The sequence below is a fragment of the Phocoena phocoena genome, chromosome 2 (assembly GCF_963924675.1).
Source record: "Phocoena phocoena chromosome 2, mPhoPho1.1, whole genome shotgun sequence".
In the NCBI taxonomy this organism is placed as follows: domain Eukaryota; kingdom Metazoa; phylum Chordata; class Mammalia; order Artiodactyla; family Phocoenidae; genus Phocoena; species Phocoena phocoena.
In genome coordinates, this window is record NC_089220.1 from 171397567 (window position 1) to 171541745 (window position 144179).

The 144179-nt window shown below is 37.8% G+C and overlaps 1 protein-coding gene across 1 annotated transcript; it reads right to left on the reverse strand.

Annotated features, from left to right (window-relative positions):
* Positions 1-1076: 1076 nt before the first annotated feature.
* On the reverse strand, positions 1077-95922 carry MINDY3 (MINDY lysine 48 deubiquitinase 3). The gene is made up of 15 exons (XM_065871856.1): positions 95626-95922; positions 84153-84232; positions 80288-80348; positions 78442-78615; positions 75131-75182; positions 74138-74252; positions 71482-71555; positions 70518-70597; positions 58970-59040; positions 53546-53626; positions 25783-25855; positions 10804-10876; positions 8118-8205; positions 5467-5538; positions 1077-2015 (listed from the first exon to the last, which is right to left on the reverse strand). The coding sequence occupies exons 1-15, from the start codon at positions 95717-95719 to the stop codon at positions 1866-1868; spliced, it is 1338 nt and encodes a 445-aa protein (XP_065727928.1). The 5' UTR covers positions 95720-95922; the 3' UTR covers positions 1077-1865.
* Between the last annotated feature and the right edge of the window lie 48257 nt (positions 95923-144179).

The window sequence follows — 144179 nt, forward strand, 5'->3', positions numbered from 1 at the left end:
GTTATTCAGAAGTGTGCTGCTTAATTTCCAGACTTTTGGGGATTTTCTAAGTTTGTTTTATGGTCCAGCATATAGTCTGTTTTGGTAAGTGTCCCACTTGGACGTGAAAAGAAAAGGTATCTGCAGTTGTTTGTCTGATGTTGTGTTTGACAGTTGTCAGTTAGATCAAGCTAAGGTCCCAGTCATGCCAGTCATGTGAGTTAAGAAACCTACAGTTTCCCAGCTGGGCCTCCAGATTGAGAGGCAGATAAGCCATGCCCACTGTATTCTGCTCAAACTCCTGAGCCACAGGCTTTGTAAAATGATTATGTTGTGGAATTTTGGGATGGTTTGTTATGAAGCAACTGTAAGGAGAAATGACTACCCTGTAGGCTCAATGTTTGAGAAGAATCTATGCTTTTTCATAATCCTTATGGAATTTAGGACCAGAGTTAGAGATTAATTCTAGTATAATGTGTTTTACAGCCATTTGGTAATAGGCAAGATGTACCAAAAATACACCTTACAGCTGTAACCGTAGTAGCTAGTATCACACTCCTGAACACAGTGCTACCAAAAGTTGTTATATATAAAATTTTGTGCTACTTTTTTCCTATGCTAAAATCTAATCATTGTAATTGTTTGTTAATGTCTATAAAAATATAAATAAAACCCCCAAGAGACTTAGGAAATACATATGCAACTATACTGTTGAAGGTAAAGTTCAGTTCTAAAATTCCTAAGAGGATATCTTGTTGGCTTCTCAAGTGAAGGAAAGAAAGTATTTTCTGGCTATTCACATCTCAAATTGCTGGGCAACAAACCTATCAACATATAGTAAATCTCTCTCTCTCAGAAATGAACAGGATGGGGCTTCTGCAACTTTGTCCACTGAGGCAGACAGCTGCCCGTCAGGTTCTGGTGCTCCTGGCTGTCTGACTTACAGAAGTCCTAGGTAAGCGTAAGGTTTGGTGTCCCTGTCGAGGGGTCGTGTGCATCCGGTAGGCGTCTGTTCTATGCTGTGCTCTCAGGGTTACTGGGCAGAATCATTTAAAAGTATTTATTTTGAGCCATGAATGTGAAAAATCAAGGATATGGTTGAAGAAAAAAAAGTGTTTATTTAGGCCATCCACTAGGATCATAATAAATAATGCAATATACTAATGTAATAACAGATGTTCTCATGCATTTATCACATTTAAAATATACAAGAAAGCTGGCTTACAGGGCTGTTGGGACAAATTTGGAGAAGTGTATTTGGCAATACAGTGAAAGCTGACAGTCTTAAGACTATCAGATTCCTTCACTCTATATGTCTGTGAATAAATGGTAATGCTCCCTTATAGCTTCTACTTTTTATAAACATGCCAGAGCTAAGCCAATTGTCAAAGGTCCAGGTTGACAATTTGTTATTTATCAATCAATGTTTCTAATGGAAACCAGATTTTAGAAAATAACAAAGATAAACTCTTGCGTTTCAGCGTGGAGGCTGATATGCTGCATGCCAGAATCATTTAAGCAAACTGTGCCTGAATGAAATAAAACCCCAAAGTTGAAGTTTATAAATAGTAACTCTGATACTCAATATAAAAATGTTATAATACGATGCTTGATAAATGACCAAATTATCTGACTGCAACAGTGATAAACTTTGATTACAGCTTAGTTTTGCTAGTAAATTTCACATAAAGAGTTTAAATAGGGTAACCTTTAACTTAAACCTTTAAAACAAATAATTTAAACATCTCTTAAACACTGAAAATGTGTTTTCAATTGTTATTTACAGTTAATCAATGATACCAGTGTATAGCTTAATTGAGCCAATCGCCAGTCTTTCATCCCTCCTTCGACATCTGCTATTACAATCTTATAAATACTTCGGCAAATCAGTTTAGTGAAGGAGACCGATCTGTGGTCCAGAGTAATTCAATGTATGGCCATTTGGTTTGGAGACAGCGTTTAATAGGAGTGTCATCTGTCTGTAGCATGGGATCTTCAAAACCCATAACAACTGCGGTTCCTTCCACATACATTACCTGTTGAACAAAATAAAGCCACCAAGGTCAATCAATCAATATTCTTAGCAGAGTCTTCTGAGGGATACAGAACTTTTCATAGGCTAGCAAACAGGGCACTGTGTACTGTTTCATATGGAACTTTATATCTAGTTTTATTTTGATAGAAATTATAAGCTAGAATATCTGCTTCCTGATTAATGTGAAAATAAATCTGGAAATGAGATAGTGAAACAATTTTAACTACTAGCTGAATTCAGATTGTAAGATCATGATTTATAAGAAGTGTATGCAAATCCCAAGAACATACTATTTCTGAAAAAGGAAAAATCATTCTTCCAGTAGTATATTTTCTTTATATAACAACATTTACTTAGCTCCTATTGCTTTAATATGGAGGCACTCAGCTATATATTCTGAGAAGGACTTTATTTTCCTCTTTCAATCTAAATGTTGAATTTCCAGAGCTGCAAGCAAACTGGATGTTTGTCAATGAAATTTTGTATTATTGTACTAAATACTTCTGAAATACTATTCATGAATATACTTTGTTCTGCATGAAAAATCATGGAGAAAAAAAATTAAAGGACGTCAGGTCAGAAACAAAAATCTCTATATGTAATGGCAATGACTATTAAAAAGATACACTGGCAGGTGGATAGATATCAGAAAAGTTTTATTTTGATTTCTTTAAACAACTTCTAGAAGTCATTTGTGAAGTAACATACTAGCTAAAGCCCTACCTCATTATAAGCGCCCACTGTATACATTAAAGCATTCAGTCATGAATTTCGCTTTGTACCAAGAGAAATTCTAACTGCATAATTTAAAAGGAACAGGTACAGACGACTGCCCTCTTCCAAAGTATGTGTAATGATTTTTACACTCAGTGGCTGATACACATGATTGTAATTACGTTCTTCCAAGATAAAAGCTATGAACTATTTGACCAAGGAGCCAAGAGAAACAACCTGATTAGCCTTAAGCTGGAGTCTCCTTAAAATACATAAAATATGGGAATATTTTCTATTACTAGGCCAGATAACTTGGTTTCATAAATCTCTTTTTAGGAGGCTCTAAAGACATACTTTAATGTGAAACAAATACTTTTACTTTTTTTGCATCTGTACTTTGGTTGCTGTAGTACTTTCTAGTTTTGATGGAATAAATTTACTATTAGAACAGTTAAGTCATGCTTTTCAGCTCTCCAAAGCAAAACTTTTCTCTGAAAATCCCTTGCTCATGGTGTTAGAGCAGACCTGCTTGGGAGGAGTACCCCGACCTACCTGTGTGGCCTCCCTGGCGGGTCACATTCCCTTCCACTTGGCCAGCCTTCTGTTGTCTGTTTCCTCAGATATTTTTAGTAGTACCTTACTCTGCGGTCTACCAGATTTCTAGCTCCTGAGTAACTTTATGGTATACCTCTGCAACTTAATGGCATACGTGCTTCGTGTAAAGAGTGCTTACATACTACTGTCATGTTAATAGTTCATCTTTGATTTCTGACCTCTTTGTTAGTATGTCAGACGCTTGTCATGAGCACGACTTGAAAACTTACTATATACAGGTAGCGTGGTCAAGCAGACCAAGGACACGACTGGGAATCAGGAACTCAGTTCCAATCCCTGCTCTGCCAATGACTTGCTGTGTGACCCTGGGTGAGTCACTTAATCTCCCTGTCTCAGAGGCCTCATCTGTAAAATATGGATAATATTTGACTGACCTACCTTGCAGGGATTGTATAGGCAAGTAACTAAGTAGTGACTATAAAGTACCTTCTATGACAAGGCTACATAAAACTTCAAAATCTAGAGGAAGCACTCATTTACACATATTAGAACAGAGCATACAAGTTGGCTTACTGACAATTTATATTTTGCTATAGATATCAGCAAATCATTTTACTATGAAAAAGATTTTCAAACCTAATGTAATAAAAGTTCTAATTTATATTGTTATGAAAATAAATTTTAGTCACAGGTTTAGATTTGCTCTAACTGAAATTATGCATCTAATATACATTATGATCTATTTTCTCTAGCCATCCTCAATTTAGATACATCTGAAACCAGCATGGGTATTTCAAATTAAAAAGGCATGTTAACCACCAAATGTAAAATAGCTAGTGGGAAGCAGCCGCACAGGGAGATCAGCTCGGTGCTCTGTGACCACCTACAGGGGTGGGATAGCGAGGGTGGGAGGGAGACGCAAGAGGGAGGAGATATGGGGATATATGTATATGTATAGCTGATTCACTTTGTTATACAGCAGAAACTAACACACCGTTGTAAAGCAATTATACTCTAATACAGATGTTAATCATTTAAGGTATTAAAAACGGAACCACTTGCTTCAGGACAATGGGGCCAGTTGCTGGCACTGGAAGAAGACACCCCCTACCGCAGTATTTCAAGACACTGGAGGCCATTCATGAGGGAAGTAAATAGGGGTTCAGCACCAACTGTCTCTATGGCACCTTCCAACTCAAAAGCCAGTGGGGAGCTTCCAACTGTGAGGGGTGAGTCTGTTGACGCTGCCGGGAATCGCCCTGCTCTCTGAAACACAGCGTGCTCAATTATCACCCTTTCTGTCATCATTTGTTCAAGTCTTCCTTTACTCCTTTAGTACAGTTTTATAGTTTATTATTTTATTTGTATAAATACTTGGGTTTTTGGTTTGGTTTCTGCTTTCTGAGATTTAAAAGTTATAGTAAAATAAACTTCTGTATTCCCACACACACACACACACACAAAAGGCACGTTAGGCTTTACACCTTCTAATATTAGCTATAGCTACTGTGACTGTTACTGGCATAAATGCAAACATAGGAGCTATATCTTAGGTGTAGGCAAAGCTCATTAATCAAAGAGGGTGAATGGGCGAGACCAAAGTTTTGATTTAAAGCTGGTGCGTATATCTGGATGCGAAGCACTGATGTGCCTTTGTCTGTGGAGCAATGCACAGTGGGTGAGCCGTGGGCTCTAAGGGGGGCGCCCTCGGCTCCCGTCGCAGCTCCGCCGTTTCCCGGCTGCCTGACGGCGGCAGGCTGCTTACCTCTCCCATGTGGCACTTTCCTCCACTGTAAAAGGGGGATATACCGGCAATACTTACTTCCTGGGATGGTGTTAAACTTCAGGTAAAACAAAGTGCTTAAGCCAATTCCAGGTAAATGCTCAATAAATGCTAGGTGTTATGGACGTTAATTTAAATCCTTTAAAATATTTTTCTAAATCAAGAATCTCACTCTCTTACCCCTTCTTTCTCCATTTAAACGGATCAGTAGCTTTCAGCACACTAAACTTGATTTAGTAACATCTACAACACCCAAGGTCTAAAATATGCTCTGATAGTAAAGAGACTCCTAGAATAATCTCCTTCCTTAGGTGGCAAGTTTATGGGAATCAAACATTGTTATATACTCCTGTATTTTATCAAGCCAGGTGAAGACAAATTACAACGTGAGTTATCATACCTTTTCATTGTAATTTGATTGCTTCAGTCCATTGTAGTGGTAGACAGTAAAAGACTCTGGACCACTGGAACCCTGTTATAAACAAAGAACAATTAAAACTAAATCTTTATATCAGGCAATTTCTAATTAGCAATTGAAATTAAAATGGAAGTTTCTTAATTCCACATCCTTTGATTACGGAATCATCTGACAAAGCAAGACACTTAGACTTATGCAGTTAACTACCATAAAACCTAAAAGCTGAAATTTGCTTCTGGGGAAGAGACTGGAAATTGGGAGAGTGCTGATTTTTATTATAAGCTCTTCTACAGTTTATATTTTTAAATAAGTGCATGTATTACTGTAATTTTTTTAAAAAGGGACACAGTTCTAAAATGCAAAAAAATTTCCTAAAATGTATCTCTGCTTTTTTTCTGCTTATAATTTGTTCCTCTCAATAAATAAATACAGAAAGGCAGTGATACCACTTTCACTCAGATTCCAAACATATGCACCAATACTTCCAATTCGGTCCGCAGTACCAAACTGGGGCTTTCCATCCCCACAAATATCTTCTGAATATTGTGAACCTTAACTGTGAAAAGGAAACATAGTGCTGAGAGATTTAAACAACATTCAATAGAGAAAGGAAACTGAATAAATCAGTAGACTAACTTCCAGAGAAAGTGATCATGTCATTCCCACTGTTCTTTGGTTCTCAGTTCGCTAAAGCTCAAGTTCACCTCCCTAAACGTAGCCTTGAAGGCCGTTAACGGTGGGGCCCCTGCAGGTGCCTGACTCCCAGTGATTCGCTTTAGTGCCTACGGCTGAGTGTCCCCGTGCCCATCCCCCTTAAGGATCTTCCTGGTCATATCTGATTGTGACAAAAGTTGGGCCAGTGTCCCTCCTTGGAATTTTTTCCAGTTGGAAGCAAGAGAAGGCGCTCCTTTCCAACGAGAAGGGATGAGGTGGGGATGAGACTCCTTCCAGCCCCAGAGGCTCCCGGCACCACCTTCCAGGTGCTGCTTCCTCTGTCCTCCCGTCGCTCTGAGCTACTCCTCCCAATTCCTATCATCTTTCTGGCCCACGTCAGGCAGTTCAGGCTGGGATTTGCAACCAAGAAGCCTAAACTACAGGACCTAACCTACCCTTCCAGTCTTCTCTCCAGCCACTCACCTTCCTGAATTCTGTTTGAGACAAGCATATTCTTCATCTTCCCATGAAGAGACCTTTGGTTGTTGGCTCTTTGCACATTTGTGATTTTTTAAAGTCTTTTCTCATTTTTCAAGATCTGGTTCAAATCTTACTTTGTAAAGTTTGCCTTAAATACACTATTTGGATTCCTTATTACTTTGGGATCTTTCTAACAATTGTCTCAATTAATTTGTGAATCATATACTACTTTGCATTATCTTTTCAGTTGTTACATTTTTAACTGTTTTCAACTTTTCGGGTCTAAAATCTAAGCTCATAATTTTTTGTATCCCCTTCAAATGCTTTACAAAACAGAAAACTCTAGAATTTATTCAGTCATCTTAATTGTATACATGAGTCAGTGCAATTAGTCACTTAATTTGGCTGTTGATTTTCAGAGTTAGTTAATATACTTTAACCTACAAAATAAATATTTTACTACAATTGAATACAATTTACATATCTCCAGTTCTAGTAACTAACAACTGATATAAGATAAATAGCAACGAAAGGTAGTGTAAAACAGTGCTTAAAGTACTTTGTCTCTTTGCTTGGATAACCTACACTGGATCCTGAATTGGCCTCGTGCTAGCAGTATGACGTTAAACCATTTTCTTAAGTTCCCTAATCCTCTGTTTCCTCATTGACAAAAATGGGGGAAAAATAATACCTAATTTGTAGGGCACACGGTGCCTGGGTACATAGTACATGCTCAATAAATGGTAGCTGCGCCTGCTAGTCTTACCATAAACCATGCTGGTATCTGATGAAATGATCACAATACACCTGGCTAAATAATCTGGGTGGGTGGTAAAACCCTGCACTCGGATAGGAAGACAAGCCAGGTGTAGGCTGTAGAATTAGCCAATGACACAGACATAACTTGAGCATACTGAGACAGGTATAGATAGATCCTTTTAACTCAGCTCCTGTCACAGCCAGTGGAAGGCATGTCCCAGCATGAAGCAGCACAGCTCCACTCCAGTAAAAGGCTTTCCTTTTACTCAACTAAAATTCTCCTCGAACTTAGCACTGGTAGCAGTTCGCACTACATGAGGCTCCTTTACCTTCTTTGCTAGTATTTAGAAAGTCCTAAAAAGATACATACCAATCAATTAACAACAGTTACCCGAGAGAAGGAAAACAGGGGTGGGAGTGGTTTAAGAGAATCTTTCTCTTTTTACTCCACAAACTTCTGAATTTGAATCTTCCTTTAGAAAAACAATATCAATGTGTCTATATTGGTGTATATACTCTCTTCCACCACCCCTGTCCCCCAGAGTTTTGTGTTGCTGTATTGGAACACACAACTCTTCTATCCTCTCTGTTGGGAAAGTATTTACATGATAATAGTGCTTTATTAGTCTAATATCTGCATGTGAGAACATTTTTAACTAGTAGAAAAAAATGCTGAAACAATCATAATATGATCCTCCCAACAGAACAAAACAATAAATATATTTCTTCAGCTATGTTACCTGATCAGGAAAAAATTCTTGAAGAAATGGACCCAATAATATGATTCCTAATCCTTCTGGATCTAATTTATTCTTCATGAGATTTATACTGTGGGGAGAGAAAAAAGAAAACCAGTGGATACCAATGGAAAAAAAAGCTTATTTTTCTTCTTTCATGGTTAAATTACTATAACACATTTGACTGCCAAAAATCCTGACAGCTGTTCTTTTTAAACCCTTAATGACAAATACACAGGATGACATCTAATTTGCCAAAACTTGGTTATTTTTAAACCAGAGTAATCTGTTACTATTTAGAATTTAAATTATGATGATGACTTTGGAATATTGTTCCTTATTAGGTAAAGTAACTTAAAAACCCAGGCTTGTAAAAACAGGCTTTTAACCTCCCAAAGGCACATTCTCTTTGCTTCATGGCTACGCCTGTATTTAACTATCAAAAGAGGCATTTAACTTAAAATAAACTTTTTTTTTTTTTTAAGCCCAAAGAGAAACAGAAACAGCATCAAAAGCAGTGGTACATCAGATAAACAGAAACATCTCCGAAAAAGCTTACTTTCAAGAACCAAATGAGGTGGAGGCTTAAAATTCTTACAGTGTAAACTGAAGGTCAAAAAAGGTAAGATAATTCTCAAAGAGCTGAAGTATAGGTGTAACGATCAGGTGTAGCCCAGGCTGCTGACAGGTATTATGTGTGACTAGAGAGGAGGCGGAGAAAAGTGGACTGCAGTTTGAAGAGAGTTTTAAAAATGAAAATGGTCTTTTCAGAAAATTTTCATTCTCCATGTTATCTTTCAAACTATAAATGTCAGGTTAAATACAACTTAGGATACAGCTGACCCTTGAATAACATGGGTTTGAACTGCACAGGTCCACGTATATGTGGATTTTTTTTCAATAAATACATACATGTACCATAAATAAAGTCTCTTCCTTATGATTTTCCTAATAACATTTTCTCTTCTTTAGCTTACTTTAAGAATACAGTAATATAATATATATAACATGCAAAATATGTGTTAATAGACTGTTTATGTTACGGGTAAGGTTTCCAGTTAACAGTAGGCTATTAGTAAAGTTTTGGGGGAGTCAAAAGTTACACACGGATTTTCATCTGTGCGGGGGTCAGTGCCCCTAACCCCTGTGTTCTTCAAGGGTCAACTGTACAACATGCAAAGGATATGACACTTTAATGGGTCTGAGTAATGCCAGGAGGTTATGACATGAAACAGAGAAAGGCAAGGTCATATTATATTTAATATAATTTACCAGTCCTTGATAATAAGGCCCTGTTAATGGGCCATCACATATTATAAATGTGACTAGACCAAAGGACCGAATAAATAACTCAGTGCAATCTTTCTACTTCTAGAAAAACGATTTGACTCTACTGTGCTAACTTTAAGATTCAGGGTATGTTATGTATTCTTATGAAACAAGGAAAATTAAGTAGATGACGTATAGGCATCTACGTAAGACTCTGAAACAAAAAACCAACTTTGCCTTTTTCCTCCTTCCCATCTAAAGAATTGTTAGTAACCAAAATTACCTCAGTTCAATTCCCTTTTGCGTATCAGAGCAATGTAAACAAGGTCTCCACTTGGAAATCAGTTAAGAAATACGGTAGTTACTATTATCTTATTTATTGGACTAGTTCAACTGTCTCTGAATTTCTCCTCTTTAAGTTGGAATCAACAATTATGTCTACTAAGTAAGGGTCACATCACAGCGCTAGGTACTGACATTGAGACATATTAATTCAGATGTGATTAGTTTGCAAATGTTTATATGTATTTCATACTTCCGAAGAAAATACACCCTATCTATCTAAAAACAGAACAGGATCAAGTTCTAAAAACTGTGTACCAATATGTTTTATGCTGCTTTTGCTGAATCCTTTAAGCTAAAGTTTGTTCATTGTCAGATACATTTTCAGAAGGGGAAAAAAACAAAACAAGACAACTGTGCAGAAGAAGGAAAACTTAGTGTAGATCAAATGTGATTTTTAAATCACCCATATTTGATTAATATATTATATATTTGATTACCGTATTTGATCAAAAGATCTATCCACTTAACCAGAGAGAGATTTTCCCATGGATAATAAAGATCCCAAATTTATGGAAGAAGTTATAGATGTAATAATGTACATTATTAACGAAGACAACGACTGGTATTAATGTTAGGCAATACTGAAAATTATATTCTGTAACATACTGGGGCCACTTGCAAAGGCTTCAGATCATTTAGAATGTTCAGGGTCTTTATAAGACTGAATGTCAAAGGCCTGCTGGTTATTTAAGCGGGACGACTAGCAATACAGACATTCTACATAACTGTCACTACTTTCGCCGAAGGTGCTAAAGACATGCACAAAATTTCAAAATATGGAAGAAGTTTCACAGTGAGAAAAATAAGGAAAAAGGCATTTACATTTTTAGGACCCTTTTTAAAAAACTAGACCATAAGTGCAGAGTGGAAAAGGAAGCTCATTTTAAGTAAGTCAAGTCTCTGCTATAATACTGATTGGTCTGACTGCTTCCTAAATCGTTGCTTAATATCAAGTGCTATGCTTCATATATGCATAAACGCTTAGATTTTTTTTAAAAAGGCAATAATGTGTGTATAACGTTTTACATTTAACAGAATCAAGAGTTGGTTAAGTAATACTTCGTATGTAGCTTACTATTCAGGATCTGAAACAAGGTCCAATGCTTTCATCACATCTTCTAGGAGTGAATCAGGTATGAATCCATTATCTGGAAAAGAATTACAGAAGCAATTTGGATTAAGTTTACTTCAAGAAATGCTATTATTGCTGCTCAGCCAGACGCCAGTGAAGAATCACATAAGAGGGATACAAAGAATTAAGAAACAGCATGTTAAGTTTGTTGTGGGCACAATATTATTATTAGGTACTCTCTTAGTTTTCTTGGGCACATAGGTGAAGATTTATTTTCAAGGTTAGTTTTCTAATACAAAAATGAACCACACGACTTCTCCCTGAGAACTGCAAGGAAACCTGAAAGCCAAGTTACTTCTTAAACAGGCTTACAAATTTAAATGAGGCAAGTTTTTTCCTACTTAGGTTTTTAGCAGTCATCCAATTAAAATAAACCTTTACCAGTAAATTCTTTTTGTCGCAATGTTATTTTAGCTTCTTGCAAGAATGTTCATGAACCACCGTTATTTAGATCTCTGACAATATACGATCAAGAAAAGATATCTCTCGACTTAAATCAACAGACCTGATTTAAATAAAAGCCATAGATTTAATAGCGAAAAAAATTCAAAGTTGGCACGCAGAGTAGAATCAAATGTTGATGCAGAGTAGTTTATGGAAAATGGGCTCGATGAGGAAATAGCATTGTAAATGGCCCAAACTCAGATGATGCAATAGGACGTGATACACACAAAAAGCTTGTAGGGCAGTTTGAAACCACAGTACTTATAAACAAGCAACTTGATTCCCTTAAATGTACAATGCCTGACTTCCTCTACCCATTTATTCTTTCCTGAAGACTGTCTCAGCTTTAAATCAACTTCCAACACAATAACCTTTTCAGGGATTAGGATAATTAAGGAAAGAAAAAAAAAACAAACCTTGTCCTGGAGGACAAGATGCCCAAAAGCCCTGCTTCTATAATCAAACTATAGAAGAAAGTGCAGTTGCTCTTTCTGCACATAGTGTGTGCTCTATCGGCAAGGAAATAAAGAACTTAAGATTTTTTAAAGTCTTTTCTTAAACCTCATAAGCACATGCTTACCCATGTGAAGACAGACTGGCTTTGACAAAAAGGCTAAGAATCATTTAGGATACTTAAAAATTATCCTAAATATAATTTTAGAAAGTGAACATTTAGAATAATTCCAGTTTGTCAGGTTACCAATAATTGAAGGTATAGAGAATAAAAAAACTTGTTTGAAGGCACCTGTGAAAAACATTCAAGCTTTGTAAGCCTCAGTTGATGAGTCTGAAAGGCAGAAAATTACTCCTTTTGCTTAGTTAGGTCACAGCTAAAAGCTTAGCATTTCCGAATGTAAAACAGGCTTTATGTGGCTACTGGCGGCCGGCAACAGTTATCCGGATAGGTTTCCATGTTTACGGGCTGTCATGTATATCCACTTGACAGCAGCAATGTGTATTACAATATTCTTCTGAAGCACTGAATGGCAGGCAGCCTTATCTCTTCTTACTGTAACCCGAGACTCGGCTCCCATCCCCAGAAAGGGCTAATGGGCTGTATACAGACACAAACAACAACTAGGAAAAGGACACAATGACCTCCTTAACTCAAACGTGATTAACCTCAAGCTTAAACATTCCACCACGTTTCTAAGGGGCCTAAGAGATTTACAACGTGTAAACACGGACATTCTGGAGTACAGCAATGACTACACCAAGCCAGTGACTCTAGTTTTTGTACACACAGTATTTTATAACTGGAGACTGCAGAATCATTTTTTTCAATACCTCAAAGACTTTTAATACACCCAAGATTAGAAGAGGAGATTTGGAATTACTTTTTAAAACACTAATTTTGAAATTACTTTATTCTTTAATAATCATACCTGTCAAGACAAATTCTTTAGAAAAAGCAGCCTTAAGTCTAAGCAGATCGAAACTCACTCCATCTAGTATTTAGTCAGCTGGTTCCTCAGAGAATATGGAAACAGAGACACAATGATAAGAAGACCTCAATACCAACAGCAGAGGAAATCTGAGCGTACAATTTGTTGATTGCTCAAGCCGACCTAAGAAGCACCAAAGGAAAAAGCAGAACTTGAATGCATCGGTAATTTAACCACATGAATATAAAATGGCCTTGTACAGGCTTTCAAGCTCAGAAGAACGGGGAGGATGGGCGGGGAGGGCAAGGGGGCAGTGCCCGCGGTTGTGACGGTACGCAGCTACGGTGCCAACATTCACATACAGTTAAATTGTGTTTAAGACATTTGAAAAGGAGGAAAAAAAGCTGTTCGTTTATAAATTTAAAAAAGAGGGGTTTCTTTGTTTCTTTAAAACCCAGTAAACAGACGGCAAGAAGCGCCCAGCTCCTAGAGCTCGGAAGAGGAACTGTGCGCAGAGCAGCGCTGGGTAGGGGCACAACGGTGAAGTGAGCTAGCAATTTGCTGGGTAGGAGGATCAGTTCAGAATGGTGAAGAAGTCGAGCTGGCCTCGAAGGAGAAGGAAGGACCCATCATGATTCCCATTTGGAAAGATGGTGCGGAGCTTGGCAGGCCTCCTAGCAGAGGCACCAGCTGAAGGGAGAGCTGCAGGAGAGAGCAGGTGTCAGGAAGCCACAGCGGGACAAGAAACAGCGGACAAGAAACAGCGTGAGAGGAGATGGGGACCCAGCACTGGGGACCGTTAATGTTTTCAAACCCCTGTAGGTGAGAAAAAGTACAGTTTCTTAGGAACAGAGGAGACAAGATCAAGTTGAGAATTTAAGTGCTGTTGGTTTTAGTAAAAAATTAACAAATTATTTTATTTTTACTCAATGTTGTATCATACTTTACCTAGCTATTATTATTGACGCTTTAATAACATATCCCTACAATTTAATAGAACTCTTAGTGAAGAAAAGTATGTTGGCTTTTGCCCAGAGGCAAGGTTAGGGCATTTTCGTAGTCACGCTTGCCCTGGTCTCCTGGCTTGTGTCTCCTTGCTGCTTCGCGCCTCTGGCCCCGTCAACAGAGGCCATGGACAGCAGGGATGCCATGACCCGGGGGCCGGGCACGGTGCTTAACACAAGCAGCTGCTCAATAACATGTGTTACGTTCAATTATTCAAGCTAATCCTAATTTCAGATTTAAACAAACTGCTCTGTTCAGGCACCATGGTCCAACCAAAAACAGCTCTGTGAATTGTACCTAGGAAGTTTACAAAGAAACGAGTAGCTGCTTTACGGCCTGTCCCGCAGAACCACTTCAATTTGTGATGGGAAAGTTGCAAACCAAACTAAACAAGCTGCACAGGATAAAGAAAAAACTATGGCTGGGGCAGCAGGAAACAGTGATGAGAATGGTACAGCAAGGTGAATGGAAGTGACGGAAGGGATGCAAAGGTAGAGAGAAGACGACGTGATTTAAGAGGAAGAGAAAAGACAGAATTAAACAAAAGACAACTTCTAGATAATGTCTAAGGATGGGTGTATACTAAACTATCTACAACAAGTAAAATTATTCTTAAAGATGAAAAAAATGTACCACACTGAAATCATTCAGACAAAAGATGCTATCAATATATTTTAGCAACCTACAAAGAATACAAGGGCTCTTTAAAATTAAAATATATATCCCTTGTCCAAAGAGGGTTGATGAAGTCTACAACGGGGGGGGGGGGGGGAGAAAGAATAAGAGGGAGAGAGAGAGAAGAAAACAAAACAAACCCCATTACGGGCGATGCTAAAAATTTCAAATACCATCTGTGTAGAATTCAGTTCTTTGGCGTGGCGATTACTGAATAAGCTCTATGCTACACGGTTTTGGAATTTTTTCTTTTTTAAACAACAGTATGGTCAACTTTTTGAGTACCTGAATAATGATGTAAAGTAGATACAAAGGCCATCTTACAGCTGAGGAAACTGCGGTTAAGGAACTTGCCCAACATCACACAGCTGAGTTTACAGAGGTGGGATTTAAATCCAGGTTGTCTGATACCCACTGGAATGCTTTTAGCATTTTAGAAAGCCATTTTCTGATACCTGGAGGCATTCCAAAATTCCTCTCTTGTCCAGTATCTTTGATCACATTGATCAATTTACCTCTGTCCCTACTCTTTTGTTTTTAAAAATTACTATAAAATATGTATCTGAATACAAACCAAATATCCAAACTTTCCCCCACAAAAGAGATGTAAAAAACAAAATGAAACAAAACATAAAAACAACGCCACCCCCCAACCCAAATCCCCAGGAAACAAAACTATGGACTTTCTCTAAAGCCCATATGTAACACTTTATATAGGACCAGTACCTGATTGTCTTTAGGATCTGAGCACACACACTAGTGTTCATTTCCGTTTGTGAATTTGGGATTCTTCATTAAAGGGACCATGTAATTAGAGATGGTATGTCAAGGTCCTGCTTGAAATTAAAAGGAGAGGCTAACAGCTAAAAATATATTTTTGAACTTATTTTATATGTATGCTTGGCGTCAAAATAATTATTGAGCTCCTTAGATCCTAAAGACTCTGAAGTAGAGACTAACTGCTCAGTGGGAATGACAGTCAATATCATATCCTTATTCCAATAAATTAAAAATAGTTAAAAGTAGACAAAGAGGTTAAAACACAGCTCTTTATGACCTCAGCCTTTTAAAAAGGTACTGGTAGTGGAGAGAGGGGGAAAGATTGCTTGACCTTCTGGAAGAACACCTCGAATCTGGTCTCAGTTCTCACAACTAGGCATGCAGCTCTGAAGAAGTGACCTAAACCCTCACAAGGTTGGTTTTTCTTAAGAACAAAATGGTGCTGGTCATCCCTGCTTATCTCCTAGGTTTATGGTAAGGTTTTTAATGAGACCACGCAGGTAAACTGCTTTATAAACTGTGATGCTTCATGCAAAGGCCAGCCATCATGATAATTACTATTTTTAGACAGGTCCTCAGTTACTAATGGTCTTTTGAAACCTAAACCTGATTTATAAGTCACCTGTTTAGAACACTGAACATACAGTCTCACGGAGGCAATGCCGTAAATGGTGATTAGCCCGCAACTGCATGTAATTCACAAGATGCTGAAAGCAGGAGCTAACAGTGCTGATTACAGGTCTACCTACCTGACAGGCACGTGCAGACACCCGAGGTGGGAGCGAGGCTGAGGTGGGGAGGGTGAGACAGACACCAGAGTACTCACGGGTACCAGAACTTGGATTCTCTTCTCGTTAGCTTCCCTCTAGGTCAGTTTTTCTACAAATACTCTAAAGAGGGTGACAAACGGCAACTGTCACCACACCAGCCTCTGCTAAACGGAAACTGGAACTACCCAGAAACTTGTAAGTACTGTTAATATAGTAAGTGTTCTGAGAAAGCCAGATCTGTTCAGATCCTGAAATAAAAGTGTGCTATGTTGGGGGGAGGGGGGATCAAATCAGTAAATTAGCTGATTAGTTTGTGACTAAAAATGAAGAATTTTCTATTTTTAATCTTTCAGCTTCCTAGAGTGGACTGTCAATAGCTAAACCGTAAACAGGGATATTCAAATGAGAAAGTGGAGTTTCTTTTCTATGTGAGTCACAGACAGAAAGAGAGGGCTTTTCTAAGGTGACCGGACAAGTTCTGTTTGCTTAACAATTCAGATTACAGTCCTGCTAAGTTGTCACACATAAAACCATATAGATGAAAACTAATTTATTTAATCAATAATTTTCTCTCTCTAGTAAAAACACAGCAAATTTATTTTCATATGTATTTCTCAGGACTCAATTCTGAAAAACTGCCACTGATCATACACATTGTTTTAATATTGCCAATAAGATAATTTCCCTTGTAATTTAGTAGACAGAATGGAGCCTGCTACCTCATTAATGATTTTAAAAAATTGAAATTGCAAAAAGCAAACAAATCTACTACTTGTGACTATAAGATACTAAAGTTTAGTTTTGGTATCTTTATTCCTGACGGAGTTGTTTCAAACTGGCCTTCTAGATAACATCAGGCTCTTCAAGTCCACGTCTCCTACGGCTGTGAACACTCCTTCTTGCTTTCAAGGCGTTTCTCTATGCCTTTGTTCCTTCACAGCTATTATCTCCTAAGATATTCTGATACTCTCCTTGTACATTTCCTTTCTCAAGAAACTCATTCACTTCCAATTTCAGTTTCAGTTCTAAAATTCTCACTAAAGAAACTAATGCAGAGGGATCCAAAACGCCAGATTACAGAAAAGCCATACGTCTGGTTTGAGAATGGTCTGTAGTGGTCACAATGGGGTAAGAGTATGCTTGATATCTTGGACAAACATTTCAAATCAAAATTAAGCAGCACTATAAAGACCTGACTGGAAACTCCGGAAAGACACCCAGTTTATCCATGCCACCTTACATACTTCATCCTATAATGTATTCCACTCTAGAAGGAATCCTCCTCTCATACAGTAATTACTATCAATATGGGTAGAAACATGTCACCTAACGTATCTCGAAACAGAGCAGGCATTTACATATGTATGTGTATACCACTTCACGACCACTCTGCCCTGGGATATGAGGTACAGAAAAGGCAAACATCTAGAAGCAGGGTGAGAGATGGCAGGGGAAAAAAACCTAGTACTTTAAATAAATCCTTAAGAGGAGGGTATGCCACAGGAAATCGCTTGACTCATTCTCTGAAATATATTTCTTTAAAATATAAATCCAAGCCTTGACCGTTAATTTCCTTGATTATTCCGATAACCATCACTTCTCTTTAGTACATGCTACATAATTATTTTTCTTGTGTCCTGTCTTTCCATTCAAGTCAAACACTTTGCTGGCTATTCCTGGTATATTTCTATCTTCTACCTCGTGTTCATAGGTATCATTTTCTCTTCTTTGTGCTTCCATTTGCCAACATGATCGTACGTCCTCAGGTCTCCACGATAGCTCTCTAGCTAATCTCAGTTCACTTTGATCACATTTCTTTTAATCTTATATTATTTATATCAATCTTATTTTCATTTTAACTTGCTACCGTTTCCAAAAACTGTACTTGATTAAGTTTGATCCTAAATCAAAATATATTAAAAGCATTTAGGAATAGAAATGATTTATTTCCTGTCTTTTCCATCAGAGGATTCATATTGGTAAGAGAATGACTGTATTTGTCACCCTCTATGACATAGTTCAATGTGCTACATATCCCGTTCTTTTTTCTTTTTTTTTTTTTTTTTTGCGGTACGTGGGCCTCTCACTGCTGTGGGCCCCGCCTCCCCCCGTTGCAGAGCGCAGGCTCCGGACGCGCAGGCCCAGCGGCCATGGCTCACGGGCCCAGCCGCTCCGCGCCATGTGGGATCCTCCCGGACGGGGGCACGAACCCATGTCCCCTGCATCGGCAGGCGAACTCTCAACCTCTGCGCCACCAGGGAAGCCCAATGTGCTACATATCCCAATGATTCCAGCTGAATGTTAACTTACTATAAGACGAATTTCATTCAGTGGTGGGAAGATATAAAGGAGTAAATTACTTCTAAAGACTTGGAATGAAATGTTATTGGAAGATTAAAAGATTATTAATTCCAAGAAGAAAGCAACACTTATTTTTCTTAAGTTAGGGAAAAGGCATAGTGGAAGAAGCTAACTGAAGGTCAACTCACCAATACCAGCACCAATTAACCTGAGGTGTAGAGAGAGAGGAACTCACATTTATGAAGTACCTACTATGTGTTAAGGACTGGGCAGGTGATTTCTACAATGCTATTCATTTAATCTTCATAATGACTCTCAAGAAACAGGTGGTTATTATCATCTGATATATAAGAAAACAGATTTATAGACTGAAAAGTAACTAAAGTTATATGGTTACTAAGATTCTTAGAATTTCTATGACTGAAATTTTTAGAGATGGAAAGAGTAGATCTCCAAGAGTTAAAAATTTCAAGACAGAAGAAAGTGTATTTATAAAGATAACTGAGTCCATTCAGGAGTTGATAAGGATTAACCCAACAACGTAGGTTCCTTCCTGGTAATTTACAATGGAACATTAGGCATGGCTCGGTTTTAAAGTTATACTGGAAAAGTCAGTGAGTTAGCTGTCATACTTTAGTCATAACCATTATCGAAGTACATAAATGCAAAGATGATTAAAATAACCTAGCTAACAATGACAGAGTTGACGCTGCAGTGACATATATGTGAACTTTTAAGACAACCTTTGTTAGTGCGGTAGAGAAGCTAAGCTCAGGCTCAAAAGAGAATCCTAAAGATGATTTTTCTTATCCTTCTTCTGTATTTTCTTCTGGCACAATTACACAGAAATATTCTGGGGAGTGACATCAGCAAGATGGAGGGCTAGGAGACCCCAACTCATGCCTCCCACACAGGAAGCCAACAAAAACAATAAACAGCACAAACTGAAGAAAACCCCCCAGGGAAAGTACTGGGCTACAAGGAAGCAGCAAAAAGCCCTGCGGAGCTCCAAAATAAATCAAGGATAGCTGCACAGGACAGTATGGGAAGTGTACTACCCGAGTCAAGCCATAACCTCGTCAAGAGCAGCCTGGCACCAGGAGGGATGGCCTCAGAGGAAGGTCACCACACGGGGAAAAGGAGAACCCCTGCAGGCCTCTCCGCTGGAGACATGTGCAGCCTTTGCTGCAGTGGTCTCCTACCAACATTGCTCCCAGCTGATGGAGCTGACCACAGTGCTTCCCAGCCCCTGCATCTACTCCCAGAGGCTAGAGTTGTCCCTCAGGAGACCTGCCCTCAGGGACCCCAGTCTCTGCTGTACCCTGCTCTCTGGAATGAGGTGCGCCTCAGCACCTCACCATATACAGGACTGGAGCTCTGGGCCTCATCCTTGGTTTCAGGGTAGTGGCTTTGTCCCACCATTACCAGCACAGTGTCTGCTGCCCTGGGCCCCGCCTACTGGATACCAGGTTATAGCTCTGACCCATCATCCTCAAGGATGCTACCATCACTGAGCCCTGCCCCACCGCCCCGAGGTTGAGGCGCTGACACATCAGTGCTGAGACTGGGCAGCACTGCCCTGAGCCCACTGCTGAAGCTCAGCTTTAACAGATCAGCACTGCAGTTGTGTTGCTGCTACTGCCTTGTGACGGCCGCGTGGGGCCAAAAGTGAGACTCTGACCCACCATCCCCAGTCTATGCTGCTACTGCAGCCTGGGCCCAAGCCACCACCACAGCTTGTCATCCCAGGGCCTGTGCCACTGTCACACACCCCCACACCCGTAACCACTATGGGGAGCCCCTGAAACTCAGGTCCCAGGTCCACGGAAGAGCTGTACGTATGTATACCGCAGACATCAGTGCCATACCTGCAGCAAGTGCACCTGTACCTCAGGACTACTGTGGTAGTTCTGTACGCACCGGATCCTAGGACCCTGGCTCTGTTACCCTGAATGAATAGCCAAAATGATCTTGAGAAAAAGAGAACAAAGCTGGAGGTAGCACACCTCCTGACTTCAAACTATATTACCAAACTATAGTAATCAAAACGGTATGGTATTGACCTAAAAACAGTCACACAGATCAAAGGAACAAAACAGAGAGCCCAGAGATAAACGTACACTTAAATGGTCAATTAATTTACAACACAGGAGCCATGATATACAATGGAGAAAGGCCAGTCTCTTCAATAAGTGGTACTGGGCAAACTGGACCACTGTCTTACACCACACACAAAATTTGATCTATTTTGAGTTAAGACTTGAATGTAAGACCAGAAACATTAAAATTCTTATTATGTAGCAAACATAGGTGGTAAGCTCCATGACATCACTCTTGGCAATGATTTTTTGGATTTAACACCAAAAGTGGGGGAGTAGGTGAAATGAGTGAGTCATGGGGATGTAAGGTACAGCATGGTGATTACAGTTTATAATACTGTACTGCTTATTTGAAAGTCTCTAAGAGAACAAATTTTAAAAGTTCTCATCACATACATAAAAATTTTGTAATTATGTATAGTGATCAATGTTAATAGGCCTACTGAGGTGATCACTTTGAAATACATAGAAATGTAAAACCATTATGTTGTGCACATGAAATATTAAACATCAGTTACACCTTAAAAAAATAAAAATCCTGTGGTGGTGGTGTGTAAATCACTTTGAACTCTACCGTACAGGCTAAGAGACAAGGGTTAAAAATAACTACATCTACAATATTATGTTAATGGATACACAATATAAAGAGATGTATACTGGGACATCAAAATAAATTATGGAGGTCACGTAAATGCATTGAACTTTCTTATGTAACTGAAGTTAAGTTGTTGTTAGCTTAAAATAGTTATAAGACTAAGATGTGTTACAAAAGCCTCATGATAAAGAGCAAAAACCTATAATAGACGAACCATAAAGAGAAGAGAATCAAAGCATACTACTATAAAAGAAATCAAGTCACAAAGAAACCAACAGAAGAAGAATGAAACTACAGAACTACAAAACAATTAACAAAGTGGCAATAGTAAGTCCTTACCTATCAACATTTACTGTAAATGTAAATGGTTTTATTTCTCCAATCAAAAGACACAGAGTGGCTGAATGGGTAAAAGAACAAAACCCAACTCTATGTGAGTCTATAAAGACTCACTTAAGCTTCAAGGACATGGATAGGCTGAAAGTGATGAGACGAAAAAGATATTGCATACAAATGGAAAACAAAAGAGAACCGGGGTAGCCATCCTTATGTCAGACGAAATACCTTCTAATCAGAAACTGTAACTGTAACTGTTGTCTTGTTACAGTCAGACAAACTGTAACAAGAGACAAAGAAGGTCATTATGATAAAGGGATGAATATATCAGGAGGATATAACAACTATAAACATACACGTACCATATATTGTAGCTCCTAAATGTACTAAATAATTATTAACAAATCTGAAGGGAGAACAGAGAGCAATGAAATAAAGTAGGGGACTTCAGTACCCCACATTCAACAACAGTTTGATCATGCAGACAGAAAATCAGTACGGAAATAATGGATGTGAATTACACTTTAGACAGCATGTACCTAACAGACATATACTGAACACTCCATATACCAGCAGCAGAATATGCATTTCTTCTCAAGTGTACAAAAAAGATTCTCCAGGATAGATCACATGATAGGGCATAAAACATGTCTTACCAAATTTAAAAGGACTGAAATCACACCCAGTATTTTTTCCTACCACAATGACAGGAAACTAGAAAAAAACCACAGGAAGAAAATGCAAAATATATGTAGATTAAACAACATGCTCCTGAACAACCAATGGGTCAAAGAAAAAATGAAAAGGGAAATCAAAAAATATCTTGAAACAAATGAAAACAGAAGCACAATGTATCAAAACTTAGGGATGCTGCAAAAGCAGTTTTAAGAAGGAAGTTTATACTGATAAATGCCTACATTAAGAAACAAAAAGACCTCAAATAAACAACCTCACGTTACACCTTCAGGAACTAAAAAAAGAAGAAAAACTACAACAGAGATATATGAAATAGAGAACAGAAATATAGAAAAAAGCAATAAAACTAACAGCTTATTTTCTGACAAGATAAACAAAACAGAATTAAAGAGGAGACACTGTAACTGTTACCACAGAAACACAAAGAGTCAGAAGAGACTGCTATGAACAATAACACACCAACAAATTGGACAAATGAGAAGAAATTGATTAATTCCTAGAAACATAAAACCTAGTAAAACGGACTCATGAGGACAAAGAAAATCTTAACAGAGCAGTAACAAAAAGGAGACTGACAATGTAATCCAAAACCTTCCAACAAAGAAAAGTCCAGGAACAGATGGTTTCACTGGTGAATCTATGAAACAACTAAAGAGGAATTAATGCCAATCCTTCTACAAATCATCCAAAAAAGTAAAGATGAGGGGATACTTCCACATTCACTTTGAGACCAGCATTACTCTGATACCAAAGCCAAATACGGACACTACAAGAAAAGAAAACATATCATAATCCCTGATGAATACAGATACAAAATATTAGCAAACTGAATTCAACAGCAGATTAAAAGGACCATACACTATGATCAAGTGGGATTTATTCCAGGGATGCAAGGATGGTTCAACATATGCAAATCAACAGATCTGACATACCACATTTATAAAAGAAAAAAATTGTATGATCATGTCAGTATGCAGAAAAGGCACTTGATATAATACAAAATCCTTTCATAATAAAAACGCTAAAAAATATGGTACAGAAGGAATGTTCCTCAGTGTAATAAAGGCCATAAACAACAAACCTACAGCTAATATCATACTCAGTGGTGAAAAGTTAAAATCCTTTCCTATGAGAACAGGAAAAAGACAGGATTGCCCACTTTTGCCATTTCTATTCAGCATATTATTGGAAGTCCTAGCCATAGCAATTCGGAACAAAAAGGAAATAAAAGGCATTCATATTGGAAAGGTAAAAGTAAAATGATCTCTGTTTGTGGATAACTTGGTCTTATATATAAACCCTAAAGACTCCACTAAAAAACTGTTAGAAAAATGATTTCAGTAAATTTGGAAGATACAAAATCAACATACTGTTATCAGTTGCATTTCTATACACCAACAAGAACTATCTGAAAGTGAAATTTAAAAAGCAATTGCATTTACAACAGCATCAAAAACAATGAAACGCTCAGGCACACGTTTAACCAAAGAGGTGTAAGACACTGAAAACTGTAAGACACTGATGAAAGAGACTGAAGAAAACACAAATGGAAGGATACACTGTGCTCATGGATTATATCAAGAATTAATAGTGTTAAAATGTCCATACTACCCAAAGTGATCTACACAGTCAATGCAATCCGTACCAATATTCCAGTGACATTTTTTCACAGAAATAGAAAAAATTATTCCAGAATTTATTTGGAACCGCAAAAGATACTGCACCATCAAAGCCATCTTGAGAAAGAAGAACAAAGCCAGAGGCATCGTGTTACCTGATTTCAAGCTATACTGCAAAGCTCTAATAATCAAAAGAATATGCTACTGGCATAAAAACAAGCACATAGCCCAGTGTAACAGAATAGTAAGCCCTGACATAAATTCATGAATATATGGTCAGCTAATTTTTGATCAGAGTGCCACGAACATACAATTGGGAAAGGATAGTCTCTTCAATAAATGGTGTTGGGAAAAATGGATATCCACATGCAAAAGAATGAAACTGGACCCCTATCTTACAGTATTCACAAAAAAACACTTTGAAAAGGATCAAACAGCTAGGTGTAAGACTTCAAACTGTAAAGCTACTAAAAGAAAATGTAGGGGAAAAGGTCCTCGCCATTGGTCTTGGCAGTGATTTCTTGGATAAGACAGCAAAAGAACAGGCAGCAAAACTAAAATAAACAAGTGGGACTGCATTAAACTAAAGAGGTTCTGCACAGCAAAGGAAATAATAAAATTGCAACCTATAGAGTGGAAGAAAATACTTGCAAGCCATGTATCTGATAATAGGTTAATACACAAAATATATAAAGCAAAATATATAAAGACCTCAAGAGCAAAAACACAAATAATTCAATTAAAAAGTTAGCAATGGACCTGAATAGACATTTTTCTAAAGAAGACATACAAATGGCCGATAGGTATATGAAAAAATGTTCAATATCACTAATCATCAGGAAAATGCAAATCAAAATCATAATGAGGTATCACCTCACACCTGTTAGGATGAACTTTATCAAAAAGACAGGAGACTGGATTTCCCTGGTGGTCCAGTGGTTAGGACTACGCGCTCCCAATGCAGGGGGCACGGGTTTGATCCCCGGTCAGGGAAGATCCACATGACACATGGCATGGCCAAAAAAAAAAAGACGAGATTAAATGTTGGTGAATTTGTGAAGAAAGGGGAAACCTTCTGCACTGTTGGTGAAAATATAAAATGGTATCTCTATTAAAGAAAACAGTACAGAGATTCTTCAAACAATTAAAGACAGAACTACCATATGATTCAGCAATTCCACTCCTGGGTATACATCTGAAGGTAGTGAAGTCAGTAGTTCAAAGAGATATCTGCACAATCACTGCAATGTTATTTACAACAGCCAAGCTACGGAAACAGCCTAAGTGTCTGTCAGTGGACACAGACGACACTGTTTATGCGTGTGTACACACACAGGGGATATTATTTAGCCATGACAAAGAGGGAAATCCTACCTTTTGTGACAACATGGATAAACCTTGAGGACATTACGCTAAGTGAAGTAAATCAGACGTAGAAAGACAAATACCGTATGATATCACTTATATGTGGAATCTAGAAAAGCTGAATTTGTAAAAACAGAGTAGAGTGGTGGTTACCAGGGGCTTGAGGTCGGCTAATTGGGGAGATGTTGTTTAAAGGTAGAAACTTGCAACTAGTAGATAAATAAGTTCTGGAGAACTAATGAACAGCAATGGTGATTATAGTCAACAACACTGTATTATAAACTTCAAAACTGTTAACAGATCAGATCTTAACTGTTTTCATCACAAAAAAGAAGTAATTATGTGATGTGGTAGAGGTGTTATACCTAATGCTAAAATAGTAATCATTTTGCAATATATAAATATATCAAAGCAACATGTTGTATTCCTTAAACTTACAGAATGTTATATGTCAATTATATCTCAATTATTAAAAAAAGAAATATTCTGAAACATTTATTCATCTGAATAAATAAATAAATGACTTAAGCTCTTTGAAAAGTTATTCAAGAGGTGGTATTTTTCCCTATTTAACACCATCAGAGATCAAGATTCAAGTAATCATAACTTTAGTACCACAAGAAACACAAAACCCTTACACCATGTGAGAATATGATGATCACTGAAGTTTCCTATTTTTTTTGGTTCCCATTTTCACCATTTCCTATTTAAAAATTTCAAGAAATGCAAGCCTACATTTCTTTCAATAATCCCATAACTCTTTAAAAATAAAACTCAGGAAAGTATCAATATATTTCAAACATATGAAAATATAAAACAGAGGCAATGTTAATAAAAAATAAAATCTTTTACCTTCTGGATCATAAGTTTGAAAAACTCTTCTGGCTTGTTCTGAAGGAGCCTCAGGGGCAACTAAAGCCATATCCTGAAAACATAAAAAAGCATGCTATCAACGAGCTACAATATAATGGCATTGAAAATAATGACTGATAGTTTTGCTTTATATTATTGTCCAAGTAAAAAATCTAACTGGAAGCATACTCTAGCTTTCAAATATTTAAAAATTAAATCCAGAGATATGACAGCAAACAATTACATAGGAATGCAATTGAAATTTACTACTTTAGGAAGTATGTTACATCAATACCCAGGCACAGATCAATAATCAAGTTCTGCATGTTCAGAATTTTAACTTTTATTAAAGGAAATATCGAAAAGGCGGATTTCTTTTTCCCATAAAACTAACTCTCTATCGTGACTAGTTTCTTTACAAAGTAAGCAATATTACAATTTACCAAAAATAAGCACAGAATTCACTGTTATCTTGGACTCTTCACAAACCTTTACTCCACATATATCAACCATTATGAAACTCTACACTTGACTGACATGAAACTAGAATCTAGGTTCTAATTGTTTTCCTCTATTCGTAAATCTGGTCCAAGCATCTGCCTGTAATTGTGTTCACTCAGACACACCTCATCAGAGAACAAGTTTCCAAGCATCCCTTTTTACCATCTTGAATCCTTTATAAGAAGTAGGTATAAAGGGAACATATCTCAACATGATAAAAGCTATTTATGACAAATCCACAGCCAACATAATACTCAATGGTGAAAAGCTAAAAGCCTTCCCGCATATAAATTAATGAACTTAGAACGCTCCCTCAACAACATACACAAAAATAAACTCAAAATGGCTTAAAGACTTTAATATAAGACATGACACTATAAAACTCCTAGAAGAGAACACAGGCAAAAAAACACTGACATAAACCACAGCAATGTTTTCTTAGGTCAGTCTCCCAAGGCAATAGAAATAAAAGCAAAAATAAACAAATGGGACCTAATCAAACTTGTAAGCTTTTGCACAGCAAAGGAAACCATAAAGAAAAAAAAAAGACAACCTACAGAATGGGAGAAAATATTTGCAAATGATGCAGCTGACAAGAGCTCAATTTCCAAAATATACAAACAGCTCATACAACTCAATAACAAAAAAACAACCCACTCAAAAAATGGGCAGAAGGGGCTTCCCTGGTGGTGCAGTGGTTGAGAGTCCGCCTGCAGATGCAGGGGACATGGGTTCGTGCCCCGGTCTGGGAAGATCCCACATGCCGTGGAGCGGCTAGGCCCGTGAGCCATGGCCGCTAAGCCTGCGTGTCCGGAGCCACAACAGTGAGAGGCCCGTGTACCGCAAAAAAAAAAAAAAAAAAAATATATATATATGGGCAGAAGACCTAAATAGACGTTTCTCCAAAGAAGATATACAGATGGCCAATAGGCACATGGAAACATGCTCATCGCTAATTATCAGAGAAATGGATTCAGAACTACAATGAGGTACAACCTTGCACAAGTCAGAATGGCCACATCATTAAAATGTCTACAAATAATAAACGCTGGAGAGGGTGTCGAGAAAAGGGAACCCTCCTGCACTGCTGGTGGGAATGTAAATTGGTGCAGCCACTATGGTGAACAGTGTGGAGGTTCCTTAAAAAACTAAAAATAGAAGTACCATACGACCCAGCAATCCCACTCCTGGGCATATATCCGGGGAAGCCCATGGTTTGAAAGGATACATGCACCCCCACGTTCATAGCAGCACTGTTTACAGGAGCCAAGACATGGAAGAAACCTAAATGCCCATTCACAGATGAATGGATAAAAAGATGTGCTGTATACATACACACACACACACACACACACACACACACACACAAACAAAATGGAATACTACTTAGCCATAAAAAAGAATGAAATAATGCCATCTGCAGTAACATGGATGCACCCAGAGATTATCATACTAAATTAAGCCAGAAAGTCAAATACTGTATGATATCACTTATATGTGCAATCTAAAATATGATACAAATGAACTTATTTACAAAACAGAAACAGACTCACAGACACAGAAAACAAACTTATGGTTACCAAAGGGGAAAGGGGGTGTGGGAGGGATAAATTCGGAGTTTCGGATTAGCTGATACAAACAACTATATATAAAATAGATAAACAACATGGTCTTCTGTACAGCATGGAGAACTATATTCAATATCCTGTAATAAACCATGATGGAAAAGAATATGAAAAAGAGTATATATATTTGTGTAACTGAATCGCTTTGCTGTACACCAGAAACTAACTCAACATTGTAAATCAACTATACTTCAATTAAAAAAAAAAAAAAAAAAAAAAATTGTGGGGTATAAAAGTCAAAAAGAATTTAAATTGCTGTTTCTCTGTGGAAATACATTTTTGTAAGAAATGCACCAATTAACTTTTGTCCTAATCATCCTGCCCTTACCTCAAAGATGAATAAACTCTAAGAGTCAATTAGAGTAGTTATTTTTTAAAACTTAATTAATTTTTGGCTACGTTGGGTCTTCGTTGCTGCGTGCGGGCTTTCTCTAGTTGTGGTGAGCAGGGGTTACTCTTCCCTGTGGTGCGCGTGCTTCTCTTGTTGGTGGCTTCTCTTGTTGCAGAGCACGAGCTCTAGGTGCGTGGGCTTCAGTAGTTGTGGCATGTGGGCTCGGTAGCTGTGGTACTTGGGCTCGGTAGCTGTGGCTAGCGGGCTCTAGAGCGCAGGCTCAGTAGTTGTGGCGCACGGGCTTAGTTGCTCTGCAGCATGTGGGATCTTCCTGGACCAGGGCTTGAACCCGTGTCACCTGCATTGGCAGGCAGATTCTTAACCACTGTGCCACCAGGGAAGCCCCTAGAGTAGTTCTTATTGGGCCATGCCTGAACACCTCCTCGATAGTATGTTCGGTTCATACAGGAGCGGGAATCAAAACAACGGAATATATACAAGCTCCTGCACAGTTTTAATGTGTTAAAATAAATGATGAAGTACTTTTTAAAATCTGTTATTTTATAACATAGTAAAATTTGGTAATGTACAATTATTTCCCTTTTACCATCCTGTGTTAGCAACTTTTAGGGTCTCCTTTTCGTGCATTTTCAATGTTATTTTGTAGATAATACACATGTCAAAGGACATGCTTTCATCTGGTTCAACCTTCAATGCCTTTCTGATTTTATGATCCAGTTCTTTACTGCTGGACACTTGGATTGTGTCTAATCTTTTGCCATAACCAATGCTGCACCAAAGAAACTTGAACATGTAATTTCATACATGAACAGTTGTATCTGTAGGACAGAGTTCCAGAGTAGGATTGCTGGGCCAAAGAAAGAAGGCATTTAAAATTCTGGTAGAATACTGCCAGATTCTTGGGTTAACTTTGTTCATTTAACCTATTTTTAACAATATTTCTTAAAGTGCTTTTCTGTGTCCAATACATCACCAGGACAGTCTTAGCTCTATAATTACCTTTATATCAAGGCTAGGATTGCAGCATCAGCTCTCAGATTTAGGGAGCAATTACTAGCACAGGGCTATCATTATTATTACTCCTTAGCTTCTTTTACCACTCCCAAACCTTAATTGCAAACATTTCTACATGGATTCCAGAATAAGCTTTAGCCCCCTGAACTACTTCCAACTCTCCTTTCTTTTTTCAATTCTTCCCTTTAGAATGGATGTTGGAATTTGTGGATGAGTGCTGTCACTGAAATTCTCTTGGAGGAGAAAGTATACAGCTGTAGACGAGATTTTACACAAGGGGGAGCATTTGGAGACACAAGATGAAGATATAGTCATTCTTCCTATTCACAATCTGTTACATTTCAACCTGTATTACTAGTAAGTGATGAGCCAAAGTCTGAAATGAGTTTTAAGACACTACTTCAAAATTTCTAAATATTAATTAAAAGCATGATCTAAATAGTAGGAAAGGGAATATTGTTTTTCTTGGTCAAAATAAAACAAACACTCTTTTGGGGGAAGAGGTGGCAGAGAATATAAATGAAGCATCATTTTAATCTTCCTACAAAGTGAAGTTTTGGGAAATTACTACCATTTATAAAGTTGGGGGAACAAGGAAGTTTCCATTTTTAGCCAGAGAAAAAGGTCTGCATCAAATTCTCCGGCGATTAAAGATTTCAGAAAATGCAGGAGTGCAAAAAAAAGAAGTAACGTGAACTACCTGATGCCTCATCTCTAAGTTCCAAGTGCTACAAATAAAAAATATACTGTGCTTACGTAGAAAAAAATTAAACTTAATAAAATGTTCACTGCTTATCATCTGCCTCTGGTTATGAACATATAAAAAAATTAGGCTTCAGAAAATGTGTTCTTAGCTCTTGTTCGAATAGGCCTGGCCTGATACAGAAAGATCAGTTGAAGCCTAGGGAAAACTCCTGGCGTACTCTGGTTTAACAAGTGTTCATTTAGAGTAAGGGCTGCCACATGTTTTCTGTAATGGGCCAAAAAGTAAATACTTTTGGCTTTGCAGGCCATAAGGTAGCATGCTAATACAATGCATAGGCAGCAAGATGGTACGATATATAAACAAATGCACATGGCTGTGTTCCAATAAATTACAAAATAGGTGGTAGGGCTTGATTTGGCCTGTGGGCCATAGTTTGCTGACCCATGATTTAGAGAATATATTATATTTTTTCCCCAAATGCTCTAACACTGAGTAAACATGCCTTCTTTTGACTCATCTGCAGATATAATGATATCTTAATCACCTTACTAGGTTTTACCAAGATGATATTTTGGGTCTCATCTGAGAAAAGAGGGTAGGAAGTTCTAGCTGGCAGGAACAGAATCATGAGAGGCAGAAAGATGTGAATTAGTGTAGCACAAGGCGAACTGACAGAGCTGAGGAGGACTGAGAACTGTGAGAGGCAAGGAGTAGTTAGGCAGGGAAATCGGTGTTGATGGGAGAACGAACTGACTCTGAACGTGCAGGGTTTGCAGGTGATGCACGTGGCTGTCTTAATGCTCGGCACACTGCGATCACCCAGGGCTGCCCATCGTAGGCTTCTCATGTGCCAGGAGAAAGAGGCCATGGGCCCTAGAGGAGGTCAAGGCTGGAGAGCCTGCCAGGTAAGACACGGAAACAGGCAGGTGAACGCAGATTACTTCAAAGATGTCAGAATAGAGTATTTCCAAAAAGGAATTTAGAGAAGTTCTTGCTTGAAGCTTAAAAGTGTGAAACAAGTATCTCAAAACGCTGTGAGGAAACAACAAAAAACCTCCAGATGTAAACTACCAAAACAGAAATTCCTTTTTTCCTCTCCAAATACAACCCAGTGGTAGTGGTCAGGTTCCACATAATAAAACCATCAACTCTAACTGTCATGACTAATAAAGCAAATTGTGTCTTGAACGATTAAGAAACAAAAATCTTGCTTGCTCCTTTGGTCTCAGTGATATACTAATAGCTAATATGCTAAACTCCTTAGGAATTAACCATTCTTAATCATATCACTTATTTTAAGATGTGTTTATACAAGAGGGGTGGAAAAAAAACAAAGGCCAAAACAAAGAAGATTACAGTAAATTCTAATGAAAACATTCCAAAAGTTTTCATCCACAAATCAAAACCAGTACAATCTTCCAAACTGATTATTGCTTGCTTATTCTGAATGTTTACAATGCTTTTTAGATTATTATAGAAAAAGATCTCTTAGTTAAAGCTTGTTTAAATTTATATAATGTTTAAACGTTCATAGATGAAATCAGGACAAGTTACGAGACCACCTTCTATTCCCATGAAAGTGCTTCATCCTGAACTCCTTTCACCTTTCTAATTCGATTTAAAATAACAAATTCCAACACTCACTTTTACCAATTTATTTAACTTAAACACTTCTGAACAAGGCTTCCGGTTTAAGACCTGGAGCAGAATGATCCATGTAGTAATTTTGGTAATATATTAATATTATATATATTTCATACTTGCATAGCAAGTTTGAACAGCAAGTATAGAATTCCATTAATTGAGAAAGCGTCCTTTACAACCTTAAGATATACAACTCGTGTGAGATATTAACTGCCAAATTTTTCTCATTGCACATGAAATGATTTAACTAGAAAGGATAAAGTAAAACAGAACTCTTACTGTGTAGGTGTGAATAATAATACAAAGAAGAGGGTTCTACCCTCAGATTTTCCATTTCCAAGACTTAATATGGCAATAGCTTTTAGATTACATATTTATTTTTCCCATATAACTATCCACACGGCCATAATGTTTTGATACTGTCAAGCCTATTAGATGACATAAAGACCTAGTCTATACATTTAATGTCACAATCTAATGGAAGAGAGAAAAATACGTTCCTATGTTTCCACAAATATTATTAATATTATCTTAAAATTACCTTCTCAAATAACATTCAAACATACATTAATCCCCCACCCTCAAAAAACTGTTGAGTTATAAATAAGTAGAGATTCCAATGATGTAATTCCAAATTATCTAAGTCAGCAAGGGTACTTGTAAGCATTTTCTTTTTTTTCATCCCCAGTTGTAGCACTTAGGAGAAGACTTCACTGTGTACTGCACCTGAAACTCTTTAACGTACTCCCACTAGCAAGAGATTCTAAACATGAGTCTAATATTTAAATAACATTTTAATTCACTATGCTTTTAAACTCTGATTTATCATCATTATTTTTACTTTAAAAGTAGTTCTCTACATTAGTCAAATATAATCAGATGCTTTCATCACAGGACTGTTAGGGCAAACAACCCCTTCTCAGCCAATTTACTGGTCAACAGGGATTGCTAAACAATATAGCATTTAAAATTATCTACCCTCACCCAACTTCCCTTAACTGGCAAAGTGCTACAGAAGAGAAGAGGGGGGAAAAAATCCCCCAAAAGCCAACAAACAAACCAAAAAACCACCAAGGTGTAACGGGACTATCTACTATCCTAGAGTCATGAAACAAGTATCTTTTTCATGTAGCACTGTCTGTTCACCATAAACCTTTTAAACTGTTGTAAAATTAGCTACCCTTCTAAACACCTACAGAAATATAAGGAAGGCCCATGTTCAGCTTGTTAGCTAGGTTTAAGCATGTAGCTCATTACTGGAAAGGTCTTTAAAGCTTATTTGTTCTACCTTTCATCATCATCAGGGGCAATCTGCTGTCAGGAGTGATCAGGGGCCTCTGAGAACTTTGTCTTCAGGAATGATCAGGCACACAGAAATGACACTCTAGCGTGCAGACAACATCGGATAGTGCTGTTAAGAGTCCTTCCAAAAAAATAATAACGTTAACTGGTATATAATTTCCCTTTAGGCTTTAAGTAAAATTTTGCTTTAAAAATCACTTTATTGGGCTTCCCTGGTGGCGCAGTGGTTGAGAGTCCGCCTGCCGATGCAGGGGACGCGGGTTTGTGCCCGGACCGGGAAGATCCCACATGCCGCGGAGCGGCTGGGCCCATGAGCCATGGCCGCTGAGCCTGCGCTCCGCAACGGGAGAGGCCGCAACAGTGAGAGGCCCGCGTACCGCAAAAAAAAAAAAAAAAATCACTTTATTGTATGTTCCATATTGACTCTTCACTAACTACCTAGGAAAATAATTTGGGAACCCGTGTGAAACATATTGTAAATCAGTTGTCAAATGCTCTCAAGTATATAATGTTCTTCAGTGCCAGTGTTAGAAACAGAATTCAGTTAATGCCATTAATTGCAAGTAGGTAGGACAGTGGTCTTTTTTCTTACTCTTCCATGATTTCCCAAACAATGCGCAAAAGGCCCAGCTACTCCAAAACAGCCCACTGCTGACTTGTGTTGTGTCAGCAGAGAAGTCAGGGTAGGAAACATAAAGCAAAGCCCTTTGGGATTCTTTCTACACAGGAACATACACTCTAAATGTGTAAGTGAAATAAGGTAGTAGGAGGAAAGTCTCCGACAGAAATGATCTGCCATGATCATTACAATTATTAATATTAATCACTGGACTTCTTTTTCTCCCTATTGCCACGACTGTACAACTCACAGTAGGGACCCCTCTAGCCTTTCTCCAGTGGTTTCTGCCAGAGAATTCATCCCTCAGGCCCAAGGCGTCCACTCTCTTATGCATCCAGAATCACTTTCTGTGTTCTCTCGTTTACTATGAAGAACCGGACCGAGAGAAGCTCTTTGCCATTTAACTACTGTATGTCATCAAAGAAACAGCTAACACAGCCATTACTCTCTAGGCACATGGACACCTACAAAAATTCAAGAAAAATGATTATCTGACTTTTTTAAATGGTAGAAATACTATATAATCACCTGGGCAAAAATCAATCTGACAGTCAAAAATTCCTCCTTATTTCTAGGCAAAGACTCTTTATATCCTTTAAATTAAACTCTGTTAAATCACCTGGACCCACAGTTACCCATGGTGGTAGATTTGGTACTGTTGTTCTCAATTCCTTGCGCTTCCCTGTAAGAGTACAATCACTGCATTTTGCTATGGGACCCGTAGTACCTCTCTGTGGGTGTCTACTTCCTAGCCGCACTGACATCAGGGATTAGCCAGGTGCCTTTTTTGGCCAGAGAAATACAAGCAGAAGCGATATTCTGCCAGCTCCTGGAAGAAGCTTTAAGTGCCATCAGTGGCTGGGGCAGGTATCTTCCTCTTCTCCCTCTGCCAGGAGAACTGCCCCTTCCTGACAGAGGCTACTCCTCGGTCCAGATCACAGCAGGGGAGAGGCACCTGGAGGACACGTGCAGCCAGCATACAAATTAAGAGAAAGAAGCTTCGGTGTGTGTGTGTGGGGAGAGGGCTATAGTGGGAACAGTTTGCCCCAGCACAGTTTGCAAAAAGACGGTGCACTGTTTGCGGTTTAAACATAATAAAACTCACTTTGTCGAATTCCTCTTTACCATCATCCCATGCAGGCAGTTCTAGACAATTTCAGTGGTCAAACATCCCACCTACCTGGGGTGGACTGCTCTCATTGCCTCCCCTCCCCACTTCTTGACTACTACTGCGTAAATCACTCAAATTTTAGGATTGTTTGTGACTTCAGGAAGCTGGCAAAAAGAATTAAACCCTAATATTCTGGCTGGGGTTTCAGCTCGCTTATGTCACATGTATAATATCTGCTCGTCCCATTCAAACTTGACCTATTTTTTCCTCTTCTATTCCTCCATGCTACCCACTGACACTGATTTTAACAATACAAGCTGCATATGGAGAATCTCCACATATACACACTTCCTGTGTTTCCTATGAAAATGGATGCCTAGAAAGATGACTGACATGGTAGTCCACACAACACTGGTCATTTAAGCTTGGTAGGCTTGGATTAGTATAAATGCAAAGTGAGGGACCTCCCTGACCCTACATTCCCCCAAATCCTACCTCTTTTTCTATTATTTTAAACAGGGTTTGACTGTGAAAAACAGTGAAAATACTCAATTTTTAATACTCTTAAGTTTTATCAAGCTTCACAGAGAAGTTCTTACTGTTCATTAAGTAACTGTTCTACTTCCACGAATAGGCTTTACATTCATGACTTGAATGTTCATGTTTAGCCTTTCATATCAAGATAAGCATGCAAACATAGTATAGATGGGGGCTTCACTGGTGGTGCAGTCATTGAGAGTCCGCCTGCCGATGCAGGGGACACGGGTTCGTGCCCCGGTTTGGGAAGATCCCACGTGCTGCAGAGCGGCTGGGCCCGTGAGCCATGGCCGCTGAGCCTGCGTGTCCGGAGCCTGTGCTCCGCAACGGGAGAGGCCACAGCAGTGAGAGGCCCGCGTACTGCAAAAACAAAAACAAAACGAAACAAAACAAAAAAAACATAGTATAGATGGTCTGGGGAGAAACGATTATTTCAGCTGGTACTGTACCTGATCCCAATTTTTGCTTCCATCTTAATGTCCTAGCACAACGAGTATGGTTCAGCCATACTGAACCAATTACTATTCTCCAAATATAGCCCGAAGTTTCCCATCCCACATCTCTTGCCTTTTTGCTTGCGCTTTTCCCAAGACTAGAATACATTCTTCATTTCATCTAAGTCTAATACACATCATGTCCTTTAATTCAAGTATCATCCCTCTGCACCCCCCTCCCCTCTTTCAATCTCTGTTTCACACTACAATAAAAATTTGCTTGTTTTCCTAAGGGACAGAAGTAGCTAAAAGCTCGGGAGACAGAATCCTTGCTTTAGCCAGTAGGTGTTCATTTTCTCTGGCCCCAGAGTATAAAATGTAGATGAAAACGGAACGTATTTTACAGGGTTGCATTGAGGATTGAATGACAAATGCATGTAAGATGCCTATCACAGTGCCTGATACGGAGCAAGCACTCAGTAGAATTACCTAGTAAACTATTATAATGTATTATTATTACTATTTTTGGCCTCACGGCGTGGCATTCGGGACCTTAGTTCCCCGACCAGGGACTGAACCCGCACCCCCTGCAGTGGAAGCGTGGAGTCTTAACCACTGGACTGCCAGGGAAGTCCCTACAATGTTATTATGAATCCTTGCATTTCAACAGTACTTAGCACCATGCCCAGTGCTTGCTCTATTAGGAACTGGGGGAAAGCAGATAAATCAGGTAGTACCCTGATCACAAGGAGGTAGGAAGTTTAAAGAAATTCCAGGAGCATAAGGGAGTGAGACAATCAGCAGTCACATCACGAAGGATGTCAAGCAAGGCTGGACCACGAATGCCGAGCAGGACTGTGATCACAACCTGGGCAGATGATAACAAACAACAGCACGGGAAAATAAACAAAACCATAAACTTGTTAATACTATCATACATTAAATATATGCTATAAGGCCTTTTCTGCTACCCACTCCATTTGCTACAATTATTTTCATCAATTCTAGACGGACAGGAGGAGGTGTGGACTCATCAATGCTGATTCTAATGAAAACTCACGGACTTCACTCATAACAGAACGCCTTTAGGCCTTTATACCAGCGATATTTTATCTTGCATGGACAATTATTTGGGTTCTACTGTAACAAACAGTTGTAAGAAACAAATTCAAATGGAAAGAGGAACTAATTTCAGTAAGCTGGGTGACATCACTGACATGATTAACTAAGAGAAAAAAAATTCATAAAAACCAATACAGAAACATGACAAGTTACGATTTAAACTATAAAGATTAATACTTTAGCTCTTAAATCCATTTCCTTTCTGTAGCAGATAAGGCATGAAATTTAAACAAATGCACAAACTCTAAAATATACTTAGGATAAACGGATGGGATGACTAAACCGCATTATACATAGGAAAACCCTATTATTTTACAAAATGCCCAACTGTGAATCTAGTTATATTCCAACTCCCAAGACTTTTACCCAGTAATTAAAGATACACAGAAGTGAATATTCTTTATAATAAGATCTATAAAGCATCATTTTACTTCATTTCCTTAAAACTGTGGATACACGTAGAGGAATGTATTAATGGTAAAGTAGAACCGTCCAACTTTTGAACACCCTCAAAAAGGGCTCTATCATGTAACTGCAGTAGTCTTGTTAATGTTACACTGAAGAGTGATACACAAAGGAGCTTGCTCTGTAGAAAGAATTCTATCTAGATTCCCAGGAACAGATACCACTGTAAGAACAGTCTGCTCATGCAGGAACAGTTAAATGTTTTGTTTCTCCTTTGCATTAAATTCAGTTTCTCTATATACTGTGCCTTTAAACAGAAGTGTGTTTTCATGTGTTCTTATCTAAAAGGAAAACTGCTTTATCATAGGAAAGGTCAAAGGTGACACTCTGTATACACATACAAAGAGTCCTTTTATAACCATAAGAGAGAACAAAAAGGAATGTAAAACTCATATTCCCAACTTCAAAAGAAAGTCTGAAATGGATTACCAAGGAAATTAGTCACTGATCTTCTGAAGATGAAATTAGATGTTACAGGTAGGTTCCAACTATTTTTATGTTGTACCAGCAGCTGTCATCCCAGAGATTCAAATGCACAAAACCAAAAACGACAAATTTATGTGTCTAACACTTTATATATATATAATTCTAATAATATTAAAGTATCATATTTTCAAATTTAAAGCCCTCGTCTTGAATTTGCATTGAAAATTAAGTCCATAATTAGTTCCAATTCAAGGGGAAAATATGAAAGTGACCCAAGTAATTTAATCTTAGGCCCCAAATACAAAAAAGGAAGTCAATGAGGCAAAGGGAAAAATGATGATTAGAGAGATGAAAAACATAACAGGACAAATGTCCAAATGTTCTATCAGGTAATTACTTGGGCATTTAAAGTGTATTAACATGTCTCAGTATGAAAAGGCCTGGCTTCTAAAAGAAGAAAAGATTTAATATATTATAAAACAAATGTTACACCACCTTGTTTTAACAATAAAGTTCTAAATTCCTTAAGCATCTACTGTTCAAAATCATTTCTTCTACCTGTTCAGGAGATCTGCAGGTTTTCAGCTAACTCATGAAGAGTACCATGGTATATCTGAACACCCTGCCCATGCACACAGGGCTCGCTCCCTCCCAAGGTACAGATCCAAAGGTTTTACTCTGCCATCGTTCAGAAGGCCTTCTTGGAGCATTCTCTACCTTACTTAACAGAAACTGTCTCCTAGGTCCATGTACGAACACTGTACTATAATTCACCTCACCCACATCCTTCCCCCCCACAAGGTCGTTTTATTGTCAAACCATAAATATGACGCTGAGATGAAATCATTTAAGCAACTGATCCTCCCTAACCATTAAAACGATGTCTTTTTGCCTTGGCATCAACCAACTGGGAAATAATGTTGCAAGAATTCGGGGTGTAGGGGGTGCTGAATTTCCGGCAGGGGCTTTTGGCGATTTAAGGAACCAAGTGGAACTTTCCTCTTCTCCCTAGGAATGTCCCACTTTTGGACAAGAACAGACAGGTAAAAAGAGCAACATTTAAATAGCTCAGTTTTAAATTTGATTACCTTGTAAAAATCTTTTTTTTTTTTTTTTTTTTTCTGTTCCTTTCCTCCATTTGACATCAGTAAAAGTTTTAAACACCACAAAACTGATTTGGGTGTAAATGGCAAACGGTACCAAAACGAAATGAAACCAAAAATCCAAAGGACAAACAGAAAAAAAGCCTAAATAAACCCTCAAGTTTGGTCTTGGGGGTTTACATATCACAAGAACTGTCAACTCAACCCCCGGGCAACATGACTCGTTGGAGAACTGCTGGGTCCACACCAATGACACAGGAGACCAGAAACAATGTCTTTTGTTAATTAACACAGCAAGGGTGACACCAGGTAACTTGTTTTTTTAAATACTGTACATTGTACACAGGTCCCAAGAAAACCCTGCATAAGCCCCTTGTGGAGACTTGAGCCAAAGCACTGGCTGTTTATAAAAATATTGTGTTGCTACAAAAGTATAAATTAATGCTACTAGTACTAAGAAATATTAAACACACAAAACTTCCAAGGATTAAGAAGAATATTCATTAGTACCTGTAGAAAACTCTGGCCTAAAAAGATTTTTTTGTGTTTCTTTTCTTGTAAATTTTTTTTTTGGTATTTTTTTAAGATGACTTGAGTTTCTTGCACTCAGAGAGAGACACACAGTCAGCTGTGCCTATAGCATTGCCTAGAACCTCTTAACTACTGAGAAAGGCTTGGGGTGCACACGCATGGGTACTGAGTGGGGCCCGGGAGGGAGGGGCACCAAGGCTTTCTCAAGATTTACCTGATGTGAAAGAATCACTGATGCGAAGTCACGGGGAAAAGAAAAAGGCAGGATCATCACAGCACAACTGAGAATAATTTATGCTTTTTAAAAAATATCTCTGCTTCAGGTGGTTGCACAAAATGATTTCCTGATGCTTGGCATCTGAATGGCCCTGGACGCACTGCCCGGCGAGGCCGGGAGACTCCAGCCCCGTGCCAGTCCACGAGCTCGCTCACCACTTTGGAACCCAGCCCCCCGGCTGGGTGGGAGGGAAGAGTCCCAGGTAGGGACCGGCTGCCACCTGGGTTGCTGGAGGAGCCCCCCTTCCGGCTGGCCTCAGACCCCATGGTCTCTTGCCAACCTGGACTTCAGGAAGCGCCACAGGGATCCCAGACCCCTAAGGCTGAGGACCAGGCCAGGCTGTGCCCCTTTAAGGAACTTTGGATCAAAGAGTCAAGGTGCCCGGTGGGACGCGTGGGTGGGGAAGACACCCATGGGTCCTGATGCTGACACCCAACTGCAAACGTAGCAAATCCTTCTCTGTACAGGAGTTGAACCTTTAAAGCATCGCCCATGGTGGTGGAGGGGCATGAATATAACAAACAGCAACCCGCTGCCCTTCACCCTCATCAAAGTGGGAGCAGGTGCCTCTTCGCACAGAAACCACAGGGTCCCTCCAGGGGATGGCGGGGCTCCACTGACCACGATCCTCAAACGCAAATGAGAGAGGAAGGAAAACAACAACAAAATCCTCCAGAAAACCCTGAAAAGGGGACACTGGGAGGGAAACAGAAGAGGGAAAACACCGCATCACTGGTGCACCATAACTGGCCTAGCAAACATTAGCCACAGTGAAGAGGGGGCAGGCCCCTTCCCAGTTCTCCCACTGGCCCGGCTGGATACAGGGGGCTGAGGTGGGGCTGGCGGGGCTGGCGGGGCTGAAACAGGAGCCCCCAGCCACTGTCTCCAGCGGACAGCCTGAGCCTTACTTAGCCTCCTGGTTTCATCTAAACCAGCAGCCTTTCTAGAGGCCCTCCCTCAGGTACGTCCCAGGGACAGAGGCACTGCCGCTGTGCCCAAGGCAAGGGCAGAGCTATGAACCTGCCCGGCTCAGTGGGCAGGAGGAGACTGCTGGCCGTGCTTTGGGTGCCTCCTCTTCCCGTCTCTGCAGGCACATCCATCGTCACGGCAACACTCAAGTACAGTCCCCTTCTGGGCCATGGCTCACAGGACCTCCCTTCTCTCTGCATCCCAGGTTCATTCCAAACCTTTCTTGTGAACCTGTGCCCGCAAGGGTGCATGCTGCATCCCTGACAGCTCTTCAGGTGCCCACTTTCCAAGGAGTCTAGTCCAAGTCCAGGCGCAAGCCTAGGGGACCCCTAAAGGCAGAAGGTCGGGTCTGCTTCACAGTGGAAAACACGCCTTGCAGAGTTTTTCTCTGGTGTTTCTCGGAAGTGCAGGAGAGAAAGGAACAAACTGAAGGAGAAGACGCTTGCCAGCCTACAGAGCTGGTGTCAAAAAAAGTCCTTCCCAGAAATCTGGAGATTGCAGAACGTCTCAACTGTGTCATCGGACTGTCCTCTCTTCACCAAGAAACCTTCTATTGGCGGGTTCTGTGAAACCCCTGCTGCTTGATGACTCTGAGTTCCTAAAAGGTCCCTGCAGTTAGATTCTGTGCTTTCCCCCTCAATATTAACTAGAAAACTCCTATTTACATAGGATAGCAAGCTACATTTTTTCCAACCACGTTCTCTAAAATACGTCAGAGTACAATATCATGTTTGTTGCTTCACACAGATGCTAAGATTAAAAAGATGACCATGTCTACACTGGATAGAAAAGATGACTTATAAAACATGGCAGAGTTCAATTTAAAAATTTAAAGATTACATAGAGAAGATGGTCATAAATTATCTGAAGTTTTACAACCTGTTCATAAAGGTTATTAAAATTTATTTTCAACAGTGACATTCAAATAAAACTCAATTGTGAAAAATCTCTCCCAGTCCTACAAAATGTGTTCAGTGATTCTCCATGGGTCAAGAAGACAGTTCCAATGATATAAAAATAAGTTCTGGGCCATTGGACATCTCAAGTATCAAGTGATTTTATTAAGTAAACAGATGGCACTGAAATTTAAAATGACAAACTTATAACTCTTTTTAAAAAATTGTAATTACTTAGACTCCTAAAGATAAGCTGTTCATCTCGAAAAGAAAAACCAAAACAGTTATTTCACTGAACAGAAGCAATTTTCTTACCCATCCTCAACCATGAAGGCAAATTTTAAATATGATAGTGTATATAATGTGACAATGTTTACTTACAAATACTCCTCCAAATTGTTTTTATTCACTAATCTGGAGGAAGAATCTGTGTATGTGTATTTAAGTTGATCAGGCAGAAGAATAAAAGCAAGTTATCCTGTTTTTGTCGCCATATAGGATACTGCATGCATTAACTGTTATTTCTTGATTTATAAGCTTAAGATCTACTGAATAATTTTTTTAACAACCTTATGGGAATATGTATAATTGCTTTACAATGGTATGTTAATTTCTGCTTTATAACAAAATGAATCAGCTATACATATACATATATCCCCATTATCTCCTCCCTCTTGCGTCTCCCTCCCACCCTCCCTATCGCATCACTCAGGGTGGTCACAAAGCACAGGGCTGCTTCCCACTAGCTATCTATTTTACATTTGGTAGTGTATATATGTCCATGCCACTCTCTCACTTTGTCACAACTTACCCTTCCCCCTCCCTATGTCCTCAAGTCCATTCTCTATGTCTGTGTCTTTATTCCTCTCCTGGCCCTACGTTCATCAGAACCATTTTCTTTTTAGATTCCATATATATGTGTTAGCATATGGTATTTGTTTTTCTCCTTCTGACTAACTTCACTCTGTATGACAGACTCTAGGTCCATCCACGTCTCTACAAATAACTCAACTGCGTTTCTTTTTATGGCTGACTAATATTCCATGGTATATATGTGCCACATCTTCTTAATCCATTCATCTCTCGATGGACACTTAGGTTGCTTCCATGTCCTGGCTATTGTAAATAGAGCTGCAATGAACATTGTGGTACATGACTCTTTTTGAATTATGGTTTTCTCAGGGTGTATGCCCAGTAGTGGGATTGTTGGGTCGTATGGTAGTTCTATTTGTAGTTTTCTAAGGAACCTCCATACTGTTCTCCACAGTGGCTGTATCACTTTACATTCCCACCAACAGTGCAAATGGTTCCCTTTTCTCCACACCCTCTCCAGCATTTATTGTTTGTAAATTTTTTGATGACGGCCATTCTGACTGGTGTGAAGTGATACCTCATTGCAGTTTTGATTTGCATTTCTCTAATGATTAGTGATGTTGAGCATCCTTTCATGTCTTTGTTGGCAATCTGTTTATCTTCTTTCAAGAAATGTCTATTTAGGTCTTCTGCCCATTTTTGGATTGGGTCGTTTGTTTTTTTGATATTCAGCTGCATGAACTGCTTGTAAATTTTGGAGATTAATCCTTTGTCAGTTGCTTCAACTGCAAGTATTTTCTCCCATTCTGAGGGTTCTCTTTTGGTCTTGTTTATGGTTTCCTTTGCTGTGCGAAAGCTTTTAAGTTTCATTAGGTCCCATTTGTTTATTTTTGTTTTTATCTCCATTTCTCTAGGAGGTGGGTCAAAAAGGATCTTGCTGTGATTTCTGTCACAGGTGTTCTGCCTATGTTTTTCTCTAAGAGTTTTATAGTGTCTGGCCTTACATTTAGCTCTTTAATCTCTTTTGAGTTTATTTTTGTGTCTGGTGTTAGGGAGTGTCCTAATTTCATTCTTTTACATGTAGCTGTCCAGTTTCCCCAGCACCACAGATTGAAGAGGATGTCTTTTCTCCACTGTATATTCTTGCCTCCTTTATCAAAAATAAGGTGACTATAGGTGCATGGGTTTATCTCTGGGCTTTCTAGCCACTGACATATATTTCTGTTTTTGTGCCAGTACCATACTGTCTTGATTACTGTAGCTCTGTAGTACAGTCTGAAGTCTGGGAGCCTGATTCCTCCAGCTCCATTTTTCTTTCTCAAGATTGCTTTGGCTAGTTGGGATCTTTTGTTGTTTCCATACAAATTGTGAAACTTATTGTTCTAGTTCTGTGAAAAATGCCTTTGGTAGTTTGATAGGGATTGGACTGAATCTGTAGGTTGCTTTGGGTAGTATAGTCATTTTCACAGTATTGATTCTTCCAACCAAGATAATAGTATATCTCTCCATCTGTTAGTATCATCTTTTAATTTCTTTCATCAGTGTCTTATAGTTTTCTGCATACAGACCTTTTGTCTCCTTAGGTAGGTTTATTCCTAGGTATTTTATTCTTTTTGTTGCAGTGGTAAATGGGAGTGTTTCCTTAATTTCTATTTCAGATTTTTCATCATTAGTGTATAGGAATGCAAGAGATTTCTGTGCATTAATTTTGTATCCTGCTACTTTACCAAATTCATTGATTAGCTCTAGTAGTTTTCTGGTAGCATCTTTAGGATTCTCTATGTGTAGTATCATCTCATCTGCAAACAGTGACAGTTTTACTTCTTCTTTTCCGATTTGGATTCCTTTATCTTCTCTTATTGCCATGGCTAAAATTTCCAAAACTTTGGTGAATAATAGTGGTGAGGGCTGGCAACCTTGTCTTGTTCCTGATCTTAGAGGAAATGGTTTCAGTTTTTCACCACTGAGAACGATGTTGGCTGTGGGTTTGTCACATATGGCCTTTATTATGTCGAGGTAGGTTCCCTGTATGCCTACTTTCTGGAGAGTTTTTTTAATCAAAATGGCTGCTGAATTTTGTCGAAAGCTTATTCTGCATTTATTGAGATGATCATATGGTTTTTCTCCTTCAATTTGTTAATATGGTGTATCACATTGATTGATTTGTGTATATTGAAGAATCCTTGCATTCCTGGGATAAACCCCACTTGATCATGGTGTATGACTATTTGGATTAATGTGCTGTTGGATTCTGTTTGCTAGTATTTTGTGGAGGATTTTTGCATGTATTTTCATCACTGATATTGGCCTGTAGTTTTCTTTCTTTGTGACATCTTTGGTTTCGGTAACAGGGTGACGGTGGCCTCGTAGGGTGAGTTTGGGAGTGTTCCTCCCTCTGCTATATTTTGGAAGAGTTTGAGAAGGATAGGTGTTAGCTCTTCTCTAAATGTTTGATAGAATTTGCCTGTGAAGCCCTCTGGTCCTCAGCTTTTGTTTGTTGGAAGATTTTTAATTATAGTCTCAATTTCAGTGCTTGTGATTGGTCTGTTTATATTTTCTATTTCTTCCTGGTTCAGTCTTGGAAGATTGTGCTTTCCTAAGAATGTGTCCATTTCTTCCAGGTCATCCATTTTATTGGCATAAAGTTGCCTGTAGTAATCTTTCATGATCCTTTGTATTTCTGCATTGTCAGTTGTTACTTCTCCTTTTTCATTTCTAATTCTGTTGATTTGAGTCTTCCTTTTTTTCCTGTTGAGTCTGGCTAATGGTTTATCAATTTTGTTTATCTTCTCAATGAAACAGCTGTTAGTTTTATTGATCTTTGCTCTTGTTTCCTTCATTTATATACTGATCTGATCTTTATGATTTCTTTCCTTCTGCTAATTTTGGGGGTTTTTTTTTCTTTCTTTCTCTTAATGCTTTAGGTGAACGGTTAGGTTGTTTATTTGAGATTTTCTTGTTTCTTGACGTAGGACTGTATTGCTACAGACTTCCTCTTAGAACTGCTTTTGCTGCATCCCATAAGTTTTGGGTGGTTGTGTTTTCATTGTCATTTGTCTCTAGGTATTTTTTGATTTCCTCTTTGATTTCCTCAGTGATCTCTTGGTTATTTAGTAGCATACTGTTTAGCCACCATGTGTTTGTAGTTTTTACAGTTTTTTTCTTGTAATTGATATCTAGTTTCACAGCATTGTGATCGGAAAAGATACTTGATATGATTTCAATATTCTTAAATTTACCAAGGCTTGATTTGTGACCCAAATATGATCTATCCTGAAGAATGTTCCATAAGCACTTGAGAAGAAAGTGTATTCTGCTGTTTTCGGATGGAATGTCCTATAAATATCTGTTAAGTCTATCTTGTTTAATGTATCATTTAAAGCTTGTGTTTCCTTATTTTCATTTTGGATGATCTGTCCATTGGTGAAAGTGCAGTGTTAAAGTCCCCTACTATGACTGTTACTGTCGATTTCCCCTTTTATGGCTGTTAGCATTTGCCTTATGTATTGAGGTACTCCTATGTTGGGTGCATAAATATTTACAATTGTTGTATCTTCTTCTTGGACTGATCCCTTGATCATTATGTAGTGTCCTTCTTTGTCTCTTCTAATAGTCTTTATTTTAAAGTCTATTTTGTCTGATAGGAGAATTGCTACTCCAGCTTTCTTTTGATTTCCATTTGCATGGAATATCTTTTTCCATCCCCTCACTTTCAGTCTGTATGTGTCCCTAGGTCTGAAGTGGGTCTCTTGGAGACAGCAGATATATGGGTCTTATTTTTGTATCCATTCAGCCAGTCTATGTCTTTTGGTTGGAGCATTTAATCCACTTACATTTAAGGTAGTTATTGATATATATGTTCCTATTACCACTTTCTTAATTGTTCTGGGTTTGTTATTGTAGGTCTTTTCCTTCTCTTGTGGTTTCCTGCCTAAAGAAGTTCCTTTAGCATGTTTTGTAAAGCTGGTTTGCTGGTGCTGAATTCTCTTAGCTTTTGCTTCGCTATAAAGGTTTTAATTTCTCCTTCGAATCTGAATGAGATCCTTGCTACGTACAGTAATCTTGGTTGTAGGTTTTTCCCTTTCATCACTTTAAATATGTCCTGCACAGTCCTTTCTGGCTTGCAGAGTTTCTGCTGAAAGATTAGCTGTTAACCTTATATGGATTCCCCTGTATGTTATTTGTTGTTTTTCCCTTGCTGCTGTTAATATTTTTTCTTTGTATTTAATTTTTGTGATTAATATGTGTCTTGGCATATTTCTCCTTGGATTTATCCTGTGTGGGACTCTCTGCGCTTCCTAGCCTTGAATGACTATCTCCTTTCCCATATTAGGGAAGTTTTCAACTATAATCTCTTCAAGTATTTTCTCAGTCCCTTTATTTTTCTCTTCTTTTTCTGGGATACCTATAATTTGAATGTTGGTGCATTGAATGTTTTCCCAGAGGTCTCTGAGACTCTCCTCGATTCTTTTCATTCTTTTTTCTTTATTCTTCTCTTTGGTATTATTTCCACTATTTTATCTTCCAGGTCACTTATCTGTTCTTCTGCCTCAGTTATTCTGCTATTGATTTCTTCTAGAGAATTTTTAATTTCATTTATTATGTTGTTCATCGTTTGTTTGCTCTTTAGGTCTTCTAGGTCCTTGTTAAACATTTCTCATATTTTCTCCATTCTATTTCCAAGATTTTGGATCATCTTTACTATCATTACTCTGAATTCTTTTTCAGGTAGACTGCTTATTTCCTCTTCATTTGTTTGGTCTGGTGGGTTTTTACCTTGTTCCTTCATCTGCTGTGTGTTTCTCTGCCTTCTCATTTTGCTTAACTTACTGTATTTAGGGTCTCCTTTTTGCAGGTTCGTAGTTCCCATTGTTTTTGGTGTCTGCCCCCAGTGGGTGAGGTTGGTTCCATGGGTTGTGTAGGCTTCCTGGTGGAGGGGACTGGTGCCCGTGTTCTGGTAGATGAGGATGGATCTTGTCTTTCTGGTGGGCAGGACTGCATCCAGTGGTGTGTTTTGAGGTGTCTATGTCCTTATTATGATTTTAGGCAGCCTCTCTGCTAATGGGTGGGGTTGTGTTCCTGTCTTGCAGTTGTTTGGCACAGGGTGCCCAGCAATATAGCTTGCTGGTCGTTGAATGGAGCTGGGTCTTAGTGTTGAGATGGAGATCTCTGGGAGAGCTTTTGCCGTTTGATATTACGTGGAGCTGGGAGGTCACTCTTGGACCAATGTCCTGAACTCGGCTCTCCCACCTCAGAGCCACAGGCCTGACACCCGGCCGGAGCATGAAGACCCTGTCAGCTACACGGCAGGGATCAGCTCCACGGACTGCAGGGGCCTGTAGGGGCACCCAGGTGCCAGGGGGGGACCATCCTCCCACAGCAGCCTCTAGGGTAGGGCCCATGTCAGACCACCGGGATCTACTGAATTCTTGTAATCAAAGACAACTTGGCACACTTATGTCCCCTTTCCCCCCTTTATCAAGTACTAACATGCCTATATCACAATGTGAAATAAATCTTCGGTGTTTTCTGCTAATTTATTTCTTTAACAGCAATCTATAGAGCATGAACACTGTGCCTGACACGGTTCTTGGTGTTAGGAAACAGAAACAAAACAGACCAAAATCCTGCTGTCATAAAGCTGACTAGTGAGGCAGGTAATACATAAAACAAATAAGTAAGATATATAGTATGTGCCTAGTAACCAGGATTTATTAAAACCTTACATTTCAATAAAAAGACAAACAACCTAATTCAAAAATAGACAAGGGACCTGAATAGACAATTCTCCATAGAAGATATACAAATGGCCAAAAAGCACATAAAAAGATGATCAACATCATCAGTCATGAGGAAAATGTAAATCAAACCACAAAGACCACTTAGCTGCAACTAAGAGTCCACATGCTGCAAGTAAGAAGTCTACATGCTGCAACTAAGAGCCCGCAGGCTGCAACCAACACCCAGTGTGGCCAAAATAAATAAATAATATTTTTTAAAAAAATCTATTTTTGGGGGAATTCCCTGGTGGTACAGTGGTCGGGACTCCTCACTTTCACTGCCAATGGTGTGGGCTCAATCCCTGGACAGGGAACCAAAATCCCGCAAGCTGCGTGGTGCGGCACGGCCCCCCCGCCAAAAATAAATCTATTTTCAAGAATGAGCGGGAGAGAGAATCTTAATGAAAAGGGGGAAAGGACGGGGTTGAGCTTTTAGAAAAGGTGGCTAGAGAAGGCCTCACTAAGGAGGTGACACTTGAATGCTGACCTGAAGGTAGGAAGGAATCCTTTATACAGACATCTGAATCAAGATCCTAAAGGGAGGGCTTGCCTCACTTTTGAGGCAGAGGGACGGCCACCGTGGCCAAGCAAGACAGGAGGGGAGAGTAGTAGGAAATGAGATTAGAGGGCAACAGGGAATCTGATTAGCAAAGGAAGGGCCTAGGGGGTCATTCTAAGGACTTTGGCTTTTACTCTTAGTGAAAAGGGAGCCAATGACGTGAAGTGACTTACATTTTAATGGGCTCCTTTTAGTCCTGAATTGAGAAGCTACTACAGACCCATGAAGGGCAACAGCATGGTCTAGTCATCAGTTAGGAAGCTAGAGCAATGACGGAGGAAAGAGAATTCTCCAATTTGTCTTTCAATTCTTTCAGTAAGTTTTCAGTTTCTCTTTCGTCCTTCAAATGTTCTGTCCTTATTGCCTCCATAATTTCATGGATATAATAACTTCTCTTATGGTTTTTGGTTTTTTGAAGTTTTTCTTTGATGCCTTCACTGTCTCTAATCTTTTCGGTTCCTTTTTCCTTATTTGCTTTTATTTCTGTTTTTCTTTTTCTTTTTTCTTTGGCCAAGCCACTTGGCTTGCAGTATCTTAGTTTCCCAATCAGGAACTGAACCCGTGCCCCCTGCAGTGAGAGCGTGGAGTTCTAACCACTGGAATGCCAGGGAAGTCCTTGATTTCTGTTTTTCACGTTAGCATTCCTCAAATATCTGATGATCCTTGGTGGTCTGCTAATATGTGGAAAAACTAAAAAGCACTGTCTGTGTGGGCAGGACTTGGAAACCTCACTGTGAGATTATTTGGTTGGGCCGTTTCATTGCAGTATCTTGACCTGGTCAATTTGGCCAAAGAAAAATAAATTGCTTTAATTATGAGTGGGTACATTCAACAAGTGCAAAGCTGCTGAGATCTAATCATTAAAAACACACATCTCATGAGGCTTCTCACCCCTCATCTATCCGAGCCACTCTATCACCAAGTCCTGTCAGCTTAACTCAGGTATAAATCTCTCAAATTTATATGCAGTTGATCCTTGAACAATGCAGGGGTTGGGGGTGCTGACCCTCACTCAGCACCATCGAAAACTCACATTTAACTTATAATCGGTCCTATGTATCCATGGTTCCTCTGTATCCGTGGTTCCGCATCCACGGATTCAACCACCTGGGGATCCAACCAACTGGGAAGTGTGTAGGATTTGCTATGGAAAAATAATCCGTGTGTAAGTGGCCCCGCTCAGTTCAAACCTGGTGTTGTTCAAGCTGTACTTCTATCCATCTCTATCATCATTCCCCTGGACCAAACTACACTTTGCTCACCAGGAAGACTACGGGAGTCTTGTTCACCTACTCCTAGGATATCCTTCAGTGTCTGTCTTCCACAATTGGCCAGAGTGACCTTTACAAAGTGCATTTTTAGTCCTGTTCCCTTCCTTCATATCTCCCCCCCAAACTACTCCCACCGATTTTTAAAGTCTAGTGGCGGTCCTTACTCTTAGAAGAGAGTCGCGTGGGCTGCCTACCTTTGCAGCCTCCTCCCGCCCCCGGCCCCGCCCCCAGTTCTCAGCGCTCCCGCTCTTCTCTCCATTGTTCACACCACAGTCCTTTCTTCTATGGCTGTTTGCTTACTCCAACTGTTTCTTTAAGTAGGGAATGCTCTTTTTTCCCTCTCCCTGTAGTTTCATCTTACTGATGCCTCAGGGCTCACTTTCAACATCAATTCCTCAAGGAGACGTTCCTAATCTTCCTTAAAGCTTTACAGACCTGTGTTTTGTTAGCATCCATCACAGCTGTAATTTTATAAGTGTGACTCTTTGATTAATGCCTTCCCTGTTAAAATGCACACTTCCATAAAAACAGGTGCCTAATCCTTTCCCTTACCATGTATTCACAGCACCCTGCATAATACCAGGCACATATTATACGCCCTGTAAATATCTGACAAGTGGGTTTATACGTGAAGGCAGAGAACTGCAACTATTACCACCTCCAGTGTGTAAGTCACATGAAGAAGGTGACTGCTTTTCAAAGGCATTTTACAATGCCAAATTACAGACTGCCTTGAAAACTGTGACCTTTAAAACATGTTTTACTTCATCGTAATCAGGACAAAGAAATCAGCACACAAAATACATTTCCAGACAAACAAACACACCAGTTTTACAGAAAAAGATATAAACATTCATATTAAGGTCTGGGGCAGGTGGGGGGCCGGGAACAAAACTCTGTTGTTCATTTCAGGCCAAGAACATAAAGTGAACCTACCTACCAGAAACAAAGAAACCAAAAATCAAACAGAATAACAAAAACAAAGCCATAGCTAAAATTACTTGTGCAAATACATAAATATCCAAGAAAGAATGACCAAATAATGGATCTTGTTGTAACATAAAGAAAAGCAAAATTGACAGTATTTTCTATATGATAAAGACTATATAAATACTGCTTCATTTAAAAAAATTTAAAATTGGACCTAGTAAATGCTATCAAGTATCATCAATGTTATTTACCATTTACATGTTCTTCCAGCTTTTGAATACTTTATTTCAAAGGGAAAAATTTTTTACCTGTAACTCTATAAAGATAACATGTTCAAGCAATCCAAATTCAATTGTGCTAAAATTCACGGAAAAGGAAGTACCCGTGCTTTTAAGAAGCTTCAGAGTGAGTCATGAGGACATATTTTTAGAAGATATAAACGTCACTGGAACCCAACTGTAGGAAATTCGTGCAAAGGCTTTATTCATTAAACTAATGAATTTCTCTACAGTACGTGCCAGTCTATATACCAGATGGGGAAAACACAAAGGTAAGTATCAAAACAATCAGTACAAAATTTAAGAGTTCTAAAAGAGAGATAAGGTATTTGGAATACCTGGTCTTTATGATTTATAACAGTAGAAGAACCTGAAATCTTAACGTAAGCTTTTCTATAATCACTTTACGTGTGTGTACACTTTCCTATCAGGATTATTAGCAGCTTCAAGGATGCAAATACATGAAGACAGATTTTAAAACCCTGACTGACATCCATGGTGTACGCTGAGTGTGTTTTGTCAGGTCCACAACTGGTGTGGCAGGGTTTTTAAAGTTTTTCTATGTACTTCATGGCTCAATTCCACTTTTCAATGCAGTGGCTGGGGCCTACGGATAAGAAGATGAATGAGAGAGTCCGTGCCCCACGCAAGGCTCACTGCTGACCACGGGCCATGCAAAGAAAGGCGCGGGTAGTAGCAACGGTGCCTCATGTGATAAATGCAACAGCACAATGGACCCACTGCTATGGGAACAAAAAAAATACCAGGACAGGTAGGTAAGGAGTGTCTACTCCATAGAAAGGTGGGTATCATTCACTCCCATGAATCTCTCAACACACCTAACATTTCGATGTTTGAAAACAAAATGTCTGCATATTTACATAGTGCAAGTGACACTGTTCCTTCTATTAACCTCCCGTGAAACCTCTTCTGCTGTTTTGACAACAAAATCATTTCTTAAATATCAATCATAAAATTTAAGGTTTAAAATATTTTTATCTTACTATCTTTTATATTTGACACGTATAGTTTGATAGAATTTATTAGTTTTCCTAATGTTAAAGAATAGGGTTGGTGATAAAAATAATAATTGGCTTGAAAATACATTTCTGTATGTGAATTGGAATTGATTTCCTTTTCTGGAAATTTGTAACACTTGACACTAAAATGAGTCAAATGATGAAATCCTCACAGGCAGGAATTAGTTGTTTAGGTTCTGTAGTTTACATTTGCTTTTAACTTCTTCCTTTCTACTTCAGGAGGAAAATATATAGCAAAAGCTGTCAGACGAAATGTAACAAATCAGTATGGTCTGTACTCTTACGGTTGTATTTTATAGCTTTCCCTGTTTAAGGAAAGGTAAGTATGTTCCTTTCACTAAATCCACTAGCTGGATGTTCGCCAGCACAATAAAAGTGAATACAGTAATAAATAATGAAATAGATCCACAAAACTTAGCACTGTCAGTTCAGTCTTTGGTACAATTTATACAAATCATACTTCTTACAGACACAAATAAAGTACTTTAGCAAGTACAAGCTGAAAAAGCACGTTGAGTAATCAGGAAAGTGCAACAGAATTAAGAAACATCAAAAATAGAATTATATATTTTCTTCCTTTAGTCCAACATCTAGCAACTCTATGTAGGCATACCAGAAATGTTTAATAAATGTAGAATAATGAAAACGGCAATGATGATGATGACAACAGCTAAGATATACTGGGCATTTAACTTGTACTAGGTACTGCTAATTGTTTCCTATTTAAGCCTGACAACAATCCTAAGAGCAAGGCACTATTATTAAACCCTATTTTAAAGACACGGGAGAAGAGGCTGAGCCATGTTAGGAAGTGGCATGGCTGGGATTCTAACGAAGGCTGTCTGACTTCAAGGCTCTTAACCACTCAATTGTGGAAAAAGAAATATTATAAAGGCTGGGATTTAGCAACAGTTTTGTTCCAAGAATTTTATAACAAACATATTCAAATGTATTTAATCTATTTCAATATTGTAATACTGTATCTACTAAAACTGTAGGAAATATTCCATCCTGAAAGAGCAACTGACTTGTATACCACTGAACTATTAATAGATTTTAAAATGCTTTTTCCTAGATGTTATAACTAAAACTATTTTATACCACGTAAGTTAGATTCTTATCCTCTCTGCAAAAGAGTAACCCAAAACATTTAATTTCAATTATTTTCACCATAACACAAGTGATTTCTGTAAAAAATCAAGAGCCAAAGTTCTAAAGTTGGAAAAGATAAAGAAATTATAAGTAAATCATGACTGATTTTACTGAAATGATTCCAAAACCAAAGCAGTACAACAGTACGTCCTTTAGTATTAACTTTTTAGATTTTGAAACAATCCACTTCACAGTGGGAATACACTGAAGTCTGTACAAAGATCCAAACTAAACATGGACTTATATTACTTGTTTGCCTGATGTCATACTTACAAAAAAAAAAAAAAAATCCTGCAATAAGCATACCTTGGCAAAAAATACGGTGAGGTGAGTTTCACTGCCGACAATCCAAATAGGGAATTTTGGAGATTTCAAGTAAGAACCAACCTAGAACAAATGTAGCAAAATAAATAAACAAATGAAAATTTTATACTGCCTGTTAAATATCTGCCAACGAATATCTGAAGCATAACTGAAGTGTCTAATTCATATTGAAAGGGAATAATGGATTGTGCCAGAATGCCTTACCCATAACGGTCAAATGCTAAGTGTAAAAATGAATGTTATAAAGGCTGTCAGGGCTAAGTTTTTACTGCACCTTCCACTAGAAGAATAATACAGATTTAACACAGCTAGAAAGAATTAGTTTAGCTCTAAGAATCATTCTCAGGTTTCACTAAAGATCCTAGATAAAATGACCACTTCTAGAATTTCAGATTGGTACCTCAAACCCTGAAACTATAACCTTGACAACAATTATCAGGAAAATAATTATAAATTAACAAGTGAGTAGATATATGAATAAATAGGGGGAAAAACCTTAAGAACATTCTGTCTTCAAAGAACCTGGGGCAACACAGTAATCTCTCTAAAGCAAAACACACACTCCCAAACATTTAAGAATATAAAAGAATCCTGTCATTTGATTCTTCATGGTAGGAAGTAAATTCAAAGTTTTACAGTATGAAGTCTCTTTAAAATATGTAAGAAGTTATACTTTATAGCCTGCCTTCGAGGTTATATATTTAATATAAAAATGACAGTACCCCAAATTTGAGAGTATCATTTTTTTGTGCGTGACCGAGAAAAAAAAGCTTAAAATTCAACAGACTTGTGAACTCGGATCACGTTCACATGAATCACCCACACTCTTAGATGGACAAAGACTCTGACAACTAACCTTACCAATCACATGTGCTGAATTTTCTTTTCTCACACAGACTCCCTAGAACTGGAAAATTCCAAGTGGCTGCTCGCAGCAGTCAGGGCCAACTATTCGCCCCTAACCAGCCAAAAGCCCTGCTCTGGTGCCCGGCTTTCAACCACCCTTTGGAACTGACTGCTATCATTAGGAGGGAAATGGGAAAGAGGCAGGTACTCTTGTATTCGGGGATCGTAAAGCTAGTATCTTTGACCTACGAGGACAGGGAGGGATGAGTGGATGTGCTAACAGCAGTGGTGAACCATCAGAGGAGGAAGGATGGTTTGAGGACAACAGAAAAGTGTTAACAGCACAAGGACAAAGAAACAGGAAAAGCTCCGGTCACAGTTCAGAGTGAAGGGATTTTAGAGGTGTTCAGTGCAAGGCCTTCCACTTTACATAAGGAAGCTGCGAACTCCACAGGACCTGTGCTTGGCCGGAATTCAGACAGCTAACTAGTACAGAGCTGGGGTCAAAGCTCAGGTTTTATAATTCCTCATGTGGCAGCTTTCTGTTACATCACGCTGCCTCTTGTAGTGAAAAGTTCAGGTGCTGTTTAACTTCTCCTTCAGAAAAAGTGTGTGTGTATATATATGTGTATGCATTTAAGGTAGAAGTAAAACATGAGGATAAAATTACAAACAGTGGGATCAAAGGGTAAATGAGTGCTGAGCTCACGAAGTGTTCGTAATAAGAAAAATAAATAAAAGAAGGCATAAATGGAGCAACCACTTTGGAAAACAGTTTGACAGTTCCTCCAAAAGCTACGTATATAACTACCATATGACCAAGTAATTTCACTCCTGGGTATACACTCAAGACAAATAAAAATATGCTCACTAAAGACATATATTAATGTTCATAGCAGTATTATGCATAATAGTCAAAAATCAGAAACAAGCCAAATGTCCATCAACTGATAGACAGAAAAATGAAACTGATATAAACTGATATATCATACAATAGAATATTATGTGGTCATACAAAGGAATGAAGTACTAATACATGTTAAAACATGAATGAACACTGAGAACATTATGCTAAGTGAAAGAAGACAGACACTAAAGGCCACATACTGTAGGATTCCATTTAAATGAAATGTCCAAAACAGGCAAAACTGCAGAGACAGAAAGTTGCCAGGGGCTGGGGAGGAACGAGGAGGTGACAGCTAAAGGGTTTAGAGCAGGAGTCCCCAACCTTTTTGGCCGGTTACGTGGAAGACAATTTTTCCATGGACCGGGGTTGCAGGGGAGTGGGGGGAACGGGGGGGGGGTGGATGGCTCAGGCGGTAATGCGAGCAATGGGGAGCAGTGGGGAGCGGCAGATGAAGCTTCGCCTGCTCGCTCGCCCGCCGCTTACTTCCTGCTGTGAGGCCTGGGGTTTGGGGACCCCTGGTTTAGAGGATCTTTTTGGAGAGAGGAAAACATACTGAAATTAGATAGCGGTCATAATGGCACAGCCCTATGAATATATGAAAAACCACTCGATAACACACTTTAAAATGGTGAATTTTATGCATGAGTTATATATGAGTTTTTTAAAAGGTGCACAGCCAAAAGCACTGAGTTACCTTTTATCTCGCACGTGCGCGCGCACGCGTACAGGGGCAGGAGAGGGAAAGAGAGAGAGAGAGACCTAGAGAGCCCGTGAGAGAGACTGTTTCATTTGTCTTAATGAACACATATGAGCAAAATGATATGAAAATGTTCATTTCAATTCTGAAGGGCAATTTGCTACACTATCAAAGAACAGGGAGGTGTTCAGATCAGATTCACAAAACTAATACAAACACAATTATTCCCTTAATGCCATTTCTCTAAATGTTTGATGATAAGTGAATGTATATATATTTTCAGAAGGATATCTACAGTTATATACAGATGGGCACCAGAGTGTAAGACAGAGTGTTTTTTTTGTTTCTGTTTTGTTTCTTTTTTTTTTTTTTTTTTTTTTTTTGCCGTACGCAGGCCTCTCACTGTTGTGGCCTCTCCCGTTGCGGAGCACAGGCTCCGGATGCACAGGCCCAGCGGCCATGGCTCGCTCACGGGCCCAGTGGCTCCGCGGCATGTGGGATCTTCCCAGACCGGGGCATGAACCCGTGACCCCTGCATCAGCAGGCAGACTCTCAACCACTGCGCCACCAGGGAGGCCCTGTTTTGTTTCTTTAATGCTGTCTTAACTCAGCTTTGAGGCCCTGACTGGGGGCTGGTCAATTCCCTTAAAAAAGACAGCTCATAAGTCCAAACCCCAGACACCTGACATGTCTCCCCACCCCAGGCCACTCTGCATGGCCCTAATCACTCTGGAGTCAGGCCCCAGACAAAAGGGACAACTCCCAAGCCCAGAGCTCACCCAAACTATTCAAACCAGCCAGGTCACAGGGAGCCCAGGCAACCCAGCTAACTTCATCCCAATTTCCACACGTAAGCTGCTCCCTAGGGCTGCAGCCTGCTGTTGCCTTGTCCCCAGGTATAATTCTCTTCTTGGCCCTGCCTGGTAGCATTCTCTTGTTTGGAGCTGTAGGTCACAGAGTTCTGCCTTTCATCTATCTGAGTATCAGTGTGCTGTATCCCACCATTAAAAATATCTTTAAACCTAGAAAACACCATAGTTACCGCTAGAACACTAGAGCAGTAACACTAGGTTGGCACTAGAGCAATAATACTGGAGTAACAGGAGAATATACAGCAGCTAATGACTTCCCACTAAGATCTTGGGGATAAAGCAGACGTTCCTCTGTTCTATCTAACCGTTAAAGAAAAGCAAATGCACATATTTAGAAAATTACAATTCTGGTGAAATTGTCTGCTCATTCATTCAACAAATATTGACTGAGCATCTAATATGTACCCAGAAAGACAATGTGCCTGCCTTCAAAGAGTTCATATTCCATTAGGGACAACAGAAAAACAAATTCAAGATTAAAAAGAAGATAACTAAATCAATAAAAAAGATCACTGCAAAGTGATTATTCCTATGAAATAATGTGAAAGAGTCACTGAGGGAATGGTCCAGGAAAGGGTCTTTGAGGCACAGTCTGAGGTAGAGTCTGAAGGAGAGCGTGAGCCATCCATTTAAGAGCTGGAGTATTCCAGGCAGAAATGAAGTAAGTACGAAAAGGCTCACCAGGCAGGAAAGGGCCTGGCGTGTATGAAAAACTGACAGGAGACCAGCATGGCTGGAGCACAGCAACCAACTCTGGAAGGACAGACAGAATCCAGACCATCAGGGCCTTAAGGCCACAGGGTGAAGATTTCAAAGTATATCATCTTCACACCCTATCTGCCTGCAAAACACACACCACACACTTTTTAGAAAACAGCTTCACTGACGTATCTTTGACATACAAAAATTGTATGTATTTAAGGTATACAACTTGATACCTGGATATATGTACACACCGTAAAAAGATCACCACAATCAAGCTAAGTAACATATCCACCGCTTCTGTGTGGTCACCATTTTTTACGTGCACACACACTTTTAGGAATATGAGCGTCTGCGGGTGTGCTGGGGAGGAGATGCAGTTTGATTCTCCAGTCGCTAGGCTGCCTCAGAATAGCTTTACCTTGTGTAATTAAAGTCACTGAAAATGTAAGAGTTGCTACTGTTTGACAGTACAATTACTACTAATGAATAAGGGCAGGATGACACCTATTTGATTATTTGATCATCATATCCCTGTCACCCCTGTCCAAGTGTTGTCATGAAAGAGGAATGCTGTCTGGTAAAAAAGAAAGGGAGGGGAGGAAGGGAAGGAAGGCAGAAAGGAAAAAAGAAAGAAAGACACTGTTACTGTTACTAAAAATAATCAACCACTGCTATGGAACCACCATTCTAAAATGGAAAAGAATATGAGAGCTACTTCCTTCTTTCCCCAAAATCAGAACATCTTATTAAGCGCAAATCATTAACGATTTAAACTCCATTTAAAACTATCTGGAATATCCAATAGGTATTTCAGAATGTGCAGGAAAGCTATGAAATATATATCAAAAAACGAGAGTTTCATGGCAGTTCCTAATTCTAGCACATGTGTTAAAGAGTCTAATGCTGTGAAGTGCTTGGATTTTGTTTCTTAGTGTGAAATCAGTTTTCAGATGAAAAAGACAAGTTAGAATTTCAGGCATTTAGCAGACTCTTTTTCTTTGCCTGATAAAGTATTATCAGTTTTTTCAGCGAAGCATACTGTTAGTGAGGAACAGACAGGGCATTCTTTCCCCTCAGTTTACCCAAAACTGTATTTATATTCGCTAATGGATATCTGTTTTTATAAATTATTTCATGCTGGGTTCTGCCCCCGACCCTCAAAAAGGAACAAGCCTCAAAAAATAAGGGGACTCAGCATGATCAGCCAGCTTAACTCCATCCTTGATAAGCCTGTCAGTTCAGGAAGGGTGGTCAGAACAGAACTGAGAGTACACACTGTCTGTAGTAAGCTAAAATATGTTGTCCCACGAGAAAAATGCTCTCTGCAACAGTGGACATGTGAATAAAAACCATTCCAAGTATCTTAAAAAGCAACTTACCTTACAGTATCTTAAGGCTTCCATTAGTGTTAAGAATCCTACAGCTGCTTGTTCATGTATACCAAGAAGTTCTGCAACAAAAAAGTTAGCACTGCACTAGCACATAAATCTGAAAAGCACCTCAGTGTAAATATGTATGTAAACATATATATATTCTACACCAAAACTATACTTTAAAGCTCAGCATATACTTATTGTTAGGAGTTGATTGTTAGGAGTTCACATCAAGTCATCATGACAGTACTGCTCATTATAAAATACCATTAAATTAGGTAGTGGGTAATGTGATCCTTCAGATGTACATTAAATGTATTTATAAAACTTTATATTCAATGTTAACTTTTGATGGACATTTGATACCATTCCTCTCTCCCATAAACAAACACAAGCAGCATGCTTAAGACTGGGGAAATAAGGATGAATAGAACACAGTAACTGCTTTACAAAGGCTAAGAGCTTATCAAAGGAGGCAGATGAAAATACTTGTGCTCTCTGTTTATATGAACACACACATCCTATAGTATTAAAGCATCTGCTTACTGTGTTAGGGAAGGCGTACACAAGTGGTAACATCTGAGTTGAATCTTGTAGCATATGTAGGAATTTTCCAGGCCAAGAAGAGGATAAGAAGAAAATTCAAAGCAGAGGAAATGGCAAAGAACTATGATAAATCAATGTATCTAAGGGGTGAAGAATTTGTCAAAGCTTCCTTAAAGGTTTCTAGCCTGGGGAACTTGATAAATGGTGATTAACTAAGGGAAAGAATTAAGAAAAAGTAGGTTCTCAAGTGGCGTGAAGAGAGAATATGAGTTTGGTTTTAGACAAGCTAGGATTGAGGCGCCATTAGGACTTCTAGCTAGAGATGGATACACAACTAGAAGTAAGGCTCAGGAACACGGAATAGAAATCAGGGTTGGATGTCAAGTTTGGGGAATCACCTGCATAGAGATGAGAGCTGACATCATGGAAATGGGTAAGAAAGAATAGAAAAAGCATAGAAAATGAAAAGACAGATTATTCCACATGAGAGATGTAACTGTGATGGTAATAAAGTCTTTTCAGACTACAGCTTTCAGCTAAAGTACATCAAGTACCACTATAATAGTAATTTGGATCCACACATATTTCTAAAAAGCATGTTTTTTTCCGGTTAAAAATTATGTCCACTGTAAACACAATGTATATATAACTCTACATCCTTTTTACCATCTGGTTATATATCATCCATTTTCCTATTAGGATATTATGTTTTTCTTATCAATTAATGTAATAATATCAACGTATTTGCTTTTGTTGTAAATATTTTACTGTGTACCCTGAAGTACAACATCCAGATGGTGTAAACCTAGAACTTGTTGCCTAAGCTTTAAGCTTTGTAAATTCAAAATTAACAGAAGGCACGTATACATAGAGTTTGTATTTTTTCACAAACTTCTTACAGGCAGAGAAGACATAGTGATAGTTCCCAAATTTTGGTTATGATCCTTAGGGATGCCTAAGTCCCTTTTAGAGACTACATGAAACCGAAATGATTTACATGAAAAGACGTTAATTGTCTTTTTCACTGTTACTCTCTCATGAGTGTATAGTGGGGTTTTCCAGAGGCTAACTGATACGTTATTTCCCAACAGATTGAATCTATAAACAGATATGAGAATCCAGCTGTCTGCTAATAAACTAGACATTAAAGGGATCTGCAAAATTTTAAAGCAATGTCACTCTTCTTACGAAAGTTTTTTCTTATTTGGGAAGATAGTTTAATTTAAAATATTTATATTTAAAGTAATTTTAAAATGAATACGTCTTTTAAAATTTCTCAGTCTTAATTTTTAACAAAAAACCCAGTGATTATTATTTTCTTATAAACCAAATAAGCGAGAGCTTTTTGGGATCCTCACTACATTTAATAGTGTAAAGGTCATGAGACCAAAAAATCTGAGAATCGTTGAATTATAGCCTTCAAAGGAAAAAGAGCAGCCCAAACAGGCAGCGATGGTCCTCCACAGCCTTTCGAATTTTTTCCTCCTCTTCCTTCCAAAATGTAAGCAGCACTAAATGTTTTCAAGTTCAAAGAATACATGTTAAGAAACATTTTCACACTTTAATTTCTAAAATCAGTTACCACCACCTAGTGTTACAACTAGATACTACATCATCTATTTCCTTAGAATTGTAAACAAATGTCTAGAATAGTATATTTATAATATCATGCTACTAAATATAGCAAATTAGCTGTTCATAATTCTTGAATAATGAATTGTTCAGATTAGGTCAGTAATCACATGTTTAGGTATGTTGTTTGAATGGTAGCATTTTAAAAATGTGTTAACTCCTATTTCCTTAAACAGGACATGTACTTATAATTTTTATCTTCTTTTGATAGCTAAAGTGCATCATTAAGAATATTTATTGTACAAAGTTGTAATTATAGTGAGGATATACTATCCTCATATTAAAACTTACAGAATTTAGTTATAAGAGACTTCATAAGTCTCAAAGAAGTCTGCTTACATTTGCAGAAAGTTCTAATAATTAAGTCATTACATTTCAGAATTTTCTGTCTAACTTCGTTTTCTTACCCTAGCATTTAAGACTAATCATGGTGATCATCTACCAACCTTGCCATTCAGTCAGTGGCACTGTACCTAAATGCAGAGTTTTGTATTCCTGAGTTCGCTTCTCTATAGCCTTCTCCTCCACTCCCAACTATCACTTCTCACTACTGTCAGGGTGTCTACAGAAGTCCTTCTTGGGCCTTTCAAACTTGACGCTGACTTGGAAAGCAGATAACTGCACTACATTTATTTAACAAACATGCTCTGGGTGCCGAGTATGCAAACGAACAATGCTAAGCACAGTGTAGGAGTACAAAGGTACCACTGGGAATATGAAGACGAAGAAGCAAAGAGCCTCTCTGCAAACCATGTATCTGATGAGGGGTTAATATCCACAATATATAAGGAACTCCTACAACTCAGCTGCAAAAGACCAAACAACCCAGAAAGCAAAACAAGACGCCAAAACAAAAAGTCTGGGCAAAGGACTTAGACATTTCTCTAAAGAATACATAAAATGGCCAACGGTATATGGAAAGATGCTGAACATCACTGATCATCAGAGACGTGCAAACTGAAACCACAAGGTCAGGCTAACCACCCTCAAGAACACAAAAGATAAATGCCGGCGAGGGTGTGTAGAATCTGAATCCTTGTACACTGCTGGTGGGGATCTGAAATGGAAAACAGGATGGAGGTTCCTCAAAATAATTAAAAATAGAACCACCATATGATCCAACAGTTCCACTTCGGTGTATTTAGCCCAAAAGAATGAAATCAGGATCGCAAAGAGATATCTGCATTCCCATGCTCACTGCAGCGCTGTTCACAATAGCTGAGAAACTGAAACAACCGAAGTGTCTAGAAAATAATGAATGGGTAAAGAAACTGTGCAATATCCATACAATGGAATATTATTCAGGCTTACAAAAGAAGGGACTCTTATTATATGTGCACATGTATGAACCTCGAGGACCTTATGCTAAGCGACATATGCCAGTCACAGAAGGAGAAATACTGCATGATTCCACTTGGATGAGGTTTCTAACATAGTCAAACTCCTAGAAGCTGAGAGTACAAGGGTGGTTTTGCCAGGAGCTGGGAGGAGGAGATGGGGTGGGGAACTGCTGTTCCACAGACAGAGACTTTCTGTGATGTAAGACGAATAAGTCGTAAATATCTGCTACACAATCTTGTACCTACAGTTAATACCATACTTAAAAATTCGTTACAGGATAGATCTCATGTTAAATGTTCTTACTACAGTTAAAAAAATTCAACCCCTCCACCCCCTCCAAAAACACCAAAGTAGAATGTGGTAAGTGCCATGAAGGCAAAGTGCTCACAGGCAGGATGGATGACCTGCAGCTGTGGGAATCAGGAAGTGCCCCGGGGAAGGGAGGGCACACGAAGTGCGAGCTGAAGGACTGGACAGGCACAGATGCGAGGGATACAGGTCTTCAGGCACAGGCAGCGGCATGAACAAAGAAATGAAAGCAAGTAGCAAGATTCTGTTCAAGCACAGGTTCATGATGGCTGAAAACTTAAGCTGGGGTGAGATTATGTAGGGTCCTCGAGTAAGTAAGGTAAAGAATCTATAGTTAAAAATACGGAGAAAAAAAGGACTTGAAGGATGTTAGAATACCTAAAACAAAAAGCAATACAATACAGAAAAAGGCTTGGCTGTCTCACTTATAGGTAAAGGTACATGCCATCTGAGCCATAAACTTTGTGAAATCTATTTTTGAAGTGAGGAGCTTTTAAAAACCCCCTTATTAGCTGTCTGTCGAATTGCTGAGAAGTCAGGTTGCTAGAGAATTGGTGTCTAGCCAGGGTTGCCAGATCTAGCAAATAAAAACAAAGATGCCCAGTTAAATATAAATTTCAGATACAAAATATAATTTTTCAGTATAAGTATATTCCAAATACTGAACGGGACATACTTACACTAAAAATGATTGTTTATTTGAAATTCAAATTTAAATGGGGGTCCTGCATTTTGTCTGGCAACTTAGTTCCAGCTAACTTAATATATTTTTACAACTAATAGAATTTGGAGAAAAGGAGCACTTCTGACCTTTCCTCACATAAATTCTGATAAACCAAACACGTTTCAAATTTGTATAGCACCTGGCCACTAACTGCAATTTACATTAACTACTTAAAAATATGAAAATTTCAAAATGATCTTAATCTTCAGAGTTTAGATTCTCGTACTGTCTATGTATCTTGAGTCTATCAGCTTTCAATTAACTATGCCTGGAAGGACTGCCATAGTGATTTATATCAAAAGAAAAAAGAAACGAAGAATGTGGGTTTCTGATTTATAAGACCTGACTCTATTTCAATCCCATAAAATGAAGAAAACATTAAAATAAAAATAATCATCAAATAAACATACGAAAGCAATAAATGTACAATACATACAAAAAGAGAGGGTGTGCAAACGCTATGGGATTCGTTTACGAAAGAAAGGAGGCCATGGGAAGACTGATCTATGGGAAAATAAAATCAAAGAAAACCTCAGCTCAAAATACAGGCAACAGTAAAAATGTAGATATCTGGCAGGTTAATAGGGGCCAGACCACAAAAGGATTTTAAGACCCTGCTAAGAAGTTTGGATTTTATTTTAAGTGCATGGGGAAGCCAGCTATTGAATGGTTTTAAGTGAGAGAATATCATCATCTGATTTACTGTTTAAAATACCGGGCTAGTTACTGCGAAGGACTGAGGCGTGGGCAAGAATGAATTCAGTGATTAGTTCTACTGCAGTTTTATTTGTACTCTATGGCAGAAGCAAAAGCTAGTTTTAATAACTGAGGTAGAATAATGTACATGAATTCAAGAACTATATGATCAAAAATATATACTTTCATTTAAAGATATAAAAAACTATCTAGATGGGAAGACCTAATATTGTAAAGATGTCACTTCTCTAAAATAATACACAAATTTACTGTAAGCTCAAGCAAAATGTTTAGAGATTTCTTAAAACTAGAAATTAAGAAGCTGGAAAAGCATTTAATTGGAATAGATAGTATGGAAAAGACCATTATAAATTTGAAAAAGTACAATATTAGGGAACGTCCTAATAAATACCAAAGTGTATTATATAACTATGTAACAGTGTAGTTTTGGCATAAGAACTCACAAATAGATTAGTGGAGTAGAAGACTCCAAAATATGACTCATACCTATGGGAAAATCTGTTATTTGATAAAGCAGGTGTTTCGTATCTGTGGAGAACTGACTGGAATTAGGAAATTCTTTGGGAAAAAGTAAAAAGGTAGATCCCTACCTCATACCACTCATAAATAAATAACCAGATGGATTAACGAGCTAAACATTAAAAAAAAAATAACATCTACAAAAGCATTTGAAGAAAATACTAGAGAGTATTAGTTTTAATCTTGGGTAGGAGAAACATAAAACAGATACAAGGAAAAAATTTAAAAACAAAAGCCGTAACAGAAGAGATCAAATGATTTAATCTCATAAAAATGAAAAGCTTTGGTATATAAAAGATACCAGTGGCAAAGTTAAAGGAGACAGAGAAGGCTGAGAGAAAATATTTGCAACACAGATTTAACACACAAAGAACGAAGAATTTATAAAGCATCCCTAGAAATTGTAAATAAAAGAAAATAAATAACCTCTCCCCAAAAAATGCCAAAAAATAGAAAGAGACAATTCCCAGAAGAAACACTGAAAGTTGAGAAACATATGAAAAGATGGTCAACTGCAGCCTCACTAGGAATCAGAGAAACATGAATCAAAACAGGCTACCAGGTGTCAATAAACTGATGGACAAAATATTAAAGATGGAGAGCTCTGAGTGTTGGCCAGTATGCAGAAAAACAGGAACTCTCCTACATGCTGGAAGCATAAGTTTATACTTCTCTAGTTGGTAAAGCAAATTTTACAAGGTAATTTGGCATTATCTATCAAAGTTTAACAGGTGTTCCTTCAAAGGTTAAATAAACACAGAATTATCATATGACCCAGGATTTTCACTCCTGGGAAGATGCTAAAGAAAAATAAAAACATATTCTCACAAACATTTGTACATAAATGTTCCTAACCACATTACTCATCACAACCTTGTTTCCACTTGTCCTTGGGCCAAATGTCCATCAACTGATGAACGAAAAAAGAAAATGTGGTATAAAGCATACAATGAAATATTGTTCAATAAAATGGAGTGAAGTGCTGGTACATGCTAAAACATGGATGAACCTTGAAAACATTATGCTAAGTGAAATAAGCTGGTACGGAAGACCAGATATTAAAGACATGATTCTGTTACCAGAAATGTCCAGAACAGGCAAACCTACAGAGACAGGAAGCAGATTAATGGCTGCTAAGGGTTTTGGGGAAGTCACTGCTAATGGGTTCAAGGGGTATTGCGGAGATGATACAAACATTCTAAAATTGATGTGGTGATGGCTGCACAACTCTTAAGAACATAACTAAAACCAGTGACGTGTACATTTTAAATGGGAGATGTGTAAGGTATGTGAATTACATCTCAATAAATCCACTTAGTTAAAAACAAAAAACAAAAAACCCAGAAGCCTAAATTTTGTTAACATACGTTCTGCTTTTAGGAATCTATCCTACAGGAATACTTGAATTTGAACAGAGAGGTATATACAAAAATGTTCACTGCAGAATTGTTTGTAACAGCCAAAAATGGTAGTACCATCTAAACGTTCATAAAAAATAAACTAGGGGCAAAAGACAAACTGGGGAAAAAATGTTTACTACATATATGACAGATCAAGCATTGATATCCTGTATAAATAAAGGTGAGAAAACTGCCCATTTATCTTTCATTGAAACTTCCTGGCCTTTCCTGGATAAACGCGTAATGTCCATTTTCTTTCCCACTGCCAGATTGATGATTATTGCTAGGAAAAAGCCTAATTATAAGCTTTACTGGTTAGATCCACTCTAAATAATTCTATGTAACCTCATCTCAGCTCTTAATTCTGACTGCACGTTTAAAAACTTCTTTCATAATCCATCTTTATATTCCTTCTTACAGTAGTTGATTCAAACTCTTTCTCTCCTTTATATGCCTCTTTCTGTCCACTCATTCTCAGCAACTTCAAACTCTCAAGAGTTCTCCCAATTCAAATCTTGCATATTTCAAAATGCCTTTTTCTTTTCTCAACACATTCTTTCTTCCTGTTTTAGAAGAAGAAGAACTGTGCATCTTTCCAAGGTCACTGTTACTCTTGACTCCATTTACTCTCTCTCCTATTAAAAGCAGTTCCCTTTCTAACAAACAATTTAGGTGACTTCTATCCCTTAAAACTATACCTGTGTATACCATCTCTTGGCCTTATTTTGACCAGGCAGTGAACTCCTGTTTCCATCCTTTCACCAGCAAAATTTCCTTGCTTACACTGCTAAAATATTTACTCCCTATGATATGGCTTCTATCTCAATTGCTCTTTTAATTGCTAAATTCATAGCCTCCCCATAGCCCTCATTCGCCTTGATTGAGGGATACAGCACAGCTCATTCACTAACTCTGTGTCATGGACAAAAATCTTTGGATTAAATTCTCAATCTCAGCTTCCCTCCATAAATGAGGCAAATAACCACCTCTCAGGGCTACTGTGAAACTTAATAAAATAAACTTCTTCCACATCATCCTACGTATTTATTTTCACACTGAAGACTCTGTTAAGTATAGTTTAAGAGGCTGTATATCAAGATGATTAAGTATGCTGGTTGCAGGGAACCAGACTACTGTGGTTGAAATCCCAGCTCTGCTGTTTACTAAACTGTATGGATGAAGCAAGATACTTAATTCGGTGCCTTACTTTCCTTTATTCTATGACCTTCATAGAGTAGTTATAAGAACGAAGTGAGAAAATGGAAAAAAAAACAGACAGTCATTAAATACTAAGAACAGAGCTTGGCGTTCTTAAGATAATGTGTGTCACTGCTGCATAATGGGCGTTCTTAACAATCGTCAACAGTTGTAACTGCTCTTTAAAGAAAATGAAATACTGAGGAAAAGGATTGTTTTCTGTCACCAAAACATACACAGTGACTTAAAGCTGACTTCCCATGATGTTTCTTTCACGTGTTCATTTATTCATAAACTTTATTTGAAAACCTACTGGTTATTTGTACCTTACCCTCATCTGTCTAATTCATAGCTGAATTCTACAAATTCTACTTTCCTGTAGGCTCTTTCACAGAGGAAGAGTGGTCCAGGAGGAGAATGTACTACGGGGGACTGAGTGCAGGCCTTGGCTATGGTCAAAAGCTGTGTGTGCCTGCCGTTGGACACTGGGCGGATTACTAAATTATCTGAGCCTCAGTTTTCTTACCTGTATATATTGAGGTTGAGAAGATACATATTCAATACATACTGCTTAGCACAAGGTAACTAAATCCTAGTGGCTCTGTTTCTCTTCCTCTGCCATGCCTATTTCATCTCGTTACCTCCCAGCTGTCTTGACTATGTGCTATAGCTTTCGACTTGTCATCCCATCCCATTCCAATGCATTCTACAAGCTGACAGATTAGTGCTCTTATCTTGTGTCTTACGTTATTGCTCTGTTTAAATATCTTCAATGACTCTCTTCGTAACGTCTGCCAGCTAATGTTTAAACTTCTTCAAATCAAGACCCTCTGGGTTCTTACCCAGCCCTACGTTTGCCATCTTCCCTCCCACTGTCTCCTTCACAGAAGCCAATTCTCTTGTCTCCTCAAACCTGGCTGCACATTAAACTCATCTAAGGGTAATTTTAAAATGATCCATGTCCAGACCCCACTACCTAGAAATTCTAATTTGTTTATTTATTCTCAGCTGGGGCCTGAGCACTGACTTGCTCTTAGGCACCCTAAGTGATAACACAGGGTCGGGATTAAGATGCACTGCTCTAATCAGATTCATCTGTCTCCCTGTTCCTAGAGACACAACCTATATTTTTCCCTCTCTCTCATTCCACGTGGCCCCATTAAAAGGGTAACTCTTACTTTATGGCTCTCCACCTATCCCAAAGGTTTTCTCCTTCCCCTGAATTGTATAACACTTTATTTCAACATGCTTCATTTTACCTCGCACTATAGTTATTTGTGTGCATGTTCCTGTTTTCCTCTTTTGAGGGAAAGCCAAGTTCTTCCCATGGGCCAGCTGAGGCATTTTAGAAATTTAATCTTAGTCTTTACAATCTAACAACCCTCTGAGGAAGATATTACCTCCCTATTAGCCAAGAGAAGTAAAGCAGCTCGCCTAAAGATTTATAAAACTAGTAACTCTTTAATTATAATTTTTCTTTGTATATTACATATATCACAACCTCCTCCCATGTTGTCAGACAGAAAAATATCTAATAAATGCTGAATGAATGTATGGAATTTTATTTTAAGTTTGGTGACTGAAATCAGATTCAACCTTAAGTCAACATTCCTAACGATTAAGGGAAAATGCAAGAAATATACCCCGCCTATTTTCTTTTCCAAGATAATTATTTCAAAGTTATTGCTTAGTTTTGATATTTAAACTATACTTTTAAAAAAATCCACAGCAAGACAACAGCTTTGAAAGCTAATATTTCAAGAAACAGAAAAGGATGAATTAGTACACATCAAGAACCTAAACTGGAATAATTGACCAATATCCTGTAAAGGAAGTACACAGCATGAAGAAGAGCCTATGGGAGACTTGAGAGACTGACATGCCTTTAACCAGGAGGATTAAATACTTTCAGCTATCAATCAGAATGAGGGCTCAAGAATAGGATGGGTGATGGGCTCAATTACCAAAAAAAAAAAAAAAAAATAGAGCAAGATAACCTGGCTACTTTTTCTGTCAGTGAATTTTACCAGAAATCACCTAAATTAGGTTCTCATCCTAACCTCATCACTCAGATAATTTTGCATATATTATCTAACGTAGGAAGGAAGGGTAGCTCTTAAATTTCTTAAACAGTAAAATGAAGGGCTGGATTGTGTTAAGGTGCTTTTTAATTTTGAAATTCATTAATTTTTACTGATTTTTTTCCCCATAATATTGTATTCTTTCATGTTTCTGTTAACTATGAGTCTTTCTAAAATTTGAGAGAACTTCAAATTTAAGATCAAGATTCACTCATTTAAATGGGAGCAAAAAGCAGTAACTATTATTTTCTCAATCATAATCTTTGCTTCTGTCATTTGGTGACAGTTTTATCTAACTATAGAAGAAAAAATAAATTTCCCTGTGAACCATAGGAGCCATGATGCTTTCTGTTCTGTACCACATACTTCAAGAGGAGGTACACGGCAGTTACTCAGTAGAAATGAAAGCAGGGTGACTGAGTAAGAACAAACCAAAGGGAATCTCTTCGGGGCTGTGTGTCAGCCCTGCCTACTGGATGGCCTGGCCAAAGGGGTTTCATGCCAACATCCCTGGCAACAACATGAGGCTACAGGCAAGAAATGATGAAGGTCAGAAATGGAGGCGATGGTGGTTTAAAATGCTCGGATAACCTTAAATGTGCCCCACATTTTAAAGGAAATTACAAACATTAAAAGTAATACAGGAAAAAACCCACTAGTCTCTTAAAGCAAATATTTCAAATCACAATACTTGTAATTCTCAATTTCAAGCAAAATGCAACAGTGTTCCAGACTCACAGATACCACTGGATAAATATGTACTAACTTTACGTATACTAAGAGGACTATTTATTACTTTTTCTAAAGAAGTCCTACAATCCTAGTTTTATACTAGAGAAAACTAAAGGCTTGAGAAGTAACTTGACTCAAGTCATACACTTGGGATTTGAACCCAAGTTTGTCTGCCTCCAAAGTCTATGCTCTTCACGTTACAGCACCTTGAAAACTGTAAGGGATTCTCCTATAACAAAGCATTTATCTTAACCTCTAAGTAATGCAGAGCCACTAAACAGATTAATTAACCATCAACTGTATTCTAGTGAAATATTAATCATAAACGAGATAAACACAATGAAGAACATACTTACTCATTCCTGAGCATTCTCTATCACCGTCCCATACGTTAGAAACTGCGTGTCCCGTTAGAAGGAGGTTAATTAAACTTTGGCTATTAATAAAAATTAAAAAGTAATTAAAATATGAATACACTAATTTTCAAAACAAATGATTCCTAAGGTAAGGCATAAAATAATGACTTTTTACATTAAATTATATTGTTTAGAAAACCAAGTTAGAGAGAAACCTTATAGTTCTCATTTTATGTACTTTGCCGAACAACCACCTTGCTAAATGTGTCACTTGCTGTATCACCGCAATCGTATCCATTGTTCTACATGTGCATATAAACTTAACAACTTTATCCAAGACATCGTATTTAAATGGATGGAAAAAAAATGATACTTAGACTAACACTTTACTGAATATTTATAATCGCCTTAAAAAATACAGATGTAATTGTAAAATTTGTGTTTGATGGAAGATACGTGAATTTTAACCTCTGAGGCAGAAAGATCTCAAGAAAAGGACTTATGTTTTAGAGTGAGTTAACAATCGATCACTGTGTTATTAATTTTACTAGAAATAGCTATAAAGAGCTTGAGAGGGAGGGTATTCTCAGAGAAAAATAAATAAAAAATTTTTTTCACATTTACAAATAAGGGTATACTTATTTCTAAGTCGAAATGAGTAAATTTCATCTATTAGAAAATTTCAGGAACAGAATATTAAGCAGAATTTGTTAAAATATCCCCAGTGTCATCTTAAAACAAAATATTTCCTATAATAAATCCAATGCACACATAAACCTAAAGTGGAAATTAACACTTCACACCTAAAGCAAACACTGCATAAAGCATAAGACTGCTCAAGTTCATAGACTTTATGCTGCTAGCACTGACGGACAAAATTATCTGACCCAGTAGTGTTTTATCTTAGGTCAAGTCCCTAAAAACCGAAGTCCCTATGAGGAAATAATAGATTTTAGTTAATTACCTGCCATGTCCATACACAGGATCTATCAAAGGTTCACTTGAATCTTCAATTTCATTTTTTATGTTTTCAATGCCCTAAAGAAACCAAGAATTCATTGGCTTATTTTAAAAACTAAAAATGAAAATTATGGTAGTTTAAAAACTGATCAATTTATACTATACATTAATAAAACACAATTACTTAATTAACTTTTCTCCCAAAGAATTACCCAGATTTGAAATGGGGGGGGTGCATTTGAGATGATAATGGTGAGTAGTAGTCAGTCTAAGAATCTTTTATTTTCTTCCATGGGCTGTACATAAGAACACACGTAACAGATCCAGTGTTGGTATGTGGGTTAAAGGGGTAGAGAGAGAAAAAGAATGTTTAAGCTTCAAGAGGAGGGAGGAGAAAATTATTGTATCTGAAAGTTAACACTCACTTAACTTCAGGTGAAACTGTATTCAAACCTAATATACCTGCTAAGGCGTCTGATGTATTTTCTTAGATCATTAAAAAAACTTACTGGCACTAAATACATACACACATGAATGCTAATAAAGATATGAATTTAAATACACAAAAGGTATATCTGGTACATAAGAAGATGGAAGGTTTGCTTCTGATTGTGTGTTCTTACATATTGGTAATTCAAACGTGCACTGACAAAATGAAATGTAGACTAGGGGGGCAGGAAGCTTCCTATTTTTCCTGAAAGCCAATTTTCAGATATTTTTAACCCCCCAAAAGAGCATCCAAATCCCTGAAGTCTAGATACTGGATAAGTACAAGAAGAGCTAGGCATTTTAACTCCATCAATTCCAAAATGACAAAGATAAACTGCCATTCATTGTGCTATTCACCTAACTTTAACCTTTGGTTCTATCTGATAACAGGCCATTTCTAAGAATTAAAGAGATGATAATCAATAATCAAAATAGTAATGATTGTGTAAATATTACAGAAGGATACAAAAAAGTGTGAGATCTTGCACTGGCCTTCTTTGTATACAACTACACAAAACAGACTATGATACAGCCATGATGAATAATACGAACAAATGACATAATCACTGGGGAGAAAGGGCTCATCATTTTAAAGACCAGCTCAAGGAGAACAACTAGACATGATGGTTTTATTGGCTGTAAAGGACAAGGGACAGAGGAGGCATCAAAATTTTTGAGCATAAAAAATTGGGAGAATACTGAACGGTCACGATGAACTCATAAGAAACCAGTCATCTTAGATACCTCCATGACTGCCGTTCCCCAACTGCTAATGAACTACCAAGTACTTTAAGTTCTTTCTCTTAAATATTCTCCTAAATGTGTTGAAATTTCTAAGTTTAAAACATGCTCCTTTCCTTTTCCATGGTCACTGCTCTGGCTTAGGTTCACCTATTTCAGTAACTACTTTTCCATTTTTTCCTGACTCTAGTCTTGTACTCCACACACCAACGCCCTCCAGTACAACTCTGATACCAATTTAAAGAATCTTTTATCAACAAAAAGATCTCATTACCCCATTGTTCACAATTTTTGTTTTGTTCTAAGTTTGGCCACATGAAAGGAAATCTTAAGTATTTCTGCACAGTATACAAGGATCTTCATATTCTGAGTCTTTTCTACGTAAATGCCCAGTCTCATCTTCCACAATTGCCTTTCTGGTATATTATGCTACACTAATACTGAACTACTTAGAGTTTCCCAAATGTGTGTTATATCCCCAATTATAAAGGCATAATCGTATGCCTTTATACTTGCAGTTCCTACAGCTTGGAATATCTTCCCACAGCAATTCCGTCCAGAAAACTTCTCCTCATCCATCAAATGATCCCTACAATACAAGGTCTGCCCTTGACCTCACCAAATGAACTTTGGCATCCCTTCACCTATTTCCCACCATGCTTTGTGCATGCAACAAACAAATAACACCAAAACACACTGCCATGATGGAAGTAACTGTTAATGTGCCCACTTTTTTTTGTTTGTTTACAACACTGAAGAGGAATGATTTAAAAAAACTGTATCCCATATTATAAGTTTAGTTCCTAGCACAGAGTCAATGCCCAATAAATATTTGTCAAATGAATGAAGTCTGATTTCAGATACAGCAAATCTAGCAGTCTAACTGAGACTTAACAGGCTGCTAGAGATGTGAGGTTGGCATTTGGGGAAAAGGGTAGGACTGGAAGTGTTCGTGTTGGAATTAACCACATAAAGGTAAGCTGAGAAAATAAAAGAGGTAAACAACAGGAAAAGATGGAAATGAAGCTATAAGCAAAAATGTAATTATGAGGCATTACAGAAAGAGAACTAGTGATGTATCAGGTAAGTTAAGAAGGGAGTGGGGTTTAGAAAGAGCTTCCAGAAGGGGTTAAGGGGTCAAGTGCCAGAAACTGCTAATATTAAAGAAAATAAAATTCCAAAGAACTGACTGTTCTTCATAATTAGAACATTACTGATAATCTCCGCAGTCCAGAAGATCATGGGTGAAAGCTGGAAAGTGGTTAAGTAACAGATGAGTGAAGAAAGAGAAGTCAATTCTTCATTATCAGCATAAGAGATTTTAATTCTGAGATTTAGAAACAACATGAAGAATAAAATTTCTCTTCACCTCAGGAAAAATACTAAACTCAAACTAATAAAAAACAGAAGAAGTATCTTCTTCAACAAACCTTTGTCAGTAACACAGAATACAGAAAAAGCAATACTCCAAATTTGTTTCCCCACACTGAATACTGGTCCAAGACAGCATCTTTTAATTCTGATAAACTTCTGAATGATCTTTTTCTGGGGAGGGGGAAAAGAATTAAGTATTAACAACATGATGAGACTGACTACATTCATAAATAGGAAAAATTTTTAATTGTCTTCTACATTAAAATGCATACATACAAATAGGAGATTTTTGTAAGCATCAAATTTTCAAATACAGATTTAGCCATTAAAGGCAAAAGCTACTGCTGACAACTGTCACTATCTATAATAGATACCATTAAAATAGAATGCCTACGTAGTAGGGACCTCTTCATCTCTTAGGCGAACTGTCTGGCAACAACTTCTTCAATGATCATACAGTTATTTAAGGAATGAGGTGGCCATCTTCTAGGATACGGTTAAGAACAAAGAAAACTTGACTTTTTAAAGCCTGAAAATTATTTAACAAATATCTGAACACCAAAGATAAGGTGTACATTTGTGGCTTCTGTTAACATAATGTTATATTTCAAATCAAACGCCACCCGTAATTCTATCAACATAGTTATCCCTTACCTTTTATTTTATAACAAAAAATTTAAATACTCTGATGAAAATATGGCGCTTTTAATGAAAATTATAGAAAGCGTATTTTGGCAAACAATAAATAATAATGCAAATATTTATCACACTTGAAATCTTTATATTCAGTCAGACAGAAACATTAAGCTAAAATGATTTTTTCATTATAATGATGAAAAAGCTTTTAATGTTATGAAAGGGTATATTTCCATAGTTAATTTGGGAATCAGAATATTTTAAGTACACATTTACAAATTATTTTTTTTTGAAATCGGAAAACAAATTAATCCTCAAGCATACAAATCTAACTACCTTTCCACAGTACGAACAGACTTAAAATGGCAATGTGTCCAGAAGGTAAGTATTTTAAATGTTCCAACGTTACTTACTGAATTAATGCATGAAATCGCTCAAAGCCAAGCTCTTCGACAGCCAAGGCAGCTATACATAAAAGACACTTTTCAGCACTACACATGGCAAATAAATGACACAAGATACACACAGCAGGCTGTAAATACTTTCAAGCAATTAAGTTTCCCTCTTTCCTTACTCCCTTAAAGTTCTCAGTTTATTTTCAACTTTACTGTAACATAAATTTACACTTCAACATCTTAGTTACCATGATTATAACTAAAATGGATTTAATACTGAGGATGGAGAAGGGTGATTAAATAATAAACATTTCTTTTTTAATTCAGTTGTGCTGAAATCGTTAAAATATGAGAAATTACTGACAATCATAGTGCTTCACACATAGCTGTAATGTGTCCTGCGCTTTAAATAATCTTTCAATTCATAGCGCCAAGTAAAATCCTCATAGCTAACCTTCCTCCTACATAATATAAAATCTTTAGGCTTGATGCTTAATTATTAAACAGATGTATATAAAAAGGCAGAGCACTTTGAAAGTACACAGGTTCAACGACAGCTATAAGTTTGTTTCCGCATTTATTTGTATAACTGTTGGGAAGTTTTCAGTAACTTATTTAGATTACGTTTATTAATACAGTACAATTATAAGTTTTTAAGAAATCAAAGGTAAAGTTTACTTAACACTTTTCTAAGTGCCAGGCCCCTTTCTAAATGCTCTACGGGCCTTAACCTCATTTAATCCTCAAACAACCCTATTACCCCATTTTACAGAGGAGGAACCTGAAGCCCACAGAAGAATCCTCCCAAGAGCACAAAGCAATAAACAGCAGAGCTGAGATCCGAACCCAGATAGTCTCAGCTGCCCAAAGATGAAGTCTTTAAAGATATCCTACACGGATCAAAATGCCTACTCTCATTTATCACAATGAACAATTTCATATATATTTTATACAGTAAATCTTGGTACTTTCAAATATTAATTCTCACTAGAGAACTGAATTGATTCGTTATGAAATCAAAATTAAAATTTTGATTTACAATGTAAAATGTCACATTATTCTAGCCTTCCAAAGTCCAGTTTTAATTTTCAAATGTTTCAAATTACTTTTTTAAATCTTTAAAAGTCCAAAAGGATTAATTTAAATAATCTTTTGATTTGTGTGTGGGAAACAAACTGAAATTGAACCTGAATATTCACTACTGCAAACGAGTGTGCATTACCAAAAGCCAAAACTACACACCACACAAGCCAATGAAATTAACGTTTGTACAGAATGTAATACTGACAAGGAGGAAAACAGTTCATGTTTAAAATTTCAGGATAAAATAAAAATTCTACCTAATCTTTGCCAAACTGTAATTGTTCTGCAGTGCCTGATTATCTGAATCATTTTCCTGGGTATATACCATGAAAGTTGACATCAAGATAGTGATTTAGAGAAAAGAGGCAAGCAAAATAAAAAGCTTAGCAGGCAGGATGGTGGAAAAATATAACACAAGAAAAAGAACAGAGCTGGGAATAAAGGAAGGAACAGGTAAAACAGATTGTTATATGGAATAAAATTTTTAATATAAGTTCATTTAATTGTCAACATCTAAGGTGAATTTTCAAATTTTCAGTTACCAAAACTTTTCAAATTTATACCACATTAAAAACGAATATAAAATACAGTTTCATTTCATGTCCATTTTTAAAATGAGACAAAGTAAATTGGAAAATTACTGACCTATGTTTTTTGGAGGGGAATTCAATATAATATGCCCACCTAAATTAATTACTGAAGTGCCAAAGTTAATGAATCATGAGGCCATTTAACCTAAAGCTATGTAACCTCTCAACACAGAAATGTACAGCGCATCCCAGGGAGCACACAGTATACTAAGATACTAATGAAAAATGTTACAAGAAAAGATCTTACTATTTTCTTACAAATTAATACGCAGACCAGTTTTAAGCGCATATTCTTTAAAACCACTTCTAACTAGTTCAATTATTCCTATTAAAATTTTAGTATCTTAAACAACACTTTTAACCATGCTTACATGCAAGCCAGTAAAACCTGGAAAGTATTTTAAAACCAGTGTCAATGACACATTTTTTGACTATCAACCTTGTGAATACTTTCCACTTGTTTTCTTCAATTGTCATTATCAACTCTAAAAATATATTAAATTCTCTTTGAAAGGCTATGTTTGAAAGGCCTGAAAAGGAAATGCCATTCAACTGTTTAAATTTTAAAAATTCTTCCTTGCAAATGTACTATTAGTAGAACCTGCCACTGTAACTGCAAAGGTGAGAGAGAGAAGGCGCTGGCATCACAGAGATGGTTCAGCTCAAGGAGGCAATGTGCCTCACAATCCCACCAGGAAAGCCAGGTGTGCGTCTCAAGCAACTGAAATCTACTTTCTAGAAACTGGGTGTCTCGTTTCTCTAAAAACAAGTTCCGCAGAGATGACAGTTAATGGATTGCACCACAGGTAGATTAAGTCACTTATTCAATATAAGCACCTGGAACTACCAATTATCAAAAGCAACCTACTGGCAAGTTAATTCCTGCAAAGAAAACCAGAAAAGCAACTCTTTTTATCTAGTTTCTGTACCATCAGAAGTCTCCATTTTACTAGCTCATTTTGGCAGTTTTTAGGTCAACTATGTAAGAATTTTCAAATACTGAAGACCATAGAATTCTTGTGAATGAGAACAGCTGTTATTTAATTTATCTTAAAGAGAAATCTTCAAAGTATGAAAAACTTAAATGAATGCAAAATTAAAACTCATAATTAAAACTATCTTAAAATAATTCATCCATAGTAACCATGTCCAAAAAGTTCAGGAGGAAAAGAAACAACATGTAGTGAAGAAAAACGTCCCCTTCTTTGCTTTAGGAAACAACTAAAGATATTTAAGACATTTTCTAACGTTAAAAAAAAAAAAATCTCCTTTTTCCCCAATACCAGAGAAAACATTAAGGTATTTGAAATGAAAGAATATAGAAACATGTTATTTAAGCTTTCTAAACGAGAGTTCCAGAGCTCAAAAGTGATTGTCATCAAGCAGAAGTTAACTAGAAATTTTACCTAAGTTTATTTTTAGAGATGTATTTCCTGTTTTTTCAAAAATGAAAGAAAAAATAAACAATGTAACATCCTCTAGTTAATTAAAATAATCAAAAGGGAAATGAAAAATACTAACAAAGCTCATGAATTAAGCTTAGGCTAAAAAAGAGACCTTATAAAATGTTTAAAGCTTTTTTCCTTTAAAATTTTCAATAGTTTTATTTAAACAAACATACAAGAAATTACTTCAGGAAATCGAAGTGTATCTTACAAGAATGGTCCACTTGGCAACTAGACTGTGCAGGACTCCCAGGAAGACCAGCAGTCTCCTCAGCCGTCTTTCCTCTTAACCATGAAGCCAAGCAGTACGGTCCAGAGTCGCTACAACAAGCACTTTCTAAAATAGCACATAAGGTGTGACAAAGGAGTTCCTTCCGCTCTCCCTCTAAAAATAACCAAAGGGTAAGTTATAACGGTTGTCTGTAGGGAAAAAAAATCCTGTCATAAATAACAATATTAAGAATGCATTAATTTAATGGTGAAAATCAAGCATTTTTAGTGGAGGAAAAATCCATAAACCACTGATCTTAAACTACAGTTCAGAAAAATGTGCTTGAGGGTTAAAATGTCACCTCTGTTAAATATTTCCATTAATGAGAAAAAGAATCCTGGAAAATGCAGAATTAAACATAAGGAGAAAGAATATGCTACGTGGAATAACCTGATACTGATCGTCCCTTTCTTAGGCTGCAAATGGAGCCTTTCAGCCATGAGGATTCCTTTACTGTAGAACCAGGCCAGCGTATGGGCCTGCTGAGACCTCTGTTTTTCCCCATTTCCGAATTACTCTAACGTCTTTAATCTCCCAGTCCCACAGGGGTAAGGATAATAAGAGAACACACCGTCAGCACACACAATACCACCATCCGTTACATTAGCAGAGGCCACAGCGCTTATGCTGCATAATACAGAAACCACCGATACTGTATTGCAGCGATTTGAGCATTAGACATTTACAGAAAATAGCACAAATGCACAATTTCTTCCTGAACCTTAGCCACCCTCCCCCTTTCAAGAAGTATTAATCTTCAGAAGTAGTACCATTTTCTGAAACTTTCAAACAAAGGGGATAAGACGTATACACATCCTATGTAAAATTTTATGCCGAAACAAGCTTTCTCTCTCTCCTAATTAAAAGTTCTTTAAAGACAGGAACTGTGCCATTCACCCTCTAGCCACCAGAGCGTTTACGACATTTACGACAATGCTACATAATTTTTTTATCCATATGAATATATTTCTGTGCAAGGAATATTATAAATTTTATTAATAAAATCTTCATGTTAATAACAGTATTTTTTGAATAGTTTCTTCTCTCCTCAAATTTATTTTGCATTTTGGCTATTAATTAAAAATACATGACAGTGACACTTTTAACTCAAGTTCACAACCACTAGTAGAGTCTACCTGCATGGTTTGGAATGGAAGCTGTTTTGCCCTTATATACAAAACTGCAATTATAATATATCCCACCTTCTTTCAGCGGTTACTGTGAGTTCACATAAAACTGTGCAAGTGAAGGAAATATTTTTGTAAACTGTCAAGCAGGATGCAAATGTCTGTTATTATCAGGTAGCACATACAGTTCTCCGATTTAATCATATTGCAGAAGCCATGAAAGCTTCATTTGCAATTTAATTCAGAATTACTTGAGGTATTATCTGAATTGTGTAAGGCGTTATACTAAAAGATGCAGGAATACAAAGATAATTCTGACTTTTTGCTCAAAGCTAAATAAGACAAAACAAACATAAATGACTATCCTTATAGTATGCTATCATTTAACAGTTCAGGGAAATGCCCCAAAGGATTTTTCCCTTAGTGTAATATCCTGTCTTATACCTCTTAGGAAAGACAAATTTGGAAATATACGTTTTAAAATTTGGAGTCATCCATGAAACTTTCTGAGACATTTAAAAAGTAAATCTCACGAAAAAGTAACCCACTGATAGTTTACTTTTTAAGACAGATAATTTCAACTAAATTACTGCCAATGAACACTGAACTTCTATAAAATAGAAGATGGAGTAAAAGTTGATAAAAGACAGCTATCATACCTTGGCAATCCCTCCAAGAAGACTTCTCAGAAGAAAACAGGAGCTTCTTCAAAAGAAATGCCTTTATACAATTAAAGCAATAATTATTAGAATGTATTATAAACATACCTTATATCATTCTTTTATTTTAAAATGGAAAATAAAACTAATTTGCACCTCCTTTCTGATCTTTTGAATAGTGCTATAAAAATTTCAAATGGCTTCCCTTCACGTTCAAGAGTAACTGAGCATAATTACTTACTCAGAATATACTACTATAAGCTTGATTCTACATCCATACAATTCTTCCTCCTTTATAATACATATTTTCTGTCAAAGAGAAAAATTGACTCAAAATATAATAACCACATAACTGGAAAGTTAAAGAAATTTACTGCTCCATTCACAGAGTGAAGGCCCTTTAGACCAGGAAAAAAATCCATATTTCTCTTTGATTCCTTAGAGGAAAAGAAATCTAAATACAAAAGTGGTTCTGCTCTCCTAGCTCTGATTTATGACACAAGATGACCAAGGTGTGGGTCATCACTTTGTTATGAGGAGTCCTAACTTCCTGGTTTAACTCATAAAGCTTTAAGATTCCAAAGAAAAAACAAACTCATTTCTAACCTTTCCTTAAGTGAGCCAACTATGTTACATCGGTGATTTGATAGATAACAGTTCAGTGTGTAACAGTGTTTCCTTCTCAAAGTGTAGCTCAAGGACTATTTGCATCCTAGTCACCTGACCTGTTTATTTAAAAGGCAGATTCTGACACTCCACCTATTTTATCTCTAGGGGGCAGATTCAAGAAAAAAGAGGTTACTATGGTGATTCTTACTCACAGGTGTTTGAAAACAGTAGTATTCAGATAAGAGGACTGCTTATAGTCAGACAGACCTAGATTTGAATCCTGGTTTCATTACTTTACTAATTAAAAATAATAATAGCACAAACTTTAAAAGGTTGTAGTGAGGATTATATGAGATAAACTATTAATACACTTAGCACAGTACCTGGTACCTAATAAGCAATCAATTCAAAGTATTTTAACAAAAAAATAAGTAACGTTCTGTAATATTCACGTTGAAATAAAATCTACAAATACTACAGTGATTCCCCCCACCCACCCAATAACAAAAGCCATAAAACTAATATAACTACACTTGAAAATTTTGGAATGGTGAGGTGGGACAACCATTATTTCAACACTAATAGAACCACCATTAGCATTTTGATATACTTCCTTCCAGTCTTCCTTTCATACCTGTTTTAAATTTTATTTTAAGTGAGAAGCATAATGGGTACGTGATTGTTTTCCACTTTTCTGTTTTCCCACACAATTCATAACTTTAACTCTTAATCTCTAAATGTCTATTCAAGCTATTAAAATTTATTTAAACATTAGTCCATGTTTAAACTACATTACTGTGCATTACATTGTTTGCAATTTTTTTATACTATAAAATATATAATATATATAAAAATATATGTTTTATATATATATAAATATATATAAAATATATCTGGACTTGCTCTAAAAAAAGCTTCTTCTTGAATACAACCTTTTCCATATTAAGGATTATTTCTTTAGGAAAGATCCACAGAAGTACAATTATTCTCATCAAAGAATCTGCATTATCATGGTTCCAATTATAACGTAAAATTCCTTCCCTAGGTCGAAGTACCAATTTGTACTACATAGAGGTATCTGAGTATGCCAGCATCACCCTACCCTTATATGCACTGCCAATTATTTTATATCTAAAGATTAGAAAGAGTAAGCAATAGAATCTAGTTAAAGTTTTATTTGTACTTTCTTGGATTCCTAGCGAGGTTGGACATCTCGATTCTTTGGTTGTCCAGCATCATACCACCTGTCATGATTGCATACACTTGCCCGTTTCACCTCTGAGGTTTCAGTGTTTTTCTAACCAATTTGTAGCTCTCTGTGTAAGAAAGACACTGATTTATTGCTAATATTACCTCACATTTTTTTCTGAGCCTGGAACTCATCTTTTATCTTAGTTGGTAATGCATTATTTTCAGCTTTCTGTGATTAAGTATTATATCAAGAATAAACTTGGTATATGCTACAAATGACCTAAATTCAGTTTTTCCCCTCAAATTATCAACCAGTCCTATCAGTGACACTTAGTAAACATTTTATTTCACCACTGATTTATATTCCTTCTTATCATGGTATGTGATTAGTTCTTGGTAAATTATTATATGTAATGTGGTCCACTACTGTATTATCTATCGGGTTCCATAATATGCCTATTCTTCTAGCAAAAGTGTCATGTTCTAGTTTATATAGTTTAAAAAAGTTTTAATACCTGGACTCGCACATTTCCCTTCATCACTCTTGGTAATTTAGTTTTGACTTTTACATTGAAATATTAATATAAACAAAATTCTTCTATGAATGAAAACATTTATATGACTATGAAGCTAAATTACTACCTCAAAGATACATCACAGTTTTGAACATTACAATTAACCCTTGTTACACAGCAACCCCATTTGTAAAAATAACTACCATTTTGGAAATATACTAAATTTTATAAACATGAAACTGCTGTGGTTTACTTTGATTTAACTATATTCAAAGACTTGCAATAAAGACCCTAAGGGTATTATTATTATGGTCCAAGAGGGTCTATGTTAATATAATCTAACATGCATATGAACAGGACAAGTAATCTTCAAATTCAGGGAAGATTCCTACTAGCAACCAAAATCTGTCTCCATTACTCAAAATAACAGCCTCATAACTAATTTATAGTTAAATTTTATTCTTTATACTCTGTAATCCCCAGGCAAAGCTCAAACATTCAAGTTTTTCTTAAATTTTTTTGGTAAATCTACTAATGAAAAAAATGTATCAACTTTACTCTTCAAAGAAATAAAACAACGACCTACAAAGGATATATTTTAGAATGAACCATAAAGGAAAACTTTTTTTCTCCTTCAGAAAATACATTTTAAATTTAATAATGTAAGTGTATGGAGTATAAGGTTTGAGAGACAAATTTACTTTGCAGCTAACAGTTCAGGAATGCATTCTTTATGCCCAATGAATAATAAATACCACATTAAATATGTATTTTCAAAATGTGCTGATTAAAACAAACAATAAATTCAAGCTTCTTTTATAACAGTTCTAAAGTTATACTCCTGTTTAGACATTGTAAATATTATAGCAAACTGAAAATTCAATTCTCCATTTTAATAACGTAATGGTTTATAGCAAATCAGCCTCTGAATTTCAAACAATGCAACACATAAAGATTCAAAATCAAATACATACATTGAGATTCACTCTACCTTTTGCCCAAAGAAAAAATCTTTTTTTTATTTTGGGGATTGTTTGAAATTGGTTGCTACGAATTTTATTTTAAAGACCAAAGCTAGAGCCTAAAACAGTATATACTGTCAACTTATTTTAAAATTTGATAAAGTTTTAGGCCATGAAAATATTAATGCATCTTCAACTTTTTAGAAAAACCGTTTTTAAAGATAGAACAAATGTAAATAGTACCACTGCTACGGTGTCACTATCTTTGGCATAAAATGTTATTACTCAACAGATCACTGTATAAGAAAGATGCCATGATCATTAAGTCCAAATTTTCTGAAAGTCAGAGAACACCTACTATGTTTTCTTGAAAATAAAGACGGCCAAATGGCTATTGCTGTGTAACCTACTCATGTTCTGAAATCATTTTTATTTTGGATATTTAAAGCAATTTACAAGAACAAAAGTTAAGAGGTAACTGATCATGCCTCATGATTACAGAGTACAGGTATTAGAAAACAGAAAGTAAAGCATGAAACGTTTGAGCACGTCCCTCTAAGGAGTTGGTAAAGTAGCAGTCTATGTTACCTGAACGGGTGCAATAACAGCACAGGGGCCACCTTCAAACTGTTCTAATGCAGATCCCTCTGATTCACTAAACACAAACCCTAAAAATGAAAGCAAGTAGCAAAGATTAAAAATGTAATTCAAGTAGTAGCTAAAAGAATTTTTAATGTACTTTGCTTTGAGAAAGATCACTTATCACAACAGCAAAATATCCTCAAGTCAGTCAAGTGCAGTGGTTCTTAACTTTTTGGAGGATAAAGGAGCTCTTTGAAAAAAGATATGGAACCTAGGCTCCCTGCCAAATGCACATAAACACACACACACACACACACACAATTTTGCATCCAGGGACCCCACTAAGTGGACCAGAGAGATAAAGTGTGGCCTTCAGTAAAAGGACACTAAATCTGATTTTTAAATAATTTACTGAAAGGAAGATTAGACAGTCTACATACTGAATTTAAACAGATATTTTAGGACCCTTTTCAGAAAGTATCTTTTTTAGTTTCAATCTTTGAGTCACATTCTCTAAGCTAAAAATTAAAGAACATCATACACAGTGCATGTGGCCATATTGGTTCTATCTTAATTTAAACACTACCCAACTAGCACTGACTGAGTATCTAGTACAAGTTCCCACAGAGAGCACCGACACACTGCAGAGAGCTTGGGGCCGGAAGTCAGGAGAAGTGAGTTACTATCTGTATAAGCTTCAGGAAATCATTTCACCTCCCTAGGCCTCAGTGTACTTAGCTTTAAAATGATCACTTCCAATTCCAACATGCTAGGAATGTGTGAAATTTCACTAATGGTCATAATTCTGTCATTTATTTAACAAACATTTAATGACCCTGAGATACTATACCAAGCATCTACGATACATAAATGACGTGAACGACAAAGTCCCTAGTCTGGAGAAGCCAACAGTCCAGGTGAAGACAGACATCTGAACAAATAATTACTAAGATGAAGGGATAAACGAATGTTGTAACAGAAGTATGAAGTGTTGAGGATACACAAAGTAGTGACTTGATCTGAGTCAAGTCATACCAGCTAACTTCAAGGCTGACCTTGAACAGAAATTTATCAGAGAGGCAAGGGTGGCAGAATGACTTTCAGGTAAAGAAAATACCTTTATTAAAAGAAAGAGGTTTCGTAAGAGCAGGACAAGTTTATGGATCAGAGGGAACGTTAATGCAGCCAAAGGGCAGTATGGAGGCACACGGGAGAGATGGGAAAGGGGAGGAGGGAGAGCTGAAAGGATGTTAATACTGGGGAGGGCCACACCATGACAAGTACTAATTAAAGGAGTAATACAATCATACTGGTATTTTTTTCTTTTTTAAAGGACCAGAATGGGGAAGAGACCATTTCAACACACCTATACAGTGCCAAACTAATAAAAGAAACTTAAGTGTGGAGGGAAGACACTATATCCAAACAGTATTTCTAAGGTAAAAATTAATATTTGATGAATATGTGCAAGTGGGGAAAGGCTTGGGACATAAGAAATTAGAACTGACTGAAGTTTCTAGCTTGAGACACTAGATAGCAGGACAGATAAGAAACAGTATGAAGCTTCCCATTCCATCCCACTTCCTCTCTCTTTACCCTTCAATCTCTCTCAAACAGTATTTAAACGTATCTCACATATTTAAAAACAAAAAAAAATTCTCTTCAAGATTCTACCAAAAGGTCCTTGGTATTTACCCAAAGGAGTTGAAAACTTATGTCCACACACAAAAACCTACACACGTTGTTTACTGCACCTTTATTCCTAATTGCCAAAACTTGCAAGCAGCCAAGATGTCCTTCAGTAGGTGAATGGATAAATAGTACATATTATTCAGCATTTAAAAAATATTAGCTTGCAAGTTGTGAAAAGACATGGAGGAAACTTAATTACATATTACTAAGTGAAAGAAACCAATCTGAAAAGGCTACATACCATATGATTCTAACCATACGACAGTCTGAAAAAGGCAAAACTATGCAGACAGTAAAAAGATCAGTGGCTGCCAAGAGGAGGGGAGTGGGTGAAGGGTTGAACAGACAAGGCACAGAGGATTTTTAGGACAGTGAAAATACTCTGCTCTTATAATGATGGATACATTCCATTGCACATTTGTCTCGACCCACAGGATGTGCCGCACCAAGAATGAAAACTGTGGACTTTGGGTGATAATGACAAGTCCACGCAGGTTCAAAACTGTAATAACCAACGTACTACTCTGGTGGGGGACACTGACAGTGGGGTGTGGGGCTGTGCATGTTGAGGGAGCAGGAGGTATGTGGGAAATCTCTGTATCTTGCCCACAGTTTTGCTGTGAACCTAAGATTGTTCTAAAAAGTAAAGTCTTAATTTAAAAAATCATTTGACCGTAGAAACAAGAACCACCTTCCACCCAAAACTCCAAACACCACTCTCTCAAAGCCCACCTACTTGTCTACATGCACTGCCTCAATTCCCTTACCTCCTAATTTACCCAAAACCCACAATAATTTGGCTTTCAACCTGTGACTGCACCAAACTCATTCTCACCAAATTCATCAATGACCAGACAGGCTACTTCTCAAGTCTTTCTTATTTCAGATGAATCTCCCAGAGAATCATCTGAAATGCTGACCACTGACTTCTGAAGATCTTTTGGCCCTTGGCTCTAGTGGTACATCTTGTTCCAAATTTTCCTTTTCTGTTTCTTCTCAGTATGAGCGGTGATCAACTCCTTCTAAATGCTAATGTTCCTCAGGTCTTGGCTTTAGAATCTTTTTTCTTTGCATTCTCCCTGTGTAACTCATCTACTCACAAGGTTTCCATTATGGGTGATAATCCCAATAGAGCTCAGATGAGAACTCCAGACACAGACAGAATCCAAATTCCTCAACATGGTCTTGCATGGTCCGGCTTCTGCCTATATCTCCTCCCTCATCCTTTGTCACTCTCCTTCTTTAGGCTCTAGGCATGCTGAACTTCTTCCAGGCCCTCAAATATCCATTTTCTCTCTGGTTTCTTACATTTTGAACATGTTGTTCCCTCCGCATGAAACACTTGCTAACACTTTCTCTGAAAAAATCGGACTTATCTTTAAGGCTTCACCTTAAGGTAAGGTCCTCTTGGTTCAAGGACCCAAAACGTATCTCTACCCCATTTCTAGTCCACCTTCAGGTTCAAACCACCATCATCTTTCACTTAGAACACTGTTAAGAGTTTCCAACCAGGTCCCCCCCTTCTGCCCACATTCCCTCTCCCACCCCACCCCTTATCTATTCACCATGGTTACCAGAGAAATATTTTAGAAACGGACATCAGGTTTTGTCACAGCCTGCAATGGCTTCTCATTGCAATTGCAATAAAACTCCTTTTCATGACCTAAGAGACACTGTATGATCTATCAACCCCACCTTCCCTCAGTTCACTCTTACCTTCATCATCTACAGTGATCTTAGGCCCTCAGAACATCCCAAGGTCTTTACCTGGGGTCTTGATGCTTGCTGTTCCCTCTGCACGAAATGCTCTTTTTCCTTCTCTTGTCATATAGCTGAATCCTTCTCATCCTTAAAGACCCAGTTTAGGTATTAACTCCTCAGAGAGATATTCCCTGATAGGCCTATCTAAGTAGATCTTTCCCACCATCCCTCAGCACAACCAGTACTTATAATCATCTGTAATTATATGATTGTTCACTTGTTTATTGTTTGTCTTGCCTTACAAGTATCTTGCCTGCTCTATTAACTACTGCTTTCCTAGTATGTTATATAGTTAATACTCAATAAATGCTTGCTGAAGTTTTGGGAGTGAAGATAATGGGGATGTCTGTTTCTAAATTCAGTCTCTAAAATGTGAAACAACAATTTGGTTGGGGAAATGTGGGTCTGGAGCCCAGGGCAGGGTTTAGGATTAGAGATAGCAAGTTGAATCACCTTAAACATGGCAGTTAAAGTGAATGAGAACATGCAGAACACAGATAATGAAGCCGGTTAACATAGAAAAAAAAAAAAAAGTGAGCAGACGCTGAATCAGCAAAGGAGATTGACAAAGACTTGAAAGGTAAGAGAAAAAACACACTGAGGTCCTAGAAAGGAAAAATCAGCAGTCACCTGTTACAAATGCTGAGTGGAATAAAAACATTAAATGAAAATACTGGATTAAGCATGTCACTGGGAACACTAAAAAAAGAAATTTAGAATGCTGGGAAGAGCAGCCAAATTTTAAAGGGCTGAGGCGTGATTCAGAATACAAGGAGAAAGAGAAAAGGCAAACTATTTGTTAAACAAGTGAAGGGGAAAAGAATGATGGCTTGAAGGGTAGTTGGATAAAGAATTATTATTTTACAGAGGGAAGGGCATGAGTTTAAAAGAAGGAAAAGAGTGATTAAATGGGAAAGAGAGTTTAAGGACTCCAAGTCCTGAAAGAACTGAGACAGTGCGGTGTGGTGGTGGTGGTCGTGGACTGAATAAAGATAGGTTCTCAAGGTGTGGCCTACAGACCCCGGGAAGTTCCAGAGACCCTTTAGGGGACCTGCTAGAGGTGAAAATCATTTTTATTATAATACTAACATATTTGCCCTTTTCACTGTGTTGATATTCACAACGATGGTACAAAATGAATAGCAGGATACATTACTGGTGCCTTAGCACACATTAAGTGACATTAAGCTGTACCAGCAGTCACTGTACTAGGAAACACCACAATACGCTCTCAAACACACAAAAAAGCCAATTTAACTTTAAAAAGCCCTTACTAATGCTAATCTTATTAAATCTTGACTTTGAATACAATATACTTAAAAAAAATAGTCTGTGTGACAAAATGGGAACTACCCATAAAGCACCTCTGCTACATACCTTGAGCGATGATTGACAGATTCTCAAAGCACATGTGTAATTTTTTGAACTGTGAGCTGAACTAACAGCTTTTCTGTGGAATGCTGTTTTTACTTTGAAGAGCTACTAACAAATTATGATTATTTAGACTTTTTCTCAGAAGTGAATGAAGTGAGCCTGATACTTCAAGGAAAATAACTTGACAGTATTTCTGCCAGTGATAAAATCTCAAGCTTTCAAGTAACAACTAAACTTCTGGAAAACTCAAGTCCAGCACTGTAGCTTGACAGCGTCTCAATACTCAGAGATTTTTCTGACAAGATCAGAAATAATGTGACTTTTGATATTGTATAACTATATGTGTTAACATTTAGAAGATCTGCATAAACCAGCAGACCAATAACTTCCAAATGACCAATGCACACTGTTACAAATTAACGCATGGGTAAAAAGATCCAGTCAAAGTACAAGACAAACCAATGAATTTCAATTTAACAGAGGACGAAAAGTTCATTGATGTGGCTTCAGATTCTGTATTTCAAGTAACCGCTAAGAAACTACCACTTGTAGAGTTTTGGTGTAATGTCAAAGAAGAATAGCCACAATTATCTGAAAAGACTATTACAAGACTCCTGTATTACCAACCGCATATCTGTGTGAAGCTGGATTTTCCGCAGATACTTCAACCGAAACAACATATTGAAACAACATATTGTAACATATTGTTAAGACAGAAAGGAGAAGCAAGTGGGAGAATCCACCTGTCTTCCTATGAGCTAGACATTGAAGAGATTTTTTTAAAATGTAAAATAATGCCACAGGCCTCATTTTTTTTTTTTTTCATACTGAAGCCTGTAATAGTTTTTAAGAATGTAACAGGGCCCTGAGTTTAACAAACTTGAGAAAAAGGAAATCTTAGCAGGCTTCCAAGTTAGACATGCAGGCAAAGAGGAAGGGAAGAGATGCTGCTGATTGCGAGTGGGGGGCATGAGGGCATAGAAAATTGAGGAGAATGTTAATTCCAAAACACATAAGAAAAGCAGACAGGATAAAGAACTAAGAGATACTGAGGGCTCAGCTAAGGTTTAATTCCTACATGTGTATTGATGCTGACCACAATTTTCCCCAGCAACACACACCACCACCTTGGGAGAAACAGAATAGAGGATAAGAAAAATGCAGGGTAAGAAATAGGTATGGTGGATGGGGCAAATTTAATAAAGACAAATGAGAACTGAGGGTGCTGGTTATCACATCAAGACAACCAAATCTGAGAGCCAATCTAGAAACAAGAGGTGAAGCCAAGGGGCCTCTGCTCTTCGTCTACCTCTTCTACTGGGAAGAAAGGGTCATTGGTGTTGGGCCTAAGTGCAGAGGTGAAACTAGGCTCTTTCAAACTTCCAGTGTATGTGATAAACAGGTCTCAGTAATGGATTCTTGCCTTCCTTAAAATGACTAATAATGTACCTCAATTTTCAAGATCCATGGGTGGGGCTTTTAGATGGAAATGCATTCTGATAAGTTGCTTTTGTACTTTAGAGATAAAAACCCCAGGGAGAGAATTCTAGGCAGATCTGCTTTATGCCAAATTCCGTTTAATTACAGTATATATGCTTGAGTGCGTTATTTGATAATGAACAAAGGCTCTTAGAGCTTAAAAATGAAATAAAGTTAGACAAATGGAAATTATTCTATCCTAAAACAGGATAATGCTAAGTAGGCACCCCCTTTTATAATAAGGTTTCACTTGAGTTTGAATTTTTTAGGATAGTTATTTTTCTTGTCAAGTGTTCTCATATTCATCTTATTTCCTAGTTTTAAGAGGAATTAACTTATCACAAAATGGCTGTTTTCCTAATTAGATCTGAAATAGGCCATCTAAAGCATCTGATCTTAAATATACAATTTTGTATCACATTCCACAGCACTACAGACATAGAAGTCTTTCTCAGTTCTACAGCTCATAACTAATTTAAACCTGAGTCATGAACCTCTTTGCAATTTCCCAGTCTTTTATTTTCATATGACTGACTTACATTATTCAAACCAGTCTGACAACTACTGCCTCTATAGTTCTAGCCTTCCATGTTAACAAAAGGCCACAGAAAGACTTCATTTGTCATTATATGTCAGATAATACTGGTTGAGTGGAATCTGAACTGAGCCTTAGTTTCCTCATCTACAAAAGGAGGATAACTATTGATACATTTATCCTTTGCTACCTCTTGGGGTTGCTGTAAGTAAGATTTTCAAAACCTGTAAAGCCTAATACAGATGTAAGGTATTATGATAGATGCGTTGAGCTGAAAAACACATTATGTACTCAAAAGTACCAAGAAATTAACTTTGTCACATAAGCTTCCAAATTGTGAGTTTAAAAAAATTGGTTTTTAGGTGACATATGATGTAGGTAGGTGGCAGAAAGTAAAACCTATATTTGAAATAAAAGGATTCCATCAACAACAAAATCTCTGAAATGATATGACCCACAATATTAATTTACCTTCACTCTGGAAGACAAATTAACGATACTGGCGTATCACTTTAGTACTTTGGTAAAATGTTAAATCACATTATAATAGACATCATACTTTTGGACTTTAATCCAAACGCTTTAACTCCTGCATACCATTTATGCTTATATTTTAACTGATCCCTCACTTTTCCAAAGTTACTTAGAATCTTTTTTTTTCATATTACATAACAAAAATTGTCCTATACCGGAAAGTCCAAAAGTCTAATTTCAATCCACTACAGCTCCCTCCCCATCTCCACCCCAAAACACCACTGAACTGCTATAAACTGACAAACTGGGTTTCTCTTCTAGCTAATCTTTAGGTGAAACAACGAAGTAACTTAAAACTTGAAGGAAGGGGTCCAAGAAAAGGAAAAAATGGGTTCTCAGAGTTTATAATTTAGACCAGGGTTGGCCTGTTTTTTAAATGCTGTTTTGGAACACAGCCATGCCCTTATTATCCAGGGCTGTTTTTGCTGCAATGGCAGAGATCAGACAGAGACAATAGAGGCACTGGCCCTTTAAAGAAAACATTTGCCAAACACTGGCTAGACAATCAGTACCGAAAAGAAAACAAATTCTCAATAAGTCAAAATGTTTGCCTTTGTAATAAGATTAACACTTACTTTTGTTAGATCTAGATGACTCTTATTTTGCTTCTGCTGGGATGAGGTCAATGTGACCACTTCCTACTATCCTGGTCTAAGCCATGGTCTTTTACCCTCGGATTACTGCAACTGTCTCTCATTTGGTCTTGCTGTCTCACTCAATACACTACTGTCTATCCTCAAACTTAACAGTCAGATCAGCCCTTTAAAAACCTGTCCTGTCGTGTCTCTCCTCTGCTCCAAACCTTCCAATGACCTCTCATCTCATTTAGAAGAAAAACCAAAGTTCTTACAATGGCCTATAAAATCTTAGTGATTTAGGCCATATTATTTCTTACACCATCTTTATCACTGTCCCGTTCCCTCATTCCCTCTCCAGCCAAACTAACCTCCTTCCTGTTCCTTGAACAAAAAGCCAGACTTATTCTGCATAAGTCATTAAGTCTTTCACGATGGCCATCCTCACTGCCTGGAACACTCTTCAGATACCTGCATGACTAACTCAGTTACTTCAATAGTCTGCTCAAATCTCACCTTAAAATGAGGCCCGTCCAGGCTACTTCACCCTGTAATTCCTTATTTCTCTACCTTCTAGTATATATGCTTAACTTATGCTATATTATGTTTATCATTTGTCTTCCCTCCCACCCTATCAAGTCTAGGTCTGGAACACTGGTCAGTTTGTGGGAGAAGGGAAAGAAGGATAAATGTGCTTACAAATAAGGAGGTAGAAAATATACGCTTTTCTTTAAGAAGTATTATAGGCAATTGAGCAGGAGGGAAGCAGGCAGGAGTAGGGAGTAAATTTCCAAGTTAAAAAACAAAACAACTTCAAAGCTTTACATAATGTGACTTATTGCCTTTAAACTAAAAACTATTAAGAAAAAAAAACAAAACCAAACCAAAACCCTATTTTTTTCTTCTCTTAAGAAAAAGTATTTGCAAAAGAGAATTATCTAAAACTGTCAAATCAATTTTAAACAAACAAAAAAATATTATATGCCACTCTTGCACTTACTGCTTTAACATATTATCTAAAACTGCCGTAGCAATTAAAAGAGAGAGAAAAACAAAAAACCCAACTGCTGCAGCTGTTTAACATATCAAAGGAATTTAACACGACCAATTAACATGACCATTTAACATGACCAATCAATAAACGGAATACCCCTGGACATAGTTCTGTCTCTACCCCAAACACCTCACACCTATAACTTGCTTCCAAAAGACTAATGAGATTACAGCTGTCAATTCAAAGCACAGATAGATGATGAAATAAAGCCAAAGCTGATGTCACAGTACGAACGCAGTAAGGCAAGCGCAGCAAAGCAGTGTCCTGTGCTCGTTCCCACAATCCCAAGTCACGGCCACAGCAATCGTCAGCAATGGTCTCTGCCTCCTCTAAGAATGGATAAATGAATACAAAGTTAACACAGCAAGATCGATGACAACATCCCTCTGAGTCAGAGGTGACAACTTAAAAGTACATATTTGGTTGCCTTAAAAATCATAATCAGTTTAAGACCTTGAAGAATTACATAGCCACAATATAACCGCACTCTCTGTAGAGCAATAAATAATCCTTTATTTTGAAATGGTATTGATTGAACAAATCTTGTAAAGGAACTTCTGTATGACTACAAGGTGGCAGAGCATTCTCGTAAGTCATTACGAAGTTCTCTTTTAGTGATTATCCATCAAATTAACAATAACTTCTTGCAACTGCCAGGGCATGGCCAGAGAGCAAACTTCGGCTTGGTTTACAATTAAACACTTTTTAAATCAAGCTACCCTTTTCTGAGCATTTACTCCATGTCAGATATTGTGCTAAGCGCCTAAACGAATTCACCTGCCTTTAATCCTCACAACAACCCTGTAAGATTGGCACTACTATTATCTGCACTCTACAGAGAAGGAAACTGAGGCTTAAGTAAGCTAAAAACCTTGAACCTGGAACCCAAGTATGCCTATTCCAAAGCCTGTTCTTAACCATTATTAGAACTGCCTCTCTGAATTCTCCTTGCCTCTGCATCACAGTACTAAAATAAATGAGGCTGAATATCACCTTATTCTGTGTTGTATTACCAATTAATTGACAGGAAGGAAAACTTTTCTCAATCCTTCACAGTCTTGCGTACTTTAGGGCTGTTCACTATTAGGATAAATGAGACAAACTGGAAAATAAATTTTAAAATCTGCAAATGTGGATGTCCAACATTTCAGAAAATATTAGTTAAGCGACATAATTAAATCTGTAAAAAAAAAAAAAAAAAAGCCAAACTAATTACATGCCTGGTTGAGCCACACAAAGGAAAACAACAAAGACAGCTGAATTAGGAAATGGGAGAGTTGGAATTCGTTCCCAGTTCTATCAATTTGTGCAACTTTGGCCTGGTCATTTAACCCTTCACAACTCATTTTTCTCATCTTCAGAACAAGAGTAATGGACTAAATAACCTACCTGGCTGTAATATATTACGATTCTAATTTTACCAGCTCTTACCAGTATCTGGGAGGAAGAAAGGTTAAACCCTGAACTTTTGTTACTAAATACACATTACGAAGTAAGGACTTAGATTTACTATGCTAAACTTCCTCCAAACCCTCTGAGAATCGGTATTTTCTAAATAAATATTTTAATAACAAAATGTTTCAGTAATAGTACTAACTAGCTATTATTTGTGTGCTTGGGATGTTTTACATACGTCCATTACTCATCCTCCTGACTCCAAACACTATACTCTTAACCTCAGCCTCACCACTGTCCCTTTTAAGTCACCTGAAGTAATATGCTCGTTGTGTTTTAATACTGAAACTTACGAGTTAGGGATCATCACTAATAAATATAAATAGATGGTGCTTTTTCATTTCACAATTACTCGCAGTATTAACAAAACTTCTTATATAACTCAAAAGCCTATCTGGGTAATTAGATCGGCCCAGGAAGTCCTATGGGCCATATTCCTTTGAACTGGAACAGATCCCACACCACCTCAAAACCGGGGACACTTCGGGTCAAGGGAACAAACACTCTGCAGCCGCAACATTACATTTCTGCACCGAGTACCACGCCTAACCCCGCCTAACTGAAATACAAGCAACACAATCGCTTTCTGGAATTAACCACTGCGACTTTCACGTGGACGTCCCTCTCTCCAAAATGAGACCAAACGACCAGACTCGGTAGCGGGTAAAGATCCAGGCGGCCGGAGCCCTGCTGGAGGAACGGACGCCGGGGCACAGGGCACACCTTCAGTGTCACCCGCTGCAGCCCGGCAGCCGCCCCCTCCTCCTCTCCAACCCAAAGGCAGCCCAGGGAGTGGCAGGGGCGCCTCGGGTCTTTGGCGGCCCGCTGGCACCGTTCACCTACTTAGCCTCTAACCCTCAAGACAGGGAGGGCTTTTCTAGAAGTCCCGTTTCTGGGCTGAGCAGAGGAACCGGCACGGAGTGCGGGGCACGCGAGCGGGGTGGCGCGAGAGGCGTCACGGCTCGACTCTCGCGGGGCTAAAGGAAGCGGCGGCCGGAAGCCAGAGTCCAGCCAGGGTACCTTGCGTCCAGCGGCAGAAGATGGTGTCAGAGAGACCGGGGCTGCTCTTGGCGCCCCACACCAGCTCCATCAGCTCTTTAGTCAGTTCGGACATGATGGGGTACCGGCGAGCGGGTCTTGGCTTTCCGGACTCCTGCCCCGGCACATGGGGAAGGGGCGGCTTCGGAGACCGGCGTGGCGGGACGGCAGCGGCAAACGAGCTGGAAGGTTAGACGCAAGGAAGGCAACAGGAGAGAGACCTACTTGCAGGGACCGAGCCTGTCAAGCCCGCTCGGAGCCGCAGCGAGGAGTTTCCCGCACCGGAAGTACTGGGGCCACTTCCGGCTTTTCTTTCACTACCGGCCCCAAGGCCGGAGGGCCAGGCGGCGCCTCCCCGGAAGCGGAAGTGGGGGGGGCGGTGTTGGGAAGATCCGAGGGCGGCTTGGCGAGCACCTTGCGGTTTCTGAGCTCAGTCCCAGGGGCCGATGGTGCGGTGGCGTCTTTTGTGTTGGGAGAAGCGTCGCGTCCCGTGGGCGCTGGCACATTCCTACACCTGGAGTACCCCCTTCGTGTCCGCGCTGCTTTGGCCTTAGCTGGGGTGTCTGAGGCCCAAGCCCTAGGGCCCAGGAACATGGCCTATACCTTAAAATGTGTAATATTAATTCTGCCAAACCAGAGCTTTGAGACGATGGTTGAATCTCCAGGAGGAAACATCTGTGTCTGTGTCGAGGAGCCGCCGATAAATTGAAGGCTCTCAGCCTCTTGATCAGTCATATAAAGTCAAACCAACTATTAACAGAACCGAAAAATGTCGCGTAATGGGCACTGGAAATGCCTCTCCCAGGTGTCTAACGCAGAATTACAAAGCTACTTAGAGGAAAACAGATTCAAAGCGGCCTGTTTGTAAATGGTAGTGCAATTTCATCTACAGTTTTCTAGACTGTAGGGTGCGTGGGCTAAAGACCAGGTTATAAGTCATTGACAAGCATTCAGTTAAATTTAGTTTGGGTGAAAACTTCTATCTGTGCTGCTTCAAAAGAAGGGAATTTATTCTGGCTGAGCTTTGAATTTACAACGAAAAGGCAAACTCTGATGGGTTTCTTTCAGGTAGCAAGTAAGAGGGTGTGCTAATTTATACTTTATTTCCGACTTAGGCAACCCTTGCTGTAGTTAAAAGGAACTGTTCAAAGTGCCTGAACCATACCCATAGCCTTCCTCCTAATTGTTATTCCCTTCGGAATATCCTTTATCTTACTATTTTTTCAAACCAAATCTTACCCATTCTTCAGGACGTAGTATAAGTGGCACTTTGTAGTAAAGCTTTCTCCAGTTATTAAAACCTAAAGGAAAAATTGTAGCTTCTGAAATTTCATACTACCTTATCTATAACTTGCTTATATTTGCAAAGAATTATTTACTCTTCTCATGCGGTATACGTTTATGGAAGCCAAGGAGCTGTCTTATTCATGACACCTAATACAGAGCCTTGAATATACCTGGGTCTCAGTACCTGTTAGATGACAGAATGAAACTTGTCTTTATTGGAACTAAAGAATTCACTATCTTTCAGTAAGTGAGGGAACCAGGGGAAGTACCATTGACTGGTCCAATTAAATATCTAATATTTGCATGGGTGATTTACAATTTGCATAATTATTTCACTTCCTGAAAGACAGAGAAGGGTCAATGTTCATAGATCCTGTAAGTGGCAGAACTCTTAAGGTGAGGTGTTTGCCACATTTGGTTTCCTTCCATTAATATACAGATAGTAGTTATAGATTTGACTAACTGTCATAGATAGAAAGAAAAAGCTATACTTTCAAAATATTTTTGAAAATGAATTATTTCTTGATCTGTGATTTTTCTTAGTTTCGGGCTATGGGGAAGCTGGCAAAATCTTGGGTAGACATTGATATGTATGTTCTTTCCACCTTTAGATTGTAGTCTTTATTTGCAGTGTTCTACATTTTTTAATTAGCAGGACATATTTTTAAGTAGGAATATTTGATTAATGTTAAATTATTTATGTTCCTTAATTATTCATTACTTACTGCATTTAAATCATGAACTTGCTTAAATTAGAGTAAAAATGCAAATTAATCGTCATTTAAAATGTTCTTATTCAGTAATTACCTAGGAAAATAAAAATTGCTAACAGTCAAGTTTGTTGCATATATTTCTGGTACAGGACAATAAAGCCTTTTTCCTTTTTTACAATGACTTGAAAATTATGTAAATTTCCTTCGGAGTATTTATCTTACTCCATACTTCAGCATACTATTATTTTTTTTCCTTAGGACCATCTATGGTTTTGATTAAATCGATGTGTCTCATTAAGATGCACATAGGTTGCATAAAAGATCTTTAATCCTAAAACAGAGTTTCCTGTTCACACATTAAGTTTTATTTGTGGTATTTCTCTTTCTTTCAAATTCAAGTCAGGGCACTTCCATAAAACTGGGCTTAGATTTCCATAATAATTAATTCTCTTTAGCCATCTTTACTACTTCACAGAAGCAGTATTAATTACTCATTATCAAACACTCACTCTGTGCTTAATTATCTTTTTGTCTTTCCCCAAATTTCCCTGTCAACTAAAAGCAAAACAGCTTCATTACCAGGTTCTTAGCAAGTATCATGAAAAGAACAATTCTCTAACTAGAAGCTCTTGACTCCTAATTTAGTGTATTTGCACTACCACTTATTTAGGAGAAATCAATCTTTCAAAAAACCTGCCCTTCAATAAGGTTAATAAGTTCTAGGCAGGTTGCTAAGACAATCCCCTACTCATTTATTAATAAAACTATTTAATTTATATGCCCTATGTCTTCCAATAACAGTGTAAATCTATCAAGCAAATGAAACTCTTTCCTTTGCATGACCCTAAACTCATCTCAGCAGGATAATTTTCCTATCAAGCATACCAAGTTCCTTTTAAACCCACCATTGTCATACTCAAGTATAACACAGTGTGTCATTTCCCAAAGCATTGCCTACGAACATTAATACCTGGTGGAAAAGGGGTTCTATCATTAAATGCGGGGTTAAATAAAGTTAAACAAGAGATGGGATTATATTCAGGGTTAAAAGACACCTAAGTGTCCATCATCGGATGAATGGATACGGAAGATGTGGCACATATATACAATGGAATATTACTCAGCCATAGAAAGAAACGAAATTGAGCTATTTGTAATGAGGTGGATAGACCTAGAGTCTGTCCTACAGAGTGAAGTAAGTCAGAAAGAGAAAGACAAATACCGTATGCTAACACATATCTATGGAATTTAAGAAAAAAAAAATGTCATGAAGAACCTAGGGGTAAGACAGGAATAAAGACACAGACCTACTAGAGAATGGACTTGAGGATATGGGGAGGGAGAAGGGTAAGCTGTGACAAAGCGTGAGAGAGGCATGGACATATATACAGTACCAAACGTAAGGTAGATAGCTAGTGGGAAGCAGCCGCATAGCACAGGGAGATCAGCTCGGTGCTTTGTGACCGCCTGGAGGGGTGGGATAGGGAGGGTGGGAGGGAGGGAGACGCAAGAGGGAAGAGATATGGGAACATATGTATATGTATAACTGATTCACTTTGTTATAAAGCAGAAACTAACCATTGTAAAGCAATTATACTCCAATTTAAAAAAAAAGGACACATTTGAATCATTTTGTTCACTGAGCTTCTCACAGTTTATGTTCTGCAGAATACTGTTTGGGAATCACTGATATAATGGAATAGACTTTTGATAGGAATTAGAAAACTGAATGTTAGTTTTTATTTGGGTACTGTGACCTTGGATGAGTCACTTAACTCGCCATACTGTGCTTTCTTCATCTATAGAGAGGACTAACTTGGATCATCTCAATATCCCATTTACTTTAGATACTGCTCAACTTCTATGATTTAAAAAATTGGCTGTTTAGAAGTTTAAATATATGGAAGGAGTGAGAAGGAAAAGAATGTTGAGCAAGCATAAAGAGTAAACAAATAATTTAACATTATTCTTCACTAACACATAGAATAAAAGAAGTTAATTTGCCACTGATCACTTACTTGTGCTAACATTTTAACTAAGATCCAATCCAAACTTGCGAATTAATCCAGAACTAGCTATATTAGATGAGTACATAATATATGCACACTTGGATGTGTCATAGGTGCTTCAAACTCAGTGTGTGCCAAATCAAACATCTTTCCCCATAAAACCTGCTCCCCTTTCAATGTTTCATAATCAGTGAATGGTGCCATTATCCATAAAAAAGCACATTTTTAAAAACATCTTTATTGGAGTATAATTGTTTTACAGTGGTGTGTTAGTTTCTGTTGTATAACAAAGTGAATCAGCTATACATATACATATATCCCCATATCCCCTCCCTCTTGCGACTCCCTCCCACCCTCCCTATCCCACCCCTCTAGGTGGTCACAAAGCACCGAGCTGATCTCCCCGTGCGATGCAGCAGAAGTACTTTTTTTTTTTTTTTTTTTGCGGTACACGGGCCTCTCACTGTTGTGGCCTCTCCCGTTGCAGAGCACAGGCTCCGGACGCACAGGCGCAGCGGCCATGGCTCACGGGCCCAGCCGCTCGGTGGCATGTGGGATCTTCCCGGACCGGGGCACGAACCCGCGTCCCCTGCATCGGCAGGCGGACTCCCAACCACTGCGCCACCAGGGAAGCCCAAAAGCACATTTTTTAATGGTACCAATAAATAACTTCTTTGAGCCTCAGTTGCCACATATATAAAATAAGCTTATTAATAAGAATTACATTGTACAGTGATTATGGGATTTAACAGAGTATGTAAAAGATATATGCACGATGAAAAATCCTATTCTTATATTAGCTATATTAATGGTTTGAACAAGGAGGCATAGGAGGAAAGGTGGAAGATGAATTATTCCTGCATTTGAGCTGGAGAAGGCATCAGAGAAGTTTGAACTGGATAGAATTTTGACTAGAGAAGAAAGGGAGGATGTACATTTAGGCATTAAATAACCCATTGTGGCAGGAGCCTGGTATTTGTGTCACTAGAGAGAGATGAGTTAAGAATATAAGGTTAAGGAGGGTGCCATAGACTGAATTGTGTCTCTTCTGAATTCATATGTTGAAGTCCTCACCTCAATGTGACTGAATGTGGAGGTAGTGCCTTTAAAGAGGTAATTAAGGTTAAATGAGGTCATAAAAATAGGGCCCTAATCCAATAGAACTGGTGTCCTAATAAGAGGAAGAAACACCAGGTCTCTCCCTCTCTCTACTTTTCTCTCTCTCTCTCTCTCTCTCTCTCTCTCTCTCTCTCTCTCTCTGTCTCCATATGTACACAGAGAAAAGGCCACGTGAGGGCACAGTAAAAAGGCAGCATTCTCTAAGCCAGGAAGAGAGGCTTTACCATTAATCAATGCTGACAGCACCTTGGTCTTGTACTTGCAGCTTCCAGAACTGCGAGAACATTAATTTCTATTGTTTAGACCACTCAATTTCTGGCATTTTGTTAGGGCAGTCTGAATAGAATAATATCGAGAGCCAGAATCTTAAGAATATTGAATACTATCTTACACAATTATAGAAGCAAGTATTGACTGAGCACAAATTACCAGTTCCTGTAGTAAGCTCCTTACATGCATCCCAGTGCAAACCCCTCAAAACGCAGTGAAGCACTGCAATGATCTCCTAGCAGGATAAGGACTTTGCCCTGAATCATGCAGTAAACGGAAAAACCAGGAGGCAAACCTAGGTTTTTCTGACCTAGAATCTGTGCTGAAACAAGGTTCAGAACACAGGCGATTTGATTCCAGGGTCTACGCCCTCGGTTCTTAATAAACAAACTTTCTTCTAAATATGACAGGAGCTAGTTAAGATTTTTTAATAGGGGAGTGATAACATCATCTTTCCATTTTATAATGATACCTGGAAGAAGGCAGTGAGATGAGAAAGCCTGGAAACATCTAAACCAGTTAGGAAGGAAATTATGGGAATAAATGCAATCATGAAGAGATGGTTAGCACTTGAACTAGAGCAGTCCATGGAGATTTCAAGGAGGGGCAAATTCCGTGGACATTTTAGAAGCACAACGGATAAAACCTGGTGATTGACTAAGAAAAGACGGTGCTATTAAAAAGTTAATAAAACACAACTAGGTGTCAATACAAAATTAGCATTTCTGTTGACCAGAAACATAATAGAAACATGAATGGGGATTAAAGCTGGAGGTTCCAGGTGTGGGAATAGGACTAGATGAGCAGGAAGTTGACTTCTGAAGGCTGAAGTTGACTGAAGCCAGTACATGAAAACTGGAGTTGAGGGAGGGAACACCTTGCCCATTAAAGGAAGCTACGACCTCTGACTAAAAGTGTGTCCCTGGTAATAAAGAGGGTAGAGGAGAACAGGCAGATCTGAGGAGAATGGGGAGGAAGTGTGTCAGTTTTCTGTACAGTCTAACAACCGACCACAAAATTTAGTGGCTTAAACAACACAAATGTATTACCTTAGTTCTGCAGGTCAGAAGTCCGAAATGGGTCTCAGCAGCCCAAAGTCAAAGCATTAGCAGGGTTGTTCTCCTTTCTGTAGGTTTGGGGAAGGGTTCATCTCCTCGCCTCTTCCAGCTTGTAGGGGCTGCCTGCACTCCATGCCTTGTCACCCCTTCATCCATCTTGAAAGCTGCCGGAAAGCCAGTTGTTGAGTCCTTCTGCTATCCCGTCACGTCACTCTGAGTTCCTCCTCTTGTTCGTCTTCCACCTTTAAGGACTCATGATTACATTGAGCCCGTCCAGCTACCCTGGGATAATCTCCTTATTTTAAGGTCAGTTAATCAGCAATCTTAATTTTTATCTGAAGCCTGATTCCCCAATTACATAGGTTATACCCCCAAATTGCAGGGATTAGGACATGAGCATCTTTGGAGGGGTGCACGCCTCTGCCTATTGCAGGGCATGGGAGATAATGACTGATCAGTGTCTTGGAAGCAATGAGATGAAGATATTCATTAGGCAATTAAAATCTGGGGTCATTCACCCAATAACTATATATATATATATATATATATAGATATAGATATAGATATAGATATAGATATAGATATAGATATATATATAGGATCAAGCAGTTTAAAAAAATGGAAAAATATACTTGCCCTCATTGAATTTACGCTCTAATGCGAATGACATGGAGAAAAACAGATAAATGAAGTATATAGTGTGTTACGTTAAATTCTCTAGGAAAAAATAAGGCAGAGGAAGAAGAATAGAGTGTTGGGTGAGGAGTAGAGGACTGCAGTATTAAATAGAGCCCATTCCTGACTCACAATAAAGTGGTGTGTAAGCGTGAGCCAAGATGTGTGAGGAAGGAGTATTTCAGGCAGAGGAAACAGCAAGTGCAAAGAAAAATCGAGAGTTTGCCAGGACAGTTGGCAAAGCTGCAAGAAGAATCCTGAAGTTGAGGACAAGTGAGGAACTGACCTTTGTTCTGTGCTGCAAATTTCCTACTGGGGTGCATTGCGGGTCCACCCAGCTTTTTTCTTCCCCACAGATATGTTATCTTGGGAACCACGAGGGCTGTAAGATTCTATGGAGGAAGGGGCAGAGTTGCTTTAACTGTAGTCTGACCTTGCAGCAAGGTATCTTCTTGCTCTAGGCGCCACTCAAAACTTCTGTTTCGCATGATGAATGAGACTGAACATTATACTCAAGTATGGAATGTATTGCTTCTGAAACATAAAGCAAGGTCCTCAGCATTGTTCTTCCTCAGTGGCAGGAGGTGCAAGGTACAATAACTTGTCCTTTATTTTGGAGGGATGTCTTGAAACGCCCAGACAGTGGAACCCATTAAGACTTCACCGATTTGGTAGGCCCTTGAATCTTTGTAGAGTTTATCTCTTAACCTCTTCAGGCATCCAGAGTACTTGCCACATCTTAGTTAACAGGTCCAGTTAACAGGATGTCCTGTGCAGTAGCCAGCCTCCAAGGATGTCCCCAGTGGTTCTCTCTTTCCGCTACTCCTGCACGTGTGTATTCCCTCTTCACAATGAATAGAGCTATCATTCCCAAGTCAAGGTCATGAAAGTTTCTTCTTTACTTTCTTAGGGGATGCGAGCTGCTATGTTACAAAGACACTCAAGTAGCCCTTAGGAGAGATCCATGTGATGAGGAACTGAGGTTTTCTGTCTGTAGCTAGCACCCTCTCACCAGTCGTGTGTGTGAGCCTAGGTGAAAGTGGGAACTCTACCACCAGGCAAGACATCAGATGACTGCCGTCCTGACCAACACCTTGAATGTAAACTCATCAGAGACCCTGAGCCACAACCTCTGAGCTAAGGTGCTCCCAAATTCCTGACCAACAGAAACTACCTGAGATAATAAATATTGATTGTCATTTTAAGTCACTAAGCTTTGGGATCCTTTGTTACGCAGCAATAGATAATGCACCATCGATATACTGTATCCATGTGCTGTTCTGTGCAATTTCTAGATCGTCCCAATCTCTTGGGGTATACAGTAACAGAGAGCAGCAAAATAAATACAAATTTGGGGCCAGACAGTGCATATGTACGGTTGTCCGTCCTGCGTGAATGTGAACTCTCTCTGATCCTCCTTCCAGATAGGTAATGACAAGACACATTCATCACGTCAACAGCCATTTTCCATGTACCCAAAGTCATTTTAATCAACTGTGGTAAAGATACCACAGCCTGTGCGGCAGCTGCAATCAGGGCCACTCTTTAGCTAAGTTTGTAGTAATCTGCTGACATCCACCTTTATCCATCCAGTTTCGGGAGGGGCCAGACTGGTGAATTAAATGGAGAACATGCTGGCCACCATTACCCCAGCATCCTTTAAGTCTTCCAGTGTGGCACTCATCTTTGACATTCCCCTCAGGGTGCCGTATTGTACTTGATGTTCTGTCTCAGCTGGAGAAGTCTCAGGGGCTTCCACTTGACCTTTCCTACTCTTATTCTGTGAATAGAAACCCAAATATGAAAAGTCTGATGAATGTCAAGTATGTCTGGGGCGGCCAGCCCCCAAGAGGGCTCCCAGTGACCCTTACCTCTTGCTGTTCATGTCCTATGTAGTCCCTTCCAAGAACTGACCAATAAGATATCGCACAAGTGACACTGTGTGATTTCTGCAGCTAAGTCATAAAGGGGACTGCGGTTTCCGCGTTTGTTCTTTAGGATCCCCCCCCCCCCACCAGGGAGAAGCCAGCTGCTATGTCATGAGCACGAGGAGAGTCCAGTGGAAAGCTCACATAGAGAAGAACTAAAACGTTGCCCCAGCAGCCAAACACCTCGGCAGCCGTGTAAGTGAGTCACCTTGACGTGGATGCCCCAGTCCCACTCCTGTCCGAGATCACTGCAGCCTCAGCTGACATCTGACTGAACCTCATGAGAACCGCTCAGCCAGAATTGCCCAGCCAAGCTGCACCCAAATTCCTGCCTAAAGAAGCTAGAACGTGATACATGTTTATTTTTATTCTAAATCATGAAATTTGAAGGTAATTGGTTATGTGGCAATAGATAATTCGTACAGGTTTTGATACTGGGAGTATGGTAATACTCTAAAATTCTAAAAAATATAGGAATTGCTTTGAGTCTAGGCAGTGGGGGAAAGCAGAGGCCTTTTTTTTTTTTTTTTTTTTTTTTTTTGCGGTACGAGGGCCTCTCGCTGTTGTGGCCTCTCCCGTTGCGGAGCACAGGCTCTGGACACCCAGGCTCAGCGGCCATGGTTCACGGGCCTAGCCGCTCCGCGGCATGTGGGATCTTCCTGGACCGGGACACGAACCAGTGTCCCCTGCATCAGCAGGCGGACTCAACCACTGCGCCACCAGGGAAGCCCCAGAAGGCCTTTTTAATTTTTTTTTTCACATATTTATTGGAGTATAAATGCTTTGCAACGTCGTGTTAGTTTCTGTTGTACAACAGTGCGTATCAGCTCTATGTATACATATACATATCCCCATATAACCACATATCTCCTCCCGCTTGCGTCTCCCTCCCACCCTCCTTATCCCACCCCTCTAGGTGGTCACAAAGCACCAAGATGATCTCCCTGTGCTATGCGGCTGCTTCCCGCTAGCCATCCATTTTACATTTGGTAGTGTGTATACATCAATGCTACTCTCACTTCATCCCAGCTTCCCCCCATGCCCTCAATGCCGCTCTCTATGTCTTATTTCCTGCCTTGCCACTAGGTTCATCAGTACCGCTTTTTAAAATTCCATATATATGCATTAGCATACAGTATTTGTTTTTCTCTTTCTGACTCACTTCACTCTGTATGACAGATTCTAGGTCCATCCATCTCACTACAAATAACTCAATTTCATTTCTTTTTATGGCTGAGTGATATGCCATTGTATATATGTGCCACATAGAAGGCCTTTAAAAGGAATGTTAGTGAAAGCCTAAATGGTAGCAAAGAGACTGTTAGTGCTGGTTCCAAGGAGACCAACAGTGAGGAAAGTGAGAAAAATATTGGAAACTACAGAGAAAGGGATCCCTGTGTAACATGCTATCTCCTGCAGTAATGCGGAAAGTAGAAAATTTCCTTAGTGAACCAGGTGATCTGGCTTAGAAGATTTCCAGGCACAGTGTTGAATGTGCCAGTTGGCTTCTTCTTGTCACCTGTAGTAAAATGCAAGAGGAGAGCAATACACTCCGGAAATAACGGTTAAGCATAAAAGAGCTAGGCCTTGCTGATTTGGACAATCCCTAGACTTTCCATATGACAAATGATGTAAAAGCTAAGAAACGGCTTCCAGGTGAAGATTAAATACAGGGAAATGTAAAAACACGTGATCTAAAGATGGAAAGAAGAATGTGACTGTAAAAACCTTAGAAAAATCAAGCAAGCAAAAGACCCTCTGAAGATTTCAAGGGTGTGTGTCTCATGGATCTCCTACTTTAGACAGAAGGGCTTCTAAGAATCTATAGTATGTTATGCTTCAGCAACCTCACTGGGAAGTCCAATTAGAAGAAGGCTTATCTCCAAGAGAGCCACAGTCTGGCTATTTTCCAATAGATTAAACTCTGATAAGATTCACAGGAGACCCACAGAGTTGAAAAAATAATCATACTTATGGAAACAGCACCAGTTTAGACAGAAAGGAATAGAGACAATAAAAATAAAAGTTGGACTTTGAACCCTTAAATTTATAGAGGAAGAAGGCTGAGAAAACTACCTAGCTGTAAACATGAGATACCTTTCATGGTAAAAGGAAGGGTGACAAAAAACCCCCAAGGGCTCAGAGAGCAGACCGAAAACTACAGTGAATCATCCCTAGGACTTAAGTCCTAAATCAAGGAACTATCAACACGTGTCCCATTGTGTCCTTCTATATTTCAGAAATGTTAGGGACCCATAACTCCTGAATACCTCCTTTTTTACCAGTTTTGGATGGAAGAGATTATCATGATTATCCTATCCTGCCCCACCAGGATGTATGGACCAGGCAACTTGTCTCAGCTCCCAAGTCTTCAGAAACTACAGGCGAGGAAGCTCATACCCACCTAATTTAGATAAGGTTCATGGAGTTCAAGCTGATGCTATAATGGTTTGAGACCCTTAGGGCCTTTAGGCAGGGAATAAATAGATGTTACATGTAGGAGAGACTTAGTATTAGAGGACAAAGGATGGTCTGTGGGACCTCCAAGATGGCAACCAGTGATCCCTACCCTTGAGTAGTCCCATCCTACACTGAATGGGGCTGAACTGTGTGACCCACACAGTATTGTGGAAGTAATGATACGTGATTTCTAAAACTCAGTCACGAAAGGTATTGCAGTTCTGCCTGATCTCTTAGACATTCCACTTTGTGGGAAGCTAATTGCCGTGATGTGAGGATACTCAAGCTGTCTGTGAACAGGCACACATATTGAGGAACTGAGGCTAGATACGTCCTTCCCAAATCTCTGAATCCCACTTCTTTATGATCAGGGCCCTGACTTGGGCAAGGAGAATTTGGCCTTCTCTGAAGTTCAGCTACTCTCACAAATAAATTGTATATCTGGCCTTCAGGTTTGTTTGTTCCCTCATTGCAGAAAATGAGTTTTTGATTTTTTTTTTTTAAATGCTGCCTAGGAGAATTTTTGAGTCGCCTACTTTGTCTTAGATTGCTGATTAATGGACATGAGCCTACATGTTCTTCAGTGTCTCATTGGTATTTACAAAGTGTTCAGTTTTGCGATCCCGTGTGTGTCAGTCATTCGACACTGGTTGCCCCAGGGGCTCCAGTTGGGTCAAGGGTAATTCTTTGTAGAAAGGGGCAACTGTCAACTTTAACTGACAATAATTTCCAGTAGCTGGGGAATGACTACACTGACCGGTTCAATGAAAGGAACCTAGGTAGGGTCTAAGAGCATCCATTACAGGTACCAAAACCAAAAAGCCTTCGGCAACGTCATACTTAGTGGAGGAACTAGAACATTTCCCCTTTTAGACTGGCAACAAATTACAGATGCCTACTATCATCACTTTCGTTCAACGCAAAAAGGAGGTCCTAGTCAGCAAGGCAAGAAAAAGAAATGAAAGGATTGATAAAGTGGAAACAAAACTATCGTTATTCATAGCCTGCCTCATGTTTTATTCTATAGATAGTACTTTTTTCTGGAGTTCTATAGCACAGTTTGCCTTTAATGCTCAAGACCTTTCTTTCTTGCTGTTACTAGTGATTTCTTCTAGGGCTTGTCTGAGTTCCTCACAGCATTTACTGAATCCCCTTTGGGCAGGTTGAGACTGTAATAAATGAATATGGAATTGAGCTGCTTAATTTTTGCCAGTCTAATATCTAATTCTTCACCTATATTCTGGAAGAAGAATGGCAATTTCTGTTGGGTAAAGCTCAGAAACTGGATGGAACGGGACAGCCAGAAAAGAACATGCTACTGGTTTTAAATGAAGTCAGCAGTGGTAAAACTGGATAGGAAAACTGGTTCCCTAAGTTGAAGCTGCTTTTAATTTTATCCTGGACTGTCTCTGCAGTTTTTCTGGACATCTTCAGTGGGAGCTGTCCAAGTCTGCTTGACTCAGAGTTGACATCGGAATGCTGTGTACAAAACCAGAGGAGGAAAAGGTGTATGATCATCAACTCTCTGGTTCATTTAGTGTCAGGATGACGAGCAGGGCTTCTGCTCAGGCAGAATGCCACACTCGCTGAAGGATGAGCGACGTCTTCTCCTGAATCTTTTGGTGCTACATGTTCTGCAACATGGGGAGGCAGCCATAGGTGAGACTGGAGTCTAGACAGACAGAGGTCTGGTTCACATTAACCCCTTCTAAAGCAAACAACAGTAGAGCCCCAAGGCTGCTTCTATTTTCTTTGGTTTTCACTTGTGAAACTTGTTACTATAAAAAAAATTTTAAACATACAAAAAAAAAAAAGAGAAGAGGATTATAAATATCTCTCTCCTAGATTTAACAATGAAGTCATTTGTTTCATCTATTTTTGGTAAACTTTTGAATATAAATTACAGACATCGTAACAAGATACCTGTAATTATTTCAGTATGCATCTCTAAATTTAAGATACTTTTCTACATAATCATAACAGCATCATCACTCCTAACAAAATTAATAATAGTTCCCTAAAATAATATTATTTCACATTACTCACATGTCTCCATTAGTTCATACAATGCTCTTTAAAGCTAGTTGCTTCAGACCATGGTTCAATCAATGACAATATATGGCATTTCTCTAAAGAATATGTTAATATAGAATATTCCTCTAATCTCTCCTTTTTCCATTACAGTAATGTTTTGAAGAGACTGGATCAATTTTACTTTAGAATATCTGATTTTTTAAAAATGTGTATGATTGTTTCCTTGTGGGGATTATTTGACTTGTACCTTACTATACATTTTGGTACTTCCTGTAAATTGAAAGTTTAGGGGTAAAAATTTTATTTGATTAATTTGAATAAATTAATTCGATGGCAAAACACTTCTTTGTAAGAATACTTTAAGAATAAACCTATGGGGCTTCCCTGGTGGCGCAGTGGTTGAGAGTCCGCCTGCCGATGCAGGGGACGCGGGTTCGTGCCCCGGTCCGGGAAGATCCCACATTCCGCAGAGCGGCTGGGCCCGCGAGCCATGGCCGCTGAGCCTGCGCGTCCGGAGCCTGTGCTCCGCAACGGGAGAGGCCACAGCAGTGAGAGGCCCGCGTACCGCAAAAAAAAAAAAAAAAAAAAAAAAAAAAAAGAATAAAGCTATGTATTTCTCATTGTATCACATCAAAGGGACGGGTGTCTAATTATTGTTGTTAAAATTGATCACTTGAGTAAGGTGCCACCAGTGGGTAATCTGTAGGCTCTACTTTAGCTCTGTGTCCATTCCATTTTCTGTCAACCTTTTATCTAACAGTTAAGCACCCACTGAAAATCCTTGTGTGAGTCAATTAATTCATCAGGAGTTGCAAAATGATGTTCTTTTTTTGTTGTTCTTTTTCCTAACTTCTTGAGATGAATGGTTAGTTCATTATTTTTCAATCTTTTTAATGTAGCATTTAGTGCTACAAAATTACTATCTAAGAATTATACAAGTTTTGATATATAGCATGTTCATAATTATCATTCAGTTCAAATATTTAATGATTCCCATGATTTTTCTTTCTTAACTCGTTATTTCCAAGTAAATTTTAAATCTTCAAATATTTCTTAGAGGAATCTATTTATTATTCATTTCTAGTTTAATTATATTCTGTTCAGCAGACACACATTTCTGTGATCCTGATTCTCTGGTATTTGGTGAGACTTGCTTTCAGGCTTAGTTCATGGTGAATTTTTATAAAAGTTTTGTGCATGATTGAGAAGAATATCTGCTCTCTGATTTCTTGGTACAAGCTTCTGTGTATTACTAGTAAATTAAAATGTCAGTTAATTGTTTTATACATCCACAGCCTTAAAACTTTAAAACAATCTAGTTCATTAGTCATCTGGGGAGGAGAATGTTAGCTCTCCCATGGTTGATATAGATTTGTCAGTATTTTTTCTAATACCAAGCATTGCTTTATACATATTCCTATATTATATATTAGGTGTTTACACATTTGGAATTGTTATGTCTATCTGGAAAATTATCCTTTTATCTGTAAGTAATGAACCGAATAAGTAGTGGTGGTGTCCAATACTTAGTTTTCCCTTGTTTAAGTCATCTATAAATTATGTTTCTCTTTTTTACACTTAAGGTTTATTTTTGTTTACCATCCCTTCCTTTAGGATTTAACTTCTTACTTCCTAAAGCATATCTTTTCTGAATTCTGCTAATGAGAAGCTTTTTGTGGTCACTATATATTTGTTTGTAAAAATGTCTTTTTTCTCAGTGATAATTTCGTTAGGTACAAAATACAAGTTCAGGTTCTTCCTTGCTATATGACTTTGAGAATACTACTTTACGTCGATGTTCCTCAATTTTCTTATCAGTGAAATGAAAGTTTAAAATTGTACCTACATTATGGCCTTATGAGGCTTAAATTATGTCAGTTAAATGAGTTAACATTTGTAAGGTCCTAAAGAGTGCTGGCTCATGGTAAGTGCCATGTAAATGTTTGTTAAATGAAAATAAAATGTATGAATAAGGTGGGAGTTGTTTTCTCTTACTCCTTAAAGATAACATTCTACAGTTGTCTGTAGTTTATTGTTACTTTTGAGAAGTCTTTAGTTTATCTAATGGTCATTTATTTTTAGGAAATCTGTCTTGTCTCTCTGTTTGCATTTGAGAACACATCTTTATCTTTGGTTTTCTATTGTGTTATCTCAGTATGGTTCACTTCTATTTATCCTGCTTGGTGTTGTACATTTTCAAATTGGAAATTCAGGTCTTTCATCAATTTGGGAAAGGTTCCAGCCATTTAATTTTTAATATTTTCTCTCAGTCATTATTTATTTATTTATTTAAAGAATTTATTTATTTTTGGCTGTGCTGGGTCTTTGTTGCAGCGCACGGGCTTTCTCTAGTAGTGGCGAGCGGGGACTACTCTTTGTTGCGGTGCGCGGGCTTCCTATTGCGGTGGCTTGTTGCAGAGCAAGGGCTGTAGGCATGTGAGCTTCAGTAGTTGGGGCACGTGGGCTCAGTACTTGTGGCGCACAGGCTTAGTTGCTCCGCGGCATGTGGGATCTTCCTGGACCGGGGATCGAACCCGTGTCCCCTGCATTGGCAGGCGGATTCTTAACCACTGCGCCACCAGGCAAGTCCCTCTCTCAGTCATTATTGTCCCTCTCTGGAAATCTGAAGAGACATACGTTGGGTTTAGTCATTCCATCTTCTATGCCTCAACTTGTCTTCTGTATTTTCTGTTTATTTTTCTCTACAAAATTATATATAATTTTGTGAAATAAAGTCTTCTATTTATTAATCTCTGCTTACCTCTGTCTTTCCTGCTTTTAGCCAACTTAATTGAATTTTAAATCAATTATTTTATTGTTATTTATACAAATCAAAACCTTTGATTGTTTTCCAGATTTTCCAGAACTTTTATAATAGTATTTTCTGACTCACTTATGAGGAAATGTTTTCTTGTTAAGTTTTATGATTTGGATTATGAGGACTTTCTTTTTTTTTGGCCACGCTGTGTGGCTTATGGTATCTCAGGTCCTTGACCAGGTATTGACCCCAGGCCACAGCAGTGAAAGCCCAGAATCCTAACCACTAGGCCACCAGGGAACGCCCAAGCTTATTTTCAATTCAGTTTTATTTGTGGGAATCGTGTATGGCTGTATTATCTAGATCGAGTATTTGTCCCCCAAAGAGATTTTGAACTTGGAGTATTGTGCAGCCATAGACCAATTTTAAGTTACTTTCTGAGCTGAAATATTCCTGGACAACATAGATAGTGGAAATAAGAACTTCATCCTATGTGAGGAAAACCTCTTATCACAAATTCTCAAATCTGACTTTTTATTGATCCATCTAGACTCCGTGTCAAGACAAGACAAGCTTACTTATTTGTTTTTCGAGTGTTCGGCATATTTTCTTTTTATTCTATGCTTTCACTAAAGGTACAGCCATTTGAAAGTCTCAGTTTCAATTAGTGACATCACACAAGTCCAAGTTATCATCTTTTGATTTGATGCCTTAAAGACCCAAGAATTTTGTTTTTATATCTTTATTGGAGTATAATTACTTTACAATGCTGTGTTAGTTTCTGCTGTACAACAAAGCAAATCAGCTATATGTATACATATATCCCTGTATCCCCTCGCTCTTGAGCCTCCCTCCCACCCTCCCATCCCACCCCGCTAGGTCGTCACAAAGCATCGAACTGATTTCCCTGTGCTATGCAGCAGCTTTCCACTAGCCATCCATTTTACATTTGGTAGTGTATATATGTTCATGCTACTCTTTCACTTCATCCCTGCTTCCCCTTCCCACCGTGTTTTCACGTCCGTTCTCTATGTCTGTCTTTATTCCTGCCCTGCCACCAGGTTCATCAGTACCGTTTTTAAAGATTCCATATATGTGTGTTAGCATACTGTATTTTTTTTTGTCTTTCTGACTTACTTCACTCTGTATGACAGAGTCTAGGTCCATCCACCTCATTACAAACAATTCAGTTTCGTTCCTTTTATGGCCGAGTAATATTCCATTGTATATATGTGCCACATCTGTCGATGGACACTTAGGTTGCTTCCATGACCTGGCTATTGTAAATAGTGTGGCAATGAACATTGTGGTACATGACTCTTTCTGAATTATGAAAACCCAAGAATTTTGAAAGCAAACCCCAACCCCTAACACACACATGTCTTCTTCCAGGACACCTGGGGAATATCCAACTCATTGGATTATTGGTCTTTTTTCGGAGCTCTTCTTTAGGTTTGGTCCATGGGGTTATCTCTTATTTTCTTGCAAGTACTAGTATGCTGCTGAGAGTATGTTTTATAAAGTTATTTTTAAACATTCTGCAGATTCCGAATGTTCAATCCAATGTCACTATGTGTTATATAAAAAATCAATCTTACAGTATTTTTCTTCTAAAATTTGCTTTAAAATTTATGTAAGGAAACTAATCTTGAGTTATTTGTAGTGACGTTGATGGACCTAGAGTCTGTCATACAGAGTGAAGTCAGAAAGAGAAAAACAAATACCATATGCTAATGCATATATATGGAATCTAAAAAAAAAAAAAAAAGGTACTGATGAACCTACTGGCAGGGCAGGAATAAAGACATAGACATAGAGAATGGATTCAGGACGTGGGGTGGGGGAGGTGGAAGCTGGGGCGAAGTGAGAGTAGAAGCGACAAATAGACACTACCAAATGTAAAACAGTTAGCTAGTGTGAAGCAGCAGCATAGCACAGGGAAATCAATTCGATGTTTTATGACAACCTAGAGGGGTGGGGTAGAGAGGTTGGGAGGGAGATGCAAGAGGGAGGGGATATGGGAATAGATGTATGCATATGGCTGATTTACTTTGTTGTACAACAGAAACTAACACAGTATTGTGAAGCAATTATACTCCAATAAAGATCTATAAAAAATAATAGAAAACTAATCTTACATCACAACAAAGTAGGATTCGTCCCAGGTTCACAAGGTTGCTTCAACATATGCACATGAATCAATGTGATGCGCCACATAAACAAAAGAAAAGATAAAAACCACATGATCGTTTCAATAAATGCAGAAAAAGCATCTGACAAAATTGAACACCCATTCATGATTAAAAATTCTTACCAAAGTGGGTGTAGAAGGAACATATCTCAATATAATAAAAGCTATTTATGACAAACTCACATCCAATATAATACTCAATGGTCAAAAGCTGAAGGCCTTCCCACTAAAGTCTGCAACAAGATAAGGATGCCCACTCTCACCTCTTCTATTCAACATAGTATTGGAAGTCCTAGCCACAGCAATCAGACAAGAAAAAGAAATAAATGGTATCCAAATTGGAAAGGAAGAAGTAAAATTTTCATTATATGCAAATGATATGATACTATATATAGAAAGCCCTAAAGACTCCACACAAAAACTACTAGAACTGATAAATGATTTCAGCAAGTTAGCAGGATACAAGATTAGCATACAGAAATTGGTTGCATTTTTTTACACCAAAAATGAAATATCAGAAACGGAATGTAAAAAACAATACCTTTTAAAATCGCACCCCCAAAAATAAAATACTTAGGAATAAACCTGACCAAGGAGGTGAAAAACTTATACACTGAGAACTATAAAACATTAATAAAGGAATTGGAAGATGATTCAAAGAAATGGAAAGATATTCCATGCTCTTGCATTGTAAGAATTAATACTGTTAAAATGGCCATACTACCCAAAGTCATCTACAGATTTAACACAATCCTTATCAAATTACCTAAGACATTTTTCACAGAACTAGAACAAATAATCCTAAAATTCATGTGGAACCATAAAAGACTGAGAATTGCCAAAGTAATCCTGAAGAAAAAGAACAAGTCAGGAGGCATAACCCTACCAGACTTCAGACAATACTGCAAAGCTACAGTAATCAAAACAGCGTGGTGCTGGCACAAAAACAGACATACAAATCAATGGAACAGAATGAGAACCCATAAATACACACACACACCTATGGCCAATTAATCTTCAACACAGGAGGCAAGAGAATATACCATGGGAAATAGGCAGTCCCTTCAGCAAGTGGTGTCGGGAAAGCTGGACAGCTGTATGTAAATCAATGAAGTTAGAACACACCCTCTCACCATACTCAAAAATAAACTCAATATGGCTTAAAGACCTAAACATAAGACATGAAACCATAAAACTCCTAGAAGAGATCATAGGCAAAACATTCTCTGACATAAATCGTACCAATGTTTTCTTAGGTCAGTTTCCCAAGGCAATACAAATAAAAACAAAAATAAACAAATGAGACCCAATCAAACTTATAAGCTTTTGCACAGCAAAGGAAACCATAAACAAAACAAAAAGCCAACCTACAGAATGGGAAAAAATATTTGCAAATGATGCAACTGACAAGGGCTTAATTTCCAAAATAGATGAACAGCTCATACAACTCAACAACAACAAAAATAAACAACCCAATCAAAAAATGGGCAGAAGACCTAAATAGACATTTCTCCAAAGATGAAATACACATGGCCAACAGACACATGAAACGATGCTCAACATCGCTAATTATGAGAGAAATGCAAATTAAAGTTACAGCGTGGTACCACCTCATACCGGTCAGAAGGGCTATCATTAAAGTCTACAAATAACAAACTCTGGAGAGGGTGTGGCAAAAAGGAAACCCTCCTACACTGTTGGTGGGAATGTAAGTTGGTGTAACAACCTACATTCTGAGAAGCAGTATGGAGGTTCCTCTGAAAACTAAACTAGAATTACCATATGATCCAGCAACCCTACTCCTGGACATATATCCAGACAAAACTATGACTCAAAAAGATACATGCACCCCTATGTTCGTAGCAGCACTATTCACAATAGCCAAGACATGGAAACAACCTAAATGTCCATCAACAGATGAATGGATAAAGAAGATGTGGTACATATATACAATGGAATACTACTCAGCCATAAAATATGAAATACAGCCATTTGCAGCAAGATGGATGCAACTAGAGATTATCATACTAAGTGAAGTAAGTCAGAAGGAGAAAGACAAATATCATATGATATCACTTAGATATGACACAATGAACCTACCTATGAAACAAAAACATAATAACAGACTGGTGGTTGCCAAGGGGGGAGGGGGTTGGGGGAAGGATGGAGTGGGAGGTTGGGGTGAGCAGATGTAAACTTGTATATATAGGATGGATAAACAACAAGGTCCTACTGTATGGCATAGAGAACGATATTCAATATCCCACGATAAACCATAATGGAAAACAATATATTCAAAAGAATATATATATGTGTGTGTATAACTGAATTACTTTGCTATAAAACAGAACTTAACACAACATTGTGAATCAACCACACTTCAGTTTAAAAATATTGAAAACTGATCTTAATTATATATTTTCTTTTTAAAATTAAATTAAATTAATTTATTTTTAACATCTTTATTGGAGTATAATTGCTTTACAATGGTGTGTTAGTTTCTGCTTTATAACAAAGTGAATCAGTTATACATATACATACATTCCCCATATCTCCTCCCTCTTGAGCCTCCCTCCCACCCTCTCTATCCCACCCCTCTAGGTGGTCACAAAGCACTGAGCTATCTCCCTGTGTTATGCGGCTGCTTCCCACTAGCTATCTATTTTACATTTGGTAGATATATATTTTCTTATGATCAAGAAATGATTAGCTCTTGAAGAAATGCTGTGCCATATCACAGAATGCCAGAAAGTCAAAGAACAATTGATGTAAGCAAACCAGTTGCCACCTAACCCTCTCACTGATAGATGTCATCTAATCACTGATCAGTGATGTATGTTCTATAACTTGATTTATACGTCCAATAAATATTTGATATTGCGTTGTTTGTAATTTTAGGATTTCAATTCTGCCATTCCATCAACAGGTGGTGCAATTGTACTATAGTTTGAATTTTGTGGGGGGGCAGGGGAAACCCTTTTGGATTAGTTGCACCTATAAGTATCTCCCCTTTTCTAGAGGCTTCTGTCATTGCTTTTGTACCTTAAGAACTTTGATTTTATGGTTTCTTTTAAAAAAATTTATATTAAAATTATCTTGTGGAATAAACTTGGCTGGATTCTTCTAATATATATTATACTTCTAGAAATTGCAGGACATATGTGTGCTACTTTGTTTACAAAGCAACTAATAACCAAAAATAATAGCTATGTATTCTTATATCTACAGGACCAATGAATGCTTTCTAATTTTAAATTATCACAAGTTCTCATTTTATAAAGAAAACTACAGGCCAATATCCCTGATGAATGTAGATGTAGAAACACTCAATAAAATACTAGCCAACAGAATTCAGAAGTACATTAAAAGAATCATTCAACATAAGCAAGTGAGATTTATCCCTGGGATGCAAGGATGGTTCAACATACACAAATCAATCAATGTGATCCATCACATTAATAGAATAAAAAAAAAGAATCATATGATCACCTCAATAGGCACAGAAAAAGCATGTGACAAAATTCAACATCGATTCATGATAAAAACTCTTAAATTAAGCATAGAAGGAACATATTTCAACATAAAAGGCCATATATGACAAGGCCACAGATAATTTTATAATATTTAAAATACTCCTTTGTATTTGTAAAAAAGACTCTTCATTTTTTTTATACTGAGAAAAGCAAGTCAATACCCAATGCCTATTTGTGTGTGTATGTTTTTTTAATGATGCTTTTAAATATTACATTGGTCACAGCTCTGTCAAAAGATCTGTTTCTAGTTAAGTGTTCCCAGAAATAACACCACTGGGAAGATTCCTTCATGTTGCAGCAAGTCATGCAGGGTCAGCTTGGAATGGAATGGGCAACCCCATATGCACTGGCATAAAGAGAATGAAAGGCTTTATCCCTTTCCGTGTCCTGCCTTTGGTTCACTATGTAAACTGGCAAAGCTATTTCCTCAAGGGTGCTTGTCAAAGTCACAGCATGATCACAGAAGGTGGTAATAAGGCGTTGGGACTCACTGACAGAGAGATTACTTTGAGGCTTCTTGTGATTCTCTTCAGTGATTTCAGGAACAGCTAGCTCTTCTTTTTTTAAAATAAATTTATTTATTTATTTATTTTTGGCTGTGTTGGGTCTTCGTTGCTGCGTGTGGGCTTTCTCTAGTGGGGGGGCTACTCTTTGTTGCTGTGCGCGGGCTTCTCATTGCGGTGGCTTCTCTTGTTGCAGAGCACGGGCTCTAGGCGCACAGGCTTCAGTAGTTGTGGCGTGTGGTTTCAGTAGTTGTGGCTCGAGGGCTCTAGAGCGCAGGCTCAGTAGTTGTGGCGCACGGGCTTATTTACTCCACGGCATGTGGGATCTTCAGGGCTCAAACCTGTGTCTCCTGCATTGGCAGGTGGATTCTTAACCACTGCACCACCAGGGAAGTCCCAGGAACAGCTACCTCCTAAGAGGCCCCATCTCCAAATAGGCCTGGTTCTTTCTAGTAGATTCAAGCTGCATCTTGCAGCTCATTCAAAGCACAGGCCTTTTCTTCCTTTATCAGACCCAGCACGTTCCTGACTGTGTTATATTGTGACTTATCCTTGTTATAGGCCTGGACACCTGAGGGGAGGTGGGACAGATCTTGGGAAGGCACTATAAAACTTAGTAACTAAGGAAGGAATAAAATGACCCTCATGTGAACAAATACTCTACTGCTCTAGAGATCAAAGGACTACACCATAAAATAAGATACTGCCTTCCTTCCTACTGGCAATAATTTTAAATCTTTATAGCTATTTTGATGAATTGTTACACATTTCTTTGGACAATTTGTCAACATGCCTCAAAAGTCTTACAAGAAGCACCTATGCTTTGATACAGCATGTGTGCTACTATAAATTATCCTAAGGAAATTATCAAATAATTGATAATTATCTAGTGTGCAAAAATATATATGTAAGGATTTTTTTGAGGGCAAAAACTGTACAAAAATAGGAATTGGTTAAATAAATTATGGAGCATTTATTAACACAAAACTATACAGTAACTAATGTAGATGAAGTAAAAGTATATTTATTAATATAAAGATATTCTTGGTATTACTGAAAGATAAAGGGTAGGTTATTAAATGTGTGTGTGCATATGTGTGTGTGTGCATATATCTGCATAGGAAAGAAAGCAAGTTGAGCTAGCTAAAGCAAAAGAAAGGGAATTTATCATAAATAAAGAGATGTCTCCAAGATAACAAAGCTACTTTTTAGGAGAAACTTCTTAGGAAAAGGCTAAACCACATATTAAAAACTTACAAGCATTCTTCATCTCTCATCTCTGTTTCTCTATTCCTATGTGCTTACTCCATGATCCATGTGATGAATTTGTTTATCCTAGAACTCCCAATTTTATATATTAAAGTCCAGCCATACCTAGAAACTGCATGGTGTTCTGTAAATTCCAGCTCCAAATTCCTAGAGAGATTTTGGTCTAAGAATACATGAATATATGATGTCATTCCTTAGTGTATTAAGTATGGCCAGAGGAATAAAATTGTGTCAGACAAATGTGGCTGCCAGGAACCCACTAGCTTTAGAAAGTTGATGTCATCACTTGAAAAAGGGGAATGATTATGGGTGGGCAGAAAACCCACGGGAGGTATCATAACATATGTAGATGTATTATTAATAAAAAGCTGAATCACCTATTGGTCTTCATTCAAATAAATGGCAGTATAAAATTCTCCAACAATTTGAAAATACATTTTAAAGTTTATAGTGACATACTCAGCACACGTTTCTTAAAGTTACCCCCACCATACATACACCCCACACCTGATACTAAAAGCTTTATCCTTCCTCTTTCCAGATCATCTAAATTCTCTCTCTATACAATCTTCTTTTTCTCTTCCTTCCGTATCCCAGATCTATTTCATTCTCTTTCAATGCCCTTTCTGATGTAAATCATTCAAATCAGTCTTGCTTCTTTTTAAAAAAAAAATGTGGTAAGAACACGACACTAGATCTACTCTCAACACCTCAAATGTTTAGGTGCACAATGTAGTATTGTTCATTATGGGTATGGTGTTGTACAGCAGATCTCTAGAACTTATTCATCTTGTGCAACTGAAATTTTATACCCATTAAACGGCAACCCCTCATTATCCTTTCCCTGCAGCCCCTGGCTACCACCATTCTACTCTTTGTTACTGAGTTTGACTATTTCAGATACCTCATGTAAGTGGAATCATGCAATATTTCTCCTTCTGTGACTGGCTAATAAATGGAAAGATATCCCATGGTTGTGGATTAGAACACTTAATATTGTTAAAATGTCCATACTACCCAGAGAGATCTATAGATTCAATACAATCACTATCAAAATCTCAATGGCATTTTTTACAGAAACAGAAAAAAAAACCCCAGCAAAACTCTAAAATTTATATGGAACTACAAAAGGCACTGAATACACAAAACAATCTTGAAAAAGAACAAATCTGGAGGGATCACATTTCCTGATTTCAAAATACATTAGAAAGATACAGTAATTAAAACAGCATGGTACTGGAATAAAAATAGGCTTATCAGCCAATAGAATAGAATGCATATACTGTCAACTGATTTTCCACAAGGTACCAAGAATACAATTGGAAAAGGATAGTCTCCTGAACAAATAATGTTGGGGAAACTGAACATCCACTTGCAAAAGAATGAAACTGGGCCCTTACACCATATACAAAAACAATTCAAAATGGTTTAAAGATTAAATGTACGACCTGAATCTATAAAACTCCTAGAAAAAAACATAGGGGAAAAGCTTCGTGATATTGGTCTAAGGCAATGATTTTTTGAATATGATACCAAAAGCACAAGAAATAAAAGGAGACAAGAGGTAAGTGATATTACCATCTTGCTTCCTTCATGTCTCCTGTCTCCTACGACTGTACCCTGCACCAAGGAGTTCCTCTGACACATTCTGAGCCAGCACAGAACTACTGATGTTTTATTTTTTCCCTGCCACATATGTAGGGGAAAAAATGGAAAGATATAAAATAAAGCCTTACTACTGTTTATCACTAGAATGTGAAATTATGGATAATTAAAAAATGCATTTTATTTTTCTTATCTGTTTTTCTACTTTCTTAAAATGATAAGTATGCATTAGTTGTAAAAATAAATTAAAATCCATGTATGGAAAATAAACATATAGATACTTATCTTGTGCCAATGATTCTCATTAATATTGCTAACCTATTTTAATTTCATCTCTATTTTATCCCAAGCAGATCAAAGCGTTCAAATCAAATACCTAGCAAAACTCCTTACTTATACGAGTGGTTTAATAAATAATCATTTTAAAAATGAATAAGTAAATACACAAATGCATAAAATAAAACTTAATTCTATAGTTTACATGGCAGCCAAAACAGAAATACCTATAGAAATCATGTAACCAGGGCTAATATTGCTTTAAGTCACAAAAAGAGCTAATGTAACCATTATATAAAATTGATTTCTACCAAGAAGTAACTCCATCATTTTGCAAAATGTTGTCAAAAATTATTATCCTATACTCAGCTGGAGTTGGATAAGAGTTTAACAAAATCCACTATTAGAAATAATATAATGTACCAAGCTAGAAGCTATCCACTTACTGGGGAGTTCTGTCGTTAAAAATTGAGTTTTGTATTTTGTTTTAGGACTTTACTTTCAATATACTTTTTAACATTGTGAGAAATCTTGGAATGAAACCGGACCCTTATCTTACACCATATGCAAAAATCAACCCAAAATGGATTTGAGACTTGGGAATTTTCCACTGGGGCATCCACCTGTCTTTGTCCCTGGCAGCTGTCCCTCCCCCTTCTGTTTTATTTGACTTTAACCAGTAACTATTCCTCTCCATTCCTCCTGATAGAATCAAGCTGTGTGAACAGTGGCTGCTGACATGCAGGAACAATTCCTTCACTCCCAGCACTAGCTGACTTTGGTGATGTTCCCCCCCCCCCAGATCCTTGTAAAACATCCTGCCCTTCTTTCCAAGAGAAGACACCTCTTGGAAGCCTTCTCTTGCCAGGCATTGATGAACAAAGGCTTAGGCTAAGAGTGTTCTGGCATAGTTTCTTCCAAAATATGAATAATGATTAATATTAAGGGAATTCAGTTAAAAGAGGACATTCTTAAAACATTTGCTGATTTCTATCTGATTTCAAGGAGTGGGTCTTAGAACAGTAGAACCAACTCAGTATAGGCATGATATTATTATTTTCAATATGTCTATATCGCATACAAAATGTAAGATTAGGTACTCAACACCAAGAAAATCACTCATAAACCATCTTCCATTGCCCTTGGTAGCAAGAGTAGAAACTATGTGCCAGACAGCAGACCTCCAACCAAAAGATAGGTGTTCTAGTCTGCACTAAACTTCTGTGAATTTGGACCTTGTTGGTAGCTTAAATGAATTGAGTTTTACTCTTGAAGTGGGGAAGGGTGTCCTGAACTGTGCTGGTGATTAAAAGGACAATTACATAAATAATTTGAGTACAAAAAAGAAGGGGCTAAGCATTCTAAGAAAGGCAAAAATCAATCCGATTCTTCAGAGGAGGAAGATACAGTATGTGGCTGGGAAGACCGTTTCATTCACAAGAGGCAAGATATGGAAACAACCTCAACCGACGAAGATAAAGAAGATGTGGTATAAACATGTACACAATGGAAAACTATTTAGCCGTGAGAAAGAAGGAAATACTTTCAACTACATGGGTGGACCTTGGAGGTATTATACTAAGTGAAATAAGTCAGACAGAGCAGGACAAATATTGTATGATTTCAATAAAAAAGCTGAAATCATAGGAAGAGAGAGTAGAATGGTGGTTACCAGGGGCTGGGGGGTGTGGGAAATGGGACATGTTGGTTAAAGAATACAAACTTCCAGTTATAAGATGAATAAGTTCTGGGGGTCTAAAGTACAGCATGGTGATTATAGTTAATAATAATCTTTTATATGTGTGAAAGTTGGTAAGAGAATCAATCTTAAATGTTCTCACCATGAAACAAAACAATTATGTGATGTGATGGAGGTGTTACCTAACACGATGGTGGTAATCATTTTGCAATATGTAAGTGTATCACATCAACACGTTGTACACTTTACATTTACACAATACTGTGTGCCAGCTATGTCTCAGTAAAGCTGAAACAAGATGAAAAAGCAAAAAAGTGTATTTTTAAAAAGCTTCCCATGGTGGGTTGGCATTTGAAGGTTGAATAGAACTCCTAACACTCTATTCCAAAATAGAATCTGACAAGGTGGCTTGTTCTCTATTGTATTTCCCATGCCTAGTATAATACTGTCACACAGTAGGTCCTCAGAAAATATTTTTGGTTGAATAAAATAAAACTTTTTTTGAGAAATTTAGATATTTCAGAAGGTAATTTTTAGAAGCTCTAAAATTTCCCATTACCTTATAGCAATATGAATTTCTGAAATTATATCTACAGGGAAGATGACATTATGCTTCTTTAAATTTTTACTAATACTTTGATTTTTGATCTTTCCTATTTAAAAATGTTCACCTACCTTTTTGTAAGTCAGGAAGCTTGAATGCTCAGGTTCCTTTATTTCTCTACCTCATGGATTTTGACGATAAACTCCATTCTGGGGAAAGAATAGTTGAGCTTAAACTTCAAATAGAATCTCATGAGTCATACACATGTCTGCTAACAGGAGGGAGACAAGGAGAGATGTACAAGTACAGAAGATAATGGGGAGGGAGTTGCTTACTTTATTTTCTTCTCCTCTTAATCAGGAAGTAGTTGTTCCTTCCCCACTTTTATTTTTTTGAACAATATATTTCACTGACAAGAAGAAACTTGATGAGTCAATTTCAGGAAGCAGGAATTTGATTTTTTAAATACTTAGTTCTTTATAGTTAGCAGAGATCCAATGGTGACATTTAAAAACGATTCTGTTTCTGTAACTTGGCTACTCTTTAAAATAAAAGGACGATGTATGTGGAATGGTGTACACCTACACAATAATTCATGTCAACCATGCACTTACTACAAACTCTCAAACACTTCCTCACATAAATCAGTTCTAAGACCTAAGAATCTCACTCATTAAAATTTACTTGAGGTTCCTGTAACCTTTTCTCAGGAAGCAACAGCAGGTATAAAATGTGCAGATTTTTTTTTTAATGCGTGTAAAGCTTTAATTCCAGTCTATAAAAGAAAACATTTTCTGGTGGGTAGTTGAAAGCCTGGCAGAGGGTGGGGCGGAAAGTCATGGAATTTTGGAAGTACCACATGGTAGATTATGGCAAATTAGAAATTTGTCAAAGAATACTGATGGAGTAGATGCCAGGCTGAGTCAGATTTTCCCAGTGCTTGGGCAATGATCTGGTTATAAATTAGGCTCCTTTGAAAACTGCACTAACATTTTTGGTCCCTAGGTTACTAGAATTCACTTCTCCCAAATGCAGCAATGATAATAGTCAGTTCGCATATGGTGTAGCTGGTGTTATACTATTTATTGCTAGTGATAATTTCATAAACTGGGTGTCAAGTGTTTGGAAAAATCTCATATCATTCTTTTGTTTAGTAACTACCAATGACTCTGTTTCAGCTACAGAATAAAAATTCTGAAGCATGACATGCAAAGCCCCCTGGGGTCTTGTATGTTGCTTAGATCTTACTACCTCATTCTAGTACTCACCTAGCTCCTACATCAAGATTCAGATCCATCTCCCTTCTTTATTCCACTGCTGTACCTTTAGAGTCGCTGTTACTGCATTCATCACAGTAAATACTTATTCAGAAGTGAATCTCCCTGAGGGAAGGAGCTATGGTTTACTAATCTTTGTATCAACAGCACCCAGTACATAGTTGGAGTGTCATAAATGTTTGTTGAGTTAATAAATTTATTCTCAGTCTTTAAAAAAAAAAAGCATAATTTGACATATGAGGTAGGCAGACTCTAAGAAGGACCCTAATAATCCTCACCTTTGTGTTCTCCCCTCCCCTTTAAATGTGGTCACACCTCTGCATGTCGTGAGATACCACTCCCATGATTATATTATCATGATTATGTTACATGGCAAAAGGGAGATGATCTGGTTGGGCCTAATCTAATTTCACAAGCTCTTTAAAAGCAGAGTGTCAACTGACTGGTGGGAGAAAAGGAAGTCAGAGATCTCAAGTTTGAGGGACATTGGACGCATCATTATTGGTTTTGAAGATGGAGGGGACCCCATGCCAAGGAATGCCGGTGACCTTGGGGAGCTCCCAGCTGCCAGCCAGCCAGGAAATGGGGACCTCAGTCTTACACCCACAAAGGAACTGGATTCTGCCAACAACCTGAATGAACGGGGAAGTGGATTCTCCTCGATCCTTCAGATAATGGACCAGCCCGCTGATACCTGGATTTCAGCCTTGTGAGAACCTAAGCACACAATCCAGTCACGTCGTCCCAGACTTCTGACCTACCCAACCAGGAGATAACCAATGGGTACTGTCGAAAGCCAGTAAGTTTGTAGTAATTTGCTTTGCAGCAACAGAAAACGAGTAGAGCTGGTGTGCAACCCCATCAGACAAATTAGATACATATATTCTCCTCTGTTTTGGTTTATTAATTTAATCAATGGAAAATAGGTGTACCCACATCCAGTTTATGCTGGTTAACTAGGTAACAATGCTTAGTCCAAGGCAGTTTGGTCATTTAAAATAAAGTAACAAACTGTTATCAAATATACTCCACATTTCATGCACTAGGTGGGGTTCTGGCTGAAATTCAGTTCTGAGTATAATATTCAGAGTCAGAATAGCTGGATGTTCTAGCTCACAATAGCAGGGACATCACTGCAGACAAACATTTGATGTCAAAGGAGTCAACACGATAGCCTTTACGCTTGAACATTCAGGGGGCTTCTGCTGTAGCAAGTACATTTGTTTTATAATTACTGAAGTTCTGTTCGGTTCTGTGTCAAATACGCCCGACATTTAAAATTTAAAAAAAATTTTGGAAAATATCTTCTCTTATTTTTAAGAAATAGACCTAAATGTTTCTAATACTAAAAAAACAAATAAAAAACAAACAAAAAACTCCATTTATGATGATTACGAGATAATTGGAAATTCGAATACTGGATATTTAATAATATTAAGGAATGTTTTAGATGTAATATTGCATTTGGTTTTGTTAAAAGAAGAAAGTCATTCCTTTTAGAAATTCATATGTAAATACATATAGATGATCTAAGGGATTTGCTTTCAAATAATACTGGCTGAAGGGAAGTGGATGGCAGTTTGGATAAGGCCATGGGTTGGCTATAGGTTGATGATTGTTGGACTAAGTGATGGGTACCTGGGAGGTTATTTTTTAAAATGCTGTCTTTGATACACCCAAAAGGATATTTACTAATTTTTACATAGCACTTATAATGCTTTGGTGTTGGTATGTTCAGGTTAACTGGTTAGTTGTACAGCTAGGAATGAAAGTATTAATGAATTCTTTAGGTTTGGAATTGGTGAAGAAGTGACTTTACGTTAAGTAAAGTATGCTTCTGTTGAAGCCATATATATATATATATGCACTGTACCCTAGCAGCCGGAAAACATTCATATGATATTATCAAAACGCTGAATTTATAGTCCCTTTAATATCTTTGGACTAGAAATAGTAGGCAACAGATAATGATCACTCATGACTGTGGTAAACTCCTCCAGTATTTATTTATCACAGAGATTTAGAGTACACTAAATCATGATAGGTCCCATGGTGTACACAGAAGCTAAAATACCTGGACATTTCAGCTGGGTAGCCAAGACCTACCTCTACTACACATAGCACTGGTCATGAGGTAGGCTGGCCCTACGACTGCACTCTTACATCTGTAGGGTGTGCTGAGCATCAGAAGAAAATTTCTAAGACCGAGAAGATCTTATTACAAAGACTTTTCTAAGAATATGCACTGTGTGTGGTTGGAATAAATATTTTTGAGTAACTCCTTGATGGTGAGAACAGGAGTGAGATCCCCAGAGGGCATGCCATACTGCAGGGCTTGTGTTTTGGGGAGCGCGGTAGGACAGTTTTGGGAAGAGTAGAACAGTGGCTGAGCTCTGTGGTCCTCCTGTATTCTTCCCCTGTAACACATCAGTCTCTCCTTTACAAAATGGTTGAACTAATTTTTAACTAGTATGATTCAGAAGGCTGCCAAATCGTTAGACTGCCAGGGGTGCGCGCATACACGTTGGCCCATAAATGGATAAGAAACCAGTAAATACTCTACGGCATTTGGGAACAAGACTGAAACATGAAGAACATACAGGATTCAGAGAGTTAAGACCATGGTAAGTCATATAAGTCAGTACAGGAGGTGTTGAGACTTGAGGTAGACATCAGAAGAAGTGGAGAAGTAACATTTTCCTGCAGGGGTAATTGTTCTGCGGGGAGATGCATGGCAGAGTGGGGACCAATGAAAGAGAAGCCCAGCTGGCATCGGGGCTTTGGATGGGGATGTGAGCAAATGTGATGAGACCAGCTGGTGGAGAGCCTGAATTCCTGCCGGGGGGAGGTTTTAGAGTTGATCTAGTAGACAATAGGGAGCCGCTTGCTTTAGCAGCAAGTGAGTAGCTGAAGAGTTTTAGTTTATTAAAGAAGATTTGCACTGGAGAAGTGTTTCCCAAACTGGTCTGAGAAGAATCCCTCGGGGACAATTGTGAAAAGCGCACATTGGCAAGTCCCTCTTCTAGTGCTGGTGTTTTAGTGGATTTGGGATAAAAACAGGGTTTTTATAAGCTCTCAGAGTGAGTCGTTTACACATAACTCTCTTCTAGGTAGTTAGAAAATGAATCTAGTAACAGATTTAGTGTTTGCTGTGACTTTCAGTGGGATTAGGCAGAAAAGGCAAGGGTGGTGTGGAAGAAAGAACTTTGGTGAGCTTCATTTAACCACTTTGACATTTTCCAATTAATGGCTTTAAATGCTTCCCCTGACTTTTTGAGTCTTTTCTCTTACTAACAAGTTTCTGAATTGTGGTATATAGAAAAAAAGAAAACGTATGTTTAGTTTAAAAGAATATATTCCAAGATATTGCTATCATTACCAGGCAGTTTATAATGAAATGTCCAGTCTTTGTTCTAACCCATTACATTTATTTCTGAAATCAACTGAGGATTTTCTAGTTTTGACCAGTAGAGAGAGCTATAACTCTTGCTATAAATAGTCGTCTTTTTTTCCAGGCAGAAATACCAACACCAACCTATAGTATATTACTGAACTATTATACCCTAGAATTTATAATAAATATCCTAGAAGTGAAATGTGGTATATCCTTCATAATTTATAACTTGGGTCTTGTACATACATTGTTTATGTTCCTTTTTACGTATCTCCCAGTATGAACTCCTTTGCTAGTCAAAATGGACTACATTACCAGGATATTTTTGGCCCTTTCTTTCCCATCCACATTTATGTAGGCTTTCCCCCTTTTCTGGAACAAAAATGGTTATCATTTGTCTAAATTTGACTTGTTTGCTTGAGACCTAATTCAGAAACAACTCTTTAATGAATCCTTCTCTGATCTCCCACCTCTCAACTTGTATTACACGGTATCTCGAAACCTGAATCATAAGCACTTTGATTGCAGAGTTTTTGCCTTGTCAACTCATAGTGGTTGTTAAATCAATGAAATGGTCAAAATGTAATATGTGGTTAAATTATTACAATACAAAGGATTACTACTTTTAAACACAGTAATAAATTATCTACATCAGTATTGCACTAATGTGTTGACAGTGAATTTTTAGTCATTCCAAAAAAGAAAATAGTTGTAAGAAAGAACTCTGTGCTAATTAGAAACTTAAGGATTTAAAAATGAAAATTGGAGGGAACATTTGAAAGATATTCAAGTGTCTTAAAATAACTCTTTCAGTGGTTAAGAAACATTATGTGGTTAAGAAACTTCTCTTGCAGAATGATTATGGATTTCTTTCAAGGAAAAAAAGTGTATTGTAAAAGATGTAATGTGTTGAATCAAGAAATAAGTTATACAAAGATGGTACCTATGCTACTCATTGTACTTTGCCTTTGAAAAGGACAGAAAAAGTGTTGTATAAGAACTACTCTGTTTAAAGAAATAAATTCTGTGTACTTAATCTTAAATATCTATAAGACTGGTTGCCTTAGACCAAACCTAGGGTATTTCTCTACCAATTTCTTAAGCTTTTTGACTTACTAACCTAGAAAAGATAGAGCAAACCTTCATAATTTTTCTCTATCAAAATGTAAATACTGTATAGTTTTTAAAACCTCCTTTAAACAGTTGAAAGGCATATGTTGGAAAATCTTATGACCAAGTTCCATTATACTCAGTGTGAAATGACATTAGTATGTAGAGAGATGAAATTATACTGATACAGTCAATTTAAAAGCATAGTAGTCTAAAACAATTGATTCACACACACACACACACACTCACAAGTGACAGAAAGGTGAAAACAACTTAAATCTCATTAGTAACAAATATACTTTATAATAACAATGTGATAAAATTCTTCACCTATTAGCTACAATGAAAAAAAAAGATACTGCTCACTATTGGCAATACTTATAGACTGTTGGTGGGTGTGAGAACTGGTACACTCTCTCTAGGAAGGATCTTGGTTATTACAGTATATTACTTGTATATTACTTGTATATATATATATATATATATATATATATATATATATATATATATATATATATACACTTGTATATTGTATATTACTTGTATATTACAGACCTTAAAATATTACAATATTTACTTGTATATTACTTGTATATATATACACACTTGTATATTGTATATTACTTGTATATTACAGACCTTAAAAAATTCTACACTTTACCTAGTAAGAGCCCTTTAATAAATTCTTGCTAAGAAGGTATACAGAAAATCATACAAGGGCCAATGTGCAGATAATCCCATTACATTTTGAGGAAGGAAGGGGTGTTCACGGTTCTTGATGACGGGGCCGGAAGTCACTCTCGGAGCCCCCTTACTGGCCTCTTCTGCTCTTGGTCAACAGGCAATATGGGCCCAAGGTATGCCTTTTCACATGGGATTCTTTATTTCTGGCCCCTGCTGTTGCCTCCCATTGAGATCTACTCCCCCTGCCCCCCCCTTCCCTTGTATCTTAATCCTCAGCCCTCCTGTGTGGATGACATTATGGGGGTCATAGCACTCCTGGGTGGCTTATAAACAAGACACACTTATTTTTCACAGTTCTGGAGGCTGTAAGGCTGAGGTCAAGGCACCTGCAGATTCTGTGTCTAGTGAGGGCCCTCTTCTTCGTAGACGACATCTTCTCACTGTGTCCTCACATGGTAGAATGGGTGAGGGAGATCCATGAAGTCTGGAGACTCTTCTTTTCTGGGGGATGGCGGGGCGTGTCTCGTGTGGGATCTTAGTTCCCTGACCAGGGACTGAACTCGCGCCTCCTGCAGTGGAAGTGCGGAGTCTTAACCACTGGACCTCTAGGGAAGTCTCTATGGAATCTCTTCTTAAAAGGGCATGATCCTATTCATGTGGGTTCCACCTTCATGACCTAACCACCTCCCAAATGCCCTGCCTCCAAATGCCATCACATTGAGGATTAGGTTTCAACATGTGACTTCTGGGTGGACACCAATATTCAGTCTCTAGTGCACTGGGGAGGGAGTGGCATAGAGGCTGACTTTGCTTCTATTCTTGTGGCCTGGGCAGAGGGACGCTTTCCTCCATCCTTTTTCAGGGTGACAACTGAGACAGATTGGAGGTGTCAAGATTAGGAACTACACGTCCGTCTGTACTGACCCCTACAGTGGACTGGAGGAAGCACAAAGGGCTGGTGGAAAAGTGGACATCCGGGTAGATTTTCCCAGTGTTCAGGACGGATGGCAGTAGATTCAACTTGGTGCCTCTGACAACTCTTACACTCCTAGTTCCCTGATCTAAGGGAGGCTGTAATTGAAGTCTTTTCCATAATTATATTTTTCTCTGAAAATACGGTCCACTCCACCCCTTTGTCAACCATACCATATGCATACTGTGTAATTTGTAGACATTCAAATTTGAAATGCGGGCTTCCCTGGTGATGCAGTGGTTAAGAATCCACTTGCCAATGAAGGAGACACAGGTTCGAGCCCTGGTCCGGGAAGATACCACATGCTGCGGAGCAACTATGCCCATGCGCCACAACTACTGAGCCTGTGCTCTAGGGCCTGCGTGCCACAACTACTGAAGCCTGCACGCCTAGAGCCCGAGCTCCGCAAGAAGAGAAGCCACTGCAGTGAGAAGCCTGCGCACTGCAACGAAGAGTAGCTCCTGCTTGCCGCAACTAGAGAAAGCCTGAGCATAGCAATGGAGACCCAACACAGTCCAAAACAAACAAATAAATAAATAAAATTTAAAAATTTGAAATGCATTTTCATCAGAAACTTTAAAAGTACTAGTCTTTCCATTTAAAATTGGGAACTGGGAATCCTAAATTGAACAATTCCCCCCCCCCAGCCTGCTGTTTTACAAATAAATCTTCCAAATTGTATTCAGCAATGTTGTAGACCTTTTGGTATTCCAACCACTTTCAGCATTCTTCCAATGTATTTAATTAATTTTTTTCTGCTGTTACAATAGAATAATTTATTTCCACATTGTTCCTTACGGTCATTAAAAATTTAAAATACCAGGTATCTGGTTCTTACCTGTTCAAAATGAATCCAGATGTTCACCTACTGAAAGGGTGCCAGTTCTTTGTCTTCTATCATACATTTAACTTTGGAGAATAAATTTGGAACAGTTCTGTAGGGACTATTGGTCGCAGATGGCTGAGTGATAATAAATCCTCAGGTTGAGATACAGTCCTTCTGGATTGCAGCACTTGAAATGATTTTAATAATTCAGAGTACTCTTCATCATTGAAGTAAACAAAAGGTATCTCTTAAGTATTTCTTTTTTTTTAAAAAAGATATGTAATTAGCTTATGACACCTTATTTTTTTTCTTACTTTTAATTCAGCACTCTGACGTTTCCTCCAGGATTGTTGCTCCTTTCTTCCAGGCCATAAAAGAGTTCAATTTCTTCCATGTTAAAAAAAAAAAAAATCCCTCTTCCTGCAGGAAGCTTTCACTTGTATCCTAGGCTGAGTTTTTATAAGTCTTTCTCTCTTACTTATCATCATATTTGCCACACGGCTTACACATCTGAGCTCCTTAGAGGTGGGGACTGTTTCTTATCAACTTTTGCATCTCCACAGCTTAGCAGTGTGCCGGGTATACAGTAGATGCTCAATAAAAAATGAAGAATAGTCCTTTAAGTCAGAGGTTGATATCGAGTCACTGATATTGTCCAGTGAAGGACCTAATCACGTCCCCAAAAGTCTTACCTGATACCATCACCTTTGGGGGTTAGGATTTCAACATATGAATTTTGGAGGGGGGGCACATAAACATTCAGACCATAGAATTAACAGATTCTGTAACTGATGACCCTGTACCTCTAAAGAAAAGTACTAATATTAAAACCTTGACTTCTTGATCTATCTCTGTGTAGCTTTGGGATATATTTTGCCCCACCTACGTAGCTTTTGCTGGTCAATTTCCACCACAATATATGGCCTTTGAGAAGTACCATGTTCCTTTTATTCTTTGTATTCTCAGCTTCTAACACAGTGTGTGGCAAGTGGTTAAAGCTCACTATGTATTTGTTGACTAGATGAGGTTACTATGTCTGGGGAAAAGATAGGTTTCCCATCTCATTACTGACTAGATCCTATTCTAAGTGTTTCCATTCCTCCTCTTACGCTTTTCCCTTTCAATGACAACGAAGCAGAATTCTGATTTGTAAGAACTTGTAACCTGGTGAAAACATGTCATGCAACAGTGCTTTTCTGTGGCAGTGGCAGTAAATGTGATGCTTATTTTCCATGTTTTGATCAGAGTAAGAGATACAGAATGAGCCATTAGACATGTCACCTAGTGGACTTCTTTGGGTCGTCTTTGTTATTTAAGGCAGATTCAACGTCAAGTCATAAAATGATGAGCATATGGTCTTACTATTAGTTTTCTCTGGAATCCAGTCTCTTTATATATGACAAAAATCTGTTACTAATACTTTTTGAGCCAAAGAGTCTCTATAACCTGTAAATTTCAATCTGATCTTGACTGCAGTATATGCCTCCTGTAGGTAGAAGAGATGTTCCTGTTAACACTGCGACAGTTCCCCTGGATTATGATTTTCAGTGTCACGCTTTTTTAAATAAAGCGTTTTAATTTTCTTTCATCTGAGCACTGCAAGCTTTATTTTTAGGACCAAAGATTTAATTCCAACAGGATATGTTTAGAACTCTCATGTACTGGCTTTCTGAAAACACCGAGTTTCATCTTATTATGAAACGTGTAAACAGGTTATAGCTGAGAAACAGGTGCTAGAACACTCAGCTCTTTGAACTTCATAGGGATGTCTTCCAGCAGCGCACAGCGGACCGTTCACATGTGATTTCAAAGAGCACTGCATTTAAATCTCACATCTTTCTATCCTTTTCCGCCCTTTGTTTGTTAGCTAGCGATACACAACGTAAACTTCATTCATATGTTAAATGAAAAAGCATCCCCTTCCCGATTTTGTCAACATACTTCCAAAGGAGACCACTTGTCAAACTAAGCAAAGGAAATCTTCCAAGGAAAATTTTCACAAACAATTGTGATTTAGTACAAGTGTGTCCTCCCCTTTTTGACATGTAACAATGTTTACTGAGCATCCACTAAGTGCCATGTATTCTTCAAAGGAGAAGGGTACAATTGTAAATATGACAGGCAAGACCCCACATCTCATAGAACTTGCATTTTGAAGGAAGGAGATGAGTGAGCAACCAATCAACCAAATAACGAAACAACCAAGACTTTACAGCTAATGACAACTATCATGTAGAAAATAACACAACACTTGCTAGAGAGTGACCTAGGACTGGGTGCCTGGGAGGGTGTGGGGCAGTTAGAATAAGGACACTCTTTTTTTTTTTTTTTTTTTGCGGTACGCGGGCCTCTCACTGTGGTGGCCTCTCCCGTTGCGGAGCACAGGCTCCGGACGCGCAAGCTCAGCGGTCATGGCTCACGGGCCCAGCCGCTCCGCGGCATGTGGGATCTTCCCGGACCGGGGCACGAACCCTCGTCCCCTGCATCGGCAGGCGGACTCTCAACCACCGCGCCACCAGGGAAGCCCCCAGGACACTTTTTTAAATGCTTGTTATTCAAAAGCATTTAAAAGCAATTTCCTGATGCTATAATATTTCCCACGTAAAAAATGAATATGCATTTCGGAAAAGTAAAGACAGTATACCACATAGACAAAATAACATAATATTATCATACTTAATAAAATTAATAATTATTCCTCAGTGTTACCTAATAGTCAATCCATATTTACATTTCCCCTATTGTTCCCCAAATGTCCTTCACAGTTGGTTTGTATGAACATTATTGAAACCAGGGCCACATATCGAATTTTATGTCTCTTTTAATCAAAAACTATTTCATGACACAGGAACCTAACTGCGTCTTGTGGAATATTCTACCTATGGACGTTACCTCATTTCTTCTGCATGCTGTAATTTAACTTTATAATTTAATAGCTTCTATTTCCTGAAACCTAGAATTTAGTTTCAGTCCTGATTAGATTGAGTTAAGCATTTTTAGGTAGAATGCATCATAAGTGATGTCGTATATTTCATAATGCATTATATCTGGAAACACATAATATCTGGTTGGCCTACCATTTTTTAAACTAAAAATTGGCCACCAGGTTAGGAAGAATACAGCCTTGTTCCTTTATTGTACATTAAAAATTCCCTTTACAACCAGGAAATAATCTGTGTAGTATACCTTGGTACCATATACACATCCATTTCTTAATCAACGATTTGTGTAATGGTTTTAAAATCAATTGTCTGGATACATAATTTCATTGGCCTTTGAAAAATGGTGACTCTTTTCTAATTTTATGCTTCCTTCTGTGATTATGTGCTGGTCATCTTAGGTAAAGTAGAGGTTTTCCTCATGAACTAGGGTCATATAGTTACTTCAAAATACAGTTCCTATTGAAAAGGCAAAGATACATGCATTTACTTTTTCTTTTTGATTTCTAAGTTTCAAAGAAAAAACTGATTTAATAGCCAATGTAAAAGGAAGCAATGAGCTTTCCCCCCATTTTTTCCTTTTTTGGGGGTATTATTACAGATTAATGGATTTTTACAGATTTAATGTTTTATCAAACATTCAACAGTCATATCATCTTAATCTTTTCAATGCTCAAAATTGTAACAGTTTTGGCCAGTGGAATACTCTTAAGGCTGATTTGGGTCCTTTTAACATGGCTTCATTGTGGCATTGGTTAGGAAAAATTTTCATAAAGAGGACAAAGAAATCACATCCCTAAAATTTAAAAAAATTGATAAAATGGGCTTCATTAAAAAAAACAAAAAAACCTTTGCTTATATAGAAAAAGTCAACAAATTACAACATCCTTTCATGATAAAAGCCTTCACCACATTGGGTATAGAAGGAACATACCTTAACATAATAAAGGCCATATACGACAGACGCTCAGCTAACATTATACTCAACAGAGAGAAAATTTCCTCTAAGATTAGGAAAAAGACAAAGATGTCACTCTCACCACTCTTATTCAATATAGTACTGGAAGTCCTCACTAGAGAAATTATGCACACAAAGAAATACAAGGCATCCAACTAGGAAAGAAGTAATAAAGTTTTTGCTATTTGCAGATGATATAATTTTGTATATAGAAAATCCCAAAGAATCAACCAAAAAGGTTTTGGAACTAATCAGTGATTTCTGTAAAGCTCCAGTATATAAAATCAACATACAGAAATCAGTTGCATTTCTATACACTAATAAAGAAGCATCTGAAAAAATAAATAAAAAAATAAATAAATAAAAAAAAATAAAAAATAAAAATCACATTCACAATAGCATCAAAATCAATAAAATACCTAGGAATACATTTAACCAAGGAAGTGAAATATCTGCAGACTAAAACTATGAGACTTTGCAGAAAGGAACTGAATACACAAAAAAATGGAAAGATACCCTGGTTCATGGATTGAAAGAATATTGATAAACTGTTTATACTACTCAAAGCCATCGATAGATTCAACATAATCCCCACCAAAATACCCATGATGTTCTTCATGGAAGTATAAAAAAAATTCTAAAATCTTTATGGAATCACAAAAGACCCCAGAGAGCCAAAGCAAACCTGAGGAAAAAGAACAAAGCCTGAGGTATCACACTTTCTGATTTCAAGTTATACTACAAAGCTTTAGTAATAAAAACAGTATGGGACTAGCATAAAAATAAACACATAGACCAATGGAACAGAATAGAGAGCCCAGAATTAAACCTCTGCATATCGTCAACTAATATTCAACAAGAAAGCCAAGAACACACAATGGGGAAAAACAAATGGTGCTGGAAAAACAGGATAAACACATGCAGAACAATGATATTTCATTGTTAAGATATTTCATTGATAAGATATATATTATCTTATATATACCGCTCACAAAAATTAACTCCAAGTGGATCAAGGACTTAAACATAAGATGAAATACCATAAAATTCCTAGAAGAAAACATAGGGAAGAAGCTCCTCAACACTGGTCTTGGCAATGATTTTCTGGTTATGACACCAAAAGCACAAACAACAACAATAAAAATCAACAAGTGGGATTACAACAAACTTAAAAGGTTCTACATAGCAAAAGAAACAATTAAAATGAAAAGGTAAACTACAGAATGGGAGAAAAGTTTGCAAACCATATATCAGATAAAGGGTTAATATCTAAAATACATAAAAAAATGCATGCAACCCAATAAGAAAAACAAAAAACCAAACAATCTAATTTAAAAATGGGCTGAGGAACTAAACAGATATTTTTCCAAAGGAGACATCCAATGACCAAGAGGTACATGAAAAGATGCTCAACATCACTAATTATTAGGGAGTGTAAATCAACACCACAGTGACATATCACTTCACAGGTTAGAAGGGGTATCATCAAGAAAACAGAAGATAATGAGTGCAGGTGAGGGTGTGGAGAAAAGGGAACCCCTGTAGACTGTTGGTGGGAATGAAAATTGCTTTGACCATTATGGAAAACAGTATGGTGGTCCCTCAAAAAATTAAAATAGAACTACCATATGATGTATCAATTCCTCTTTTCCATATATATATATATATCTCCATCCAAAGGAAGTGAAAATAGGATACCAAAGAGATATATGCACTCTCATGTTTACTGCGCCATTATTCACAAGAACCAAGATATGGAAACAAGTGCCCTTCAATGGATGAATGGATAAAAATATATATATATAATGGAATATTATTCAGCTATGAGACATAAGGGCATCCTGCCATTTGCATCAACCAGTATGGACCTTGAGCATTTTATGCTAAGTGATATAAGTCAGACAGAGAAAGACAAATACTGTATGATACCCCTTAACATAAAAAAGCCAAACTCATAAAAACAGAAAGTAAAATGGTGGTTACCAGGGGATGGGGAATAGAGGATAGGACAGATGTAGTTTAAGGGTACAACCTTGCAATAAGCAGTAAATAAGCACTAGAATATAGACAACTATATAACATTATAATCATCAAACAAGAGACTAGAACATAATGATTCCAACCACTTGAAAGAAAGGATAATTATGTAATGTGCTAGAGGTGCTAATTATTGCTACAATGGTAATCATATTATATAAAGTATCAAATTAACATACTGTATACCTTAAAGCTACACAATATTATATGTCAAATATATTTCAATAAAAAATAAAATTTTAAAAGAGAAAAAAATCTTGTTCTTCCCAAGACATCATTAGCATAATGTAAACACATTTACTGAATAGATCTAGGGTCAGTAAACTACCTTGATGTGCCAATTTCAGCCCACCACATATGTTTATAAATAAAGTTTTATTGAAACACAGACACATTCATCATTTAGGATTGTCTCTGGCTGCTTTCCTGCTACAACAGCAGAGTTGAGTAATCTTGTCAGAGACCTTATGTTCTCCCCTAAGCCTAACATATTTACTATCTGCCCTTTTGCAGATAGTTTGCTGACCCCCAGTTGGGATCATGAAAATTTCAAGCAATACGACATTTTTTGTTTGGTGTTGTTTCATGGGTTCATCTTGTTTTTTCTAACCAAAATTTTAGCTGCTACTTAAGAGCAGGAATGGTGTCTTACATTTTGTCTGTATCTTTCATTATCCCCAGGTACTCCGTAAATACTTGATTCGTTTATCTACTGAAAGTGTACTTTCACAGATGGTTTTTCATTTGCTTTTAACAAAGAATATCTGTTGATTCAAAGTAATGAAGCATCTAGACACATGTGCATATTCAGTGTATTGGAAGAATATGTGAATGTCCTGGAATTATTGTGAGTGAAAGAAATCAATTTTCTGTACCCTTTATATTACATTACAGAGATGACCCTACATTTCTACCTATTCCACAAATTTGCATTTTAGAGGAGAGTAATTTCTTTCACCAACTCACTGAAGTCATTGTTATTTCACGACTAGGTAATAAGAGATGACTTCAGTCTTTAGAATGAAATTTCTATACTGGAAAAGCCTTTAACTTTGCAGGGGGAAACACTAAGGTCAGTGTCTGTGGCTCTCAAGGGCTTTTGCTCAGCTTGACATAGAAAGAAATTAAAAAGAAAGAAGTCCATACTGGACAGAGCAATAAAAATTAGTGCATAGTTTAAGGAAGACTCTCACTGGGCATAGACAGAAAATTCACTGAAAGGACAGAAGCTACCATCGACTTTAAACAACCTGTTTTACCTTTTCTATGTGCAGAGTGCCTGTGGGTTTATATACGAACAACTTTGCTAAAATTCAGTGCAAGGATAGGCTGTGTCTATTTGCAATGGGAATGTTGGAAGAACTTGAATTTATTTCTGTTGGTCCTTCTGTGTTTAGTGGTTTATGATTCTTGTCATCTTGTTTGGCAAAAGTGATAGCCAAGCATCCACTGGTGTACATTCAGATTTTTTCCACATCTTGGCTAATGTGAACAGTGCTGTAATGACCATATGACCACAGGAATACTGATATTTCTTTGAGATCCTGAATTCATTTCTTTTGGATAAATACCCAGCAGTGGGATTGCTTGATCATCTGGTAATTCTATTTTTAATTTTTTGAGGAATCTCCATACTGTTTTCCATCATTTTATATTCCCACCAGCAGTGTACAAGGGTCCCAATATCTCCACATCTTCACCAGTACTTGTTATATTTAGTATTTTTTTTGATAATACTAAATTGTACACTTAAATTTGTTAAAAAGGTAGATCCCATGTTAAGTGTTCTTATCACAATAAAATAAAATTTAAAAGAAGTGACAACCAACAGCGGGGGTCTATTACTGTGATTGGTACTTGTAGTATTTGTTATGTATGTGTATTAGAATTAATGATTTGCTCAGTGCAAATCACAATTTAGCTTCTCGTTTTGAAGTAGTGACATCTATATGGAACGAAAGTCTATTAAATAAATAAAATTTCTGTGCAACAAGCAAATTATTTCTTGTGCTATTGTTCATAAATAATGGAGAACTGTAAAATGAATACTTAAAGAAATACAGACCTATTAAAATAATGCAGCATTTGCCTAAGTTCAGGCAGTTACAGGATTTACTATAACTGTAAATTATCTCAAAACTGACTGCAGTGTTCCATAAATTTAACGTGTGGATAGTTTGGCAAGCAGCTTATTAACAAAACAGGAGAAGCACCAGCTCGTTTCATCTACTTTCCCTAAGTTAGAAGTATAAACCACTGTTTGTCATGTTAAAGACTTCTATAGACAGTCTAATAATATATTTGATACTTAACTTTTCTGTAAAATTATATCTGAGTGCTATACATATCTGTGTGTATAGATATATATACATAAGTATGTGTGTATGTGTGTTTATAGATATACATATATATACATATATGTGTTATATGTATATATATGTCTGTATATATGCATACACATATATATGTGAATGTGTGTGTATGTATATAAATATGTATGTGTGTTTATGTGTGTGCGTGTATATATATATGTATATCATGAAAAAAGTTCTTAGATTACAAAGAGGCTTTATTTTTCTTTTTTTAAAACTTTGGTTTATACATCTTAAAACTTAAACTGGATCATGTTTTTGTTTTTGTTTTTGTTTTTGCCCTGGGACTACTGCTCTTGGGTTAGTTCCATTTTGATGAAATCTGTTGTTGATAAAAGAGAGTTCAAACTCCTCTAAACCAATTAAAATGTTTTTGCCTCAGGAAGTAAATAAAAGCACATGATAGAACTAAAGCAGAATGGAGAGTGGTAATCAGTATAGTAGTTCAGTGTTGAACAATCCTGAACACTGTAACAATAACACCTAATCAATCATTCTGAAAGGTACATCGGATATATTTTTTTCAAGGACAAATGAAGTATACTCATGAGGATCAAAAAGATGCCTGTGTTACTTTTATGGTCTATTTTAGAAAGTATTGAAGATTTCTTCTAATGTAAACTTTAAATTCCTTTGTTATATGAAACATTCCTCAAAATATTTGAAACCTGTCGTAGTATGTTTACATACATTATGAATTGAGATGTAAATCGATTTATGTAAATCTATTTGGAACCCTACTTAAATAATTTTAAAGCCTTTATGTTTAAAAAATATTTGTACTACTTTGATCACAAAAGACTTTTTAGTGTTGAATGCAAAGCATAGCTGTTACTAATTTTTCTTTCCAGAATATATTTTTCATTTAGTTTTAGAAAACAGAACTGTTAAAATTGTTTTCATAATAAAATTGACACTAATGGTTTGCTTCTGCCTTTTCTTACTGCTTTTTTTTGATAAGAATTTTCCAATTATCTATGGCTTAATGATTATGATGCCACGATTAGAAGATCATGACTTTGAGAGAGGCTATAAACATAGCGGTTTTTAAGGAACATGCTTGGTTCATTCATTCGTTTATCCATCTGTCCTTCCGTCTATTCATCTATTCATTCTATCACCTATTCATCATCTAACAACTCACCCATCCTCCTATCTACCTATCAATCATCCATCCATTCATCCTTCCATCTGTCCATCCATCTATTCACCCATCCATCCTTCCACCTAGTCTCCAATGTTTTCGAGCCCCTGCTATGACAAGCACTTTTTTTTCCTGGCAAATGACTTTACTAATAGAAACAGAAGGAAACCCTGAATTCCACAGTAATTTTGGAAGAAATATAGCATGCAGGACAAATGTTAGTTAACTTATTTCATGTTTGATGGGAAGCATACGTACTTGAGAGAAAATATCTTCCTTAACCAGATACTTAGGACTGCTATTTAAAGAAAACTGGTTAAAACTTCAATAGCACTTTTCTCTAACAAATTTTTATAAATATTTAGATACGTTAAGAATTTGGTACAGAACTAGCTCTGTAACTTAGTTATAGTAATGTAATTGCACTAATTAAAGAGAGATGAAAATTCTCTTCCACACAAATTAAGTACGATAATGACTGTGAAAGCCTTGAATGCTGTGTTCATACAGTGTATGAGAATGGTTATTTCTTCACACTCTTGCCAACAGTGGGTATTATCATTCTTTTTATCCTTGCTAGTACAAATGGAAAAAATTCCACTCTTCTCCTAATTAAAATTTCTCTGATTATTTATGATGCTAAGTAGTGTATACTTAGTGGTCGCTTGCATTTCTATTTCAGTAAATTGTGTATTCATGCATTGATATTTGTCCATTTTTCTATTTATGTCTTTTTATCTGACTGATTCATGAGAGCACATTGTATACTAAAGACACTCTTGGTCATCTATATTGCAAATATATAAAATATGTTTATTTTAATTTCACATATACATCCGTTTAAGCTTTCTATGGTCAAATTTATTAATATTTATAAATTAATATTTTATTGCTATTTTGGTGTTATGCTTAAAAAAGATCTTCCCACAGTATACAGATATCCGTGTGTATTTTATTCTAATAAAATACAATTTCAATTTTTCCATGTAACTTGTCATTTTCCTGAAAATAATGCCAGTTTGTTATGCTAGATGGGGAGCACTCTTTATTTTTTATCATCCTAAACTTCCAAGGTCATGTCCTTAACTAAAGCCCCAAAATGAAGCTGTATTCTCTAGCCCAATTTGGCCTCTCTATATTGTGATTTTAGTCCCTACATTCAAATTGTTATGTATTTCTCAGTGTTCCCTACCCATGGCACTGGATTATAATACCACCATGAGATGAATTTACTATCCCCTTCCCCAAGCTTCCCATCATGGGGAGAGCCTAACTCTTTAAATCTTATGGTTTGGATGAGACAGCAGAACATTGGCCTCCTGTGGGCAGCTGGGTCCCTTCCATTTGAGAAAAAGGGATGATTGACATGCAAAAGGTAGCAGCATTCTGTGAGTCGTGCTCTTGCATGGGGGACAAGAGCAGGAAGGGGAAGCAGCTTTCTCTCCTCCACCCCCTCCTGTCCTTGTTTAGTGGCTTGCTTGAGTCTGTCTTTCAGATCTACTGCATTTTCCCCATTATACTCACTGTTTTTCCCCATTGCACTTATAATAACTGTTCTCTTCGTTACAGTTAATTTTCTGCACCCTGCGTTTTGTCTTCTACTTTATTTCAAGTATTCCTGTATTCACTTCTTTTTGTTTTATTTTAGCCCCCTTTTCCCCCATCTTACTATGTTTTATTCCCAGACTATTCTGACACCCCATTCCTCTTTCTTAATGGATATAGCTTCCTGCATTCTATGGGGGTTCACTAACAGTTTTACACTTCGATACAGAAATTTCTTGTGGATCACAGAGTGGGTTATTCTCAAAGGCACATGGATATTCTTCCCTCCCTCCTGTTCTGCAGTCTATAATTCACAGTTTCCTTTTTCCCCAATGTTGCTTCACCTCCTCCTCATGCTCAAATGAAGGAATCTTTCCCGACTCAATATCTTTAGACAAATGGGTGAATTGCCTTTCATCTTGTACTTTGCTCGAATGTTTGGTACTTTAATTCCTCCTTAGATCTATGATTGTAGAACACGTTGAGACGTACAGGTTTTGGTCAGTTCTCTAGTTTCCAGCCTGATTTTACTTCTGTTCAACAGAACCAGCATTGTCCAGCTCCCTGGTTCTTAGGGACTCTGATAGGATACATGAAACTTTAACTTCTAGTATTCAGTTGTACTAAATTCTTCCTTCGGCTGCCTTCAGAATGTTGCTTTGGCTATACAATATGAATATGAATTTAACTACCAAGACATTTTCTTCTGAAACGGAACAGGATCTTGTGGGGCTCCTGGGCACAAAAGCCTTTCTGTGCCCCCCACTGCTTGATTATAGGAAATAAGCTACATTCAGCCTCTGACTTGCCATGAGCTCCAAGGAGCAGGTTCAAACAGTTGCTAATTAGGGAAGGGAGGGGATGCGGAGACAAGGAAGGAACAGTCAAAAGAAACTACAGTGCAGCCTTGGGGCAGGGTCCTGGTTCCCCCTCAAGGGATACACAGAACAATATCTCTGGGCTGTTCGGCAGATACTGAAACCCCCTCCAGGTGGGAGAAGTTAACTGTGTGCTGTCCACAAGCACGGAGGCCCCAGACCGGTTGGAACCAGCAGGTTGATGATGCCGACTCCCACTTACCTCCCCACCAACCAGTCAGAAGAATGTCCATGAGCTGATCATGCCTTCTTTGAACCATTACTATAAAACTCCTTACTATCCACTCCAGGTTGGGACACAGTTTTGAGGACATTAGCCTGCTGTGGCCCCCTTTGCCTGGCAAAGCAATAAAGCTATTCTTTTCTACTTTACCCCAAACTCCGTCTCCAAGATTTAATTTGGTGTCGGGGTACAGAGGCCGGATTCAGCTTCACTTCCTGCTAAATCATGAAATTCTTCTGCAAGGA

Bases quoted from the DNA above. Each gene is read 5' to 3' on its own strand.
- MINDY3 (XM_065871856.1), bottom strand. From the start codon at position 95,719: ATGTCCGAACTGACTAAAGAGCTGATGGAGCTGGTGTGGGGCGCCAAG. The intron at 70,598-71,481 runs GTAATTAACTAA...TTTTATTAATAG, and splicing joins CCTGTGTATGGACATGGCAG to CCAAAGTTTAATTAACCTCC. The intron at 8,206-10,803 runs GTAAGCTACATA...CTCTCCCCACAG, and splicing joins CTTGTTTCAGATCCTGAATA to TATAAATCTCATGAAGAATA.